Genomic DNA, 116,829 nt, shown 5'->3' with positions numbered 1-116,829 from the left:
TATCATTGTACTCGCCCTTGGGGCATTCAGTAATATATGGTAGCACATGCTATTTTGTTCGGAAAAAAAAAATAATTTGCTTAACTTTTTTAGCTACTTTGACAAAGGATATACTTCTTAATTCAATATATATATATTTCCCGAAAAATGTGTCGACCCTATTCCTGAGACTTTACCTTCAAAAGAAAAGTTAGTTTCATTACGCCGCAAGGTTATTAGCGTCACAGGCAAGCTATGAGGTTACTAAAATATTTGGTATTCACAAAAAAATCAAATAGGTCTCTCGATCCAATTTCCATCTAAATTTTTAATAGAAATTGTGAAACATCATGTTAGTATCAATCATATTATGATATGTGTTAGACACAATAAAAAAATATAACATATACACATACAAAATATTAAAATTAATTCTTTAAAAAAAAAAAAAAAACACAAACATGAGCGGGTGGTCGAGCCACACCCTTGGCCCAAGTGGGAAGTGGCCAAAAAACCCCATGGCGGCCATTCAGGGGCCATTAGGAGTTGTTTAGGCAGCCCCATTTCATCATTCGGGGGTGGCCGAACTACTAGCTCACATGGCCATTGGGATGGTTCGGCCACCCCAAGTCGGCCAACACTACAAAAAAAATGATCATTAGCGGCGACAAAATATCGCCGCTAAAAGTCTTTTTTCCGCCGCTATTGATCAATAGCGGCGACATGTCGCCGCTAATAAGTTAGCCGCAGATACTCCGCCTCTAATGATCAATAGCGGCGATGTAAGATGTCGCCGCTATTGAGTGATCAATAGCGGCGATAAAAGTCACCGCAAAAACGTTTTTGGTCGCCGCTAAGTGATTTTTGCACCAAAGTCGTGTTTCGCCGCTATTGATAGTCCAATAGCGGTGACATACAAGTCACCACTATTGAGAGACCAATGGCGGCGACATAAAAGTCGCCGCTATTGGACTATCAATAGCGGCGACATAAAAGTCGCCGCTATTGAGAGGCCAATAGCGGCGACAGCTAGGCTAGCACAAAGTGTAAAGTATTAGCGGCGACATAATAGTCGCCGCTATTGGTTATGTATTAGCGGCGACATAAGTCGCCACTAATACTATAAAAATTAAAAAAATAAGTATTAGCGGCGACCTAAGTCGCCGCTAATACTATGAAAAAAATTAAAAAAAAAAAAAAATAGCATTAGCGGCGACTTAGGTCGCCGCTAATACTATTAAACAAATTTATATATATATTTTTTTTTTGAAAAATATATTTTTGTGTATCATTATATGTAGTTACCTGTCAAACTTACCATTAAAGTCCTATATTATTCGATATTTCCACACCATATCATTAAAAATCAATTGTATAATGATTATACAAAAAGTAATCATTGGTATTAAAGTTAGACCACGTACATGCAATATAACAAAACTGACTACATGCAATCCAACCAAAATTTAGAATCAACCAGCCTATATATCCAACCATCTACCAACAATACAATAAAAAACCGTGAACAATACAAGAAAGAAAGAAAAAAAAAAAAAAAAAAAAAGCAATCAAAACAACATTAATTGGAAAATGCCATTGGAGTTTCTAAGTTGTCTTTTGACATTATCAAACACCATCTATGCATACATTTTTTCCAAATAGAATTGCTTTCGATTTGGGAGATGACATCCAAATAGAATTGCCACCTGATATGGTACTGCTTTCAATGCAACATCCAAAGACATCTTAGGCTTGGCAGTTCTAACCCCGGCTTCCGCCTGCAGTCAATAGCACCACAATGGCATTCATCAAGTTATGCATCATATTACAAGTACAGGGATACAACTAAAGAGTTATGCAATGGCTCATATTGATAATCTACATTTTCGAATTCTCTCAACAACACTACTTCATACCTCTCAAACCTCCCCTCAGTTCCTTGAATAGTTGAATAACTTTTATAATGCAACAGTAGCTACTAGCCAAAACGAAAAAACCATTAACAGAATATAGCATCTTATCAGCAAACATGTGTGCTTCCACCATTTTATTTTCTCTCTACAAACAGATCGGGCCGACCATGTTTTTTCCTTCAACGGCTAAAATTTGTCCTTGGTATAAGAAACTATTACCAGTAAAAATACCCTTACAAAATTTCAATCATTTAACATATTGGAGTGAACTAGTATACACTCAGTACTAGTTTTATAACTTCTAGGATTCAAGTGTGGTGTGGGTCCCTATAATTTAGAAATAGAATCCATTACCCTTCTGGTACCAAATAACTTCTTCAGTGTAAGAGACCATGGCATCATCAATGGTATCACGACAGTGCATGAGATAATTAAAAGAAAAAAAAAAAAAAAAAAAAAAAAAAAAAAAAAAGGGAAAGTTGCTAACCAGGCAGATGAGCAATATACAAATAGAAACAAGCTTGATCTTGCAGTGCCAAGAAGACCCTTTCCTAATATAGTATAAGGCCTACATACAATCAAACAGATAAACCATCCATCAGTGATACATCTAGCAGAACATTAGTTCACTAACAAAAATCCAACATTTATTTCTAAAACTGAAATCATAAAGAAATGGCATAACTGAATCATAAGGTTTGCTAATTAGCATATACGTATAAAGGAATGAGAAGGGATTTTTTTTTCTTTATCCTTTCTTTCCTTTTCCAATAACCTGGTTAGAGGGGAATTACATGAAGTCAAGCAAAGCTGAATTTCGAACTCACACCTTCAAATTTTGAAAAGATATAATTAAGATTAACCTACTACTAAAATAGGGAACATGAAACATTACATTTAACAGACAAATTCGTCATTTTTTCTATATGCTAAATCATGTAGCATTAACCGGCATAATCAATAGTAATAGTACCAATCTTAACTAACGAATAAGAGAACATTATATACCTTGTTACATCCAGGGACCAAATCTTGGAGCATTTTCATTCTCTCACTGATCTTCTCCCCTTGCCTGCCAATGTGGGCATGGCTATATATACTATTAACATTTGATACAGCCAAGACAACTTCAAGATAATGAAAACTGTCCAATAGATGATCAAAACCCCTTCCAATATTGCATATAAGCTATGAGTTTTCTCAAAAGTAAGCAAGAGCGTTAAGCACCATCACTTGGGCCCTTGAGCACTGCAATTTCTTGCTTATCTTTCTCTCTTGTCATCCCTGCATACACTTAAAAAAATAATTGTGTAATATAATTTTACTCTCTTGCTTTGTTTATTCAAAGTTCTTTGACCTTGATAAACATGTCAAGAGAGGTTTACTATTCAAAGTTTTAAAACGGAAAATTGCACGAAATCTCTTACCTTGTAATACAAACAATATTTGTTCGAATTGACAAGCTTCAACCATAATATAAGAAAGGGAAATAAATTGATGAAGTTAGTAATGTTCAACTATACAAATAGTATCAAATACTGAATCCTACATTCAACTAGCATATGCAATATGATTTAGAATCCCAAAAAAAAGCATATATGCACGTTAAAAAAATTAAAGATATTCCAAAAATCTTTGACAGCATTATTGCACAATTGAATTGTCAAATTTTGCCCCACAAAGGTGTGCTTGAGTAACTTACCATCACTTGAATCTTTTAGCGCCACAATTTCTTGCATACCTCTCTCTTTACATCCTACATACACTTAAAAATGAAATAGTGTTATATAATTTTGCTTCCTTGCATTGTTTACACAAAGTTATTTAACCTCGATAAACATGTCAAGGGAGGTTTACTAACTCAAAGTTCTTAAAGAGAAAATTGTCTGAAGTTCTTACCCTCTAATACAAACCAAAGCTTAAACAAAGTCTTAAACACAGTCTTAAACAAAGTCTTAAACAAAGTCATTATAACAAAGTCTTAAACAAAATACAACCTAAGTGCTCTCAAATGCCACTTTCATCATCAATGGCCTCCACTAGAGCTCCCTCCATGCCTAGGAAGAATATAATTCATATCAAAATCAATGATCTTTCTAATAATTATTTGATATTAGTGTGTGAAAAAATAAATGGAATAGGCAAGATTCTCTAACCCTCGAATATGTTGTAGTATACTATCCAACTGTGCCTGCATAGTATCATATGATGACTGCAGAGTAGCATTTGATGCCTGCAGAGTAGCATTTGATGCCTGCAGAGTAGTATATGATTCCTGCAGAGTAGCATTTGATGCCTGCAGAGTAGAAATGTGGGATAACGATTCTTCCAATCTTATCTCAGTCTCTTGCTGTTTAATCATGCACTCATTGTGGCCGGCAAACTGGGTGGGGTGGCGCGCACGCGAGGAACTTGACGGTGTAGGTATGACACCGCCTCCCATTCCTCGAACGTGTCCTGAGCGATGTCCCCTTAGCACTTGAGAAAATATTTCTTCTTCGATGGAATTCAAGTTGTCATCATTTGCCATTGACTCCATTTCATTCTGAACAAGCCACATAAACCTTAACTAAATAACTCTTGCATGTTAATTACACATATTTATCATGAATAAACATTTCGTTCACTTACATATAGCTTCTCAACCTCTGGGTTCACAAAAGTCCCGTTCTTTCTTATGTGGGTGTCCTTATAAATTGCGATAGGTTTGGGCCTTTGAGAAGTAGCCTTTGTCTACACATAGTTAACAATTACATTTAATAATGTTACTATAAAATTATAATACTATAAAATCCTTACCGTCTTGTAAATAACATTGACGAACGAACAGCTGCCAGCGGTATGATTTGTTACCATTTCGCTTCTATTTTTCTTATTTCGAGCAGACGTCTCCTTTAAAATTTAAACCAAAAATAAAATATTCATTAGGTTTCTTAAAATTGTATGCAAATCTTATCAATATTAATTGACTATTCAGGAAAATAAGATATATTTACCACCCAATACTTCGATTCGAATGAGTCATATATAGCAGGCCATTTTTCCCGAGAAACACCTTTAGGAACATTGTCCCTTGCCTCAACTTTAGCATTGGCCACCGCTGTAGAATCTGTCATATCAAGGCCTTCAAAATTTCGTTGGTAGGCTTGGTATAGCTCAGAGCGATACCTGCTATAACATTTTCCCAGTTGAAACCCTAAGCCACTCTGGTGTGATTTTTGTGACAAATCCAATTTGAAGTTATCCTGAGCCATAGTAATTACAAAAAAAAATGGTAAGATCTTTGTTACATTATTTGTAGCAAATGACATAATACACATAAATAATGAGAGTCGTACCATCACCAAAGCTTCTAACATCTCCTTCATTGAATTTGGGACATAGCTCCAGCGAACATGATGAAGGTCACAGTGGTTTTTCACAACCTCAGAAATCTCCCTCGACCAACATGAGGAATTTTCGCCGACAGGTGCCCGACACTCATCCTCAAATAGTAAATCGATCGGACCGTTCTTTACTAACTCATTCAACCTCTTGTTCTTGTTCTTACCCCTAGTCTTTCTAACAGATGTTCTAGTTGTTAGTGGAAACATGAAAACATAGTTAGTTGTGTCTAGAAAAGTAGTTTGAAAAGTGTCTACAACAAACCAACAAAAAAGACCATATGTTCACTTACAAGTCTGAGTGGGTATGGATCCATGTGAATCAATGTTTGTTGATGGGGGTATAGCATTAGGCGACTCATCATAATAATGGCCCTCCGATGACTCTAGTGGCACTGATGATAACATGTGTATATTGTCAGCCACATCAACAGGAGAAAAGTTGTCACAGTCCTCAACATGACACAGGCCTCGGCCTGCTCCTACTGTCTTTTTTCGTGTCTTCATTTCTTGAGGCTATGAGAAATCTGCTGACAACAATAAAAAAAATAAAGAATAAAAAATTGTGGATCAGGCACATAATTGAGCAATTTAAAAATGAAATGCAAAAAAGCAAATAAATTAGTACCCTATAAGCTTCGTACAATATGATAATACACTTCGTACTTACACCAAAATTGGTCATTATATTCAACACATGTCATCATCAGAGTTTGAATCATTAGTAGCCTGTGATGATTGTTCGTTTTCAGAGTACTCTGCATCTTCGGATTCCGTATCATAGTCGCTACATAACTCTTCTTCATCATCAGAGTTTATCTCATTCTCTTCAACTAAAGGGTTATCGTCAACCAAGAGGTTTGGGCCATCAAGTTGCACATATAATCCATCAATAGCTATTGTCGTATCATCTCTGCAAAATATAGTTGACTCTTCAACAATGGCAATATCACCCCGAACACAAACACTTTCTTGGTATGCCTCATCGTGGATTCCTTGATCATTATCTTCATTATCTTCATCTACTGCTGTTGGAATATAGTATATGTTTCTATTGGTCAACGTCTGGGCCACTTTCCAACTACCACCCAATTTGGGATCATTCAAGTAAAACACTTGTGCAGCTTGGCATGCTATGATGAACGGGTCAGATTCATACCATTTGTGAGAAGTATTCACTATGGTAAAACCTTGTTCCCTTTTTAATCCACTCGAACTCCCAGTGTCCCACCAATCGCAGTCAAATAGATACACGAAATTTCTGCCAATGTAACGTAACTCAATAACATTCTTCAACTCCCCATAATACTCATTGTTCGACGTGTCGTACCCACCTCGAACAACAACACCACTATTCTGGGTAGTACGAGTTTGTGCACATTCTTTTGTGTGGAACCTAACCCCATTCACAATGCAACCTCTATACGATCTAACTTGACGATCAGGCCCACATGCAAGGTTATATAATTCTTTTGGGACATTTTATGCATTACGCCCATTACTATATATATGATCTCGAAACCAACGTGAAAAATTGGCTTCATGCTTCTTTTGAATGTCATGGCAGCCTTCGCTTTGAATAATTTGATAGTGTTCATTACATATAAAAATAAAATTGTTTGTAATAATTGTGTCATTAGTAAACATAACGTAAAAATAAGCACACTCATTGCTACACTAACCGCAAGTACGAAACTGTTTCCTTACAGTTGCTAAGCACATACCACTTGGCCCTTTCAAAAATGTCATCTTCAAGTGTAACATATTTTGGTGCACCTAATGGTCGAACTCGTTGAGAGAACACATCCAAGCCTTTGTGAGCTTCTTCTAGGCAGCCGTCAGCATTTCTTTCTTCACGGTTCCATCTCGTCTCAATCCCACGCATCCACATGGAACAAAAGGTCAAACACTCATCTACTAAATAACCCTCAGCAATTGAACCCTCCGGACGTGCTCTATTCCGCACATACCTCTTATATTTACCAAGCGTCCTTTCAATTGGATACATCCAACGATATTGTACTGGTCCACCGAGTTCAGCCTCTCGAGGTAAATGAAGTGCTAGATGAACCATAATATCAAAAAATGCGGGTGGAAATATCTGTTCCAACTTGCATAGAATCACAACAATGTCAATCTTCATTTGCTTCAAGACATCTACTTTCAATGTCCGTGCACATAATTTCTTAAAAAAATCACTCAATTCATTCAATGTTGTACGTATTTCGGGAGTTAAATTTCCACGGATTGCAATAGGAAGTAAGCGTTGTATGAAGATATGACAATCGTGACTTTTCATTCCCGAAAGCTTACTAGGAAGCTTGTTTACACACCGAACAATGTTAGACGCATACGCGTCAGGAAACTTCACACATTTTAGCCAGTCACATAACTTTTTCTTATCATCCTTGGTCAAGGTGTACTTCGCAAGTGGCATCTTAACTCTTGCACCAACTTTTTGCAAGTGCAATTCTCTACGTATACCCATCTCACATAAATCTTTTCGTGCTTTGGCGGTGTCCTTTGTCTTCCCATCAATATTCATCAAAGTACCTAAGACACTATCACATATGTTTTTCTCAATGTGCATGACATCTAAATTGTGTCGCAGTTTCAATTTTGACCAATAAGGCAACTTAAAGAAAATACTCTTCTTCGTCCAATTCAACTCTTCATCTTCGCGATTTCTTTTTTTCCCACCTTTTCCCAATTGCACACCTTCAACCTGCATTAGTTGTTGCAACAATTGATCCCTAGACATTTCTTCAGGTTCCAATTTATGCTCCTCATTACCGTCGAACAAGTTTTTGTTTTTGCGCCATACATGATCCTGAGGAAGCCACCTACGATGACCCATGTAGCAATACTTATGCCCGTACTTTAACCGCTTGAATGTTGTATCCTTGTTACACCTCGGACACGCAAGTTTTCCCTTCGTAGACCACCCAGACAAGTTTGTATATGCTGGATAGTCGTTTATAGTCCACAGTAATGCCGCATGCAACTGAAATGTCTCTTTCGCCAATGCATCGTAAGTGCTTACACCTTCATTCCATAATTCCTGCAAATCATCAACCAACGGCCGCAAATAGACATCAATTTCATTTCCAGGTGTCGTGGGTCCTGGGATAAGTAAGGACAATATCATATTTGGAGCCTTCATACACCGCCACGGAGGTAAATTGTACGGAATTAATATAACTGGCCATATGCTATATGTTGTACTCATATTACCAAATGGGTTGAAACCATCACTTGCCAAACCAAGTCGCACGTTGCGAGAATCACGAGCAAACCATTCATGTTCTTCATCAAACTTTTTCCACACAATAGCATCAGCTGGGTGTCCTAAAATGTTGCCGTCATCTTTTCTTTCATCTTTGTGCCACCTCATTTGTTTGGCTGTATCTTTTGATATAAACAATCTTTGCAACCTTGGTTTTATTGGGAAATACCGCAAAACCTTTTGTGGAATTTTCTTACCAATACCTTTCACACAACTCCATCTTGAAGTGTCGCATTTTGGGCATTTTTCTTTATCAGCGTGTTCCTTCCAGAAAAGCGCACAATCATTCTTGCATGCATGTATAGAGTCATAACCGAAACCCAAGTCTCGAGTAAACAGCTTTGCTTCTCTGTACGAGCATGGCAATGTCTCTCCATTTGGAAGGACCCCCTTAATCAAGTCAAGCACCATATCGAATGCCTTGTTAGTCATGTTGCAAATCGTCTTTATATGAAGCATCTTCAAAATGAAAGCAATTTTTGACGATTTCTTACAGCCTGGATAAAGTTCACCCATGCCATTTTCCCACATTCGATCAAAAGAGGTTCTCTGTTTGTGATTGTCAGTCCTTGGACCCCAAGTAGTAGAGGATTCACCTATGTTAGCATCCACAAATGTCCCCATACGGATATCGCCTAACAATTCTTCAACCCCATCAATCTCCTCTATCATTGCATTCATATCAGTGTGCAAGTTGGCAGTCGCGTTCACCCTATGCAAATCTTCCCCATGAAATAACCATCGAGTATATGTTTGATCAATTCCGTAAAGAAACAAGTGAAGCTCAACCATTTCAATATGCTTATAATATCGATTTGTGCAATCACGACATGGACACCTCACCATATTATATGCATCTACACATCTACGTGCCATTCTCAAGAATTCTTCAACACCTTTTCGATATAGCTCGGAAGATCGAGTAGTTTCTTTCATCCAACTCTTATCCATATTGATGTCTCTATCACTAGTTACATTACTCATTGCCTACATTTAATCACATCAAACTCATTTCAAGCTATTTATAAGAATTAATAAAATTGTAACAATCAAAAAGACTCTTCGGCTAATTTTTAGAACTTGCAATTCACTTTAAACAAGTTTATAAATATTTTAATCTTGAATAAGTATGTTTTGAGCTAGAGCCATTCTAGTCCAAGAATCTAACAAGAAATAGCATATTCCGCCCGATTTAACAAGATTCCCTAACAGAATGGGGTAACAATATGTAAATTGTAGTTTCATGTTCTCTTTTGGTCGAAGTGTCAGTTTATAGTGGCATGTTGACAATGACTAGTAGTTGATAAAAGAAAAAAGGTACTTACCCCTAAAATTTACTTTAAAAAGGAAAAAAGTATATATATATATATATATATATATATATATATATATATATATATATATATATATATATATACATGCTTGGACACTTGCACTTTTGTGGACCCTTTATTCAATTACCGGATTATATATATATATATATATATATAATCCGGTAATTGAATAAAGGGTCCACAAAAGTGCAAGTGTTCAATCATGCTTGGTTTCTTTGAAACCTAAAGCTAAATGTTTTATAGGTATAATCCCGTAATTGGATAAAGGGTCCACAAAAGTGCAAGTGTTCAATCATGCTTGGTTTCTTTGAAACCTAAAACTAAATCCTTTATATATATATATATAATCCCGTAATTGGATAAAGGGTCCACAAAAGTGCAAGTGTTCAACCATGCTTGGTTTGCATGAAACCTAAAGCTAAATCTTAAATATATATATATAATCCCGTAATTGGATAAAGGGTCCACAGGTAAACAATTTTTTTTAAAAAAAATAAAAAAATCAAGATGAATAAAGAGGGCTAAAAAACAGATACTTGGTTGAAAAAAAAAAATTTCAGTTTATTTTAATAAATTAATATCTATCCTTAAAGTATTGAATTTTATATCTATTTTTAATAAAATATGGGATTTTCATATGAATTTGTAAAATTATATATAAAAATCACATATTCTAAAAATAGATATCAATTTAATAAATTGCATTGGAAAAAAAATTTCCTCTCACCAAATAATTTAAAGAAAGACTTTATCCCAACTCTTTGGTCTTTAGGATTCTTTTTACTCAAAAAAGAAAATTGTGTATATACTCTAATAAAGCAATAATTCAAAATCATCTTTTGATTTTTTTTCTTTTCTGGGTCCAAAATCATCCTTTGAACCTTGAAGTCGTGTAAAAATAGAGTCCACAAATTGCACCAAATTCCTCGCCACTAGTTTATAACCAAATTCAGAAAATATAACCCCCTCTCCAAGTAATCATCACTTCAACCTACTTCCTGAACAATCGATACCATGGGCGTGGATTAGACAGAAAGCTGTCACGTATTATTTCTTGATTCACCCTACTCTTTTCTAGAATTTTTTAAGCACTACTCTTGCTTTCAAACCAAAACTAAAACAGAGTTGGGTCCCACACATGTACAGAGATTCTCTTCTAGCCCCGGCCAGCCACCTCTCTCTCTCTCTCTAAAATTTAGCTAAAAAGCAAATTTAATTAAATTTAGATGCTTCCAATGTTTCCTCTCTTGGTGAAAGTGATGGATACAAGAACGGGGGGCTGGCCTAAATGAAAGTGAAAAGAAATGATCCAGAAAGCAAAAGAAAAAGAAATATACAAAGGGGGGCTGGGGAGGAAGAAAATGGAACCAGAGAGCAACGAGGAATGAATGAATAAATAACTGCAAAAGGAACTAAGCTATTTTCTGTGGGTTCCACTGGCATTGGCTGCTAATGATATTATTTTGTGCTTCTGATTATGACACAGGTGTATCTGTAAACCTTATACGGTGGGGGAGGGCAGATTGAAAGGGCGGGCTGTGGAAGAGTTCCCATGAAACTGGGGGAGTTTGGGCAGCAAGAAGAAAAATGCAAAATGGGCAGAGAAGCAGTACAGTTCAAACAATTGTGTTCTAAAAGCTGTAATGCCTCACCGAATGTTCCAGCACATCACGACTTGGCATGGGCACACAATCTCCTTCACTCAGATACCATTTTTGTATATCTTGAATGTCGAAACAATCCTCACATTCTCAGCATTTGCCACTGTTGGGCTCTCTTCAATATCCACTCATGAGCAAACACCATGGAAACATACGTAAGAAGATTGGAAATTTCCTAGTTTAAATACCTTTTAATTAAACTAAAAGGTCCAAAAACAGGGATTAAATACAAAACCCAAAATCACTCTAGAAATCTTGGATAACCCAAAAAGGCAAAGTAAATTTGTGATTCATAGCTAGTTCAGAAATTCCACAGAACAAACCCAAAATCACAAACACCCATCAGAGTTTTAGATTAGAACACAGCAAAAGATATCTTATATCTACCAAGCAGCTTAGACTCACGCAAAGCAAAGCAAAACCATGAATGAAAGAACAAGAAATAGTCAAGTAGATTTGTGTACCTTGCTTCTTGGTGAAATTTGTAAAAACCCTAGAGTTGGTTGCAGATAATTATGCAAAAGGGGAGAGTCTTTCGCAGGCAAAATAAGAGGAGAGGAAATAAAATAGTCATTAGTATCAGAAATTTTGATTTCTGTGCCAAAACTTAGAATTGCGCCAATAGTATTTGTGCGTGCCATTTATTTTAGTATTAGCAGCGACAGTAGTCGCTGCTAATAATAATTATCAGCGGCGACATTTTGAAGTCGCCGCTGATAGGTATCAATAGCGGCGATATTTTGAGTCGCCACTATTGATCCCATTTTTTTTATTTTTTTTTTTTAAATAAAGGAAACTAGTTCAATAAAATTATTGAAAAAATTACAATTTAACTCTCCAAATTACCACCCGTTTTGCGTCTAGCCCCACAAACAGCCAACACTCTAACTCCGGTCTCTCAAACTACCAAAACCTTTTAAAAATGCACCATTTGGAAAAATTTCTCCATGTTACCCCTGACACATGTCATTTTTCAATTATTTTTTTTTAAAAAAAAAAAACACTAAAAACTAAAAAAAAAAAAAACAAAATAAAATAGTAAACTAAAAAAAAATTAATTTTTTTTTCAAAAAAAAAAAAGGAAAATGGGGTGGCCTGTGAGAAACCCTGACCCCTGGGGATTTCGGGGCACCCCAAATGGATGCCGGGGTGGTCCTCGCGGCTACCCCTAGGGGCCGGGGTCGCCTGCGAGCCACCCCAGAGGTGGCGTCGGCTACCTCTGGGGGTGGCTTCCAGGCCACCCCTCTCCCCACCGACAGCCACCCCAAAACACTATATTTTCTATTTTTTTTAAGAAAAAATATAAATAAAAATTTCCTCTTTTTTTTTTTTGTTTTTTAATTGAAAAGTGACAAGTGGCAGTGATAATATGAGGATATTTTGTCAAATGTGGTCTTTTTCAAAGGTTTTTGTAATTTGGGAGACTGGAGTCAGAGTGTTGGCAGTTTGTGGGGCTAAACACAAAACGGGTGATAATTTGGGGAGCTAAAATTATATTTTTCCAAAATTACATTAAAAAAAATGGATAATTGCACCATTGGTCTTTGGGGTATGCCATAACTACAAATCACTCCCTATGGTTTAAAAAGTTCATAAGAAGTTTTTGTGGTAAACTATAATTACAAATCGATCTTTAGAGTCAAATTCCGTTACAAAATTTCTTCGAAAAATAAATAAATAAACTTATTTAAAAAAAAAAAAAAAAAACAAAATCAAAATCAAGAAGGAAACCATGGACTTTTAATCCATAGGGAGTGATTTGTAATTATGGCATACCTTAGGGACCAATGGTGCAATTATCCCTTAAAAAAATTAGGAAAAATTTCACTTAATTATCACCACTTTTGCAATGTCCTCCCTAAAGTTCAATTCATCTCAATTTAGTGTATCCATATTTTAATTGTTTACAATGTCACCCTCCATTATGATTTTTCGTTAAATCTCATAAATATTACCGAAACACCTCGTTAAAAAAAAATATTGAACTAAATTAAGATAAATTGAACTTTAAGCTGAATATTGCAAAAATGGTGACAACTTAGGGGGTTAGGATCAATCGCACATTAAATCCAACATTCACTGTGTATTGATTGATCGGACTAATGCACTATGATCAATCACATAGTCTATCAATCATATTATTCTATCATGATCGATCATACTACAATACTAGGATCGATCGGACGTTCGATTGTGGTACGATCTATGATCAATTATGGTACGATTAATGTGATCGATCGTAGTACGATCTATGTGATGGAACGTGGTACGATCATGTGATCGATCATAGTACGATCTATGTGATCGTTCATGGTACGATTAATGTGATCGATCGTAGTACGATCTATGTGATGGAACGTGGTACGATCATGTGATCGATCATAGTACGATCTATGTGATCGTTCATGGTACGATCTATGTGATTGAACGTGATACGATCTATGTGATCGAACATGATACGATCATGTGATCGATCATGGTATAATCTATGTGATCGAACGTGGTACGATCTATATGATCAATCGTGGTATAATCAATGTGATCGATCGTGGTATGATCTATGTGATCGATCGTGATATGATCTATGTGTTCGATTGTGGTACGATCTATGATCATTTATGGTACGATCAATGTGATCGATCATGGTACGATCAATGTGATCCCGCGCGCTGTACCCCAAAATTTAGAGCCATTTTTGAAGAAAATGATTTCAGATGGAGACGTTTTCTTCCAAAACGGCTCCAATCAATTACAAATTTGAAAATAATCTAAAAATAAAATAATATATATATATTTTTTAAAAAAAAATTAAAGAAAAAAAATTAAAATAAAAAACAAATTTTTGTTTAAAAAAAATTAAAATCTATCATGATCGATCAGACTAATGCACAAGGTCGGATGGTCTATCGATCATATTATTCTATCATGATTGACCAGACAATCACTACAAAAGGATTCTATTATTCTATCATTATTATTTTTTTTTCTATTTTTTTATTGTGTAGGGTCAATAGCGGCAACCCCAATTGTCGCCGCTATTGACCAATTATTAGCGGCGACATCTGAATGTCGCCGCTATTGATTTAGCATTAGCGGCGACTTTCTATGTCGCCGCTAATGAATATGATTTTTTATTTTTTTCTTTTTTTTTATTGTGTAGGATCAATAGCGGCGACCCTAATTGTCGCCGCTATTGACCAATTATTAGCGGCAACATCTGAAGGTTGCCGCTATTAATATAGCATTAGCGGCGACTTTCGATGTCGCCGCTAATGAATATGATTTATTATTTTTTTCTATTTTTTTATTTTGTAGGATCAATAGCGGCGATCCCAATTGTCGCCGCTATTGACCAATTATTAGTGGCGACATCTGAATGTCGCCGCTAATGAATATGATTTATTATTATATTTTTTTTATTCTGCAGGGTTAATAGCGGCGACAAGTTGTCGCCGCTAAAGATCTAATGTATATTTGGGGCAACTTTTTAACGGCGACAGGAAGGTCGCCGCTAAAGATCATTCATTAGCGGCGACCTCTAGATGTCGCCGCTAATGATGTGTCTTTATCGGCGACTTTGGTGTCGCCGCTAAAAAGTTGGCCGCTAATGTGCAAATTTCTTGTAGTGCAAAAGGGGTGGCTCGACCACCCGCTTAAGTTTTTATTTTATATATTTTTTTTATTGTGACTGACATGCATATATTATAAAATGATTAGTGTTGACGTAGCATTTAAAAAATTTTCATCAAAATTTTGGACGGAAGTTGCGTGGAAGGACCTATTATGATTTTTATTTTTATTTTTTTCCTTACTACAACCAGCTGTCAGCCAACTTTTATACCCTGTAGAGCTAATTGCAAATTGGCATAACCATTTGAAGTGATTTTACATTTATCCATTTTTTATTGTGGGGACTTAAACCAAGCTTGGTATTTAGGGCCACATGCGATTAGCCACGTGTCTGATGCTTATCCACGTTGCTAATTATTAGCCACATGCAGTTAGCTACGTGGGTTTCGCGTAGTTAATCCGGTTGTTACTAAATGTCACTTAGCAACGTGTATTTTTATACATGTAGTTACTTAGCCACGTGCCACTCACATGTAGCTAAATGCATTTTATTTTTGAAAAAAAAAATAAAATAGACACTTTTAGCCAGGTGAAACTAACACACGTTGCTAACCACCAAATTTTTTTTTTTTTTTTTTTTGTAATAATAATAAAAAAAAAGAACAGAAATTAATTTTTATTCTTCTTTCTTTCTTTCTTTCTTTTTTTTTCGGCAGTGCCCTCGCCAAAAACTTTTTTTGCAATTTTTTTTTCCCTCGCCCGAAATTTTTGTAAGGCCGGCGAAATCTTCACCTTCCTTCCCCATGAAATCCAATCCAAAAAATCCTCTGTCGACCACATTACCAAAAAATACCAACAAAACACAAAAGAATCACCAACAAAACACCAAAAAATACCAACAATCACCTTCCTTCCCCCATGAAATCCAATCCAGAAAATCCCCCAAAAATCACCAAAAATCCTCCGTCGACCACATTACCAAAAAATACTAACAAAACACCAAAAAATACCAAAAATCACCAAAAATCACCTTCCTTCCCCCATGAAATCCAATCCAGGAAATCCCCCAAAAATCCTCTGCCAACCCGCATTACCAAAAAATCACCAACAAAACACTAACAATCACCAAAAATCAACAACAAAAACCAAAAATCACAACGTCGTCGTTCCTGTTTTATTGGTGAAGATGCATGTTTACCGGAGACGTAGCGAAATGAAACTACCAAAAAAAAAAACCCAAACTTTCAGATCATAGAACTCAAGAAAAAGAAGGAAAAAAAAAAAAAAAAAAAAAAAAAAAAAAAAAACCCTTGGCTTCACCGGCGTCGGGCCGTGACCCTCCGGACTCCGGCACCGTCGTCGACCACGCTCTCTCTCATAATCGCTCAAGTTCTCTCTATCTAGCTCTCTCAGTCTCCCTCTCCATCTCCCTGTTTGTGTGAAAAAAAAAAAAAAAAAAAAAAAAAAAAAAAAAAAAGAAGAAGAAGAAGAAGAAGAAGGAAAGGCGTCTATGTAAGGGAAAAAGGGGAAGAAGGAAGAAAATAGAAGAGGAAAATGAAAAGAAAAGTCAAAGGTGGCGTAGGGAAATGAAACGAGGCAAAAATAAAAAATAAAAAAAAAATGAGAGAGAGTGAGAGGAGGAAATGAAAATTTAAAGAGGGAAATGAAAAGTTAAAAGGGGAGAGGGGGAAATTAGAAATGGATTGGAGGGAATTACTTAGCCACGTGGTTTACGTGCCACGTGGCCAATTGCCGATGTGACCAATAAATCACGTAGCTAAAATTTCAATCCTAAAAAAATTCAAAAAAAATTTCAATTTTTGAAAAATATTTGGAAAAAAAAAATGAATATTTTAGCCATGTGTCTTATTTGCCTCGTGACAATTATACACGTGGCTAATTGGCGACATGACAAAAATACACGTGGCTAAAAACCAATTTTTTTTGTAGTGAAGGCCTTACAAATGGAAAGTGTTACCTCTAGTCAATCTATCCACACACGATGGCTACAACAAGGGGTATAGAAACGGGGCGGTTATTAACTGCTAATAACTGTCAACAACCACTAACTTTATAATCGAAAAATAACCGCAATCGGATAACCTGGATACCCTAGTTGTAGTTACCAATTATAGGGTTTTAGAAATCCAGTTAATAATTCTAACGTCATTATTTTCTCCTTTTTCATGTGTGCTCACGGCTCCCGAGTCCCTGCCTACATACTTTCTCTTCTTTTCTTCTTCTTTTCTTCTTTCACATCATCGCCCACTCACCCCAATGTTCCTACTCTCAGATCCAGTCACAGCCAGAGCAATGAGCAGCCTCCCACTTTCTCTTGTCACTCTCCCTCTCAATCTTGCTTCTTCAGACTTGACTTTCATCTCCGGCTTCCACGAGGACGACTGGGTTGTCAATGTTGAGCACTACTCTGACCGTGAAAGGTCTCTCTCAGTATCTCTACTCTCCTAGAGGTCATTTCAGATTTTTGTAGATTTGGTTGATGGGAAAGATTTGCAAATTACTATAAGTATTTTGAAAGTCTTGTGGGTGGTTTTTATGGGATTTTACTAGCTTTAACCTTGTCTCTTTGTGTTTTTCTTTAGTGGCATAGCTACAGACAACTAGCTAGGTTGTCTATCATATTTGCTGGCTGCTGCAACTCCTGCAAGTACTTCCTTGTAATTTCTATATCTAATTTCTCAACTTACTGTTGGTCAGCAGATTCCAGTCTAGCCCTAGATTGGCCCATTCAAAAACAGTCAAGAGGATGTTGAGATACATCAAAGGAACGGTGGACTATATACTGTGCTATCAGGGTTTAGATTTGCGACTTGTTGGGTATAGTGATGTCGATTGGGGCAGTAACATAGATGAGCGCAAATTGACATCTGGATATGCGTTCTTGCTTATTGGCACAATTACATGGATTTGCAAGATACAAATCTGTATAGCTTTATCAACCATGGAGGTAAAGTATGTAGCTTGTTCAACAGCTGTTCAGGAAGCTATTTGGTTAAGGAGGTTCCTTCAACATCTTGAGATTATCGTGGATGCTCTGGATCCTGTGACGATTCATCGTGATAGTACAGCAGCTCTTGCCTATGCTAAGGACCCCAAATATCATGGGAGAACCAGACACATTTACATACGGTATCACTACATTTGAGACATGGTTGCGCAAAAGGAGGTGGTCCTGAAACACATTTCTATGAATCACAAGATTGCAAATGCCCTGACAAAACCTATAGCTAAAGATGTTTTTCAGGCTCATGTTAGGAGTTTAGGACTGCGTATAATGTAATTGTTTGTTATTCAATTGACTATTAATGTACTCTTTTGGGATATTTATTTATTATTGCATATGATGTTATTCATTATTTTTTTGTTTGGGTTTATCATATGGCATATTGATTAATATGATTGGTTCCATGGTATGAAAGGTATGTCGACAGGCCAAGATCGGCTCACTCACACGAGCGATCCACTTTGGCGCTTAAGTAGCGAGCAGAGATGGGATGTTGTGTCCCTTGATACTTGTTTAGCAAGTAAATGTAGTTGACACAAACACATGTTGCCTTAGTAGAAGCTAAGATGAGGTCTATGGTATTGTTTAGACTGCGCATGGATAGCCCACAATCTATGTAGCTTTTGATCAGCCTAATGTGATACCTTAATTTGGCGCCTGAGATGGTGAGGAAATTGAGGACTTGGGTTAGGCACTTGAGTAGCGACTAGACTAAGATCTGTACGACGCATTGAGTTTAGACATACGCTCTTTTTTTTTTTTAGGAAGAGAACTTCATTGTAGTATGTATTTTATACTACATGTGCTTATCTGACCAACTGTGGAGATGAGTAAATCGATCCTTACTTCTTCAGTATGTGAGTCCCTGAGTCATTTATGGCTCTATATTATGCCATTGTTGACTTTTTGACTATGTCATTAGACGGAGGTCTTAATGTTTGCTACTCTAGTACATTACCTATGACTATGATTGATGCAGTCTAAAGGGACATAGTCCGGAAAGCGATTGGACCAAAGTTGAGTGACATGAGGGCGAAAGGAAGACTATTTGGTAACACATCACTGAGTGTATTCATTGTCGACAGGTTAAAGCGCTACGTAGTGATAGCGGCATAATTGTGAGTGCATCACGGTAATTATGGGTAGGTCAAACATCGTTCTAAGTTTTTTGAACTTGAGAGGATTAGAGGTGTTTGATCGAATGTGTTCGGATGAGTCTAGGGCATAACGAGACATTTTTTCATTTTATGATGTTGTTATGCTGGTCTTTTTTCGTTAAATAGGTATAGTGCTCCAACCCTTTTATGCATGTGTTCTCGGTGGTCGTACGATTTCTTTGCAAGTATGAATAATGAAAGATACTTTGAGAGATACATGACTGGGTCATGCTTGAAAATAGAAATTGACTTCAAAAATAAAGTGTGTGTGCACAAGTGTCAACAAAAATTAAAGCACAACGGAAAGTAAATGACACACAGATTTTTGTTGACGAAGTGAAAACTCAATTAAGAGAAAAACCATTCCGGGGCAGCCAAACCCACGAATTTCACTATTCAGAAGACAAAGCTAGATACAAGACAGTAACACTCACATATACCCGATCCAGTAGTCGTAACTTAATCTCTGACGTGTAACCCAACACGAACGCTTCCCAACTAGGTTCACCTACCTGAAGGGGTCTTCAATGGAATCATTTATCTTAGAGCCGACCTCTAAGATAGACTTCGGTTGTAGCATGACAACAGCACACTTGATAGGGCTTCAGAGGAAATATCACGTCTTTGAGCAGTTGTGGAATTCAATACCGAATTCTTACAGCTCTAGGTGGTGCCCAGAGGCCTCTATTTATAATAAATTGTGTCTTTAAGTTGTCAATAATTTAGACAGACATTCAAATCTCTCAACAAATCTTATCCATTTCTTTAATCAAGGTCTTTCATTCAAAGGCCTTGATGTACATATGGGTAGGCTCCACCCCAATATGTATTAAGTTGTACAATAGTCGGGTAAATGTTGTAATTTTAGCATTTTCTTTCATTCAAATGCTCACGTACATTTAATTAACATTTTAAAAATTTGCCAGCTAGCAATTTCCATCAAGCCTGTAGTACCAGGTTTAATTATTGATAGTTATCCAGATGACGTCATCGCAATGAGATCACCCTGGATACGTCATTCAAAACATAAGGGTCGTTGGTCAATTGGTTTTTTTTTTTTTTTATTTGTTTAAATGGTTAGTAAGTTGGGGTCTATGATCAATTTTCTCAGATTTAGTAAAACATCATTCCAACAAGGTAAAAGATATAATTATGGCCATCTTCACTGTTAATAAAATGGAGAAGTTTTAAACATATGAGGTAGATGTATTGTCTGATTGAGACAAAAGACTCCAATAGACTCCAACAAATATTAATGAGTGTATTATTGTGTTTGTGTCAACTTCGATCTATATAAAATCAATGAGTTGTTCGGTGTTAGGTGTTAGGCGTTAGACACCTATATTACCACTTTAAATGACTCTTTAAGTTTATATTCTGCTCTCGTTGGCTTAATTGTTTACAATACAAAGGTCCATATATTATAGGGTAGGGAATAAACACAAATGTATATTCTAATCAAATTTCTGTAAGGATTTGATTACAATCAACACTTAACTAGAGAATATTTTGATATTGACCTTATATCGAATAGTTGAAAAATATATTATATATTATATTTCTCATATATTATAACATCTATTATAACATCTCCGATCAAGCTCAATGTAAAAGATCTTGAAATCTTAAGTCTGAAAACATAAATTTGGTTTTTTTTTTTTTTTAATGGCGGCAGTGGAGGAAGCTGGTCAGAAATGGCTGGTGAAGACCGACAATGGACACTGTGCTAATCATTTTGGTAAGTGCGTTTGTTTTGAATGTATTAAAGTTTTCCAATAATGAAGTCTCCTTTGTTTCATTGATCATGTGTCAATATATGTGAGAACACATGGAATCTTTCTTCCTTTGAAAAGCAAGATGCATGTGTTGTCTACATATTGCCTCCAAATTGATATAATTAGTTGATGTTTTAATTTAAGAAATAATAACCTACCTTGAAATCTCGTCTTATATTTAGGGTATTACATGATTATCTCATCATTTACTAATTTCCTCTCCCTCTCCTCTTCTCGGTTGTCCTTCGTCATTCAATCATTTGTTTTTTTTTGGAAAATTTGAAACTTCATGAAACTAGTGATTATTGCTCTTAACAATACAATGACAAGGATACAATTAAGGCTATGTTTGTATTGACATAAATTGTTTTTAGTTGAAAAATATTTTTTGACATTTGGCTGGTACGAAAAATGAGCGACAACAAAAAACGGTTGACAACTCCCGAAAACTTTTGAAAAAGGTTTGGCAAACTATAGTGGTGGTCTGGTGGAGGTCCGACGGGTTCTGATAGTAGTCTGGCAAACTTTGACAATTGTCCAGCAGCTTCTGGCGAACTCCGATGAAAAATGGTTTACAGTTATATATATAAACTCTATTTTACAAAAATTAATTTTTGGGTAAACTGAAAATATTTTTCATTTGACCATAATTTTCGGACATACCAATTACCCAAAAAATAAGAAAAAATGTTTTACAAATACTATTTGAGTCTCTTTACTCCAAACTATATTCATGACTTGTCTAAACTACTTTCATTTAAAGCATGCCATCTGCCAGCGTTGTATTACATTCAATTCACCAACGTTGTACGTATTACATTCAATTCACCACCTGTTTCCTCATTCAATCACTTTAAATGAAGGGTGGCCCCATTTATTTAGACCAGTCATGAATATAGTGGGGTGGGGTGTTTGAGTTCATTGAAGTGAAAGGATCGATCGGAGGAAAGTGAAGAGGGTGATGAGGAATCTAATGGTGGCGATGAGGGCTTGTGGTCTCTAAGTGAAGAACGGGTGGTGGGTGAGGGCAGTGCGTCTGAGATAGTGTGCTTTTCTTGCGCTTATTCTTCTTCTGGTTTTTGTTATTTTCTTACATATTGAGTGTGATTTTCTCCTTCTATATGTGTTTGTCCATTTCTTGGTCTAAGTTTAGATGCATAGTTTAGAGTATTTGGAAAGAGAAGTGACGGCGGAGCGCTTGGCAGTTTTCGTTTTTAACTCAACGTCTGAACGGAGGAGCTTGGCCACCCAGAAACGTGTGGGTCCCACCCTTTAAATAATTAAATAATAGTTATTTATATTAAATAATAGTTTTTAATAGTTTTTATAATAAATAAATATTATTTCAATCATAATTAATATTAATTTCTATAATACCAATCATTATATACAACTTTTCGTACAATCTAATCATTTTCTACCATTAAAAAATATTTTTTTCAATTTCAAAAATTCAACACCGGAACACAATTTCAAAAAATATTTAAATTCTCTTTGCCTCAAAATTCGTAAAAAGAATAAAAATTCAATTCTAATTTTAAAAATTCAACACCCAAACACACCATTAACTTTTTGTATGGAAAAGTTAAAAAGTTTTGTTTATTGAATTTTTTTTATTTGAATAGTAATAAAAAAATAATTAATGTTATATAAAAAGTAAAATAAAGGTTAGAATTTTTTGAAGTTATTATTGTTATTATTATTTTTAAAGAAAATAAAAAAAGAAAAAAGAAAAAAAAGAAAAGAAAAATGAAGTTGTTTATCAAACGGTGCCGTCATGATTGATGCTCAACAACCAATTAAGAGACGGTGAGACTTAAAACATCATTCCAACAAGGTTAAGATATAATTATGGCCATCTTCACCGTTAACAAAAGAGAAATGATCCCTACACTCATTTCTCACAATAACCCCACAACAAGCTGACGTGGCTGGTAATATTTTATTATTTTTTTACAAAAAAAAATAAAAAAAAAATAAAAAATAATAATAAAATATTACCAGCCACGTTAGTTTGTTGTGGAGATGTTGTAAGAAATGAGTGTATGAATCATTTCTCTTAACAAAATGGAGAAGTTTTAAACATATGATGTAGATATGTATTGTCCGATCGAGACAAAATACTCCAATAGACTCCAAAAAAATATTAATGAGTGTATTATTAATTGTTTTTGTGTCCACTTCGATCAATATAAAACCAATGAGTATATTGCCACTCTAAATGGTTTTTAAGGTTACATTGTACTTTTATTTATTTAATTTTTTATAATACAAAATTCCATATTTATAGAATAGTGAATAAATACAAATATATATATGCTAATCAAATTAATTTCTATGAGGATTTAATTGCGTTGGACACTTAAATAGAGAATATTTATTTATCATATATTACAACATCTCCAATCAAACTTAATTTGAAAAATCTGAAAGCTTTAGCTTGAAAACTGAAATAACACAAATTATTATTTTTTTTTTTTGGCGGCAGCGGAAGAAATTGGCCAGAAATGGTGGCGAAGGAAGGGAGAACAATGGTGAAGACCGACAATGTACCCATATTGCTTTTCAAAAGCAAGATGACTGTGTTGTCTACATATTGCCTCCAAATTGACTTCATCATCCAATCAATATATGGTATGAACTTTTATGTGAATGTTAGAGCTAGAGAAAAGGGAATAATTATAATTAGTTGATGTTTTAATTTAAGCAATAAGAACAAACCTTGAAATCTCGTCTAACATTTAGGGTATTGGACGATTATCTCATTATTTACTAATTTCCTCTCCCTCTCCTCAATCTTTCCGGTTGTCCTTCGTCATTCAATCATTTGTTTGTTTTTCGGAAAATATTTTTCGACGTTTGACTGGTACGAAAAATGAGCGACAGCAGAAAACAACTAAAAATTCCTGAAAACTTTTGACAGAGGTTTGGCAAACTATGACAGTGGTTTGGTGGAGGTCTAACGGGTTTCGATAGTGGTCTGACAAACTTCGATGATTGTCTAGCAGCTTCCGGTAAACTTCGATGAAAAATGGTTTAATTATTGTTATATATAAAAGAGAAACTATTTTACAAAAATTAAAGAAGATTTTTTTGTCAACCGAAAATATTTTTTATTTGACCATAATTTTCGGACGTACCAATTACTTAAAAAATAAGAAAAAACATTTTAAAAAAAAATATTTGAGTCTCTCTAATCCAAACTATATTCATGACTTGTTTAAACTACTTTCATTCAAATCCAAGAGTCATATGTCAACGTTGTATTACATAATTACATTCAACGCACCAAAGTTGTACCTATTACATTCAATGGACCACGTGTTTCCTCATTCAATCACTTTAAATGAAGGGTGGCTCCATTTATTTTTCTGCAATCAAACAATAACGGGTTGGTAAATAATTTTTAGGAATGTGTTTTTTTTTTTAATAGTAATAAAATGTTATTAATGTAATTTAAAATAGAAAGAAATTTGTAATTTTTTGTATGAAAAAGTTAAAAGGTTTTGTTTATTGGTTTTTTTTATTATTATTTGAATAGTAATACAAAATAATTAATGTGATATAAAAAGTAAAATAAAGGTTAAAATTTTTTGAAGCTGTTTTTTTTTTTTTTAAAACAAAAAAAAAAAAAAGAAGTAAAAAAAAGAAAAGGAAAATGAATTTATTTATCAAACGGTGCCGTACCTTGCCACTTGACAGTTGCCGTCATGATTGATGCTCAACAACCAAGAGAGGGCGAGACTTACACGTTGATGGTTATAAACAGAGCCACGTCATTTATGCTTTAATTAAGGTTGGTCATGGGCAGGTGAAATATATATTTGATTTAGCTTCAAACATTACCCAAAAAAAAAATGTTTTGGGGCTAAATGTTCATATAAAATGCAATCCCTTGAGCCGGATGTTGCAGAGATGTTTGCAGCACACTGGGTGCAGTGGTGTTTTACAAAGAAGCTAGCTTCTGAGATGTGATTATGGAAGGGGATGTGCTGAGGCTTGTCAAAGAAATAAATTATGCTTTCTCTTATCTTTTTCGACTCGGGCATTTTGTAGAATTAAGAGGGAGTTTGACTTTTTTCAGTCTATCATTTTTGTTCATGCGTCCAAGGATCTCAATTCAATTGCACACACCCTTACGAAGTATGCTTCTCGTCTTTGTCTAGATCGTGTGTGGCTGTAAGAGATTCCTGGTTCTATTCATGATATTGTACTTAGGGAACAAGTTATCCCTAAATCCTAATTCTTGAAACACTATTTTGATTTTATGAAGAATGATTCGATTTGTTCAAAAAAAAAAAAAAATTTACCCCAAAAAAAAAAAAATTAAAGTTCATTTAATTTATACCAAAAAACCCCACCCTACTAGGAGAGAGGTTGGAGCTTCCTCCACTATCTCGGCACTAGCCGCCAAGCACACACCTCTGCTTGGCCCATCTCCGTCCAAAGGGCAACGGACATTAACCTTTGAATAATTAATCATTTACAACTCTCACACAACTCCACACAACTTTAGACACATTGGGTGAGACTCATATGTGGAACTCAATGTATGGGTCCTACTCAATGTGTATGGGTTATGTGGGAGGAGTTGTAAGGGGAATCATTCCCCTCTACCTTTTGGACTGGCTAACTTTTTTTTTTTTTTCAATTTGTTTTCATATTTGAATTTTTAAAATTGAGGGTGTGTTCAATTTTAAAAAGAAAAAGAAAAAAAGAAAAAAAAAAAAAAAAAAAAAAAAAAAAAAAGATAACTCAAAATATTTTGATAATTTATAAGATCGAGTTGCAAGTGATTGAATTTTATTTCGTAGAAGTGTGGAAGATTAAGGTTATAGTTCAGGGGATAAAATATATTTTACATTTAAAAAAAAAAAAAGTACAAAATATAAAAGAGAGAGAGAGAGAGAGAGAGAGAGAGAGAGAGAAGGTAGACTATCTAATTAGGTGTAAGTTCTCTTTCTTTTTTGAGTGATTATATTTGTTACTTCTCATGTAATCATGAATTATCTTAAAGAATTTTGTGGCGAATTAAACAGGCGCTGAAAGATAAGCGTAAGAGACAAAAATATCCAATTCGGATTAAAACATCCATAAAAGTTGAAGGAATTTGGCGTATGTAAAACAGAGAAATTTGACTTTCGTGCTTAGTGTGGTGATTATCTTGTTAATTTTTCCGCAATTGTTAAATTCTGCAGCAATCTTTTACACAAAAGGCAAAAACGTCTGCTTCTCATGTCAATTTATCAGAAACAGTGTTCAACAGAAATTCAAAGTATTTGGTCATGTATTAAACTAAAAGTTCGTCTTATTTTCACGGTACTATTGTCCAATTTATCGGAAAAAGTGTTCAAAAGTGACGGTGGTTGAGTGCATTCAAGAAAATCTTTAAACATATATTGGAGTGAGAGATCAACTCTCGATACAAAAATTAACCTTATCAATATATTAGTCATTTTGGGTCTAACTTATGATAACGCCTTTAATTTTTACCCTACCATTGATCTCCTCCCCTTCCTCGTTTTGCTAAAAAAACAAAAAATCATTCCTTTTGAAGGGATATTCAAGGGGGGTGGCCTTCTTTACTTTTGGAAAAGCATGATGTTACATTGATGTTCTTTAATTTTTTTTTATAATATAGCGGGAGAGAGAGACAGAGACAGAGACCTTACCAGCTCAATAAATGAGTGAGGGAGGTGGACAGCAGATATTATTATCAGTGATAAAAAGAGTGAAAGACAGCAGAAGAGTGTGGGATTTAAAAGGAGGAGCAGCTCTGGTACTGTTCTCAAGCACTAAACAGTCAAGCTAGAACTTTCTTCATACAGGCCAGGAGCATTTGCAGGTTCTTTATTCTCTCATTTCATATCTTCTCTCCTCAATCCTACACATATTTTGAAATCATATACTCGGATTGCTATATAAACTGAGTATATATAATCTTCTATTTATTTGCTAGCTAGCTAGCTAGTTGTTGGAAATCTTGTGTTATGGTAGTGGGTTTATACCCAAATAAAGGTGAACAAGATTACCTTTAATAAGCACTAGAAGACTAATTACATAATTTCTATGTTCACTTTTTTTTTTTTTTTTAATAATAATAGATTACACAGGTATGTTACTATCAGAGCAACAGCAGTGAGCTCTCCACAAAGAGATTTATGGAGAATTGTGCATCCTATTGAAATTGCTTTGTGCATGAAAAAAGAAAAGAAAAAGAAAAGAAAAGAAAAGAAAAGATTTTGATTCTATTCTGTTTTAGAATATATATTTAGAAAATATTTTTTATATTAGGGTTTATTGTCTTCTTTATTTAATTTAATTTTATTTGTAAATCACTCATACTTTGTTTATATATTTCAGTATACAAGATGAAGCACTTAACGTTTTATCATTTTTCTCTCAGCTTGACTCTTTTGACGGAGAAAGAAGATGCCCGGCCAAGCTGCAATTCATGTTCCGGAAAAGAGTCTTAAATGCAAAGAATTGGTGATTGACATCCCAGATAATCTTGAGCCGGCCGAGTGGCCGAAGGAGTGCTGCATCTACAGGGTTCCAAGGAAACTTCGCAAGGTAAACAAAGAAGCCTATACTCCTAAGTTAATCTCAATAGGCCCCTTTCATCACCGGAGGCAAGAATACCGGGACATGGAAGAGCAGAAAGTGAAATATTTGAGTGACTTCTGTAGAAAGAATGAGAAGAGCCAGGAGGATCTGGCAAGCATCTTTAAAGAAAAAGAAGTAGAAATCCGCCGTTGCTATGCGGAGACCTCAAAACTCAACAGAATAGAGTTTCTAAAAATGATGGGAAAAGTACACATAACCCCCTCAAACTACCACTCAATTGTCAATGTACCCCCTAAACTACCAATTGTGTCAATCTTCCCCCTTAAACTACCAGAAAATGTCAATGCCCCCCCTAAGACCAACAAAAAGACAAAAATGACCCTAATTTTTTTTGAATAAGACAAAAATGTCCTCATAAATTAAAAAAAAATTAAAACTAAAACTAAAAAACTTAAAAAAAAATTAAATTAAATTAAATAAAAAACGAAAAAAAAAAATATTTTAAAAAAAGAACAAATTTTTTAATTTTTTTTTTTAAAAAAAGTAAACAAAAAATAACTGATTTTTTTTTTTAAAAAAAAAAAACAAATGAAAAAAAGAAAAAAGAAAAACCAGTTTTTATTAAATTAAAAAACGAAAAATAACAAATTTTTTTAAACAAAAAATAACTGAAATTTATTTATTTAAAAAAAAATAAAACAAATGAAAAAACAAAAACCAGTTTTTATTAAATTAAAAAACGAAAAAGAACAAATTTTTTTTAAAAGAAAAAAAAAACGAAAAAACAAAAAATAACTGAAATTTATTTATTTATTTAAAAATAAAAAAAAATGAAAAAAAAAACCAGTTTTTATTTAATTAAAAAAACGAAAAAGAACAATTTTTTTTAAAAAAAAAAAGAAAAAAAACTGAAAATTATTATTTAAAAAAAATAATAAAAAACAGTTTAATTTTTAATTTTTTTGTTGGAATAATTTTTTGTTATTTTATATATTTTTTAATAATTTTTTTTTTAGTTTTTATTTTATTTTAATAATTTTATGAAGGGCATTTTTGTCATTAGGGGGACATTGACATTTTCTGGTAGTTTAAGGGGGGAGATTGACACAATTGGTAGTTTGGGGGGTACATTGACAATGATGTGGTAGTTTGAGGGGGTTATGTGTACTTTTCCCAAAAATGATTATATTGGATGGCATCTTTATAATTGAGCTCTTCAGGAGGAATTCTAAAGAGGAAGAACGTAAAAAGGATTATATATTAAGCAAACCGTGGCTGAGGGATGGTATACAGCATGACTTGCTTCTACTCGAGAATCAGCTTCCCTATTTTGTTCTTGAGGATTTATATAATTTCGCCTACCCTGGCTCTTCCAGTTGCAACAACAATCACAAAGAAATCGAGCAAACGAAGAATCCCAAAGAAGTGCCCAAGCAGGATACTCCCTTTCTTAAGCTTTGCCGCAAGTACTTTTCTAAATATGATCAGCAGCCAGATTCCAGCATCGCTGCGGAAGTAAAACATTTCACAGATTTGCTGAGATATTTTTTCTATCCGTCAGACCTGAAGAATAAAACAAATAAGGCGATTGATCACCTGTATAGTGCCACAAAGCTTGACGAGGCCGGAGTGAAATTCAAAAAAGTTGAAAAAAGACACCTACTTGACATCAGATTCGAAAAGGGTACTGTTAATTCCATCCCCACTTATTTGACAGGTTTAAATTAATAGAAAATAGTTAATTTAATTTTTAGTTATATATTTTAATACTCTCTTGGTTTGTAGGTTCAAAATTCCTCCTTAATTAGTAAGAGGTGGAATATTGGATAATTTTCATTTACTTTTTCTATCTTTCATCACTTTTGCAATCATATTCATAAACTTTAAGAAATGTCAATGTAATGTATCAATCTTTCAATTCTTTTCTATTTCACCTCACTATTAGAATTTTTTATTAAATCCTAATAGAGATGCGTAAAAATTCATAAAATACCCCTCATTTTTTTTTTAAAGAAAAAGAAGAAAAAAATTTACAAGGATTTAGTTGTTAGTCAAGATTTAATGGAATTTACAAAAATATCTATTCTTGAATTTTTAAACATATATATATATATATATATATATATATATATATATATATATATAAAAAACTGGTATTTTGAGTATTTTGACTGAATTTAACAAAAAATCCTAATGGAGACCAAAGTAACATTAATACAATAAAGTGATAATTTTTAGAGTTTAAGAGTATAATTGCAAAATGGATGAAAGAGCGGAGATAGTAAGTGAAGTTTCTCTAAAATATTAATAGAAACAATATTTGAATTCAGTCTATGATATCATGTTAAATTATCACTTACTTTAAAAAATAATAATAATAATAAATTTTAATTATTTAATTTATATCTAACGACAGGTCCGTTCTTGGAGTATTGTCCTTACCTGAATTGTTCATGGCTCTTGAATTGCCTACCATGCTTTATTTGCTTGGAGCGCATGCAAGTTTTCTTGAAACTCCCTGCCTTTGAAGTAGGGCATGAAACCGACTGTGTTTTCCGAAACGTCATGGCCTTGGAGCAGTGTCATTATCCAACGGAGGCTTACATTTGCAATTACATTCTGCTGTTGGATTCTCTTATCAACACTGAAAAAGACGTGGATCTGTTGGTTGAGAAAAAGGTTATTGTTAACCAACTTGGAAGCCATGAAGCAGTAGCGAGACTGGTTAACAAGCTTGGCCACCAAATTGTTGCAGAAGATTCCTGCTATTATGAACTCAGCCAAGATCTTAATAAGCACTATGAAAGCTTCTGGAATCGAAATATGGCAACCTTGACAACAACATATTTCCGCGACATTTGGAGAGGCACTGCAACGGTTGTTGGGATTATCTTCCTGCTTTTAACTTTCTGGAATATCTTCCTCAGGCATTTCGTGAAAATGCCTCGCTCATGGTCCTAATTGAAGCTTTTTGCTTTTGCTTTGAGTTGTGTTCCTCAGGTATCTATGGAGAGTCTGTATTTGCAGCTAGCTAGTAAAGTAGTTTGTATCACTGTTAACAATAAGAAGGGTTTATTGTCTGTAATTTGACATCATGCATATATGGTTCTAATAGTGTGTTTAGAAATTAATAATAGCGTAAGATTTTCATCTTTCAATTCATAAGCCAAAACAACCTTAACTTTGTCGTTGCGCATGCATATATATCTTACTTAATCCAAAAAGTGATAACAACTAATTATTGGAGAACTTTGTCATATGGGTCGACTTGAATAAAGTGCCTTTAGAGTAGGGGAATGATATTTATACATACACTCATATTTTGTGTGAAAATTATGTGTAAGAGTGTATAGTATGCATACAAATAACATATCTCTTAAAAATAATCTCTTTTCTCTTTTTAAAGAAAAAACGACATTATCAGAGCTTAATAAAAGAGAGGCTTAAATGGGTGCCTTCCATTATTGAGGAACACGTACAATTGGTGCCTTCTATTCAACCTAAAATACAGGCCGCAACTTTAGTTGGAGCAATTAGGATCACACACCTGTATCTGAATTATTGAAGGCCTGTCTCGCTGGAGGGTGGCCAATGAGGAATGGTATTATGGTGGGGCATTTACTAGCATCCTTCTTCCATCCTTTTGAGACGAGGTTCCGTTTTTTTATTTTTTAAAAACAGAAAAAAAAAAAAAAAAAAAAAAAAAAAAAAAAAAACTACAGTTTCCGTTTGAGTTGCAGCAGGTTCTTTCAGATAAAAATAAATAAATTTATTAAATGCATTTCCCTTTTTTTACCTGCTGCGTGCTACCGTGAATTTTTTTTTTTTTTTTTTTTTAAAAAAAAAACGCTTCTCTTTCTCCCCTAGTTCGTTCCTCTTTTCTCTCTCTGATGTTTCCTCCATGGCACGGCACAGCTCTCTCTCTGGCAGGACTAATCTATTCAGGGCCAACATTTTCACCCATATATCTGAAACTAATTGTGCTACCTCTAGAATGCTGAAATGATTATATAAAGGACAAAGCCAAATTTATAAGGGATATTGGAGAGTTATTTGTTTAAGGTATATTGGCACGTGTCCTTATGCCCAATTAAAAATTAAAAAACATAAAATATTTAAAATATTTCAAAAAAATAAAAATATTAAATATATAGAGGTAACTCGAGCTACTCCTTTGAACAAAATGGAGGTGGTCGGACACCTCCCGTTGAGCTGAGCCACCTCCATTTGGCCTAGGTGTAGGTTTGGCCACCCCAATGGCCATGGGAGTAATTCGGCTATCCCAAGTCGGCCGCGGGTGACTGAGCTACTCCAAGGCTTTGAAACTACCCCCATTTTGCTCTTTTTGAGTGGCTAAACCACATTCAAGGGCCATGGAAGTAGTTCGTTCACTCCTAGACCGGCCACCACCTTCTTTTTTCTTTTTTTTTTCTTTTTTTTTAATATTTTAATATTTTTAATGTGTTTAATATTTTTAGTTTTTAAATTGTGTTAACATTAAATTTTATTTTTAATGGGACATAGTACATGTGTCAATTTTTTAAGAGTGCTGACCTTGACTTTTGTTAATTTTTGGACGAAATCGGGATAAATGTATCATCTTCGCCTTTAATCATAAACAAAGTACCATATGTGATACGAAATGAAGCATAAAAGTCAAAAAATGATGCTTAGCGGTGGTAATGCCGGTATTTTTGTAGTAGTAATTGTTTGTTTTAGAGAAATTTGTATTCCTCTTCGTAAGAGAATAGTTATTGAATGAATGTTCCTATAAAAGGAAATGCTAGACATTCCAACACTTTTTTTCTAAAATTTGATTTCAACATGATGTGTCACAATCTCATGAAATTGTGGCACATTTTTCAAAATGATAGATCTCAAGAGATTGTAACACATCATGTTAGAACCAAATTTCATGGGATTGTAATACATCATGTTGGAACCAAATTTTGAAAAAAAGTGTTAAAATGTCTGGCATCCCTCTCCTATGAAATAGAAACAAACATTGTTGGCAATTAATTACATTAAAGAAATCATTGTTCAATTAAATTATGGATAAAAATTTCTTCAAAACTAGATTGAAAGAATTTTCTTAAACCCAATCGTTAAAAGTATCATGTATCCCTTAAGTAAATGAGATACACATTTTGGGCATTTCAAAATAGGAATTTACACGTCAGTCATGTGTAGCACTGTTTTAATCATACGCTAGCGGCTGGTGCCAATTACAAGAAAATGGTAATCGGTAGGATCAAGTATTATAAATGGAAGTTTGGAGGTAATTAAGTGCTAATTAATGAAGTCTCAGTTCGAAGTGTACGTGTAAATGTATTTTCCGCATAACACTATTGGATTTGCAAAAGGTTAAATAATTTTCATTAACCACCATTTTGTCAAATATGTGATAGATTTAAAATCTTCCTACGCTTCATTTGCATGAAAAATTTGTGGTTAATTAATTAGATATTATAAATTTCTTACAAACTAATTTGTAAGAAATTTCATACAACCCACATATAAGATTGACATATGTCCATTAAACATGTGAGAAGCACATGTTTATTTTATTAATGCTATTAAAAAAGCATGTACTTCTCACATGTATTAAAACAATATGTGTTTCTCACATGTCAAGAAACACATGTAAATCTTATATGTGGGTTATATGAAATTTCCTACAAAGCGATTTGCAGAAAATTTCTGTCATAATCGAATAAGGAACAATTCTATAAAATTTAGAAAAAAATTATAAAAAAGATCATAGAAAACCAGCTGAGAGTGCTCTTAGCATGGCTAAACACTTTGAACTCATGTGTGATCCTACTACTAATTTAATTAATTCACATTTTTTTTTGTACTTTTTTTTTTATAGAATTATATGGCAAGATATTAGATTGATGCATTCATTTTGAATGAACCGCTTAAATCTTTAGAAAAGGGGATGCTGGAATTTCAAGAAATACAATGTGTGTTTGGTAAAAGAGTTTTGTTGTGAGTTTTTTATTTGAATAAAAATAAGAAATGATTGATATGATATAGATATGAAATGAGATTTGATTTTTTTTATTTTTAAAGGAAAGTGAAAAAAAAAATATTCGATAATAATTTTTAAAAGAAATTGACTTTTTTTTTTTTTTTTTAAGAGGTGAAAATATGGAGCGACGGTACCATAAATCTTACAAAAAATAAAAGTAAATTTATTATGACATTTACTAACTAGCCCTTTGAGATGACAGAGTGGTCTAGAGATGTTGCCAGTTGGCTAGCAATTTATGAAGTAGCCATTAATGATTGAGATATGATCTTTTGTCATTTCAAAACACAATTATTAACCACATTGTCAATTTCCTAACTAAATTTTTTTTTTTTTTTTTTAAATAAAAATAAAAATTACAATGTGACAAATAAAAATTATTATAAATTATATTTTAAAGTGACAACGTATCATACCTGTCAATAATTTAGACGGACATTCAAATCTCCAAACAAATCTTATCCATTTCTTTAATCAAGGTCTTTCATTCAAAAGAACACATTTAATTAACATTTAAAAAATTTGCCAGCTAGCAATTTTCATCACGAAATTCAATCATCCAGCTAGGAATTTCCATCAAGCCTGTAGTACCAGGTTTAATTATTAGTTAGTTATCATTGATGACGTCATCACAAACTAATTTTTACTTTTCTTTTTTTTTTAAAAAAAAAAAAAAATCGTAATGCAGAACTGGACAATGAAAATTGTGTAGATCATAAATCTACATAACTAAGTGGACCTCCAAGTAGTTGGGAAACAGCACATTCGAATTACGACTTAGAGCTTATATAAACACCAAACCAACAGATCCAACGGATGAGATTATGCAGCACTGATCGATCGTTGAGATATAAATTGTACTTAAAGATCTAGCAGCCAGTATTTATTTATTTATTAGACCTCGAGATAGAACACATACCAAAATGGGTTGTATTTAATGTTCTTAAATTGCGTTATAATGTCGCATTTTTTAAGATGTACCTTATTTGCTCCTATCAATTTTGATAAATTGGTGTGTACTGAGTTATAACATTTTGACCTAAACTTGGCAAACTAACGTGATAGCATAACCTTAATTAATCAAACATATCAACTTGCTAAAGGATGATATACATGTTAAGAAATACATGTCAATTTTATATGTGGGTTATATAAAAATTTTTACAAACTGATTTGTAAAAAATTTTTATCATAATTGGATAAGGAACAATTTTGCAAAATTTAGAAAAACAAATTATAAAAAAAGATAATAGAAAACCAGCTGAGAGTGCTCTTAGCATGGTCGATCACTTTCAAGTTAACTCATGTGTGATCCTACTACCAATTTAATTAATTAACTTTTTTTTTTTTTTACCTTTTTTATTTTTATTTTTTTCATTTAAAGAATTATATGGCAAGATAATTAGATTGATGCATTCATTTTGAATGAACGGCTTATATCTTTAAAAAAATTGATGCTGGAATTTCAAGAGATATGATGTGTGTTTGGTAAAAGAGTTTTGTTGCGAGTTTTTTATTTGAATAAAAATAAGAAGCGAATGATGTGATATAGATATGACATGAGATTTGATTATTTTTTTAAAGGAAAATGAAAAAAAAAAATTGTTTGATAATAATTTTTTAAAGATGTTGATTTATTTTTAGAGGGGAAATCTTGGGCAACCGTACCATAAATCTTATAAAAAATAAAAGTAAATTTATTATGATAGAGTGGTTTGGAGATGCCGCTAGTTGGCTAGCAATTTTTGAACCAACCATTAATAATTGAAACATGATCTTTTGTTACTACGAGACATAACACTTGACCACATTATTCATGTGTGAATGTGATCTCTTAACTATCTAACTTTAAAAATTTATTTAAAAAAAAAAAAAAAATTACAATATGACAGGCAAAATTATAATAAATTGTGTCCTAAAGTTACAGTATATCATACCTTCAATAATTTAGACAGACATTCAAATCCATTTCTTTAATTAACATTTAAAAAATTTGCCAGCTAGCAATTTCCATCACGAAATTGAATCATCCAGCTAGGAATTTTCATCAACCCTGTAGTACCAGGTTTAATTATTAGTTAGTTATCATAGATTACGTCATCGCAATGAGATCACCCCGGATACGTCGTTCACGACATAAGTGTCGTTGGTCAATTGGTCAATTTCCACCAAACTTTGGTTAAGGTTTTTTTATTTATTTATTTAATGGTTAGCTAAGTTAGGGTCTATGATCAATTTTTTTAAATTTTATTAAAACATCCTTCCAACAAGGATAAGATATAATTAATGGCCATCTTCACTGTTAACAAAATGGAGAAGTTTTAAACATATGATGTAGATATGTATTGTCTGATCGAGATCGACAAAATACTCCAATAGACTCCAACAAATAAATATTAATGTGCATTATTGTCTTTGTGTCCGCTTCGATCAATATAAAATCAATGAGTATATTGCCACTCTAAATGGTTTTTAAGCCTATAATGTACTCTTATTTATTTCATTTTTTATAATACAAAGACCTATATTTATAGGGTAATAAATAAATACAAGTATATATGCTAATCAAATTAATTTCTTTGAGGATTTGATTACGATTAGCACTTAGATAAGATAATATTTTGATATTAACCTTATATGAAATATATGAAAGATATGTTATATATTATATTTATCATATATTATAATATCTCCAATCAAACTCAATGTGGAAAAATCTTGACGGCTTATTTGATAAATCATTCTCAACTCTCCCTCTTTTTCTCTTTACTTTTTCTAAAAAAATCAAATAAAAAACATTTTAACTTTTTTATACTTTTTATATCACATCAATTATATTTTATTATTATTCAAATAAAAAAATTCACTACAAAACAATTTTTTTTTTTTTTTTTCTACAAAATATTTTCAAATTTTATATCACATTAATCTCTCATTACTATATAACACTCAAATATTTCACAACACAGTTACTTACCAAACATATCCCAAAAGATCCTAAAAACTTTAGCTTGAAAACACAAATAACATATTTTTTTTTTGGCGGCAGCGGAGGAAGCTGGCCAGAAATGGTGGCGAAGGAACGGAGAACAATGGTGAAGACCAACAATGTACCCATAGGAGAAGACTCAGTGGCGGCGCTTGACTGTACTGTGCTAATCTTTTTGGTAAGTGTGTGCCTTTTGAATATATTAAAGTTCTCCAGTAATGAATTCACCTTTGTTTCATTCGTGTGTCAATATATGTGAGAACGCATGGAATCTTTCTCCCTTTGAAAAGCAAGATGCATGTGTTGTCTACATATTGCCTCCAAGAATGTTAGAGCTAGAGAAAAGGGAATGCTTATAATTAGTTGATGTTTTAATTTAGGCATGATTATCTCATCATTTAGTAATTTCCTCTCGCTCTCCTTGATCTTTCCGGTTGTCCTTCGTCATTCAATCATTTGTTTATTTTGGAAAATTTTAGACTTCATGAAACTAGGGCTTATTACTCTTAACATTACAATATCAAGGATACAATTAAGGCTACGTTTGTTTTGACATAAAATATTTTTTTGTTAAAAAATATTTTTTAAAGAAATTATTTTTACTGAAAAATATTTTTTGACATTTGACTGGTACGAAAAATGAGCGACAGCAAAAAATGGCTGACAACTCTCGAAAACTTTCGACGAAGGTCTGGCAAACTATGGCAATGATTTGGTGGAGGTTCAACGGGCTCCGATAGTTATATATAAAAGTGAAACTATTTTACAAAAATTAAAGAAGATTTTTTTGGTCAATAAAAAATATTTTTTGTTTGACCATAATTTTTGGACGCACAAATTACCTAAAAAATAAGAAAAAGCATTTTACAAAAAAATATTTGAGTCTCTTTAATCCAAACTATATTCATGGCTTGTCTAAACTACTTTCATTTAAACCCAAAAGTCATCTGCCAACGTTGTATGAGAAATGGTAGAGTATTTTCTGGTGTTCTCTTAGTGTTTTTCTGGAATGGCATAGATGTAATTTTTTAATTACATCTATGTCCTTTTGGATGGCATAATTGCAAATTTTTAATTAAAAAAATTACATCTATACCATTCTAAAAAAACACAAAAAAAAAAAAAAAAAAAAAAAAGATGTTCTAGTATTTCTTAACGCTGTATTATATAATTACATTCAATACACCAAAGTTGTACGTATTATTCAATACACCACGTGTTTCCTCATTCAATCACTTTAAATGAAGGGTGGCTCCATTTATTTTTCTGCAATCAAACAATAACGGGTTGGTAAACATTTTTCAGGAATGTGTTTTTTTTTAATAGTAATAAAATGTTATTAATCTGATTTAATATAGAAAGAAATTTGTAATTTTGTATGGAAAAATTAAAAAGTTTTGTTTATTATTTTTGTTTATTATTATTTAAATAGTAATAAAAATTAAGTAATGTGATGTAAAAAGTAAAATAAAGGTTAGAATTTTTTAAAGTTGTACTTTTTTTTAAAAAAAAAAATAGAAGTAAAAAAAAGGTAAGGAAAATGAAGTTATTTATCAAACGGTGCCGTACCCTGCCACTTGACAGTTGCCGTCATGATTGATGCTCAACAACCAAGAGACCGTAATTCCATGGGCGAGCAATGCTACGGAGAAGGAAAAAATCCGGATTTCATCCGAAAATTTGGCTGTACAGTGGCATTCTTGTAATTTTAAATAATTACAAAAATGCCACTGTACAGCCAAATTTCTGGATGAAATCCGGAAATTTTCCTTCTCCCCAGTATTACCCTTCCATGGGCAGGTGAAATATAATATTTGATTTAGCTTCTAACATTACCCAAAAAAATGATTATAGAAGGGAATGCCCTGAAGGTTGTCAAATAAATAAATTTTGCTCCCCATTTTCTTTCCCAACTTGGGCAGTTTGTAGAGGCTATTAAGAGGGAGATTGACTTTTTTTAATCTATCATTTTTTTTCACGCGTTCAGAAATCTCAATTCAGCAGCCCACGCAAGAGACTTCTCGTCTTTGCCTAGATAGTGTGTGGCTGGAAGAGATTCTTAGTTGTATTTATGATGTTGTACTTAAGAAACAGGTTGTCCTTAGATCTTAATTCTTGGATCATTATTTTGGGATCCGGCTACTATGCGGTACTAAAAAGTACTGCATATCTGCTGTGTTTTTTTTAACGGTTGAGATTCGTATGGGAAACATATGTGTTTAAAAAGAAAACTCCCGTGACTTCTCCGTTAAAGTACTTTTGTTCTTTTTCTTTTTCCGTTCTAAAGTAAGACTTCATCGATGCAAACAACTTTTCTTTTCTTTTTTCCTCTCTCTCTTGGAACAGCCCTCTGCGAAAACTCCTCTGCTCAGAAATGGATCCGAAAGGCAGGCGCAGATCTATGAACACAGACTGGAACGCTTGTGATTTACTGTTCCCAAGCAACAACATGATGTTGTGTATTCTAAATTTTGCAAATGTGATGAGCAGCTGTGGCATGGAAGGGGTTCATTGCAAAAGACATGAGATTCTTTAACACTGCCGGTGCTGCAAAGCACCATGCAGTTGCCTTTCGGTTAGGTTCCGACCTCTCCATGCTTACAGATACTCGTTAGACGCCTTCCAGGTCACCCTCTACGCTCCATCGAACCGTCAGTTCTACCGTGAATGTGACATTACGGGCACCATCGACTTCATTTTTGGCAACACAGCGGTGGTCCTCCAAAACTGCAACATCCAGCCTAGGTAGCCCCTACCCAACCAGTTCAACACCATCACAGCTCAAGGCAAGAAGGATCCCAACCAAAACACGGGTGTTTCCATCCAAAACTCATCTTTCTCCCCTCTTGACAACGTTATAGCTCCGACGTACCTTGGTAGGCCTTGGAAAGAATACTCCACCACAGTAATTATGCAGTCTAATATTGGGTCGTTCTTGAATCCGTTGGGCTGGATAGAATGGGTCACCAATGTCGAGTTGCCTAAGACCATATTCTATGCCGAGTACCAAAATACAGGGGCCGGAGCAACTGTAGACCAACAGGTTCAATGGGAGAATGGGATACCTGCCGAGGTGTTTGGGATCTTTGGCAAAATCAACGGCTCTAGTTCTGAGTAGAGAGGGCGGATCCATTTCTGGGCAGATGAGTTTTCACAGAGGGCTTTTCCAAAAGAGAGAAAAAAAAAAAGAAAAGAAAAAGACTTTAATGGAGAAGTCACAGAAAAAGAAAAAGAAAAAGAACAGAAGTCGTACTTTAACGGAGAAGGTTTTGGAACAAAAAAAAAAACAAAAAACAAAAAACAAAAAAATAAAAGAAAAAGAAAGAAGGCTATTTGAATCCCAACCGTGTAAAAAAACACAGCAGATATGCGGTACTTTTTAGTTCCGCATAGTAGCCGGATCCATTATTTTGATGATTTATGAAGAATGATTCGATTTGTTAAAAAAAAAATTAAAGTTCATTTAATTTATACCAAAAAATCCCCACCGCACTAGGAGAGAGGTTGGACCTTCCTCCCCTATTGCGGCATGGCCGCCAAGCGCACACCTTCGCTTGGCCCATCTACATCCAAAGGGCAATGAATATTAACCTTTAAATAATGATTCCCTTACAACTCTCATACAATCTTAAACACATTGGGTGTGACCCATATGTAGAACTCACATGTTTGGTCTCACTTAATGCGTGTGGGCTGTGTGGGAGGAGTTGTAAGGGAATCACTCCCCTCAACCTTTAAGACCCGCTAACTTTTTTTTTTTTTTGGTCAATTTGTTTTCATATTTGAATTTTTAAAATTGAGGGTGTGTTCAATTAAAAAACAAAAAACCATAACTCAAAATATTTTGATAATTTATAAGATCGAGTTACAAGTTAATTTTGTTTCGTAGAAGTGTGGAAGATTAAGGTGATAGTTCAGGGGATAAAATATATTTTACATTTAAAAAAAAAAAGTAAAAAATATAAAAGAGAGAGAAGGTAGACCATCTAATTAGGTGTAATTTCTCTTTCTTTTTTGAGTGATTATATTTGTTACTTCTCATGTAATCATGAGTTATCTTAAAGAATTTTGAGGCGAATTATACAGGCGCCAAAAGATAAGTGTAAGAGACAACGGCTTGTTTTGTAGGTGATTGGGTTGTGAAATATTTGTGTGTTGTGTAGTAAAAAATGATTGATATGATATAAAATTTGAGAATGTTTTATAGAAAAGTGAAAAAAAATTTGTTTTGTAGTAAATTTTTTTATTTGAATAATAATAAAAAATAATTGATGTGATATAAAAAGTGTAAAAAAACTTAAAATATTTTTTATTTAATATTTTTTAAAGAAGTGAAAAAAAAATAAGCAGAGAATGACAATGAATCGCCAAATTAGCCCAAAAATACCCATAAAAGTTGAAGGAATTTGGCGTATGTAAAACGGAGAAATTTGACTTTCGTGCTTAGTGTGGTGATTATCTTGTTAATTTTTCCGTAATTGTTAAATTCTTCAGCATCCAGTCTTTTACACAAAAGGTAAAAACGTCTGCTTCTCATGTCAATTTATCAGAAACAGTGTTCAACAGGAATTCAAAGTATGTGGTCATGTATTAGACTGACTGTTCGACTTGTTTTTACAGCTTAGTCGAATTTGATAGAATATATAGAATTTTCACGGTACAATTGTCAATTTATTGGAAAAAGTGTTCAATAGTGGCTGTGATCAAGTGTATTTAATCTTCAAACATGTATTAAAGGAAGAGACCGACTCTCGATATAAAAATCATTAACCTTATCAATATTAATCATTTTGGGTCTAACTTATGATAACACCTTTAATTTTTACCCTACCATTGGTCTCCTCCCCTACCTCGTTTTGCTAAAAAACCAAAAAATCATTACTTTTGAAGGGATATTCAAGGGGGGTGGCCTTCTTTACTTTTGAAAAAGCATGATGTTACATTGATGTTCTTTAATTTTTTTTATAATATAGCGGGACAGAGAGCCAGAGACAGAAACCTTACCAGCTCAATAAATGAGTGAGGAAGGTGGACAGCAGATATTATTATCAGTGATAAAAAGAGAGAAAGAGAGCAGAAGAGTGTGGGATTTAAAAGGAGCAGCTCTGGTACTGTTTTCAAGCACTAAACAGTCAAGCTAGAACTTTCTTCTTACAGGCCAGCAGCATTTGCAGGTTTTTATTCTCTCATTTCATATCTTCTCTCCTCAATCCTACACATATTTTGAAATTATATACTTGGATTGCTATATAAACTGTGTATATATAATCTTCTATTTATAATTGCTAGCTAGCTAGTTGTTGGAAATCTTGTTTTGTGGTAGTGGGTTCATACCCAAAATAAAGGTGAAAAATATTACCTTTAATAAGCACTAGAAGATTAATTACATAATTTCTATGTTTTTTGTTTTTAATAATAATAGATTACTCAAGTATGGTACCATCAGAGCATCAGCAATGAGCTCTCCACAAAGAGATTTATGGAGAATTGTGCATCCTATTGAAATTACTTTGTGCATGAAAAAAAAGAAAAAAAAAAAAAAAAGACTTTTATTCTATTCAGTTTTAGAATATATATTTAGAAAATATTTTTTATATTAGGGTTATTGTCTTCTTCATTTAATTTAAGTTTATTTGTTAATCACTCATACTTTGTTTATATATTTCAGTATACAAGATGAAGCTCTAACGTTTTATCATTTTTCTCTTAGCTTGACTCTCTTGACGGAGAAAGAAGATGCCCAGCCAAGCTGCAAGTCATGTTCAGGAAAATGATCTTAAATGCAAAGAATTGGTGATTGACATCGAAGATCTTGAGCCGGCCGAGTGGGACGAGTGCTGCATCTACAGGATTCCAAAGAAACTTCGCAACGTAAACAAAGAAGCCTATACTCCTAAGTTAATCTCAATAGGCCCCTTTCATCACGGGGGGGAAGAATACCAGGACATGGAAATGCAGAAAGTGAGATATTTGAGGGACTTCTGTAAAAGGACTGGGAAGAGCCAGAAGGATCTTGCCAGCGTCGTTGTAGAGAAAGAAGAAAAAATCCGCCATTGCTATGCGGAGACCTCAAAACTCGAAAGTAAGGAGTTCCTAAAAATGGTTCTATGGGATGGCATCTTTATAATTGAGCTCTTCTTGAGGAATTCTGAGGAGAAAGATCGTGAAAAGGATTATATATTAAGGAAACCGTGGCTGAGGGAAGGTATACAGCATGACTTGCTTCTACTCGAGAATCAGCTTCCTTATTTTGTTCTTGAGGATTTATATAAGTTCGCCTGCCATGGCTCTTCCAGTTGCAATAATAATCGCAAGCAGGATCCTGCCTTTCTTAATCTTTGCCGCAAGTACTTTTCTAAATATGATCGGCAGCAAAAAAATTCCGTCATTTTCAAGGAGAAAAAAATTGAACATTTGACAGATTTGCTGAGGGATTTTTTCTATCCATCAGACCTGGAGAAAACAGAAAAGAAGGCCATTGATCGACTATGCAGTGCCACAAAGCTTGACGAGGCAGGAGTGAAATTCAAACAAGTTACAGAAAGACACCTACTTGACATACGATTCAAAAAGGGTAATGTTGATTAATGAGTCATTCTGAACACTAGAAACATGCTTTTAAAAAAATTTTACTTAACTCCTTTTGTATGTTGAATTGTCGCCGCTTTTGTAATTATTTTCGAAAACTTTCAAAACTCTCAATTAATTAGTGTATTCATCTTTTATTTGTTTTCAATTTCACCCATCTGTTTAGATTTTTTGTTAAATCCTGTTAAAATTTCTAAAATACTATATATATATATATATATATATATATTCAACAAAATTTAGGCATAGAGATTTTTGCAAATTTTGTTAAATTTTGACAAACGTTTAAATTCTTGTAATTTTTTTTTCCTAAAAAAAAAGGAGGGTATTTTAGAATTTTTTTACACCTTTCATTAGGATTTAACGGAAAATCCTAATAGAGCGTTGAAATTGAAAAAAATTGAAAGATAAAAACAATTTAGAGTACTTTTTGAGGTTTACGAGGATAATTGCAAATGCGATAAAAGTTTAAAATGGTTAAGTGAAATTTTTTATTTTTTAAAATGGGAGATGAATCAATGGAGGCAAAGCTCAAACCAAGAATGTTTAATTCTCTAATATAATGTTAAATCATAACTTATTCCAAAAGTTTAGACTAATAAAAAGTAATTTAATTTATATTTTCACAGGTCGGTGCTTGGAGAACTGTCCGTACCTGAATTGCTCATGGCTGTTGAACTGCCTACCATGCTTCAAATGCTTATTCTTCTTGGAGCACATGCAACCCTTCTTGGAACTCCCTGCCTTCATAGTAGATCACGAAACTGACTGTGTTTTTCGAAACATCATGGCCTTGGAGCAGTGTCATTATTCAACGGAGGCATACATTTGCAATTACATTCTACTGTTGGATTCTCTTATCAACACTGAAAACGATGTGGATCTTCTTGTTGAGAAAAAGGTTATCGTGAACCAGGTTGGCAGCGATGAAGCAGTGGCGATGCTGGTTAACAAGCTTGGCCATCAAATTTTAACAGAAGGGTCCTGCTACTATGAACTCAGCCAAAGGCTTAATGGGCACTACGAAGACTTCTGGAATCGAAATATGGCAACCTTGACAACAACATATTTCCGCGACATTTGGAGAGGCACTGCAACGGTTGTTGGGATTATCTTCCTGCTTTTAACTTTCTGGAATATCTTCCTCAGGCATTTCGTGAAAATGCCTCGCTCTGGTCCTAACTGAAGTTTTTTGCTTTGCTTTGAGTTGTCTTCCTCAGGCATCTATGGAGAATCTAGCTGTATTTGCAGCTAGCTAGTAAACTGGTTTGTATCACTGTTCACAAATAAGAAGAGTTTATCGTCTGTAATCGGACATCTTGTATGGTTCTAATATTTAAAAATTAATAATAATGTAAGATTTTCATCTTTCATAAGCCAAAACGACCTTAAGATTGTCGTTTTTCTCGCGCATGCATATATATCTTACTTAATCCAAAAAGTGAAAGCAACTAATTATTGGGGAACTTTGTCATATGGGTCAACAGCTAATTAGATAAGGTGCCTATAGGGTTACCCTTTTTTTTTTTTTTTTTTTTTCCTACGATTTGAAAAAGTCAAAAAAATGACGCTATAAAAGCTGAATAAGAGGATCCACAAAAGTAGTAGGCTTTTTGGTAAGTAATTGTGTTGTGAAATATTTGTGTGTTGTATGATAAAAAGTGATTGATGTGATATAAAATTTAATAATGTTTTATAGAAAAGTGAAAAAAATTTTGTTTTATAATAAATTTTTTTATTTGAATAATAATAAAAAATTATTAATATAATAAAAAAAGTGTAAAAAAGTTAAAATATTTTTGATTTAATATTTTTAAAAGAAGTGAAAAAAAATAAAATAAAGAGAGAATAAAAATTATTTGCCAACCTAGCCCAGTCTATCCTGTATCCAAATAATTGTTGAATGGAAGATGATCCATTGCGCCTTTAAAGCATCTACACTCTGCTCTACTTGTTGGCCGATGTGGTACTAATCGTATTTATTTTACTACACGACACTAACGAAAAAGGGAGAAAGGGCATTGGAATAGGAGAAAGAGCTCAAAAACACGACCCCACTTTATGGAGTAACTTGATTTGAATCATTTGATAGTGACGTGCATTATTGAGCAATACAATTGGTGCCTTCCATTGAAGCTAAAAAAGAGGAGTAACTTTATTTGGAGCAATTAGGATCGCACACCTGTACGTACCTGAATCATTGAAGGTAGGGTTGGCAATTCGGGTCAGCGGGTCGGGTTCGTGTCGACCCGGCTGACCCGATTACATAATCGGGTCAAACACGAACTCGACCCGATTATTAATCAGGTCAGACACTATAACCCGAACACGACCCAGTTGTGAACCGGGTTACACGACACGAACCCGTTGAACCCGGTAACGCGTGCCCACTGCCCACCCCACAACCCACAGGACACGACGTTGACGAGCCCAGTGCCCACCCCACAGCCCACAGGACACGACGTTGACAAGGTGGAGCAGCCGAGCAGGGCTGGCAAGCCCAGGCCTCCGGATCTGATGAGTCGATGACAAGAACCGAGCACTTCCGCCTTTAGGAGGTTCGACTGGCTTGGACCTTGAAAGATCCGGTGGGGACGACGCCAGTGGAAATTGAAGGGAAAGAGCCGGTGGGGACGACGCCGGTGGAGATCGAAGGGAAAGCCCGGACAGAACCGGTGGAGATGTCGCCGTTTTGGAGGGTTGCGTGGTGGAGCTCGGCTTTGAGAACTCTGCTTTTGCGGCTCTGAGAGCTTGGGCCCCTAGACCTCGTGGGGAGGATCCGAGTCTCCGAGAGGTGTCTCGGCCGTTTAGGAGGGTTGCGGTGTGAACTGTGAGTCTGTGAACTTCATGAAGATTGAAGATGGTGAACTGGCGGCACTAGCCCAACTGGGTGATGGCGTGAAGCGAAAAGAAAACAAGAAATGGGTGATGCGTGATCCGGGTAGGGTTTCACCGTTTCGGTCCTTTTGGTTTTGGACCTGACTTTAAAAAAAAAAAAAAAAAAAAAAAAAAAAAGGAGCTAATCGTGTAATCGTGTCTGGCGGGTCAACCCGCGGGTTGACCCGCCAGACACGATTATAAACGGGTCATAATCGGGTTGACCCAATTATGACCCGAACCCGATAATATTAAACCATAACCCTGAATTTTCGTGTCGTGTTCGTGTCGGGTTCGCGGGTCGTGTCAAAAATTGCCAACCCTAATTGAAGGTCTGTCTCGCTGGAGGGGGGCCAATACTACTGGATCCTCGATCAATGCTTTGTACAAATTTTTTTTTTTTTTTAAGCAAAAGTAAAACGCGCAAAACAAACATGGGAAGGATCAAGGGGGATATATATATATATATATATATATATATTGAATGAAAGAATTTTTTTAATAATACCACCCAATAATTACAATTCTATCTAAAAGATGTTCTGGAGATCAACACAATTACAACCCTCCCACCTATACAGTGTCAACTATTGTCACGGGGGATTCTTTAAACCAAAGAAAATTTTAGGAGGTAAAGCTAGAAAAGGGGATAATCCCGAACTTTCATGCATTACTCATGAGTGAGCAATTCTATTCAACGGCAACTTCTTTGCCATCTTTCATGGTGTTATTCTTATTCTTCTTGCCATTCGGTTATCAAGAAGAAGTCTCACCAATCAATCTATACCATCACTAAAAGAAATTTGATTATTAGCGGCCACATTATTAAGGGGCCAGCGCATAGTAAACGCTAATGATCAAATTATTAGTGACCACTTTTAAAAGTGGCCGCTAATAATAAACTATTAGCAGCAAGACACAACTCGCCACTAATAATTGCTGTCATTTGTAAACTATTATTGGCCACAGTAAAATAGACACTAACACATAAAAATATTAATATTAACATTGAAATTCGAGTTAATAACTAGGCTTGGCAATTTTTAACACGATCCACAAACCCGGCACGATCACGACACGAAAAAAACCGGGTTTGAGTTTGTTATTATCGAGTTAGGGTCATAATCAGGTCAACCCGATTATAATCGTGTTTGGCAGGTCAACCCACGGGTTGACCCGCTAACACGATTATAACCCGGTTAAAATATATATATATAGGAAACTTCAAGAAAGAACCGGTCCTTCCGTCCTTTCCGATTTCTTCTTCTTCCTTCCTCTTGTCTTCTTCTTTCTCTCACTACAAAAAAAAAAAAAAAAGGCAAATTCTGGACGGTTTTTTTCTGGACGGTTTTTAAAACCGTCTAGAATTAAATTTTTACAGACGGTTTTTTGAAAACCGTCCGTAAAAAAATAAATTACGACGGTTTTAAAAAAACCGTTTGTAAATTTACAGACAGTTTTGAAAAACCGTCTGAAAATGTAAATTTTTAGACGGTTTTAATAAAACCGTCAGTAAAATTACAGACGGTTTTACTTAAAACCGTCTACAAATTATTTTGCAGTCGGTTTAATTGAAACCGTCTGCAAAATTGCAGACGGTTTGAATTAAACCGACTGCATTTTTACAGACTGCAATTTTATTTTTAAAAATATGGAGTCCATGTCATCGATCCGCACCTCAAATAAACCCCACATCTCGACCGTCTCTTTCATTTATCAACGACCCACAGTGTTTTTAAATCCCTCTTGGCCAAGATTTTCCCCAAGATCAGGCAGGGCGCGACTGAAGATTGGCGAGACGGGCGACGGTATCATTCTTCTTCTTCTCTCTCCGGCCGGCAACTGGAGACGGGCGACGGGATCTGGACTGAACGGCGGGATCGGGATGACAGGAACGGAATGGCGGGAGAGAGTGTCGGATCTGTCAAACCCATGCCGGTGTGCGTGGGTTTCCGACGGATCTGGCGATGTTGTCGAGGTTTCCGGGCTGATTCGGCCGAAACCGGCTCTGGGTTGGAGTTGATGGGTTGGTGATTGGGGTGGGTTTCGGTGATTGTTATGGGTTGAAGCTGACGGGTTTGCTTTTTTTTTTTTTTTTGATTGTTTGAGGTATATATTTTTTGGTTGATTTGTGAAAGGGGGTTGGTTGGCTGTGGCTGTGGAAGAGAAACAGAGGATGGGTTGAAGCTGTCGGGTTTGCTTTTTTTTTGATTGTTTGAGGTTGATTTGTGGTTGTCCAGAAATATTTTTTGGTTGATTTGTGGTTGGTTGTGGCTGTGGAAGAGAAACAGAGGAAGACGTCGATTAGCTAGCTTGTAGCAGATTTGGTGCGGCTGAACGGCTCGATGGTGGTGACCGGAGCTGATCGATTTTCGGTGTATATTCCTGGACTCCGGTGGAGAACGAGAAGGAGCACCGCTGGACAAAAATAATAATTAAAAAAAAAAAAACAGCTTCCCGACGGTTTTGGGCAAAACCGTCCATAATTTTTCTGGACGGTTTGGGCCAAACCGTCAGGAATTCCGGACGGTTTTGCCCAAACCGTCCAGAAATTCATTTAGCGACACCATATCCTAGACGGTTTTAAACCGTCTAGAAAAAACCGTCTGGAATTGATTCCAGACGGTTTTTTTGCATTTCTGGACGGTTTAAAACCGTCCAGAATTTGCCTTTTTTTTGTAGTGTCTCATCCGAAACAAAAAGAGAGATGGTTAGAGAAACACAGGGAGGGAGAATCAGAGGGAGAGATCGAGAGGAGATTCTGAGAGAGAGACTCACGAGTCCCGAAAGAGGGAGTCCGAGCTGGAGAGGCAGGGAGAGCGATCGGAGATCCAAGTGACCCAATGAACCCGAAAGACCAATCAAGCAGTAGGAGGCCCGAACGACCCATCAAACCTAGAGAGAGACCCGATCTTCCGTGATCACTAGAGGATGCGATTTTCGGCGAATCATCGCCGGTGAAGTCAGAGGAAGTGTTGTCCGGCGATTCTTCGTTGGATTCTCGATGGATTTTCCTCAAAGTTAATTCTTGTAATTTCTTATGTTTCCTTTATGAATATTATTTTAGATATTTTTGGATTGATAAGTTTTGATTGAGCCGTGTGAGTTGAAGCTTGAAGATGTACCCTTGTTCCGGCTGAAATTCTGGAAAGCTATTAGCGGCGACTAATAACAAAACTATTAGCGGCGAGATGTTATCGCCGCTAATAATATTTTAATGTCGATATTTTGATAAAAAGTGACCATTATTAGCAGCGATATTTTGATATCGTCACTAATAATATATAGTTTTTTAAAAAAATTTAGTTCCACTTTTACAAACACTAGTTTACAACCTGATGTGACATTTTAAATAAAGACTAAAATGCCCTCATCTGTTTTATATATATATATATATCTTAGAAAAAAAAATCTTTTAGTGTATTTTTTGCAAAGTATTTTTTATTATATATGGACCATTCTATTCAATTTTTAGTAAAGATTCAATTTTTACATCTAAATTATTTGGTTGTTGAACAATTAATTTTAAATGATCATTTGTTATACAATCAAAGGGTTTTGTCATTTCTCTCCTATCCATGGATTAAATTAATGCTCCTATGTTCAGGGCTTAACTGACTGACCTAGTGTTCTTAACAAGTAATTTTTACCTTGGCAAGTTGAATACGTCCCACCAACGGGCCATGAACTTATTAACTTATGCAATACTATGAGATGTACTTCTTTTAGAATATTTACTCTCATTCTGAATTTCAGCATTGTAATATGTATGTAGAGATTTAATTAATGCAGTGAGGATAGGTGGATTTGAAATTATTATTATTTTTTTTTCATTTTTTCATTTTTTAATAGTATAATGCCGCTGCTAATAAATATTTTTGTTGGCCACTATTTACCAATAGCGGCGGCAAATGTGGCCGCTAATACTTAACTATAAATAAAAACCAAAATTTATAAAAATTATTATTATTTTTTTAACTTTTGAGGGCATTAGCGGCGACTCTAAGTCGACGCTTATACCCAGTTATCAGCGTCAATAGGCCCAAGTCGACGCTCATAATTAATAATAAAACCCAAAATTTATTTAAATATATATCTATATATTTTTGGGCATTAGAGGTCACTTAGAGTCGCCGCTAATGCCCAATTATCAGGGTCGACAAGCCAAAGTCAATGTTGCTAATTATGCATTAGCATTGATTTCGAGTCAACAATAATGATGAACTATTAGAGTCGACATTTTTTTCGTTTCGGGTTATGTTGGAGTAGCATTGACTCCAACTATTATCAACAGCGAAGCATTGACATTTCTAATGACCTTATTATTTGTAGTGCATATGCATGATAAAATAATATGTAATCAAAGGTATACATGTAAACAATTATATATATATATATATATATATATATATATATATATGTATATATATATATATATATATATATATGTATGCCAAATGCTTATTAATAAAACAATAAATAAAGTTGACATCGAGTATAAAGAAAGTTGAATAACTTTATTCTATTATATAACTAAAGTATACCATGCAAGCTTAAAAAAAAATTAAAAAATTAAAAATTACCATGCAAGGTAATTGGAGTTTAGGACACTTCACAACAGATCTGATTTTTCTTTTGTAAAATTCACATCTCTTCTTTTATTAATCCATGTGAATTTTGACCCCTGAAAACCTGGATCACTCAACTGGCAATCATTTAACGCAACTTTGAATAACTCCATTTGCCCTTCAATCCGAAGTTCATCAGCACCAGATTTTTCAAGCTGATTAACAATTTTGTTAAAGTTCCCCACACAGAGTCACAAAAGAGGAGAAAAATACTTGAGCTAGCTGTTTCATTAGTTCCCAAGAATCCTTTCACTTCGCCCTTTCTGGATGCCCATATGGCCATATATAAAATCCAGTAAATTTCTACAAAATTAATGCCATATTCAGCCGTATAATTAATAGTGGCATTAATTAATACGCTTAGCCGAATAATTTTAATTTTTATTTCTGCATTTTCAGCTTCTTTCGATGGTAGCGCCACTGCACCACTCCTCCCAGTAGGATTCATTGCCATTTGCCAACATTTGTAATCGATGTTGTCTGATATATTTTTGTTCCTCAAAATCTGGTTTCTTTTCCTTTACCGTGACATACTCACGAGCTGTCTGAAAATTCTCAAGTCCTTTAATAATTCCAACTTTTTCTCGCTTTCTGTGCACATCGCTTCCACCATCTCTGAATGCTATTTGAATCACTTCCAATTCAAATGAATTAAAAATTGAGTATCAAACTCTAGCTTATAAAAATAAAAGTATAATTGTATAACAAAATGTGAAAGAATAATTATATTTTTACTTTTACACAGATCAAATACTCTTTAATTCATTTAAACCGAAGCGGATCCGTTTCCTCTTGAATAGGCTCACCTATTCTCACCCCCTTTTCACTTCTGTTGGCTTTAATTTTTCATAAGCCGTTGCTCCATTGTTTTTCTGCGTTGTCGATCCCTTTGGCCTCCACGTCAACCTCTTTTGAGGTCGACTCCATTGTTATTTCTAAGCTGGCCCCTTTTCCCCTGCAGCAATATTTTTTTTTTTTTTTTTTTTTTTTGAGAAAATATACAAATTTGTCCTTTACTCGACCGACATTCGTCTCTTACCTATTTTCTGACAGCAGGTCACGCCTATTAAAGGCATTTGCAATTGTAAAATAATATAAATTCATTCCTTATTTCATTTTCAAATTCATTATCCCTTACACATTTTTTATTTTCTGACCGGTCCTGTCAACTACGGCATTTAAAATTGAAAAAGAGATGTTTCTCATCTATGTCTTGTCAATTTCTTTTATAAATTTATCATCGAATATTTAATAATAATTTGTTAATTTCTTATATGCTGATGGGCAAAAAAATAGATAAAATAAATAAATAAATAAAAACACAACATTTAAATTTCATCATGAGAATCCAACCCCCCGGCAGCCGACTTATTGCTTAGATTAATTAAGACCAACCGCTCACTTGTTTCTTCTTTTAGGGAGGATTTGACAACTATCAATATTTTGTCGTCATGTTGGAGAGGGATTAACATCAGTGCAACTTAATTGCCCTTTTTTTTTTTTTTTTTTTTCTAATTTTTTATTATATTTTATTTTACATTATTTAAACAATAAGCTCAAAGTTCTTAACATTAAAATATAACAATAACAGACCCAAAGACACATTACAATGAGTAGAAATACAAACGCATGCTACTCACTAAATTAAAAGATTTGACTTGAGTGCTGCCTACAAATAAACAAATATTACAAGATCAGGCATTTAAGACATTCTCTACATGTAAGCACCATTTCTAAATATGAGAAGGCTGATTCGGGCAAAACAAACCCTAAAACAAACCTATAATATTTGAAAACTCATAGACAGACTTGAAGAAGATTAAAAACAATACAAAGAGCACAACAAACAAACAAATACACAAACAAAAACATTAAACAAGCGGTCGTCGAAAAATCTCACTAGTGCCAACGCGTGAACAACACACGCCGTAGATGAACACAACCCCAGTGACAGCCGACTGCCGGAAACCCTCCCCACCACCGACCGAGACCCGCGACTCACGCGCAGAAACAAAGAATGAAAGCCTTGGCGCATGCAGGCCACGCGCCGACCATCGTAGACCCACGTGGCCCTGGTTGAAGGCAATAGGACCGAAGAGTGACGGCGAACTCCACTAAGAGGCACATGTCAATAAAAGCCCGGCGGATGGACGTAGATCTAGCGACAAAAGCGAAGAAAACAGCGAAGCTAGGCCAGAAATTCTCACCCCAAAACGATCTTTCTTGCTTGCCATTCCTGCCAGAAACACAAACACAAACACAAACAACACAACCAAAACACAAAAACAAAACAAAACACACTCTACTGATTCTACAAACCAGAGAAGATAACCACTCCATAACCCTAAAGGTTATGAGGCAAAACACCCATGGATCTAACCATGGGGAAAACAAAAGACCTTCTAGAAGGTCACGAAAAACACCGTGGGGAGGAAAGAGGTGTGAAACCTCCCTCGTCCAATGCCACAAACTCTATCAATGCTCTCTCTCTAGAAACTATCGGGAGTTTCTCTCTCTAAAAAGAGACTTGATACTTCACTATAAAAACCCTAAACTTAATTGCTTATGAACAAAATTATTACAGGAGGAAATTAAGAGCCTATCTTTAAACCCAGTAAAAGAAAGGCCTTCACATGTAAGTTATACGTAGTATAGGCATTACCAATGAAAATATAAGAGAATTTTGTGTTATCAAACAACTTTGTTTTTAGTATGGACAATGCAAATTCAATGTCAAAACATATTTAGTTGTAAGTTTTAGTCTCCTGGTTAAGTTGGTGAATAATTTTATCCAAGACTGAATCCAACTTAAATCGGAAGACCTAGAAGATGTGGTTAAACCAAATCAATTAAGGAAAAGAGCAAATTAAAATTTTATTAAGTCAAGTTAAAATCGAATTTGTCAATTTCAAATTGAAAAACATCCCCGTATTTTAATCATAACTTTCGGCTCAAGTACTATCGGATTGCATTACAATCAACAATGTTGTAAAGCTAATACAAAAAGGAACAAATATCTCTAAAATATTATTTTTCTAATTCGGACGTTTACGATATCAAAATTGCCCTACAATATAGGACCGAAAATCTGAGCAAATTTTTCTAAAATCCTATTCCAAAACTCGAATTGAGTTTTCTTCAAATGTCTTCAAATGTGCTAAGAGAGAATTTTAGACCTGGACTGTTAATGTTAAATCTCTCTTAGAATTTTGGTTATTGTTTAACCATCAACTTTAAACAATTGAAGCCAACTGGAGTTCCAGTTAAGGAGATCAAGAAGAAAAACTCTCCAGAGGTTCTGGGAGAGATGCAGATAATTGGGTCACTTGTTTTAATTCAAAAGTGTGAGTTTGTAATGCCCCGCCTTTTACAAAAAGGCGCAAGTAAAAATTTTGATTTCCACGTAACCTTACGACATCGTCAAAGTTATAAATTAACAGCGAAATATATTTATTCTTTAACAATAACACATCAGAACTGACTGAATTACTTTATTATATAAAATATAAACCATGTGATCTGATATATTAAATACACAAAGCAATAACATATGTGCCCCAAATAGCGTTTAATAAATACTTAACTATTGTTTTATCCAACATAACAAATATTACATATCATCATAAAAGTCTTATGCTATATTGTAATAATATTATCATAATATCCTCGGTAGTTCTGTCTTTCAATCCATCCTAAAAAAATTTGCATATGATTGTTGTTATCACCACAATCTCATAATGTAGTCAAGTGAGTCAACGATCCTTAACCACATAATAAAATACTGAATCATTTAAAAGTACACTATACACTCATATAGTGACAATTATATGTATGCACAATTTCAATATTCATTTATGCCTCGGAATTTAAACCGTTGGACTTATTACTGATTAATGTCATAGGGTCTAGGCCTTGGTCTTATCATTATTAATGAATTTCTCATTAGTGCCTGTGGACTATCACCATCTTAGGTCTTATTAAAACATTTGGTCTGAATCAGTACTACCTCAGGACTATTATCCTTGGTCTTTGCCTCAGGACTATACCCCTTGGTCTTTGTCTCGGGACATTCACCCTTGCTCTATATGATTGATTGATGCATTAAGACTTTCACCCACAGTTTTTGCCTCAAGACTATACCCATTGGTCTTTGCCTCGGGTTGTTAACCTTCGGTCTTTTCTTATTAACAAGTCATATGTTATCACAATAAAATATGCAATGATAGTTCATCAGTATAATCATTAATCATGTCAATAATATACTCAATAAAATAGGCATGGTTCCAAACAAAACATGTTACATACAACTCGCATACAATTAAATAAAACAGATGTCATAACGTCATCAAAGACCACCAACACGTATCATCCCTAATGAGTACGTAATACTCACAATAGTGACATATTCAAAGCTCCAAACAAAGCATGTTACAAACAACTCGTATACCATTAAATGAAACAGAAATCATAATACTATTAAAGACCACCACCACGTATCATCCATAGTGAGTAAGAAATACTCACACAAGTCTTTTTTGCTGTCTCTCAGTTCATCATCTACAACAATTAGATACACGTACATAAAATACTATTATTATCCTTATTCATAGTGTCAAAGTAAACTTAACATATTTAACATGTTCTTAATTTAGTCATTAATACTGCGTAATTAATATAATCTCATTTTAAAAACCCCTTTTTAGTATTTCTTTCAAAACCCATACTCAATTCTAGGACGTAGGCCAATCAACACAGGAAATACATGGCCAAACCGGGAAACACCAACCTCAGAAATCCTTTAGATTTGATTAAGCACAACATTTTAAAACTCTTTAAATTTTTACATAACTCCAACATCACAAAACCCAAAACCCAGACACGGCCAAACACAATGAATCCACCACCAATAACCGAAGCACAACTCAATACCAAAGGCCCAAATCAACAACCAAATCCATACACCAAATATCCCATTTTAGAATATATTATATTATATTATTTTATGTTTATTGTCTTTCCTATTAAGGTTTTATTCTCTTTCTTACGTAGTTTTAAATTTCTTGCTTACTACTTATTGTCTCTCTATAAATAGAGACATGTAATATTGTTATCGATACAATATAGTCCATTATTCTCTTCCCCTAGCCTCTTTCTCTCTTCCATATATATTTCACATCAAAGCTATTTAACATCCCATAACCGGATCCCTCACCAACAACCAGAAAATACCCAACTTAGCCGTGAATTAACTCTATAATTTGCAACCCAAAACAGGAACATGGCCAAACATTCAAAAACTCGACCTTTCCACTCTCAACCGACTACTACTCCAAATACAGTCAATAATCAACCCAATTATTACAAACCACCCTCACCTAGCTGTGAGACCATATCCGGAAAATCAATGCCCAAAAAATCAGCTCAACCGTTATATACTACAAGCAATCTACAATCGGGACAGGGGAAGTTTGGGTAGACACCACACACAAAACAACCACTGGCCGGAATACACATACCCAACGAGCAGGGACACGGCCGACACCACAATCCCACAACATAGCACACATACGCACGGCTGTGACCAGTACAGCTCAAATTCATCAATAAACTCAACAAGAAACCCAATCGGTTGAACCTACAAAGTACCCATTGATCAATTTAAATCAATAATTCACAATAGAATCTCAAGAAATTACCTTTAAGATTTATTCAAAAAACTACTAGAAATTCGCCTCTGCTCTCACCGGAAAACCTCACTTAAATGGCAGAAAATCGCCTCTGCTCTCACCGGAAAATCACCCCTCAACTGTTGGACGACGACTCGCCATCAGCCCGCCGTCGACCCACCGGGAATCGGGCTTCCGGTCGGCCATCGGAACTGACCCACGGACGTGGGTCTGGGTACGTCGGTTATATGCTAAGGGACACATGTCAATCTTATATGTAGGTTATATGAAATTTTCTACAAACCGATTTGTAGAAAATTTCTGTCCTAATTGGATAGGGAACGATTCTGTTAAATTTAGAATATATATATGTATATATATATATATATATATATATATATATATATATATATATATATATATATATATATAAAAGATCATAGAAAAACAGTTGAGAGTGCTCTTAGCATGGCTGATCACTCTCAACTCATGTGTCATCCTACTACCAATTTAATTAATTTACTTTTTTTTTTAAAAAAAGAAAAACTTTTTTGTTTAAAGAATTTAATGGCAAGATAATTAGATTGATGCATTCATTTTGACTGAATGGCTTAAATCTTTAGAAAAAGGGATTTTGGAATTTAAATAAATACAATATGTGTTTGGTAAAAGAGTTTTGTTGTGAGTTTTTTTTAAATAAAAATAAGAAGTGATTGACATGATATAGATATAAAATGAGATTTGATTATTTTTTTAAAGGAAAGTGAAAAAAAAAAATAAAAATTGTTTAATAAGAACTTTTAAAAGATATTGATATTTTTTTTTTATTTTTTTTTTAGAGGTGGATATATGGAGCAACGGTACCATTAATCTTATAAAAAATAAAAGTAAATTTATTATGACATTTACAAACTAGCCCTTTGAGATGACAGAGTGGTCCAGAGATGCCGCCAGTTGGCTAGCAATTTATGAAGCAGTCATTAATGTTTGAGATATAATATTTTGTTATTTCAAAATACAACTCTTTACCATTTGTTCATATGGCAAAATGGTTTTCAATTTTTTTTTTTTTTTTTTTTCATAAAAAAGATAAATAAAAATAAAAATTGTAACATGACAGACAAAAATTGTCATAAATTGTGGTTGAAGATAGTAATATATGGATCTAGCTTCTGTGCTGTACTTTTAAAGTACAGCACAGATGCTGTAATTTGATGAAGGGCTAGGATTCATCCAGCTCTTCATTAAAACAAACGTTGTCGTTTTGAAGCAAAGAAAAAATGACGCTGCAAAATCTCGTTTGACGCCGTTATACTCATTGGTAACACTTCCTCCTCCTAATTCTATATCCGGCGACCAGACACATCCCGACCAACGGTGAGCTCTCGACAGAGACGGTGACAAAGAGTGATCCGGTAACAAAGACAGAGAGATCCGGCCACGAGAAAGGGAGGGCCGGCCATGAGAAAGAGAGATCTGGCCAGAAAACCCACGAACGGGTTTGGCCAGAAACCCAAGCGCGGTTTTCGGACAGAGAGAGATCCGGCTCTTTGTCAAGTCTATAGCTGGCGGCCAGACACATCCCGACCATTGATGAGCTCTCGACAGAGACGGCGATAAAGAGTGATCCGACAACAAAGACGGAGAGATCCGGCCACGAGAAAGGGAGGACCGGCCATGAGAAAGAGAGATCCGGCCAAAAAACCCATGAACGGGTCCGGCCGGAAACCCACGCGCGGTTTCCAGATAGAGAGAGAGATCCGGCTCTCTGTCATCGGATTGGAAACTCTATGGCGCGATTCGGCTCTCTGCCACCGGATCGGGAGATTTGTGGTCGGATCCGGCTCTCTGTCGCCGGATTGGGAGCTCTGTGGTCGGATCCGACTCTCTGCCGCCAGATCAGGAGCTCTGTGGCCAGATCCGGCTCTCTGCCGTCGGATCGGGGGTTCTGTGGCCGGATCTGGCTCTCTGTCGCCGAATCTCTCTTTCTCTGTTGCCTTCTCAGTCGGAAACTCGCCGGTGGTCAGGGGTTTAGAGTTTGGTCGCCGGATGAGACTGAGAGCAGGAATTGTTAAAAACATGAGTGAAACGGCTTCATTTTTTCTTTGCTTCAAAACGACAACATTAGTTTTAATGAAGGGCCGGATAAATCCTAACTCTTCATCAAATTACAGCATCTGTACTGTAATTGAAAAGTACAGCATAGGAGCCTGATCCGTAATATATAATATCTGTTAATGATGTAGACCGGCATTCAAATATCTCAACAAATCTTATCCATTTCTTTAATGATTTAGACAGACGTTCAAATCTCTCAACAAATCTTATCCATTTCTTTAACCAAGGTTTCAAATGAACACATTTAATTAACATTTTAAAAATTTGCCAGCTAGCAATTTCCATCACGAAATTCAATTGTCCAGCTAGCATACCAGGTTTAATTATTAGTTAGTCATCATAGATGACGTCATCGCAATGAGATCACCCCGGATACGTCATTCACGATATAAGTGTCGTTGGTCAATTCGTCAATTTCCACCAAACTTTGCTTAAGGGTTTTTTTTTTTTTACCAAAAAAAATAAATAAATAATGGTTAGTTAAGTTAGGGTCTATGATCAATTTTCTTAGATTTTAGTAAAACATCATTCCAACAAAGATAAGATATAATGGCCATCTTCACTGTTAACAAAATGGAGAAGTTGTAAACATATGATATTATGATGATGTAGATATATATTGTCTGATCGAGACAAAAAACTCCAATAGACTCCAATAAATATTAATGAGTGTATTATTGTGTTTGTGGCAACTTCGGTCGACAGATAAAGTTTTTTTAACGAATTGATTTATAAAATTTTTTTTACAACTCACGTACAAAAGTGATATGTGTTTTTTTAAGCATATGAGAAACATATATTTTTTTTTATTAATGCTATTAAAAAAATATATGAGAAACACATATGTCACTTTTATATATAATTGTAAAAAAAATTTCTACAAACTATTTCTATCCAAAAATGGTGGCGAATAGACTGAGAACAGCCATGAAGACCGACAATGGACACTGTAGGTGAAGACTAAGTGGCGGCGTTTGACTGCACTGTGCTAATCTTTTTGGTAAGTGCGTGTCTTTTGAATGTAATAAAGTTTTCCAATAATGAATTCACATTTGTTTCATTCGTGTGTCAATATATGTAGACAACACATGGAATCTTTCTTCCTTTGAAAAGCAAGATGCATGTGTTGTCTACATATTGCCTCCAACTTGACTTCATCATCCAATCAATAAATGGTATGAACTTTTATGCGAGTGTTAGAGCTAGAGAAGGGAATAATTATAATTAGTTTGATGTTTTAATTTAAGAAATAATAAACTACCTTGAAATCTCGTCTAATATTTAGGGTATTGCACGATTATATCATCATTTATTAATTTCCTCTCCCTCTATTCTTCTTGGTTGTCCTTCGTCGACATTCAATCATTTGTTTTTCTTTTTGGAAAATTTTAAACTTCATGAAACTAGTGCTGATTGCTTATTGCTCTTAACAATACAGTGTCTAAGGATACAATTAAAGCCATGTTTGTTTTGACGTAAAATATTATTTTGTTGAAAAAATATTTTTTAACAAAATTATTTTTATTGAAAAATGTTTTTCAACGTTTGACTGGTATGAAAAATGAGCGATAGCTAAAAACGCTGACAACTTTTGAAAACTTTCGACAGAGGTTCGGCAAATTAAGGCAGTGGTCTGGTGGAGGTTCGACTGGTTTCGATAGTGGTCTGGCAAACTTCGACGATTGTCCAGTAACTTTCGACGAACTCCAATGAAAAATGGTTTACGGTTATATAAAAAAGAGAAACTATTTTACGAAAATTAAAGGAAAATTTTTTTTGATCAACCGAAAAATATTTTTCATTTGACTATAATTTTCGGACGTAACAATTACCCAAAAAATAAGAAGAAGCATTTTACCCTTTTTTTTTTTATATATTTTTTTCTAATTTTGGCCTCACTCAATTTTATTTTATTTTTTTTCAATTTAACCTCCAAATTGGGGATGTTGGCTCCCGCCCAATACATAATTACATTCAATACACCACGTGTTTCCTCATTCAATCACTTTAAATAAAGGGTGGCTCCATTTACTTTTCTGCAATAAAAAAATAACAGGTTGGTAAACATTTTTTAAGGAATGTGTTTTTTTTTTTTTTTTTAATAGTAATAAAATATTATTGATGTGATTTAAAATAGAAAGAAATTTGTAACTTTTTGTATGGAAAAGTAAAAAGTTTTGTTTATTTTTTGTTTATTATTATTTGAATAGAAATAAAAAAATAATTAATGTGATATAAAAAGTAAAATAAAGATTAGAATTTTTTGAAGTTGATTTTATTTTTTAAGAAAAAAAAAAGTAAAAAAAGGGAAGGAAAATGAAGTTGTTTATCAAACGGTGCCGTACCTTGCCATTTGACAATTAATTGCCCTCATGGCCTCATGATTGATGCTCAACAACCAAGCTCAGAGACGGTGAGACTTACACGTTAATGGTTATAAACAGAGACACTTCATTTATGCTTTAATTAAGGTTGGTCATCGGCAGGGGAAATATAATATTTGATTTAGCTTCAAACATTACCCAAAAAATAATAATAATAAATTAAATTCATTTAATTTATACCAAAAAAAAACCCCGCCCTACTAGGAGAGAGGTTGTCTTCCTCCACTATCCCGGCACTAGCTGCCAAGGGCACACCTCCGCTTGGCCATTTCCGTTTAAAGGGCATCGGACATTAACCTTTGAATAATGATTTCCTTATAATTTTCAATATGTGGGAGTTGTGTGAGAGGAGTTATAAGGAAATCACTCTCCTTAACCTTTTGGACTGGCTAACTTTTTTTTTTTTTTGTCAATTTGTTTTCATATTTGAATTTTTAAAATTGAGGGTGTTCTCAATGAATAAAAGAGAAAAGAAAAAAAGAAAGAAGACAACTCAAAATATTTTGATAATTTATAAGATCGAGTTGCAAGTGAATTTTATTCCGTAGAAGTGTGGAAGATTAAAGTGATGGTTTGGGGGATAAAATATATTTTACATTTAAAAAAAAAAAAAAAAAGTAAAAAATATAGAAGAGAGAGAAGGTAGACTATTGTGTTTGTGTCCACTTCGATCAATATAAAATCAATGAGTATATTACCACTCTAAATGGTTTTTAAGGCTATATTGTATTCTCATTTACTTAATTTTTATAATATAAAAGTTTATATTTATAGGGTAATGAATAAATACAAGTATATATGCTAATCAAATTAATTTCTATGAGCATTTGATTACGATCAATACTTAAAAAGAGAATATTTTGATATTGGCCTTATATGAAATATATGAAAAATATATTATATTTTATATTTGTCATATATTACATCATCTCCGATCATACTCAATGCGAAAGGCCTCAAAGCTTAATCTTGAAAACAGAAATAACATATATTTGTTTTGGCGGCAGCGGAGGAAACTGGCCAGAAATGGTGGCGAAGAAACGGAGAACAACGGTGAAGACTGACAATGGACCCCATAGGAAAAGACTGAGTGGCTGCGTTTGACTGCACTGTGCTAATCTTTTTGATAAGTGTGTGCCTTTTGAATTTATGAAAGTTTTCCAATAATGAATTCACCTTTGTTTCATTCATGTGTGTCAATATATGTGAGAACTTATAAAAAAAAAAAAAAAAAAAAGAGAACGCATGGAATCTTTCTTCCTTTAAAAGCAAGATGCATGTGTTGTCTACATATTGCCTCCAAATTGACTTCATCAACCAAAGCAATAAATGGTATGAACTTTTATGTGAATGTTAGAGCTAGAGAAAAGGGAAAAATATGGACCGAAATTTTTTATAAATTGATTTGTAAGAAAGTTTTTACAACTCATATATAAAAATGATACGTATTCTTTAAATATGTGATAAATACATTTTTTTTTTTTATTAAAGCTATTAAAAAAAAAATGAAAAGTACATGCAAAGGTGAAGTCAGGAGGGTTGAGAGGGGGCAAGTGCCCCCTCTCAACTCACAAAAATTTTTCTTATCCTGCTAAAATTTTCTTGGATGCCCTGATTGCCCACCTTAAACCAACCATAAGGGGCATAGATATCACCAACGAGGGCAAGCAGCAAACAACGTTTTACTGTTTTATTTTGCAGAATATTTTTTTTAAGTTTTACTGTTTTAGTTTCAGAGTTATAAGAAAGTTAGGTTTAGGAATAAGTTTCAGAAAGAAGAAGATTCAAACGGTGTGTTTGAGCTTTAGAGTTTTAGTTGTTATTAAAAGCCCTGTTTCATTAAAGGACACTGACTCGTGGAGACGAAAAAGCGCTCCGTTTCAAACTTTCAGCATGAGTAATGGGGGTCAGTCTCATACGGTAAAAAGCTTAAAAAATTTAGAACTTTTTTTATTGAGCTGCCCTGCCTTTTGACTTTTTTGACTCTTCTTTTTTGTCTTCTACGTTTTTTTGGTCTTAAGTTAAGGCTTGAATAATAGTTACCCGGCCAACTATTTATCTGTTGGGTAAATTTAACAAATTTTTGAAAAGGTGATAATTATCGTAATATTATTTTTTTAAAAAAAAAAAAAGAAAAAAAAAACTCATGATTTGATAACTAATTTATTTATTTATTTATTTATTTTGTTATGCTTATAGCTAATGCAAAATGTAAATTACATTTAGATGATAGTTAATTAAATTATTTATGAATTTTGTTAGTTATATTTTTTTTAATATTTGTAATCATTTTTTTTTTTTAAAAAAAACGCTTTTAATCTTGCGATTCTTGCCCCCCCGTGAGTCGATATTCTGGCTCCGCCATTGTACATACTATTAAAAAATATGTGTTTCTCACATATTTTAAGACACATGTCATTTTTATATTTGGGTTGTAGAAAATTTCAAACAAACCGATTTGTAAGAAATTTTTGTTCTCTTGAAATCTCATATAATGTTTAGGGTATTGCACGATTATCTCACCATTTAGTAATTTCCTCTCTCTCTCCTCTTCCCCGTTGTCCTTTTGTCATTCAATCATTTGGTTTTTTTTTGGGAAAATTTTAAACTTCATGAAACTAGTGCTTATTACTCTTAACAATACAATGTTAAGGATACAATTAAGCCTATGTTTGTTTTCACGTTAAATGTTTTTCGTTGAAAAGATATTTTTTAACAAAATTATTTTTACTGGAAAATATTTTGGATTTTTGGTTGGTATGAAAAATAAGCGAAGCAGAAAATGGCTAACAATTCCCGAAAACTTTTGATAAAGGTTTGGCAAACTATGGTAGTGGTCTGGTGGAGGTCCGCTGGTTCTGATAGTGGTCTGGCAAACTTCGATGATTGTCCAGCAGCTTCTGGCGAATTTCAATGAAAAATGGTTTACAGTTATATAAAAAAGAGAAACTATTTTATGAAAATTAAAAAAGATTTTTTTGTCAACCGAAAACATTTTTTATTTGACCATAATTTTTGGACGTACTAATTACCCAAAAAAATAAGAAAAAACATTTTACAAAAAAATATTTGCGTCTCTTTAATCCAAACTATATTCATGAATTGTCTAAACTACTTTCATTTAAACCCAAAAGTTATCTGCCAACGTTGTATTACATAATTACATTCAATACACCAAAGTTGTATTACATTCAATACACCACGTGTTTCCTCATTCAATCACTTTAAATGAAGGGTGGCTCCATTTATTTTTCTGCAATCAAACAATAACGGGTTGGTAAACATTTTTTAGGAATTTTTGTTTAATAGTAATAAAATGTTATTAATGTGATTTAAAATAAAAAGTAATTTGTAACTTTTTGTATGAAAAAGTTAAAAAGTTTTGTTTATTGGCTTTTTTTTATTTATTTATTTGAATATTAATAAAAAATAGTTAATGTGATATAGAAAGCAAAATAAAGGTTAGAATTTTTTTTTAAAAAAAAAAAGTAAAAAAAGAAAAAAAAAAATGAAGTTGTTTATTAAACGGTGCCGTACCTTGCCACTTGACAGTTGCCGTCATGGTTGATGCTCAACAACCAGGAGACGTACGGTGAGTACACGTTAATGGTTATAAACAGAGACACGTCATTTATGATTTAATTGAGGTTGGTCATGGGCAGTGATGTGGTCGTTTTCAAAGGACCTGGATCCTCTCCAGTTGGGTTCAATTAGAGATGAGCCATTTAGTTATACACAAGGGTATTTTGGTAATTTTACATCGTGTGAAATTATCAAAATACCCTTACTTACAACCAACTGGCTCCTCTCCAGTTGAAGTACAACTGGAGAGGATCCTAATTCGTTTTCAAAGACCTATCATCCAAGTGAAATATAATATTTGATTTAGCTTCAAACATTATCCACAAAAAAAAAAGCATTAAAATTCATTTAATTTGTACCAAAAAAAACCCTTAAAGAGAAAGGATGGAGCTTCCTCCACTATCCCGACATTGGCAGCCAAGCGTACACCTTCGCTTGGTCCTTCTCCGTTCAAAGGGCATTGGATAATAACTTTTGAATAATGATTTTTTTATAATTTTCACACAATTTTTATACAACCTCTAAACATATTGGGTGAGACCAATATGTGGGACTCACATGCATAAGTCTTACCCAATGTGTGTAGGTTGTGTAGAATTTGTGTAGGAGGAGTTACAAGGGAATCACTCTCCTTAACCTTTTCGACCGGCTAACTTCTTCTTCTTCTTCTTTTTTTTTTTTTTTTAATTTTATTTTGTCAATTTGTTTTCATATTTGAATTTTTAAAATTGAGGGTGTTTTCGATTAAAAAAAAAGAAAGATAACTCAAAATATTTTGATAATTTATAAGTAGGCTGCAAGTGAATTTTATTTCGTTGAAGTGTGGAAGATTAAGGTGATAGTTTGGGAGATAAAATATATTTTACGTTTTAAAATAAAAAAGGTAAAAATATAAAAGAGAGAGAGAAAAGGTAGACTATCTAATTAGGTGTAAGTTCTCTTTCTTCTTTGAGTGATTATATTTGTTACTTCTCATGTAATCATGAGTTCACTACAAAAAAAAAAATTGCCTTTCTTGGCGATTTAATCTTGACATTTATATAAATGTCAAGTTAATATTTTTTATTGTGGCATATTGCCAAAAAATGTCAGGAAAAAAGAAAAAAATTCCTGACATCTCACAATGTGCAAGGAATGTTGGACTTTCTTGACACATAATTTTATTGGTCAAGAAAATTGTAAAAAAATTTATGACGTTTAAATATGTGTCAAAATATTATAATTTAATGTCATATAATTTCAAATGCCTGACATTTAGACATATGCTAGAGATTTTTTTTGTCAAAATCAAAATCCTGCCTAATACTAATTCTGCTTTCATGCGTTATATGATCGATTCAATAAGATTTCCGTTACTAACTGACGCACACGAACTCATTATCATTATTTTTTCCTATGTTTTTGCCCTCATCTCCAGTATGTAAGCATTATTTGTTTGAATCGTTTTCCCCTCATATCTCTCCCTCTCACTGATCTCTCTCTCTCTCTCTCTCTCTCTCTAGGGGACGTAGCTAGCGCTGCTCATGCATGAGTGCTTACTGATCTCTCTCCCGACGCAGCGTTGCCTTACCTCTTCACTACGCCACCGACTCCAACCCACTTCGCCAGCTCGATCTCCTCCCTCGAACTCCATTGGTATGTTACCCCTCTCTCTCTCTCTCTATATATATATATCTTCCATACATGTTATCTTTCAGAGAATGATAAACTTCTGATGATTTTCATTTAGAGTTTTCTTATTCTGTGAGGTCAGATTTAGGGTTTTCGTTTTAGGATTTTCGTGAGGTCAGATTTAAGATTTTTTTCTTCTTTTTGTCGTTAACTTAAACGTTTCTCATTTCTATTCTTCGGTTAATATTAGGTCAAGAAAAAAAAAAAAACCGAGTTGAGAGGTTGAAGACGAAGAGATGCGGGTGGAAGAAAAGCTTGCAACATTTTTAATTTTTATCTCCAAAATCGTACTGTTTAAAAGTCTAAAAAAGTAGAGGGTCATCAATGACCAGTCAAGTCTACAACTCTACCCCTTAAAAAAAAAAAGGTTATCTACCCATTCTGTAACTCTAAAAGAGTTTTGGTAAGCTCCACGTCTAAGAAACCAAGTCTGTAAAAAGGACAGTGTGAGTCACTTCCTTTAGACATTTTTAGGCTTGGTCTACACACTACAACTACAAGGAGAGTCGTGTGAAATTTTTTGAGGTTTATTTATTTTTAATGACGGATAGATCTTCTTGTAACTTGTGGCTTGGAAGAAAAAAAAAAACAGTAAAAAGCAACAAGATGATTCAGATTCGTGGACTGTGTGTATGTGGCTCTAGAAGCCGACAGAAATTTTCAAATAGATTAGATTTATTTATTTTTTATTTTTTTAAATAACAGATCAGATCTTAACATTACGTGAGCTTGGAAAAAAAAACACTATTGTTATTTAGAGTTGCATAGAGCTACGTGCGATCGGTGGAAAACCAGGATCTTAGGTTAGGGGGGTCAAGCATTTTGATGGCCTAGAGGTGGCTATTTTTGCTTGAACATGATTTGCACCACCGTGACTTTTGTCCTCGAGTGTGTGAGGTTTTGATGGCTACTAATACGGCCATTTAGAGTCTGATTTGCGCATGTTGGATTGATGGGTCATGGGTGCGTAGGACAATTTGTTTGATGTGTATGTTGAACTATTTTATAATTGACATTCATTTTATTTGCTACTTCCTACTGTTTCATACTAATGTGTTTCATATGAAAATGCAGGAATGGGAATACATGTTGGGGAATATTTTGCTGACAAAATGCAGGGACTTGGGATATACACTTTTAGGAATGTGGAGACACAGTCCGGATTGATTAAAAATCTAACTAAATACTTTTGTAGCTTGTTGATGGCTATGAGATTGATTATATTAATTTTTTGTAGCAGCTAGTATAGTACTTGGATGTTTCTTAATTAATAGTTGGGATTGTTTGATACTATTATGTTGTATTAATTAAATATATAATATGTTTTCCCTTGGTTATTTGTCAATTTTGATTATATATTTTATAAGGTTTTAAAAAAATTGATTATACTGGAATAATTCTAGTATAATCAAATTTTTTAAATTGAAAATCAACTTTCCTGGCACATGATATATGTGCCAGTAAACCAATGGAAACCAAGGTTTAGTGGCACATAATCATGTGATTTTATGGCACATGTACAGGAAATTAAAATTGCTGGCACATAAATCATGTGCCATGAGACATAGTTTGCTGGCACCTATATATGTGCCATGAAACACAGTTTGCTGACACATATTTATGTGCCAGAAAATTGAGTTTCTTGGCACATGATTTATGTGCCAGCAAAATTAATTCTCTGCACATATATCATGTGTCAGAAAATCAATTTTATTGACACATAACTTATGTATCAGGAAATTTTCCTGACACATAAGTTATGTGCTAAGAAATAAACTTTCTCTACTACAAAGCTGCGACATTAGAGATATGTGAGGAATTAAAGGTCAGGAATTGTTTCTTGACATTTAATACCTGCTTATTGACACATAATAAACGTCAAGAAAGACATTTTTTTTTTTTTTTTTTGTAGTGGTTATTTTAAAGAATTTTGTGACGAATTAAACAGGCGCTGAAAGATAAGCGTAAGAGACAAAAATATCCAATTAGGATTAAAACATCCATAAAAGTTGAAGGAATTTGGCGTATGTAAAACAGATAAATTTGACTTTCGTGCTTAGTGTGGTGATTATCTTGTTAATTTTTCCGCAATTGTTAAATTCTTCAGCAATCTTTTACACAAAAGGCAAAAACGTCTGCTTCTCATGTCAATTTATCAGAAACACTGTTCAACAGAAATTCAAAGTATTTTGTCATGTATTAAACTAAAGGTTCGTCTTATTTTTACAGCTTAGTCAAATTTGAGAGAACATATATAATTTTCACGGTACTATTGTCCAATTTATCAGAAAAAGTGTTCAATAGTGATGGTGGTTCAGTGTATTTAAGAAAATCTTCAAACATATATTAGAGTGGAAGTTCGACTCCAATATAAAAATCATTAACCTTATCAATATGTTAGTTATTTTGGATCTAACTTATGATAACGCCTTTAATTTTTACCCTACCATCGATCTCCTCCCCTACCTTGTTTTGCTAAAAGAAAAAAAAAATCATTACTTTTGAAGGGATATCCGAGGGGGTGGCCTTCTTTACTTTTGGAAAAGCATGATGTTAAATTGATGTTCTTTAATTTTTTTTTATAATATAGCGGGAGAGAGAGACAGAGACAGAGACCTTACTTGCTCAATAAATGAGTGAGGGAGGTGGACAGCTGAAGAGTGTGGGATTTAAAAGGAGGAGCAGCTCTGGTACTGTTCTCAAGCACTAAACAGTCAAGCTAGAACTTTCTTCTTACAGGCCAGCAGCATTTGCAGGTTCTTTATTCTCTCATTTCATATCTTCTCTCCTCAATCCTACACATATTTTGAAATCATATACTCGGGTTGCTATATAAACTGTGTATATATAATCTTCTATTTATAATTGCTAGCTAGCTAGTTGTTGGAAATCTTGTGTTGTGGTAGTGGGTTTATACCCAAATAAAGGTGAAAAATATTACCTTTAATAAGCACTAGAAGACTAATTACATAATTTCTATGTTTTTTTTTTTTTTTTTTTTAATAATAATAGATTACTCAGGTATGTTACTATCAGAGCATCAGCAGTGAGCTCTCCACAAAGAGATTTATGGAGAATTGTGCAACCTATTGAAATTGCTTTGTGCATGAAAGAAAAAGAAAAGAAAAGATTTTGATTCTAGTCTGTTTTAGAATATATATTTAGAAAATATTTTTTATATTAGGGTTTATTGTCTTCTTTATTTAATTTTATTTTATTTGTAAATCACTCATACTTTGTTTATATATTTCAGTATACAAGATGAAGCCCTAACGTTCTATCATTTTTCTCTCAGCTTGACTCTCTTGACGGAGAAAGAAGATGCCCTGCCAAGCTGCAAGTCATGCTCAGCAAAATGGTCTTAATTGCAAAGAATCGGTGATTGACATCCCAGCAGATCTTGGGCCGGCCGAGTGGCCGGAGGATTGCTGTATCTACAGGGTTCCAAAGAAACTTCGCAAGGTAAACAAAGATGCCTATACTCCTAAGTTAATCTCAATAGGCCCCTTTCATCACCGGCAAGAATACCAAGACATGGAAGTGCAGAAAAAGAAATATTTGAGGGACTTCTGTAAAAGGACTAAGAAGAGCCAGGAGGATCTTGCCAGCATCGTTAAAGCGAAAGTAGAACAAATCCGCAATTGCTATGCAGAGACCTCAAAATTCAACAGTACTATAGAGTTTCTAAAACTGATTTTATTGGATGGCATCTTTATAATTGAGCTCTTCTGGAGGAATTCTAAAAAGGAAGAACGTGAAAAGGATTATATATTAAGCAAACCGTGGCTGAGTGATGGTTTACAGCATGACTTGCTTCTACTTGAGAATCAGCTTCCGTATTTTGTTCTTGAGGATCTATATGTGTCTGGGGCTGAAGGCCAGGAAGAGGACGACCGGAAAAAAGAGCCCAAAGATGAATTTCTTAAGCTTTGCCGCGAGTACTTTTCTAAATATGATCGGCACCCAGATTCCGACATTTTTGAGGGGAAAAAAATTAAACATTTGACAGATTTGCTGAGATGTTTTTTCTATCCACCACAGATGGAGGAAGAAGTGAAGAAAGGAAAAAAGAAGGCCATTGATCGACTATGCTGTGCCAAAGAAGTGGAGAAAAAAGAAAAGAAGACCATTAATCGACTATGCTGTGCCAAAGAAGTGGAGAAAAAAGAAAAGAAGACCATTGATCGACTATGCAGTGCCACAAAGCTTGACGAGACAGGAGTGAAATTCAAAAAAGTCAAAGGAAAACCCCTACTTGACATCAAGTTTCAAAAGGGTAATTTTAAATTAATCATCGATTGCTTCAAAAGTTTAAGTTAATATAAAATAATTAATTTAATAATTTAATTATATATTCTAATTTTTACTTTCTTAGACCGCAGCAGATTCTCAATCTTTTTTTTTTTTTTTTTTTTTTTTTTTTTTTTTTTTTTTATATATTTAAAGAACAAAACTACATTTTACTTCCTTATAAAAAAAACACCACACAATAAATTCCCTTACATTTTTATCAATCAAATATTATTTTTATTTTTTTATTTTTTCTCTTTTCCCTATATCAATTAAATATACTTTTTTTTATATTAAAATAATACATAGGGAAGGAATAGTAGACATGTATATATAAAGAATTACTATTCATTTCCAACTCTCTCATCTAAATATAAGATATCTGTTGTGGGAGGTTTTTTGATGTTTTTCATGAATATTTTCCTAAATATAAGGAAGTGAACTAATATAGGATAACTGCTACTAGTACTTTTAGTGTAGGTGGGTTTAAATTCATTCTTAATTAGTGAGGTTCAACGTATAGAAATTTTTTGAAATGAAATGTGAAATATTGGTGGAGACAATGTTTGAAATCAGTCTCTCATACCATATCAAATCATAAATTATTCTAAACCTTTAAACTAATAAAAATAATTTATTTAATTATTTAATTTATATGTAGTAGATTGGTGCTTGGATCACTGTCCATGCCTGAATTCCTCATGGCTCTTGAATTGCCTACCGTGCTTTATCTGCCTGGAGCGCATGCAACCTTTCTTGGAACTCCCTGCCTTTGAAGTAGGGCACGAAACTGAGTGTGTTTTTCGAAACATCATGGCCTTGGAGCAGTGTCATTATCCAAAGGAGGCTTACGTCTGCAATTACATTCAGCTGTTGGATTGTCTTATCAACACCGAAAAAGATGTGGATTTACTCGTTGAGAAAAAGGTTATTGTGAACCAGCTTGGCAGCGATGAGGCAGTGGCGAGATTGGTTAACAAGCTTGGCCATCAAATTGTAGCAGAAGATTCATGCTACTGTGATCTCAGCCAAAATCTTAATGAGCACTACGAAGGCTTCTGGAATCGAAATATGGCAACCTTGACAACAACATATTTCCGCGACATTTGGAGAGGCTCTGCAACGGTTGTTGGGATTATCTTCCTGCTTTTAACTTTCTGGAATATTTTCCTCAGGCATTTCGTGAAAATGCCTCACTCTGGTCCTGATTGAAGTTTTTTGCTTTGCTTTGAGTTGTCTTCCTCAGGCATCTATGGAGAGTCTAGCTGTATTTAATTTGCAGCTAGCTAGTAAAGTAGTTTGTATCACTGTTCACAAATAAGAAGGGTTTATTATCTGTAATCTGATATCATGTATGGTGCTAATAAGGTGTTTAAAAATTAATAATAACGTGAGATTTTCATCTTTCATAAGCCAAAACAACCTTGAGTTTGTCGTTTTCCTTGCGCATGCATATATATTACTCAATCCAAAAAGTGAAAGCAACTAATTATTGGAGAACTTTGTCATATGGGTCAACAGCTAATTAGATAAGGTGCCTCTAGGGTTACTTTTTTGGTTTTTTTTTTTTTTCCTACGATTTAGAAAAGTCAGAAAAATGACGCTACAAAAGCTGAATACGATGATCCACAAAAGTAGTCTATCCAGTATCCAAATAATTGTTGACTGGCAGATGATCCATTGTGCTTTTAAAAGCACCTACACTCTTCTCTACTTGTTGGCCGATGTGGTACTAATCGTATTTATTTTTCTACACGACACTAACGAAAAAGGAAGAAAACGGCATTGGAATAGGAGAAAGGGGCTCAAAAACACGACCCCACTTTATGGGGTAACTTGATTTGAATCATGTGATAGTAACATGCATTATTGAGCAATACAATTGGTGCATGCCTTCCATTCAACCTAAAAAACAGGAGCAGCTTTAGTTGGAGCAATTAGGATCGCACACCTGTACGTACCTGAATCATTGAAGGCCTGTCTCGCTGGAGGGGGGCCAATACAACTGGAAACATGGGAAGGATAAGGGGGATATATATATATATATATATATATATATATTGAATGAAATAATTTTTTTAATAATACCGCCCAATAATTACAATTCTATCTAAAAGATGTTCTGGAGAATAGAGATCAACACAATTACAACCCTCCCACCTATACAGTGTCAACTGTCACGGGGGATTCTTTAAACCAAAGAAGATTTTAGGAGGTAAAGCTAGAAAAGGGGATATTTAATCCCGAACTTTCATGCATTACTCATGAGCGAGCAATTCTATTCAATGGCACTTCTTTGCCAACTTTCATGGTGTTATTCTTATTCTTCTTGCCATTCGGTTATCAAGAAAGAAGTCTCACCAATCAATCTGTATTGTCACTACAAGAAATTTGATCATTAGCGGTCAAATTCTTAGCGGCCAACGGATTGTAGACGCTAATGATCAAATTATTAGTGGGTACATTTAAAAGTGACCGCTAATAATACACTCTTAGCGGCAAGACATAACTCGCAACTAATAATTGCTGCTATTTGTAAACTATTAGCGGCTACTGTAAAATGGACGCTAATACACAAAAATATTAATATTAGCGTCAAAATTTGTGTCGCCGCTAATAAGTGGTCGCTAATAACTTGGTGGGAATTTGCATGAAATTCCGAGAAGCTATTAGAGGCAACATTATTTGCCGCTAATAACAAAACTATTAGCGGCGAGATATTGTCGCTGCTAATAATATTTTGATGTCGATATTTTGATTAAAAAGTGACCATTATTAAAAAGTGACCTATGCACAGCATCCAAATGAGTGGAATGAGGCTGATCCATAAACTGACTGAGAACTTGCACAGCATAGGAAATATCAAGTCGATTGATAGTGAGGTATAGAAGATGACCCACAAGACGTCTGTAAGAAGAAGGATCAGATAAAGGAGAACTCGAGTTCTTGGAAAGCTTGGCATTTGGTTCCATGGGGAACTTTGCTGGTGTAGATGCTAAAAAACCAGTGTCTTCCAAAATTTCAAGAGCATATTTACGTTGACTAAGAGAAATGCCATCTTTTGTCCGAGCTATTTCTAATCCCAAAAAAAACTTCAAAGAGCCAAGATCCTTTAGCTGAAATCTAGCATGAAGATCATCAATTAACTGAGAAACAGCCACAACATCATTACTGGCAATGACTATATCATCGACATAAACCAGTAAAGCTATAAAGGAAGAATTCTGATGCCGAGTGAAGAGTGTATAATCTGCCTTGGACTGAATAAAATTGAACTCAAGAAGGGCCGAAGAAAATTTTGCAAACCATTGACGGGAGGCTTGCTTAAGAACATAGAGAGACTTATTTAACTTGCAAACTTTAGTCTCCCCCTTTTTAGCAAAACCAGGAGGCATGGTCATATACACCTCTTCAGGAAGATCACCATGAAGGAACGCATTGTTCACATCAAGCTGGTGAAGGTGCCGATTACGGGCAGCAGCAACAGCAAGTAGAGTGCGGACAGTAGTAAGTTTTGCTACTGGTGAAAAAGTCTTATAGTAATCGAGACCTTCACATTGAGTGTAGCCCTTGGCAACTAGCCGGGCTTTATATCTTTCAATAGAGCCATCAGATTTAAGCTTGACTTTGTAAACCCATTTGCAGCCGATTGGACGCTTGGAAGAAGGGAGATCAGCTACAGTCCAGGTATTATTCAACTCAAGAGCTTGGATCTCTTTAGACATGGCATCACGCCATTCGACATGTTGGACGGCTTGATGATAATATTGAGGCTCAACAATTGAAGAAACGGATAAGCTAAAATGTTTGTGTGAGGATGAGAGTTTATTATAAGACAGAAAAGAAGAAATGGGATAAGGAATACCTGCGTATGTAGAAGACCTTGGAGAAGATGACGAGGAATCAGCCAGATTACAATGGTAATTATGCAAGTAACCAGGTCTGTATCTAAGCCTAGAAGATTTTCTAAAAGGAACAACAGGAAGAGATGATGAAGAAGAAATGGGAATATCAAGAATTGGAACCGAATTGGGAATATCAGGAACAGGAATCGAAATAGTGGGAGGAGAGGCATCAACAGAAATATTGGAAGGAGAAGATATAGGAAAAGATGCTGAATCTGTAATAACTAGAGGAAAAACTGGCTGAGAAGGAACAGAAGAAGAATGTTGAGAAAGAGCAAAAGGAAAGATAGTCTCATGAAAATGAACATCTCTGGAGATAATAAAAGATTTGGAAACAAGATTATATAGTTTATAACCTTTGATTCCAGCAGGATAGCCAAGAAAGACATAAGGTTGAGCTCGGGCATCAAATTTATGTCTAGATCTAGTAAGAGTGTTAGCATAACATAAACAACCAAACACCCTTAATTGAGAATAAACTGGTTGAGCAGAAAAAAGAACTTCATATGGAGATTTGTGAGACAAAAGAGGAGAAGGAATTCTGTTTATCAAGTGTACAGCAGTAAGAATACATTCACTCCAAAATTGTAATGGAAGATGAGCTTGAAATCTAAGAGACCTAGCAACATTAAGGATGTGTTGATGCTTTCTTTCAACAACTGAGTTTTGTTGGGGTGTCTCTACACAACTTAGTTGATGTAAGGTTCCTTGAGAAAGGTAGAAATCATTCATGTTGAATTCCACTCCATTATCAGAACGAATACACTTAATTTTGCTATTAAATTGATTAGCAACCATAGCAAAAAAATTTTGAAGATGGGTCCGGGTTTGAGACTTATGTTGCATTAAATGGACCCAAGTAAACCTAGAATGATCATCAACAATGGTTAAGAAATATGATGCACCATTAAAAGATTTGGGGGTAAAAAGACCCCAAATATCACAATGATTTAAGTCAAATAGATGCAGAGAAGTATGATCACTATTTGGAAAAGATAAACGATGCTGTTTGGCCAAAGGACAGATTGTACAAAGTTTATTGTTCTCATTCGTAAAATGAGGAAGAACAGAGGAAAGTTTCTTAAGAGGCCTATCAGACAAATGTCCCAATCTGTAGTGCCATAAGCTATTTTCTACAGAATGTACATGAGAAGCAGAAGAAACATGTTTATTTGGAAAATCAGATGAAAGAACAACATTATTGGCAGCAAAAATAGATGTAGAAGACTTAGCAGAAACTGATACTGGCAGTAAATGATATAAGCCATCAACCTCTTCACCCACTCCAATCGTCCTCCAATGTGCAAGGTGCTGAATGAAACAAAAACGAGACAAAAAAATGAGACAGCATTGCATCTTTTTGATTAGCTGACTAACAGAAATTAAATTGAAAGAAAAAGATGGAATGCAAAGAACATTGGTAAGAACAAAGGACTCAGAAAGTTTAACAGTTCCTATGTGGGTGACAGATGCAAATTGCCCATTTGGCAGTCTAACTTGTTGAGAAACTACTGCTGTTATAGTGGTGAATAAGGAGATAGTACAGATCATATGATCTGTGGCTCCAGTATCTATGATCCATGGAGCATGAATAGAATTGGTTAATGAAGATTTCTGAAAAACAGAAAAGGAAGAAGCAAAAACAGAGAATTTAGGATTGAAAGAAACAATACCAGTCATGTGAGAGATCAATTGCTCTTGAGGAGAAGAAGACACTTGATTTACTGCAGGAGTCTGAGAACAACCTTCCAAATTGTTATTCTTGAAAAGATTCATGAGCTGCTGGCACTGCTCATAAGTAATCGGCAATTGAGGCATTGCTGAATGATCAACATCAGAAGAAATTTGGTTAGCAGCAGAAACAGAATTCTTGCCCTTTTTAAACTTGTATCTGGGTGGGAAACCATGGAGTCTATAACATTTCTCCATAGTATGACCTGTGATTCCACAGTGAGAACAAACAGGACGATCTTTGCTCTTAGGATGATTCTTAAAACGAGGTTGAGGAGCAGGAGCTGTCTTGGTGAGCAAAGCAGTGGTATTCATATTTAAAGAACTTCCAGAAATAGAAAGACCTCGCTGTCTTTCTTCTTGAAGAACAAGAGAGAATACCTTGTTCATTGGAGGCAAAGGATCAAGCAACAAAATTTGACCCCTAACATGTGAATAGCTCTCATTCAAGCCTATGAGAAACTGATAAATATACTGCCGCTGATGTTTAGCTTGAATAGCCTTTGCAGCACCACATGTGCAACAAGCCAGAGATTCTTGATGCCCAAGTTCATCCCAAAGAGCCTTCAGAGTAGTAAAATAAGTGCTGACAGAATCATTCTCTTGAGAAAGAGAAGATAACTTCTGCTGCAATTGAAAAACCCTCGGACCATTGAGATGAGAAAATCAATCCTGAAGGTCTGTCCACATTTCTGTTGCGGAATCAATGTAGATTATACTGGCTGCAATCTCTTTAGAAACAGAGTTGATCAACCAAGATAGCACCATGTTATTGCATCGGCACCATGAAAAATTGAGAGGATCGGATTCAGGAACATTTGGTGGAGACAGAGTACTAGTAACAAACCCTAGCTTATTCTTTACAGTTAAAGCCATGATCATAGCTCGCCTCCAGGAGCTATAGTTGTCACCGGTGAGTGGTGAGAAACCAGTACAGCACCTGGACTATCACCATGATGAAGAAAAAACGGATTAGAATAATCCATATCAGAGAGAAAAGAATGAACATCAGTTGGAACAGAGGACGCCATAGAGAAGAAAGGTTGAAATGATTGAGAAGAAGAAAAAAAAATGCGGAAAGTTCAGAGAAAATGCTCTGATACCGTATTAGATTTTGAGTTTAGAAGAGTATAAAACTCAATTTCATTCAAAACTTAATTGAAGATTACATGCGCCTACTGTTTATATACAACTCAAGAAGATATAATCTAGCTTAACTAATTCTACTAATAGAAAACAATCTAACTGTCATTTAACTAAATACAAACAATACAAACTGAAATGTATACACGTGTACTTTGCTGAATGAATATTCAATACATATATCTGGAACTAATTGTCCTACCTCTAGAATGCTGAAATGATTGTATAAAGGACAAAGCCAAATTTATAAGGGATATTGGAGAGTTATTTGTTTAAGGTATATTGGCACGTTTTCCTATGCCCAATTAAATATTAAAAAACATAAAATATTTAAAAAATATATTTTTTTTTTTCTTAAAAAAAATATAGAGGTGACTCGAACTACACCTTTGAGCAAAATGGAGGTGGTCGGATACCCCCCATTGAGCTAAGCCACCCCCATAGCTTGTTTAGGGGTGGCATACTGCTCCCATGGCCTTTAAGGGCGGCCTTAGGGAGTGGCTGAAACCACCTTCAAGAGACTCAAGCCACCCCCATTTGGCCTAGGGGTAGGTTCGGCTACCCCAATGGTCATGAGAGTAATTTGGCTACCCCAAACCGGCCGGGGATGATTATTTTGCTCTTTTTAGGTGGCTGAACCACCTCCAAGGACCATGGAGGTGGTTCGTCCACCCCTAGACCAACTACCCCCCTTTTTTCTTTTTCTTTTTTTCTTTTTTTTTTTTAATATTTTAATGTGTTTAATATTTTTAGTTTTTTTAATTGTGTTAACATTAAATTTTATTTTTAATGGGACATAGTACATATGTCAATTTTTTAAGAGTGCTAACCTCGACTTTTGTTAATTTTTGGACGAAACTGGGACAAATGTACCATCTTCATCTTTAACCATAAACGAAGTATTATATGTGATACAAAATGAAACATAAAAGTCAAAAAAAATAATGCTTAGCGGTGGTAATGCCGATATTTTTGTAGTGGTAATTGTTTTTTTTTAGAGGAATATGTATTCCTCTTCGTAAGGGAATAGTTATTGAATGAATGTTCCTATAAATGTAAATGCTAGACATTCCAACACTTTTTTCTAAAATTTGGTTCCAACATGATGTGTCACAATCCTATGAGATTGTGACACATTTTTTAAAATGATAGATCTCAATGGATTGTAACACATCATATTATAACCAAATTTCACGGGATTGTAACACATCATGTTGGAACCAAATTTTGGAAAAAAAATGTTAGAATGTCTAGCATCCCTCTCCTATAAAATAGAAACAAACATTGTTGGCAATTAATTACATTAAAGAAATCATTGTTCAATTAAATTATGGATAAAAATTTCTTCAAAATTAGGTTGGAGGAATTTTCTCAAACTCAATCTCTAAAAGTATCATGTATCCCTTAAGTATATGAGATACACATATTTTGGGCATTTCAAAATAAGAATTTACACATGTCAGTCATGTGTAGCACTATTTTAATCATACGCTAGCGGCTGGTGCCAATTACAAGAAAATGGTAATCGGTAGGGTCAAGTATTATAAATGGAAGTTTGGAGGTAATTAAGTGCTAATTAATGAAGTCTCAGTTCGAAGTGTGTAAATGTATTTTCCGCATAACACTATTGGATTTGCAAAAAGTTAAATGTAGTATATATATATAATGCTTTGCTTATATTACACTTATCAATAATTTTCATTAACCACCATTTTCTCAAATATGTGATAGATTTAAAATCTTCCTACGCTTCATTTGCATGAAAAATTTGTGGTTAATTAATTAGATATTATCTACCACATCCAATCCATAAACTAATATTTTGAATAATAAATATATTGTTCATTTTGTGTAAATAGTACTGACTTTCTATTGTGCATGACTGAGAAAATTTCATTATTAATTATTTTGCAGTGCTATCTCTTCTGCGCCAACTAATTCTAAATCTCCTTAATTAACCTATTTGGTACACTGCATCCACTCAATTAATATATCAATTAATTTTCTGAATTTTTATTTTATTTTATTTTATATATTTATAGTTTCATCTAGTTAAATTGGCAATATTGCTTTGATTATTGACAAAGGAATCAAGGATTTATATGAACTGAAGTCGATCCATGTCCAAGCCGATGAACTTCTACGTACGTATAATGTCCAAGGAGGTATCAGTTTCAGATACTGAACAAAGGAAGAAAGGTTCCGTTAACGTTTATGATGCCATCTTCTATGCTATAAAGAGGGCCGAGGGATTTTTGAATTTGTTTTCGAAATAGTCAAAGAAAGTCCAGATCTTGTGTGGAGCTATGACGGCGAACGTGTTTCAACTATATTGTCTGCTGCTGTCTTACATCGTCAACCTAAAATATTTAGCCTTATATATGGGCTTGATGTGAAGAATGTTCTAACGTATAAGCATGACAACCAAAAAAATAACATATTACATATGGCCGGGATGCCGGCACCTTCGACTCTGGCTAATCGCGTTGCCGGTGCAGCTTTGCAAATGCAAAGCAAACTACAATGGTATAAGGTACCTCCCTCCTCACTTTATATTTCTTTCAAACAGTTTCACTACCGGCTATATTTTACAAATTCTAGAGATTCTAGGCCGGAGATTGAGAGAAAAAGTTGGGAGAGAACAATTTGATTTGGAAAGAGGCCAGGATACATGTTGTTTGACTGCTCCTCATTTACACGTGGGCTCAAACTCTTTTTTAATAGGTGAGACTCAACATGTACGTGAAATATTTAATTGAAATATGGGGTGAATGACTAAAACAAGCTAATGTTCGAACTTAAGACCTTTAGTTCAGATACCATATTGAATAACTACTTATCCCAAAAGCTTAATTAAGCTAATAGGAGGATATAAATTTTAATTTAATCAATACTTTAATAATAACTAGTCTAGACCAGAATCGTGCAGTTGATGATGCAAGAAAGGACCAACATTAGTGTCATTTTATTTATGCATGTGTATTTTAATTTTTGTTTTCCATTAAGATTAGGTTTTCATTTTTCAATTTTGCATTCGTGTTTTTGTTTTTCTTTTCAATAAGATTACGTTTTCCTTTTCTATTAAGGATTAGGTTTTTCCTTTTCCGGTTAGAATTTGTTTGGTTTTTTCCTATATAAGGAATACAAAATCAATGGACCAATTCAGTTAAGTCATTCAGAGTTTTGAAGTATCAATTAGGATTTGTTATTTTCTGTCTTCCCGAATGCCTTTTCAATCTTCAATTCTCAATTTTTGCTACTATTGTACGCTCTCAGAACAATATTAGTTCTTCCTAATGTCAACAGTAGTGTTTCTATTTTTCACAAAAATCCACCGTAACTCCATTTCTAACCCTTCAAAAACTCCTCGGTATATATTTCCATATAATTCGGTGTGCAAATTTGGCCGGTTATAACCTGCCGATAACCGGAAAACCGGTTTGATACCTGGTTGGAAACACGACCCCACTTTATGGGGTAACTTGATTTGAATCATTTGATAGTAACATGCATTATTGAGCAATACAATTGGTGCATGCCTTCCATTCAACCTAAAAAACAGGAGCAGCTTTAGTTGGAGCAATTAGGATCGCACACCTGTACGTACCTGAATCATTGAAGGCCTGTCTCGCTGGAGGGGGGCCAATACAACTGGAAACATGGGAAGGATAAGGGGGATATATATATATATATATATATATATATATATATATATATATATATATATATTGAATGAAATAATTTTTTTAATAATACCGCCCAATAATTACAATTCTATCTAAAAGATGTTCTGGAGAATAGAGATCAACACAATTACAACCCTCCCACCTATACAGTGTCAACTGTCACGGGGGATTCTTTAAACCAAAGAAGATTTTAGGAGGTAAAGCTAGAAAAGGGGATATTTAATCCCGAACTTTCATGCATTACTCATGAGCGAGCAATTCTATTCAATGGCACTTCTTTGCCAACTTTCATGGTGTTATTCTTATTCTTCTTGCCATTCGGTTATCAAGAAAGAAGTCTCACCAATCAATCTGTATTGTCACTACAAGAAATTTGATCATTAGCGGTCAAATTCTTAGCGGCCAACGGATAGTAGACGCTAATGATCAAATTATTAGTGGGTACATTTAAAAGTGACCGCTAATAATACACTCTTAGCGGCAAGACATAACTCGCAATTAATAATTGCTGCTATTTGTAAACTATTAGCGGCTACTGTAAAATGGACGCTAATACACAAAAATATTAATATTAGCGTCAAAATTTGTGTCGCCGCTAATAAGTGGTCGCTAATAACTTGGTGGGAATTTGCATGAAATTCCGAGAAGCTATTAGAGGCAACATTATTTGCCGCTAATAACAAAACTATTAGCGGCGAGATATTGTCGCTGCTAATAATATTTTGATGTCGATATTTTGATTAAAAAGTGACCATTATTAAAAAGTGACCTATGCATAGTATCCAAATGAGTGGAATGAGGCTGATCCATAAACTGACTGAGAACTTGCACAGCATAGGAAATATCAGGTCGACTGATAGTGAGGAATAGAAGACGACCCACAAGACGTCTATAAGAAGAAGGATCAGATAAAGGAGAACTCGAGTTCTTGGAAAGCTTGGCATTTGGTTCCATGGGGAACTTTGCTGGTTTAGATTCTAAAAAACCAGTGTCTTCCAAAATTTCAAGAGCATATTTAAGTTGACTAAGAGAAATGCCATCTTTTGTCCGAGCTATTTCTAATCCCAAAAAAAACTTCAAAGAGCCAAGATCCTTCAGCTGAAATCTAGCATGAAGATCATCAATTAACTGAGAAACAGCCACAACATCATTACTGGCAATGACTATATCATCGACATAAACCAGTAAAGCTATAAAGGAAGAATTCTGATGCCGAGTGAAGAGTGTATAATCTGCCTTGGACTGAATAAAATTGAACTCAAGAAGGGCCGAAGAAAATTTTGCAAACCATTGATGAGAGGCTTGCTTAAGACCATAGAGAGACTTATTTAACTTGCAAACTTTAGTCTCCCCCTTTTTAGCAAAACCAGGAGGCATGGTCATATACACCTCTTCAGGAAGATCACCATGAAGGAACGCATTGTTCACATCAAGCTGGTGAAGGTGCCGATTACGGGCAGCAGCAATAGCAAGTAGAGTGCGGACAGTAGTGAGTTTTGCTACTGGTGAAAAAGTCTCATAGTAATCGAGACCTTCACATTGAGTGTAGCCCTTGGCAACTAGCCGGGCTTTATATCTTTCAATAGAGCCATCAGATTTAAGCTTGACTTTGTAAACCCATTTGCAGCTGATTGGATGCTTGGAAGAAGGGAGATCAGCTACAGTCCAGGTATTATTCAACTCAAGAGCTTGGATCTCTTTAGACATGGCATCACGCCATTCGACATGTTGGAAGGCTTGATGATAATATTGAGGCTCAACAATTGAAGAAACGGATAAGCTAAAATGTTTGTGTGAGGATGAGAGTTTATTATAAGACAGAAAAGAAGAAATGGGATAAGGAATACCTGCGTATGTAGAAGACCTTGGAGAAGATGACGAGGAATCAGCCAGATTACAATGGTAATTATGCAAGTAACCAGGTCTGTATCTAAGCCTAGAAGATTTTCTAAAAGGAACAACAGGAAGAGATGATGATGAAGAAATGGGAATATCAAGAACTGGAACCGAATTGGGAATATCAGGAACAGGAATCGAAATAGTGGGAGGAGAGGCATCAACAGAAATATTGGAAGGAGAAGATATAGGAAAAGATGCTGAATCTGTAATAACTAGAGGAAAAACTGGCTAAGAAGGAACAGAAGAAGAATGTTGAGAAAGAGCAAAAGGAAAGATAGTCTCATGAAAATGAACATCTCTGGAGATAATAAAAGATTTGGAAACAAGATTATATAGTTTATAACCTTTGATTCCAGCAGGATAGCCAAGAAAGACATAAGGTTGAGCTCGGGCATCAAATTTATGTCTAGATCTAGTAAGAGTGTTAGCATAACATAAACAACCAAACACCCTTAATTGAGAATAAACTGGTTGAGCAGAAAAAAGAACTTCATATGGAGATTTGTGAGACAAAAGAGGAGAAGGAATTCTGTTTATCAAGTGTACAGCAGTAAGAATACATTCACTCCAAAATTGTAATGGAAGATGAGCTTGAAATCTAAGAGACCTAGCAACATTAAGGATGTGTTGATGCTTTCTTTCAACAACTGAGTTTTGTTGGGGTGTCTCTACACAACTTAGTTGATGTAAGGTTCCTTGAGAAAGGTAGAAATCATTCATGTTGAATTCCACTCCATTATCAGAACGAATACACTTAATTTTGCTATTAAATTGATTAGCAACCATAGCAAAAAAATTTTGAAGATGGGTCCGGGTTTGAGACTTATGTTGCATTAAATGGACCCAAGTAAACCTAGAATGATCATCAACAATGGTTAAGAAATATGATGCACCATTAAAAGATTTGGGGGTAAAAAGACCCCAAATATCACAATGATTTAAGTCAAATAGATGCAGAGAAGTATGATCACTATTTGGAAAAGATAAACGATGCTGTTTGGCCAAAGGACAGATTGTACAAAGTTTATTGTTCTCATTCGTAAAATGAGGAAGAACAGAGGAAAGTTTCTTAAGAGGCCTATCAGACAAATGTCCCAATCTGTAGTGCCATAAGCTATTTTCTACAGAATGTACATGAGAAGCAGAAGAAACATGTTTATTTGGAAAATCAGATGAAAGAACAACATTATTGGCAGCAAAAATAGATGTAGAAGACTTAGCAGAAACTGATACTGGCAGTAAATGATATAAGCCATCAACCTCTTCACCCACTCCAATCGTCCTCCAATGTGCAAGGTGCTGAATGAAACAAAAACGAGACAAAAAAATGAGACAGCATTGCATCTTTTTGATTAGCTGACTAACAGAAATTAAATTGAAAGAAAAAGATGGAATGCAAAGAACATTGGTAAGAACAAAGGACTCAGAAAGTTTAACAGTTCCTATGTGGGTGACAGATGCAAATTGCCCATTTGGCAGTCTAACTTGTTGAGAAACTACTGCTGTTATAGTGGTGAATAAGGAGATAGTACAGATCATATGATCTGTGGCTCCAGTATCTATGATCCATGGAGCATGAATAGAATTGGTTAATGAAGATTTCTGAAAAACAGAAAAGGAAGAAGCAAAAACAGAGAATTTAGGATTGAAAGAAACAATACCAGTCATGTGAGAGATCAATTGCTCTTGAGGAGAAGAAGACACTTGATTTACTGCAGGAGTCTGAGAACAACCTTCCAAATTGTTATTCTTGAAAAGATTCATGAGCTGCTGGCACTGCTCATAAGTAATCGGCAATTGAGGCATTGCTGAATGATCAACATCAGAAGAAATTTGGTTAGCAGCAGAAACAGAATTCTTGCCCTTTTTAAACTTGTATCTGGGTGGGAAACCATGGAGTCTATAACATTTCTCCATAGTATGACCTGTGATTCCACAGTGAGAACAAACAGGACGATCTTTGCTCTTAGGATGATTCTTAAAACGAGGTTGAGGAGCAGGAGCTGTCTTGGTGAGCAAAGCAGTGGTATTCATATTTAAAGAACTTCCAGAAATAGAAAGACCTCGCTGTCTTTCTTCTTGAAGAACAAGAGAGAATACCTTGTTCATTGGAGGCAAAGGATCAAACAACAAAATTTGACCCCTAACATGTGAATAGCTCTCATTCAAGCCTATGAGAAACTGATAAATATACTGCCGCTGATGTTTAGCTTGAATAGCCTTTGCAGCACCACATGTGCAACAAGCCAGAGATTCTTGATGCCCAAGTTCATCCCAAAGAGCCTTCAGAGTAGTAAAATAAGTGCTGACAGAATCATTCTCTTGAGAAAGAGAAGATAACTTCTGCTGCAATTGAAAAACCCTCGGACCATTGAGATGAGAAAATCAATCCTGAAGGTCTGTCCACATTTCTGTTGCGGAATCAATGTAGATTATACTGGCTGCAATCTCTTTAGAAACAGAGTTGATCAACCAAGATAGCACCATGTTATTGCATCGGCACCATGAAAAATTGAGAGGATCGGATTCAGGAACATTTGGTGGAGACAGAGTACTAGTAACAAACCCTAGCTTATTCTTTACAGTTAAAGCCATGATCATAGCTCGCCTCCAGGAGCTATAGTTGTCACCGGTGAGTGGTGAGAAACCAGTACAGCACCTGGACTATCACCATGATGAAGAAAAAACGGATTAGAATAATCCATATCAGAGAGAAAAGAATGAACATCAGTTGGAACAGAGGACGCCATAGAGAAGAAAGGTTGAAATGATTGAGAAGAAGAAAAAAAAATGCGGAAAGTTCAGAGAAAATGCTCTGATACCGTATTAGATTTTGAGTTTAGAAGAGTATAAAACTCAATTTCATTCAAAACTTAACTGAAGATTACATGCGCCTACTGTTTATATACAACTCAAGAAGATATAAACTAGCTTAACTAATTCTACTAATAGAAAACAATCTAACTGTCATTTAACTAAATACAAACAATACAAACTGAAATGTATACACGTGTACTTTGCTGAATGAATATTCAATACATATATCTGGAACTAATTGTCCTACCTCTAGAATGCTGAAATGATTGTATAAAGGACAAAGCCAAATTTATAAGGGATATTGGAGAGTTATTTGTTTAAGGTATATTGGCACGTGTTCCTATGCCCAATTAAATATTAAAAAACATAAAATATTTAAAAAATATATTTTTTTTTTCTTAAAAAAAATATAGAGGTGACTCGAACTACACCTTTGAGCAAAATGGAGGTGGTCGGATACCCCCCATTGAGCTAAGCCACCCCCATAGCTTGTTTAGGGGTGGCATACTGCTCCCATGGCCTTTAAGGGCGGCCTTAGGGAGTGGCTGAAACCACCTTCAAGAGACTCAAGCCACCCCCATTTGGCCTAGGGGTAGGTTCGGCTACCCCAATGGTCATGAGAGTAATTTGGCTACCCCAAACCGGCCGGGGATGATTATTTTGCTCTTTTTAGGTGGCTGAACCACCTCCAAGGACCATGGAGGTGGTTCGTCCACCCCTAGACCAACTACCCCCCTTTTTTCTTTTTCTTTTTTTCTTTTTTTTTTTAATATTTTAATGTGTTTAATATTTTTAGTTTTTTTAATTGTGTTAACATTAAATTTTATTTTTAATGGGACATAGTACATATGTCAATTTTTTAAGAGTGCTAACCTCGACTTTTGTTAATTTTTGGACGAAACTGGGACAAATGTACCATCTTCATCTTTAACCATAAACGAAGTATTATATGTGATACAAAATGAAACATAAAAGTCAAAAAAAATAATGCTTAGCGGTGGTAATGCCGATATTTTTGTAGTGGTAATTGTTTTTTTTTAGAGGAATATGTATTCCTCTTCGTAAGGGAATAGTTATTGAATGAATGTTCCTATAAATGTAAATGCTAGACATTCCAACACTTTTTTCTAAAATTTGGTTCCAACATGATGTGTCACAATCCTATGAGATTGTGACACATTTTTTAAAATGATAGATCTCAATGGATTGTAACACATCATATTATAACCAAATTTCACGGGATTGTAACACATCATGTTGGAACCAAATTTTGGAAAAAAAAATGTTAGAATGTCTAGCATCCCTCTCCTATAAAATAGAAACAAACATTGTTGGCAATTAATTACATTAAAGAAATCATTGTTCAATTAAATTATGGATAAAAATTTCTTCAAAATTAGGTTGGAGGAATTTTCTCAAACTCAATCTCTAAAAGTATCATGTATCCCTTAAGTATATGAGATACACATATTTTGGGCATTTCAAAATAAGAATTTACACATGTCAGTCATGTGTAGCACTATTTTAATCATACGCTAGCGGCTGGTGCCAATTACAAGAAAATGGTAATCGGTAGGGTCAAGTATTATAAATGGAAGTTTGGAGGTAATTAAGTGCTAATTAATGAAGTCTCAGTTCGAAGTGTGTAAATGTATTTTCCGCATAACACTATTGGATTTGCAAAAAGTTAAATGTAGTATATATATATAATGCTTTGCTTATATTACACTTATCAATAATTTTCATTAACCACCATTTTCTCAAATATGTGATAGATTTAAAATCTTCCTACGCTTCATTTGCATGAAAAATTTGTGGTTAATTAATTAGATATTATCTACCACATCCAATCCATAAACTAATATTTTGAATAATAAATATATTGTTCATTTTGTGTAAATAGTACTGACTTTCTATTGTGCATGACTGAGAAAATTTCATTATTAATTATTTTGCAGTGCTATCTCTTCTGCGCCAACTAATTCTAAATCTCCTTAATTAACCTATTTGGTACACTGTATCCACTCAATTAATATATCTATTAATTTTCTGAATTTTTTTTATTTTATATATTTATAGTTTCATCTAGTTAAATTGGCAATATATAATGCTTTGATTATTGATAAAGGAATAAGGATTCATATGAACTGAAGTCGATCCATGTCCAAGCCGATGAACTTCTACGTATCATGTGCAAGGAGGTATCAGTTTCAGATACTGAACAAAGGAAGAAAGGTTCCGTTAACGTTTATGATGCCATCTTCTATGCTACAAAGAGGGGGATTTTTGAATTTGTTTTCGAAATAGTCAAAGAAAGTCCAGATCTTGTGCGGAGCTATGACGGCGAACGTGTTTCAACTATATTTTCTGCTGCTGTCTTACATCGTCAACCTAAAATATTTAGCCTTACAAATGGGCTTGATGTGAAGAATGTTCTAACGTATAAGCATGACAACCAAAAAAATAACATATTACATATGGTCGGGATGCCGGCACCTTCGACTCTGGCTAATCGCGTCGCCGGTGCAGCTTTGCAAATGCAAAGCAAACTACAATGGTATAAGGTACCTCCCTCCTCACTTTATATTTCTTTCATACATTTTCACTACCGACTATATTTTACAAATTCTATTGATTCTAGGCCGGAGATCGAGAGAGAAAGTTGGGAGAGAACAATTTGATTTGGAAAGAGGCCAGGATACATGTTGTTTGATTGCTCCTCCTTTATATGTGGGCTCGAACTCTCTTTTAATATGTGAGACTCAACACGTGAAATATTTAATTGAAATATGGGGTGAATGACTAAAACAAGCTAATGTTCAAACTCAAGACCTTTAGTTCAGATCTCAAATTGAATAACTACTTATCACAAAAGCTTAATTAAGCTAATAGGAGGATATAAATTTAATAATTTAATCAATACTTTAATAGTAAACCAGAATCGTGCAGTTGATGCAGGAAAAGACCAACATTAGTGTTATTTTTTTTATGCATGTGTATTTTAATTTTTGTTTTCCATTAAGATTAGGTTTTCATTTTTCAATTATTCATTCGTGTTTTTGTTTTTCTTTTAAATAAGGATTACGTTTTCCTTTTCCATTAAGGATTAGGTTTTTCCTTTTTTAGTTAGAATTTGTTTGGTTTTTTCCTATATAAGGAATACAAAATCAATGGACCAATTTAGTTCAGTCTTTCAAACTTTTGAAGTATCAATTAGGATTGGTTATTTTCTGTCTTCCTGAATGCCTTTTCAATATTCAATTCTCAATTTTTGTTGCTATTATACCCTCTCAGAACAAGCTTAGTTCTTCCTGGTGTTAGCAGTAGTGTTTCTATTTTTCACAAAAAATCCACCGCAACTCCATTTCTAACCCTTCAAAAACTCATCCGTATATAGTTCCATATAATTTGGTGTGCAAATCTGGCGAGTTATAACTTGCCGGTAACCGGAAAACCGGTTTGGTACCCGGTTGGAAATAATTAGTAACCACTCTGGTTTTAACAATTATATATACCCGGTTATAATTAACAACCGTTACTAAATTTGCCTTAAAGTTTTATTTTTACACATCTGATTCTCATTATTTTCCATTGAACCTTTCTGCCTCACCCTACATATAGTGTTTATAAATCACACATAAAAAGTTAAAAACACCAAACTTTTTATGTCATACTTCTTATTTTTTTTTGGAGAAAAATCTAGTTTTCTCTTCTAACAACAAAAACGTATCAAAAACATAAAATCCAAAACTTCTTAGTACACCACACAATACCAATAATATCTCATCACTTCAGTAATAATTAACTATATTACCATAACTTAACAACAATGGAGTTCAAAGAGAGACTAGCTAGTTATTATCTGTGTCACCTACTCCTTCAACAAAATCCCCTTAAGAGTATTTCCTCCCTAGAGTAAAACTAAACTTAGCAACTTAGTTTTTCCAACCAATGTGACATGGCAGCCTTTCGGTGTTAAAAACGAGAGAAGATGAAATGGTGTGTATTTTGCCTTCACTAAACCTTTTTGACAGAACATTAACAGAGGTACTAAGTTGAAAAAAATGTATAATTGAAGCAAATATTGTCTTAAACATAACGATGTATCGTGCATCAAAGGTTTTTTTTTTTTTTTTTTCAATTTTTTGTTATTTTTCATGTAATATTTTCGTAACAATTTTAGTGCCTGTTTCTGATTCTTCTTCTTTATCACCTTATATTCCTAACAGCATATATAATCTACACTTTTGAAAACTTGTATAGCTAGCTATTTGAAAAAACTACTACGCCAAATATTTGGCCTACACTTTAATTTATTGTGGAATTTCTTCACGAATTTGGATAGACTAATAAGTTAATATTCAATTTTTCTCCATATAAGGATACATATTCACTGTTAACAAATGCAGGAGGTGGAAAGCATTGTCCATCCCAATGCTAAGGAAGCTTTTAACGATGATCGTTTAACCCCAGCAGAATTGTTTACGAAGAACCACAAGGACTTGATGAAAGAGGGAGAGCAATGGATGAAGGACACCGCAACTTCTTGTACAGTGATAGGGGCTCTCATTCTTACCATTATGTTTGCTGCAGCCATTACCATTCCAGGCGGTAACGACCAAAATACAGGCCTCCCAATGTTCTTAAAGAAAAAGGTGTTTATGCTCTTCATAATATCCGATTCCCTATCACTCTTTTCTACGTCAACTTCAGTGTTGATGTTCTTGGGAGTCCTCACGTCACGTTACGTGGAAGACAATTTCCTAAAATCCTTGCCAACGAAGATGATAATAGGCCTTTCCACTCTCTTCATCTCCATTGCAACCATGATGATAGCCTTTTCTGCTGCTCTTCTTCTCCATGGCTTGTCATTCCTGCCATTTGTTTGGCTAGTGTTCCTGTCACCCTGTTCGTATGGATGCAGTTCCCACTTCTTGTTGGCATGTCCATTTCTATTATCTACTAATGTGCTTTGACTAGTTACTTGTTTGCCTTGGTTGTGTTTTTTGTTAAACTTTGGTTTGTAGTAGGTGAAAGTAAGTGGGTGTTATGTATCCACGTAGGTTTCTAGAAACATGTTTGTTAAAGGCTCTTTTTGTTTTGTATGTAAATGAAAAAGAAGCTATGTATGGACTGATGATATATGAAAAAAAGAAGACTCCCGAGAATAGAAGAAGAAAGATTCTGCAGAAAAAAACCCTTCCACTTCTCTGTTTTCAGCTCTGTTTTTTACCTCTGTTTTGTTCACTTTTCTGTAGAAATTCTGCAGCAACCTTCTCTTACTATCTTGTGTTTCCATGTCATAATCTGCTGCCCTTTGAAGTGTGCTTTGTTGGAAAAATCAGCCAACAGCTTTGGTATCAGAGCTTGGTTCAAAGAAAGAGTTTTGGACAGAAAATTTGAAGACAAGGCAGAGGATTCGTTGAAGAAAAAGCCATGGCCAGCACAAGCAATTTGAATGGGAGTAGTGTTCAAGTTCCAGTTTTTTCAAGTGAGAACTATGAGTTTTGGTGTATAAAGATGAAGACCTTATTTGTCTCTATAGATTTATGGGACATTGTAGAATCAGGATATCAAATGCCTGAATCAACATCAAGTTTGACTGAAGCTCAACAAAAGGAATTGAAGGAGAACAAAAGCAAAGATGCTGGAGCTCTAGGAATGATTCAAAGGGGAGTCTCAGAAACTATTTTCCCAAGGATTATGGGAGCAACAAGAGCTAAAGAGGCATGGGATATTCTACAAGCAGAATTTCAAGGAGATAAAAAGGTAAGAGCCATCAAACTCCAAACTCTTAGAAGAGATTTTGGAAATATGAGAATGAAAGAAAATGAAAGTGTGAAAGATTATTCCACTAGATTTTTGGAGTTGGTAAATCAAATGAAAGCTTATGGAGAAGATATGAATGATCGTAGAATTGTTGAGAAAATTTTGATAAGCATATCTGAAAAATTTGATCCTATGGTGGCTGTTATTGAAGAAACTAAAGAACTCTCTAGTTTAGGTGTTCAAGAGTTGTTGGGTTCATTGAAATCTCATAAGCAAAGGTTGGTCCGACACTCCGAAAAATCAATAGAGAGTGCATTTCAATCTAAGCTCACAGTTAATGCTAAAAATATGAAAAGAAAGCATTAACTCATGAACAAAGTGAAGGGAACCTATCTAGAGGAGGTAGAAGTTTTAGAGCAAGAGGAAGAGGTAGAGGAAGCTATGAAAGAAAGCCAAGTGATAAAGGCTCTTCACAAAGATGTAATATTTGTAAAAAGAGTAGTCATGTTGAGAAAGACTGCTGGTTCAAGAGAAAGCCACAATGTTTTCATTGCAAAAAATTTGGCCACTTGCAAAAAGATTGTAGATTATTGAAAAACAATCAACAAGCAAATTTCACCAAAGAGAAAGAGGGTGAAGGAAGCTTATTCTATGCATGCCAACATGTTTCCAAGAAGAAGAATGATACATGGTTCTTAGACAGTGGTTGTAGCAATCATATGACCCCGGAAAAAGAAATCTTTATTGACATAGACACCTCATTCAGCTCCAAAGTGAAGATGGGAAATGGTGTTGTGGTGGATGTTAAAAGAAAAGGAAGCATTGGAGTTGAAACGAAGAGAGGACTTGAGCAAATTCATGATGTTTTGTTCGTTCCGAAGTTAGATCAAAACTTGCTTAGCATTGGACAGCTCATGGAGCATGATTATGCTCTTTACTTTAAAGGACGTAGTTGTACAGTGTATGATGCAGGGAAAGAAAAATTGATTGTGGCTGAAGTTAAAATGGCTCCAAATAGAAGCTTTCCACTCACTTTCAAATATATAAAAGATGTGGCTCTAAAAGCTGGTGTACTTGATGAATCATGGTTGTGGCATAAAAGATTAGGTCATCTGAATTTTCAAAGTCTCAAGCTACTATATCAGAAAAATATGGTACAAGGGCTTCCTACTATCATTGAAAAGAATGAAGTTTGTGAAGATTGTGCTCTTGGGAAGCATCATCGACAACCATTTTCAAAAGGAGTAGCATGGAGAGCTAAGAAGATGTTAGAATTGGTGCATACTAACGTTTGTGGACCGATGCAAACTCCTTCTCATTCTCAAAACAGGTACTTTATTCTCCTTATTGATGATTATAGTCGCATGACTTGGGTTTATTTTATGAAACAAAAATCTGAAGTCTTCAATATCTTTAGAAAGTTTAAATGTCTTGTTGAAAGACAAAGTGGTTGTCTTATTACAGTCTTGAGAAGTGATAGAGGGAAGGAATATACCTCAAATCAATTTCATAAATTCTGTGAAGATGAAGGCATGGAAAGACAATTGACAGTTTCTTATACTTCACAACAAAATGGGGTATCCGAAAGGAACAATTAAACAGTAATGGAAATGGCCAAATCAATGTTGCATGAGAAAGGTTTACCAAAAACCTTCTAGGTTGAAGCTGTATACACAGTTTTTTATTTGATGAATAGATGTCCAACTAAGGCCGTGTGGGGTAAAACACCATTTGAAGCTTGGAGTGGAAGAAAGCCATCAATCAAGCATCTTAAAATATTTGGTTGTATTTGTTATACTCAAATCCCAAAGGAGAAAAGATACAAGTTGGATGAGACAAGTGAGAAATGCATATTTGTTGGCTAAAGCTTAATGTCAAAGGGCTATAGGCTATACAACTTGAAGTCTAACAAAGTAATCATCAGCCGAGATGTCTTATTTGATGAGAAAGCAAAATGGAATTAGGAGCAAGATCAAGTTGAAGATCAACTTGTTCCCATGACTTTTTTACAACAAAGACCAGCTCAAGAAAATGAAAGCAATGATGATAGCACTCATCCATCATCAAGTTCAACTTCATCACCAAGCTCACCATCATCTCCAAGCTCAAGTTCAACATCTCCAAGTTCAAGTCCAATGAGATTAAGGAATTTGGATGATATTTATGCAAGATGTAACTTTTGTGTTGTTGAACCTGAAAATTTTGAAGAAGCAGTGAAAGAAGAAAGTTGGAAAAAAGCTATGGAAGATGAGATTGAAGTTATTGAAAAAAAACAAAACATGGAAGCTGGTTGAGAGACCTAAAGACAAAGAAATTATCGGTGTGAAGTGGATCTACAAGGTAAAATACAATGTAGATGGTTCAGTTCAAAGAAACAAAGCAAGGCTAGTTGCAAAAGGGTATTCACAGCAGCCCGGAGTTGATTTTCATGAAACTTTTGCTCCTGTAGCTCGCTTGGATACAGTGAGAGCTCTAATTTCTCTAGCAGCTCAAAATGGTTGGTTATTGTACCAACTTGATGTTAAATCAGCCTTCTTAAATTGAGAGTTGAAAGAAGAGGTGTATGTTGAGCAACCTCAAGGATTTGTCATCCAAGGAGAAGAAGAAAAAGTATACAAGTTGAGAAAAGCTTTGTATGGGCTAAAACAAGCTCCTAGAGCATGGTATAGCCACATTGACAACTATTTCAATGAAAGTGGTTTCAAAAGGAGCAAGAATGAGCCAACCTTGTATGTAAAGCATCAAGGTATTGTGAATTTGCTTATTGTTGCACTATATGTTGATGATTTGATTTTGACTGGAAGTAGTATTGAAATGATTGAAGAATTCAAGAAAGATATGGTGAAAAAGTATGAGATGAGTGATATGGGGCTGCTACACTACTTTCTTGGTATTAAAGTGTATCAAGACAAATAAGAGGTGTTCATTTCTCAAAAGATGTATGCTGAAAAAATTCTTAAAAAGTTCAGAATGCTTGGTTGCAAACCAATGGCTACACCCCTTGCTGTTAATGAAAAACTCAAGAAAGAAGATGGAGGAAAAAAGGTGGATGCTACACTCTATAGAAGTTTGGTTGGAAACTTGCTATATCTCACAACAACAAGACCTGATATTATGTTTGCAGCAAGTTTGCTATCAAGGTACATGCATTCTCCAAGTCATTTTCACTCTGCAACAGCAAAAAGAGTGCTTAGATACATTCAAGGCACCACAAGTTATGGAATTAGATATTGCAGAAAATCCATTGTGAAGTTGATTGGCTTTTGTGATAGTGATTGGGGTGGTTGTGTTGATGATATGAAAAGCACCTCAGGTTATACTTTTTCACTTGGATCATGTGTGTTTTCTTGGTCCTCAAAGAAGCAACAATCAGTTGCTCAATCTTCAGCAAAAGCAGAATACATTTCAGCAACTATGGCAACGTCTCAAGCTATTTGGTTGAAAAGAATCCTTGAAGATATTGGTGAGAAACAAGAAGAAGCTGTATACTTGTATAGTGACAACAAATCAGTTATAGCAATGGCAAAGAATCCAGTTTATCACAGCAAGACCAGACACATTGCAATCAAGCATCACTTCATTAGAGAAGCAATTGAAAAAGGAGAAATAAAATTGAAATTCTGCAGGTCAGAAGAGCAAGTAGCTGACATTTTCACCAAAGCTTTGTCAAAGGAAAAGTTCCAACAACTCAGAGAAGCATTAGGAGTTCAAGAACAGCACATTAAGGGGGAGAATGTTATCTACTAAAGTGCTTTGACTAGTTACTTGTTTACCTTGGTTGTATTATTTGTTAAACCTTGGTTTGTAGTAGGTGAAAGCAAGTGGGTGTTATGTATCCACGTAGGCTTCTAGAAACATTTTTGTTAAAGGCTCTTTTTGTTTTGTATGTAAATGAAAAAGAAGCTATGTATGGACTGAGGATATATGAAAAAAAGAAGACTCCCGAGAATAGAAGAAGAAAGATTATGCAGAAAAAAAACCCCTTCCACTTCTCTGTTTTCAGCTCTGTTTTTTACCTCTGTTTTGTTCACTTTTCTGCAGAAATTCTGCAGCAACCTTCTCTTATTATCTTGTGTTTTCATGTCATAATCTGCTGCCCTTTGAAGTGTGTTTTGCTGGAAAAATCAGCCAACAATTTCAAATCACGGACCAGGTGTCTTCTATAGGAAAAAGAAGCGTTGGTTTTGTGGACTGTTCTGTCTGTTCATTTTCTACGAAGACTGTTTTTGGTGGATTTACATGATTAGTCCGATGACTCGTGAGTCAACCGTGCTTAAGTCACGTTCAGTCAAATATTCCATAATATAATTATATTTATATTTCTGGAACCGCTTGAATTTCGTTTTCCAGAACAGGAGGTCTTGGAAGGGAGACCCACGATTTGGGTCCCCTGAAGGCCCATTGCTGTCGTGACTCTCGACCAACGCCAATCCATGGAAGTCGACCTAAACCTACCAGTAATGGGTATATACCATATCGAAAGAAATTATGTTAGGAATTTTTTATTTTTTTAAAGATACTGTCGCTTTTAAAATCTGTTTTTGCCTTGTTATTCCATTTACGTATTTGGCAGAAATTCAGGCAAAGATAGGTAGATAGTATATATTGATGAAAAAGAAGCATTGATTTGATTGAAAATATTGAACTCAGGGACACAGGGAGTGGGGGGACCGGTATAGGCCACGGCTCCTCCCTCAACTCTTAAGAAGAAAAAAAAAATTAAGTTAAAAAAAAAAAAAAAAAATTATAAGAATTTTTGCTATTAGCCCCTAGTAAGAAATTTTTTTTCCTTTTATCATCTCTTCAACTTGCCAATTTGACCTCATTTGGAACGGTAACTCTTCATGGTTAATACTTTTTTCTTTAATAATTTATGTGTAACAAATGACATGTTTAAAAAAAGTAACAATGGAAGGAGTTTTATAGAATTGCAGAGGTTTTGTTCAAAATTAATAAAATAGGTTTAGTAAAACAGTGCATTAAAAGAAGAGAGTTGTTAACTCAAAAAGCCACACGCTTGACAAGTATATATATGACCTATGAAGAACATTTCGATTCAACAACAACAATATGACTGAAGAATTTTCAGCTGGCTCATGTTGCTAATGCATTAGATGTTTTTACACTTTTATATTTTTTAATTTGATTAACTTTTTTAGCTACTTTGACAAAGGATATAATACTTCTTAATTCAATATATATATATATATATATACACAAAATATAAAAATATTAAATTTTCTTATTTCAAAAAAAAAAAAAAAGACCTTGAGCTGGTGGTCGAGCCACCCTCTTGGGCCAAGTGAGTAGTGGCCAAAAAACCTCATGGCGGCCATTCAAGGGCCATTAGGGGTTGTTTATGCAGCCCCATTTCATCATTCGGGGGTGGCTGAACTACTCCCATGGCCATTGGGATGGTTCGGCCACCCCAAGTCGGCCAGAAGGGGTGGCTCGACCACCCGCTCAAGTTTTTATTTTATATTTTTTTATTCTGGCTGACATGCATATGTTATAAAATGATTGGTGTTGAGACGTAGCATTTAAAAAATTTTCGTCAAAATTTTGGACGGAAGTTGTGTGGAAGGGTCTATTATGGTTTTTTTTTTTTTTTTTTTTTTTTTTTTTTTTTTTTTTTCTCTTACTACAAGGAGTTGTCAGCCAACTTTTATACCCTACGGAGCTAATTGCAAATCGGCATAACCATTTGAAGTGATTTTACATTTATCCATTTTTTATTATGGGGACTTAAACCAAGGCCTTACAAATGGAAAGTGTTACCTCTAGTCAATCTATCCACACACGATGGCTACAACTAAAGGTGTATAAGCGGGGCGGTTATCAACCGCTAATAACTGTCAACAAACACTAACTTTATAACTAAAAAATAACCGTATCCGGATAACTTAAGTACCCTAATTGTGGTTATCGATAATAGGGTTTTAGAAATCCAGTTAATAATTCTAACGTCATTATTTTCTCCTTTTTCATGCGAGTCCCTTCCTATGTACTTTCTCTTCTTTTCTTCTTTCACGTCATCGCCCACTCACCCCAATGCTGCCACTCTCAGATCCAGTCATAGCCTGAGCAATGAGCAGCCTCCCACTTTCTCTTGTCACTCTCCCTTTCTTCAGACTTGACTTTCATCTCTGGCTTCCACGAGGACGACTGGGTTGTCAATGTTGAGCACTACTCTGACCATGAAAGGTCTCTCTCAGTATCTTTACTCTAACGTTGAGCACTACTCTTCTAGAGGTCATTTCAAATTTTTGTAGATTTGGTTGCTGGGAAAGATTTGCAGATTACTATAAGTATTTCGAAAAATTTGTGGGTGGTTTTTATGGGATTTTACTAGCTTTAACCTTGTCTCTTTGTGTTTTTCTTTAGGGGCGCAACTACAAGCAACTAGCTAGGTTGTCTATCATATTTGTTGGCTGTTGCAACTCTTGCAAGTACTTCCTCGTAATTTCTATATGTAATTTCTCAACTTATTGTTGGTCAGCAGATTCCAGTCTAGCCCTAGATTGGCCCACTGGAAAACAGTCAAGAGGATATTGAGATTCCTCAAAGGAATGGTGGACTATATACCGTGCTACAGGGTTAGGATTTGCGACTTGTTGGGTATAGTGATGTCGATTGGGTGATAACATAGATTACCGCAAATTGACATCCGGATATGCATTCTTGCTTGTTGGCACAATTACATTGATTTGCAAGATACAAATCTGTATAGCTTTATCAACCATGGAGGTAAAGTATGTAGCTTGTTCAACAGCGGTTCAGGAAGCTGTTTGGTTAAGGAGTTTCCTTCAGCATCTTGAGATTATCGTGGATGCTCTGGATCCTGTGATGATTCATCATGATCGTTTAGCAGCTCTTGCCTATGCTAAAGACCCCAAATGTCATGGGAGAACCAAACACATTTACATACGGTATCACTACAATAGATACATGGTTGCGCAAAATGAGGTGGTCCTGAAACACATTTCTACAAGTCACAAGATTACAAATCCCTGACAAAACCTATAGCTAGAGATGTTTTTCAGGCTCATGTTAGGAGTTTAATTAGGACTGCATATAATGTAATTGTTTGTTATTCAGTTGACTATTAATGTACTCTTTTGGGATATTTATTTATTATTACATATGATGTTATTCATTATTTTTTTGTTTGGGTTTATCGTATGGCATATTGATTAATATGATTGGTTCCATGATATGAAAGGTATGTCGACAAGCCAAGATCAGCTCACTCACACGAGCGATCCACTTTGGCACTTAAGTAGCGAGCAGAGATGGGATGTTGTGTCCATTGATACTTGTTTAGCAAGTAAGGTAGTTGATACAAACATATGTTGCCTTAGTAGGAGCTAAGATGAGGTCTATGACATTGTTTAGACTACGCATGGATAGCCCACAATCTATGTAACTTTTGATTAGCCTGATGTGAGACCTTAATTTGGCGCTTGAGATGGTGAGCAAATTGAGGACTCAGGTTAGGCGCTTGGGTAGCGAATAGACTACGATCTGTACAATGTATTGAGTTTAGACATATGCTCTTTTTTTTTTTGGAAGAGAACTTCATTGTAGTATGTATTTTATACTGCATGTGCTTATTTGACCAACTATGGAGGTGAGTAAATCGATCCTTACTTCTTCATTATGTGAGTCCCTGAGTCATTTATGGCTCTATATTATGCCCTTGTTGACTTTTTGACTATGTCATTAGATGGAGGTCTTAATGTCTGCTACTCTAGTACGTTATCTATGACTATGATTGATGCAGTCTAAAGGGATATAGTCCGGAAAGCGATTGGACCAAAGTTGAGTGACATAAGAGCGAAAGGAAGACTATTTGGTAACACATCACTAAGTGAATTCATTGTCGACAGGTTAAGGTGCTATGTAGTGATAGCGGCATAATTGTGAGTGCATCACGGTAATTATGGGTAGGTCAAACATTGTTCTAAGTTTTTTGAACTTGAGATTGATTAGAGGCATTTGATCGAATGTGTTCGGATGAGTCTAGGGCATAACGAGACATTGTTCTAAGTTATCTATGACTATGATTGATGCAGTCTAAAGGGATATAGTCCGGAAAACGATTGGACCAAAGTTGAGTGACATAAGAGCGAAAGGAAGACTATTTGGTAACACATCACTAAGTGAATTCATTGTCGACAGGTTAAGGTGCTATGTAGTGATAGCGGCATAATTGTGAGTGCATCACGGTAATTATGGGTAGGTCAAACATTGTTCTAAGTTTTTTGAACTTGAGATTGATTAGAGGCATTTGATCGAATGTGTTCGGATGAGTCTAGGGCATAACGAGACATTTTTTCATTTTGGGATGTTGTTATGCTGGTCTTTTTTTCATTAAATATTTGGTATAGCGCTCCAACCCTTTTATGCTTGTGTTCTTGGTGGTCGCACGGTCTATTTGCAAGTATGAATAATGGAAAATACTTTGAGAGATACATGACTGGTGTTATTCTTTTCAGTTTTTTTTTTTTTTTTATGGAGTAACTGCTCAAAACTGCACTCTACTCAAGAATAGGGTGATACTATAAATAGTCTCCTATTAAATGGGTTGAGATAAGAAATTCAGAAAAAGATAAAATTCTCAGTTTTTCTTGTGCTTCTAGACTGTGGATTTTTCCAATACTTTTTGCCAAGAAGAAGAGGTTTATTAGAGAATCAAGTGAAACAATATTTGCTCACAGTGCAGATAAGGTATTGCTCTATTCCGTTGTGCATGACAATTTTATTTCTAACAAGAAGTTAATATGAAGTATATTTGGATGAACAAAAATTTCTTATAAATTAGTTTGTAGGAAATTTTATACAACCTACATATAAGATTAACGTGTGTCATTTAAACATGTGAGAATCACATATTTTTTTATTAACGCTATTAAAAAAGCATGTACTTCTCACATGAATTAAAACATGTGCTTCTCACATGTTAAGGGACACATGTCAATCTTATATGTAGGTTATATGAAATTTTCAACAAATCGATTTGTAGAAAATTTATGTCCTAATTAGATAGAGAACAATTCTATAAAAAATATTTTTTTAAAAAAAATTATAAAAAAGATTATAGAAAACCAGCTGAGAGTGCTCTTAGCATGGCTGATCACTTTCAAGTTTCAACTCATGTGTCATCCTACTACTACCAATTTAATTAATTTACTTTTTTTTTTTTAAAAAAAAAAAAAACATTTTTGTTTAAAGAATTATATGGCAAGATAATTAGATTGATGCATTCATTTTGACTGAATGGCTTCAATCTTTAGAAAAAGGGATTTTGGAATTTGAATAAATACAATGTGTGTTTGGTAAATGAGTTTTGTTGTGAGTTTTTTATTTGAATAAAAATAAGAAGTGATTGACAAACTGCTTCTCCACTGATGGGGTTCTGTTTTCCATGTTGAGGTGGATTTGCAGAAGATGTTTAGCAGTTAGTTTCTGTAGTTCTGTGGTTGGTTGATAGCAGATTGTTGTTTGATGCTGCTGATCGTTTGGTTGATTGATGCTGTATTCAGTTAGTTTCTCAGTTGAGTTTTCTTTGTTTTGGGTGCTGTTTTGTTTACTGTGGTGTTCTTGTTGTTGGTTCAGCCTTTGTTGGCCGGCTTGTGGTTGGCTAAGGCTATTCTGTTTTGTTGCTACTATTTTTTTAGTAGCTTGTATCCAGTTTTCTGGAGTGTTTGTAGACTTGCTGTGTTTGGGCCTTATAAAGTTTTTATCCATCCAAAAAAAAAAAAAAAAAAGATTTTATTTTTTTAATTTTTTTTTTATTTGAGAGGTGGATATATGAAGCAACGGTACCATAAATCTTATAAAAAATAAAAGTAAATTTATTATGACATTTACAAACTAACCCTTTGAGATGACCGGAGATGCTACCGGTTGGCTAGCAATTTATGAAGTAGCCATTAATGTTTAAGATATGATCTTTTGTCATTTCAAGATATAACTCTTTACCATCTTATTCGTGTAGCAAAGTGATTTCATGTCTAGTCTTATGATTTTTTTTTTTTTTTCAAAGAATAGATAAATAAAAATAAAAATTATAACAGGCAAAAATTGTTATAAATTGTGGTTTGAGTTAGTAATATATAATAATGTCTGTTAATGATTTAGACAGACATTCAAATATCTCAACAAATCTTATCCATTTCTTTAATGATTTAGACAGACGTTCAAATCTCTCAACAAATCTTATCCATTTCTTTAACTAAGAGCACTCACATTGGATCGTGTATATTTCAATCTAAAATAGCTAATCAAAACTCACTTTATCTAGTTTAGCTAATGAATTTTAAAAGGCACACTCCATCCGATTATCTATTCTTAACTCTATACTCTTTTTTTTACTCTTTTTTTATTCTTTTTATCTCTTTTCTACTTTTTATCATTTTACTTTTTTCACTTTTTGTATGTATAAAACAATAAAATAATGGATAGATCGGTGAATAGTATAACTCCACATGTAGAGTTGCACTATTCACAAATCTACTAAAACTCTATTTTAGATTTAGGATAAATAATCTAATGAAAGGGTGTTTTTGTGAGTTTGTTATCTATTATAAATTTAGAGGGGTTTTAACATGATCCAATGTGAGTGCTCTAAGGTCATTCAAATGAACACATTTAATTAACATTTTAAAAATTTGCCAGCTAGCAATTTCCATCAAGCCTGTAGTACCAGGTTTCATTATTGGTTAGTTGTCATAAATGACGTCATCGCAATGAGACCACCCCGGATACGTTTTTCACACATAAGTGTCGTTGGTCAATTGGTCAATTTCACGGTTTCCACCAAACTTTGAGTTAGGGATTTTTTTTTTTTTTTTTTTTACACTATGGTTAGGTAGGTTAGGGTCTATATATGATCAATTTAAAACATCATTCCAACAAGGTTAAGATATAATTATGGCCATCTTCACTGTTAATAAAATGGAGAAGTTTTAAACATATATATGATGTAGATATGTATTGTCTGATGGAGACAAAAGACTCCAATAGATTCCAACAAATATTAATGAGTGTATTATTAATTGTGTTTGTAAATAAAATTACCACTTTAAATGGCTTTTAAGGTTATATTATGCTCTCGTTGACTTAATTGTTTATAATGTAAAAGTTCATATTTATAGAGTAGTGAACAAATACAAATATATATGCTAATCAAATTTCTATGAAGATTTGATTACAATCAACACTTAACTAGCGAATATTTTGATATTAACCTTTTTCAAATATTATAATATTTTCAATCAAACTTAACGTGAGAGATCCTAAAAGCTTAAGTTTAAAAACAAAAATAAGATGGTCAGAAGTGGTGGTGAACTCCGGTGCAGACTGACAATAGCCACTGTGGGAGAAGACTGAGTGGCGGCGTTTGACTGCACTGTGCTAATCGTTTTGGTAAGTGCATGTCTTTTGTATGTATTAAAGTTTTCCAATAATGAATTTACCTTTGTTTCATTCATGTGTCAATATACGTGACAACACATGAAATCTTTCTTCCTTTGAAAAGCAAGATGCATGTGTTGTCTACATATTGCCTCCAAATTCACTTCATCATCCGATTAATAAATGGTATGAACGTTTATGTGAATGTTAGAGCTAGAGAAGGGAATAATTATAATTAGTTGATGTTTTAGCACTGTTTAATAATCCCTTTTCTCTTCTCCTTCTCCTTCTCCTTCCCCTTTTCCTGACTAGTACAGACAGAGCAGGCTCTTGGCAGGAGGGCTGAAAAAATTCAGCCATTTTTCAAGATGGGACAGCCCTTTTTTTTCCATTTCACCCCTGATATGGAAAAAAAATTCAACAGCTTAAACAGTTGTATACAGGGGTAGAATGGGTAAAAATAAAGCTTGTTTTGTTTTACCCATTTTACCCTTGGCAGGAAAAAAATTTGTAGTTATATACAGCGGTAAAACGAAAAAAAAAAAAAAAAAAAAGAAAAAAAAAAGTTTGTCTTATCATGAAAAAGTTGGCTGAATTTTTTCAACCCTCCTACCAAAAGCCTGGACGTCAGGGAAGGGGAAGGGGAAAAGGATTACTAAACTTAATTTAAGAAATAATAACCTACCTTGAAATCTCGTCTAATATTTAGGGTATTACATGATTATCTCATCATTTAGTAATTTCCTCTCCCTCTCCTCTTCCTGGTTGTCCTTCGCCATTCAATCATTTGTTTTTTTTTTTGGAAAATTTGAAACTTCATGAAACTAGTACTTATCGCTCTTAACAATACAATGACAAGTATACAATTAAGGCTATGTTTGTATTGACATAAATTGTTTTTCAATGAAAAATATTTTTTGACGTTTGACTGCTACGAAAAATAAGCGACAGCAGAAAACGGTTGACAACTCTCAAAAACTTTCGACAGAGATTTGGCAAACTAAGGTGGTGGTCTGGTGGAGGTCCAACGGGTTCCGATAGTAGTTTAGCAAACTTCGACGATTGTTTAGTAGTTTCGGGCGAACTCTGATGAAAAATAGTTTACAGTTATATATATATATATAAACTATTTAAAGAAAATTATATATAGAAGATTATTTTGGTCAACCAAAAATATTTTTCATTCCATCATAATTTTCGGACGTACCAATTACCCAGAAAAAAAAGAAAAAACATTTTACAAAAACTATTTGAGTTTCTTTAATCCAAATTATATTCACGACTTGTCTAAACTACTTTCATTTAAGGCATGCCATCTGCCAGCGTTGTATTACATTCAATCCACCAACGTTGTACGTATTACATTCAATTCACCACGTGTTTCCTCATTCAATCACTTTAAATGAAGGAGGGGACTCCATTTATTTTTCTGCAATCAAACCATAACGGGATGGTAAACATTTTTTAGGAGTGGATTTTTTTTTATTATTTTTTTTTAAGTAATAAAATGTTATTGATGCGATTTAAAATAGAAAGAAATTTGTAATTTTTTGTATGAAAGAGTTAAACAGTTTTGTTTATTGATTTGTTTTATTTGAATAGTAATAAAAAATAGTTAATGTTATATAAAAAGTAAAATAAAGGTTAGAATTTTTTAAAGTTATTATTATTATTTTAAAGAGAATAAAAAATAAAAAAGGAAAATGAAGTTGTTTATCAAACGGTGCCGTACCTTGCCACTTGGCAGTTGCCGTCATGATTGATGCTCAACAACCAATTAAGAGACGGTGAGACTTACAAGTTAATGGTAATAAAACAGAGACATGTTATTTATGCTTTAATTAAGGTTGGTCAAGGGGCAGGTGAAATATAAATTAGATTTAGCTTCAAACATTACCACAAAAGCGTGGAAGATTAAGGTGAAAGTTTTGGGGATATAATGTATTTTACGTTTTAAAAAAAAAAAAAAAAAGTAAAAAACATAAAAGAGAGAGAGAGAGGGTAGAGTATGAGACAAAAATAAATTATTTTTAGGAATTTTGTGAAGAATTAAACAGGCGCTGAAAGATAAGCATATATATGAGACAAAAATATCCAATTCTGATTAAAACATCCATAGAAGTTGAAGGAATCTTGTTAATTTTTCCACAGTTGTTAAATTCTTCAGCAATCTTTTACACAAAGGGCAAAAACGTCTGCTTCTCATGTCAATTGATAGGAAAGTGATCGACAGCGGTGGTTATTCAGTGACTTCAAAATAAATAAATAAATTCAAAGTATTTGGATATGTATTACCATAAAAGTTTAACTTTTAAAATGAGAATTTTTAATCTTAATAGTATTGTTCGTTTTGAGTTTCACTAATTTATGGCTTACTCGAATTTGAGAAGGCACTTGAAAATTTCACCATGCAATTGTCAATTTATCATAAACAATGTTCAACAATGGTGGTGATTCAGTGAATTTGATTCCTAAAATAAGAATCATCAATCCTATTAGTATTAGCCATTTTGAATATAATTTATGGTTTGATCAAATTTGAAAGAATACCTGTAATTTTTACAATTGATCTCCTCCCCTACATTTAATTTTAGTTTTAAAAAAGGAGGGGGAGGGGTTAAATACTTTTTTGCCATCTTAATTTTAAAAATTTTCTTTTTTTTTTAATCATCAATCGGTTTCACTTTCGATCACAGGTGGTACCTCGTTTATTGGTATATATCCAAATAATAGATATGTCCATCTGTCATCTAAAAAATTAACAGAATTTTACGTCAAATCAATCAAAACTTGACACGTGTCATATACTTTATTAAAAAAATAGTACATAATAAAATTTAGAAAACTTAAATGTAAAAATGAAAAAAAATAATTTAATAATAACTAAAAACTTTAAAAATTAAAAATTAAAAAAGAACAAACCCAAAGGAGGTCGCCGGTCACCTCAAATAGCAAAATGGGGGAGCCAAAACCATCTCTAAAGGCCTTAGGGGTGGCCGTGCAACCCTCGTTTGGCCTGTGAATGGTTTCACTCCATTATTATTATTATTATTATTATTATTTTTAATAAGGTATATAACACATGTCAAGTTTTAATTAGTTTGAAGTAAAACTTTATTAGTTTTCTTGATTATAAATAGACGGAGGTATTATTTAAATATATGCCGATATACGAGGTACTACGTACAATCAAAAGTGAAACGTATGAGTGAAAAAATATGGTTAAAAACTCTAATGGCAAAAATATATTTAAAAATAAAAAATAAAATCATTACTTTACTTTTAAAGGGATATTCAAGGTAGGCGGTCTTCTTTACTTTTGGAAAAGCACGATGTTACATTGATGTTGTTTAATTTTTTTTATAATATAGCGGGAGAGAGAGACAGAGAGACAGAGACCTTACCTAGCTGCTGAATAAATGAGTGAGGGAGGTGGACAGCAGATATTTTTGAGAGGTAATACATGGGACGAAAAACCGTCCCATCACCCTCTTTTTAAAATAAAATCAAAAAAAAAAAAAAGAACAAAAAGAAAAAAAGAAAATGCATCTGATGATACCCTTTTATTATTATTTTTAGGATTAAATATTCTTATTGTTTATGAGTTTTAAAAACTTTATTTTTTAGCCTATGATTTTTAATTTACATCATAGATGATACATCAGTTTTAAAAAATGACCAAATTAGTACCTCGGTTAATTTCTCCGTCCAAAAACTAACGGTCCGCCACGTGTCAACCTCAAAAGTTGACACGTGGCACTATATAAAAAAATAAAAAATCTTTCAAAATAAATTAAAAAATTAAAAAAATTAAAAAAAAAGGGGGTGACTGAGCCACCCCCTTGGCCACCATGGGGGTGGCCGGCCACCCCCATTTTGGCTAGGGAGGTGGCCGGCCGGTCTGGGGTGGCCAAACCACCCCATCGGCCACCCCCTGGATTGAAAAAAAAAAAAAAAAAAAAAAAAAAAAATCGGAAAGATCTGTTTTGCCGTTGGGGGTGGCCGAACCACCCCCGTGGCCTTTGGGGGTTGTTTGGCCACCCCAAGGGCAAAACAGAAAAAATAAATCCTAAAATTTGGAGGGTTTGGCCCTTGGCCTTTGGGGGTGGTTCGGCCACACCCAGACCGCCCGATTTGGGGGTGGCCGAACCACCCCCGTGGCCCTTGGGGGTGGTTCGGCCACCCCCAAGGGCAAAACCGATCTTCCCGATTTATTTATTTATTTATTTATTTTCTGTCCATGGGGTGGTCGAAAGGGTAGTTCGGCCACCCCAGACCGGCCGACCACCTCCTTGGCCAAAATGGGGGTGGCCGGCCACCCCTATGGTGGCCAAGGGGGTGGCTTTCCTTTTTCTTTTTTCTTTTTTTAATTTTTTCAATTTTTTTTTTAAAATTTTTAAATTAATCTTTAATTTTTTTATATAGTGCCACGTGTCAACTTCTGGGGTTGACACGTGGCAGACCGTTAGTTTTTGGATGAAGAAGTTAACCAAGGTATTAATTTGATTATTTTTCAAAATTTATGTATCATCTGTGATGCAAATTGAAACTCAGGGATTAAAAATTAAAGTCTTCAAAACTCAAGGACTAAAAATGTACTTAACCCTTATTTTTATATAAAAACCAAAAAGAGAGGGGTGGGGACGGTTTTTGTCCCCCACAAATCATTTCCCAATATTTTTATCAGTGAGAAAAAGAGAGAAAGACTGCATAAGAGTTTTTTTTTTTTTTTTTTTTAATATTTACAATGGTTAGGTAGGTTAGGGTCTATATATGATCAATTTAAAACATCATTCCAAGGTTAAGATATAATTATGGCCATCTTCGCTGTTAATAAAATGGAGAAGTTTTAAACGTATGAGGTAGATGTATTGTCTGATCGAGACAAAAGACTCCAATAGACTCCAACAAATATTAATGAGTGTATTATTGTGTTTGTGTCAACTTCGATCTATATAAAATTAATGAGTTGTTCGGTGTTAGGCACCTATGTTATCACTTTAAATGGCTCTTAAAGTTATATTGTGCTCTTCTTGACTTAATTATTTACAATGCAAAGGTTCATATTTATAGAGTAGTGAATAAATACAAATATATATATATATATATATATATATATATGCTAATCAAATTTATACGAGGATCTGATTACAACCAACACTTAACATGAGAATATTTTGATGTTGACCTTTTTCATATATTATAATATTTTCAATCAAACTCAATGTGAAAGTCCTAAATGCTTAAGTTTGAAAACAAAAATAAGATGGTCAGAAGTGGTGGTGAACTCCGGTGAAGACTGACATAGACACTGTGGGAGAAGACTGAGTGGCGGCATTTGACTGCACTGTGCTAATCGTTTTGGTAAGTGCATGTCTTTTGTATGTATTAAAGTTTTCCAATAATGAATTTACCTTTGTTTCATTCATGTGTCAATATACGTGACAACACATAGAATCTTTCTTCCTTTGAAAAGCAAGATGCATTTGTTGTCTACATATTGCCTCCAAATTCACTTCATCATCCGATTAATAAATGGTATGAACGTTTATGTGAATGTTAGAGCTAGAGAAGAGAATAATTATAATTAGTTGATGTTTTAGCCCCGTTTAGTAATCCCTTTTCCCTTGTTCTTCTTCCTCCTTCTTCTCTGACTAGTACGGACAGAGCAGGCTTTTGGTAGGAGGGTTGAAAAAATTCAGTCATTTTCAAGATGGGATAACCCTTTTTTTCCATTTTACCCTTGACATGGAAAAAAATTCAACAGCTTAAACAGTCGTATACAGGGGTACAATGGGTAAAAATAAAGCATGTTTTGTTTTACCCATTCTATTCTTAGCAGGAAAAAAATTTGTGGTTGTGTACAGCGGTAAATTGAAAAAAAAAAAAAAAAAAGAAAAAAAAAAGAAAAAAAAAAAGAAGCTTGTCTTATCATGAAAAAGCTGGCTGAATTTTTTCAGCCCCCTGCCAAAAGCCTGCATGTCAGGGAAGGGGAAGGGGAAAAGGATTACTAAACTTAATTTAAGAAATAATAACCTACCTTGAAATCTCGTCCAATATTTAGAGTATTACATGATTATCTCATCATTTAGTAATTTCCTCTCCCTCTCCTCTTCCCTGTTGTCCTTTGTCATTCAACCATCTCTTTTTTTTTTGAAAAATTTGAAACTTCATGAAACTAGTGCTTATTGCTCTTAACAATACAATGACAAGGATACAATTAAGGCTATGTTTGTATTGACAAAAATTGTTTTTCATTGAAAAATATTTTTTGACGTTTGGCTAGTACGAAAAATGAGCGACAGCAGAAAACGGTTGACAACTCCCAAAAACTTTTGACAGAGATTTGGCAAACTATGGTGGTGGTCTGGTGGAGGTCCGACGGGTTCCAATAGTTGTTTAGCAAACTTCGACAATTGTTTAGCAATTTCTGGCGAACTCCGACAAAAAATGGTATATAGTTATATATATAAAAAATAAAAATAAAAAATAAATAAAAAATAAAAAAATTATTTTATGAAAATTAAAAAAAGATTATTTTGGTCAACTAAAAATATTTTTCATTCGATCATAATTTTCGAACGTACCAATTACCCAGAAAATAAGAAAAAACATTTTACAAAAACTATTTGAGTTTCTTTAATCCAAATTATATTCACGACTTGTCTAAACTACTTTCATTTAAAGCATGCCATCTGCCAGCGTTGTATTACATTCAATCCACCAACGTTGTACGTATTACATTCAATTCACCACGTGTTTCCTCATTCAGTCACTTTAAATGAAGGGGGGGCTCCATTTATTTTTGAGAAATGATAGGGGTACTAAATTCTTTTACCAAAAAATGGGTACCAAATGATATGGAGTTTATTCATTGGTACTTGTAGCATTTCTTTTTATTAATTGTTTTGATCATCTCCAATGAATAAGCTCCACATCATTTGGTACTCATCTTTTGGTAAAAGAATTTGGTACACCTAGCATCCCTCTTATTTTTCTGCAATCAAACCATAAAGGGTTGGTAAACATTTTTTAGGAGTGGATTTTCTTTTTTTTTTTTTTTTTTTTTTTTTGTTTTTAGTAATAAAATGTTATTAATGCGATTTAAAATAGAAGAAACTTGTAATTTTTTGTTTGAAAAAGTTAAAAAGTTTTGTTTATTGATTTTTTTTATTTGAATAGTAATAAAAAATAGTTAATGTTATATAAAAAGTAAAATAAAGGTTAGAATTTTTTGAAGTTATTATTATTATTATTTTTTTAAAGAGAATAAAAAAAAGAAAAAAAAAAAAAAAAAAAAAAAAGGGAAAATGAAGTTGTTTATCAAACGGTGCCGTACCTTGCCACTTGGCAGTTGCCGTCATGATTGATGCTCAACAACCAATTAAGAGACGGTGAGACTTACAAGTTAATGGTTATAAACAGAGACACGTCATTTATGCTTTACTTAAGGTTGGTCAAGGGGTAGGTGAAATATAAATTAGATTTAGCTTCAAACATTACCACAAAAGAAATTAAAATAAATAAAAAAATAAAAATTCAATCGTTCTAATTAACTTGCAATTTTAAATCATAAACCAGTGCAATTCAAATTTATAAATTATCAACAAAATTTAAATTATATTATTTTTAATTAAAAATTCATTTAATTTATGCCAAAAAAAAAACCACACCCTACTAGGAGAGAGGATGGAGCTACCTCCACTATCCCAGCACCGGCAGCCAAGCGCACGTCTCCCCTTGGCCATATCCATCCAAAGGACACGGGCACATTGACTTTTTGGATTAGGAAGCTTTTTATTTTCTTTTATTTATTTTTTTCTTCGACTTCCATCACTATGTTGGCTCCAACCCTCCCGCAAGAGTAGTTTATTTTATTTTTTTTAATTTGTTTTCATTTTTCAATTTTTAAAATTGAGGAAGTTTTTAATTAAAAGGAAAAAATAACTCAAAATATTTTGATAATTTATAAGTAAGAGTTGCAAGTGAATTTTATTTTGTAAAAGTGTGGAAGATTAAAGTGAAAGTTTGGGGGATATAATGTATTTTACGTTTAAAAAAAAAAAAAAAAGTAAAAAACATAAAAGAGAGAGAGAGAGGGTAGACTATGAGACAAAAATAAATTATTTTTAGGAATTTTGTGAAGAATTAAACAGGCGCTGAAAAACAAAAATATCCAAATCTGATTAAAACATCCATAAAAGTTGAAGGAATTTGGCGTATGTAAAACAGACAATGTTGACTTCCGTGCTTAGGGTGTTGATCTCTATGAGTCTTGTTAATTTTTCCACAATTGTTAAATTCTTCAGCAATCTTTTACACAAAGGGCAAAAACGTCTGTTTCTCACGTCAATTGATAGGAAACAGTGATTGACAGCGGTAGTGATTCATTGGCTTCATAAATAAATAAATAAATAAATTTTAAAGTATTTAAATATGTATTAGTATAAAAGTTCGATTTTCAAAATGACAATTTTAAATCTTAATAATATTACCTGTTTTGAGTTTCACTAATTTATAGCTTAGTCTAATTTGAGAGAACACTTGCTAATTTCTCTGTACATTTGTCAATTAGTGAGAGTTTGACTTTCAAAATAAAAATCATCAATCATATTAGTATTATGCATTTTGGGTATAATTTATGGCTTGGTCAAATTTGAAAGAACACTTGTAATTTTTACAATTGATCTCCTCCCCTAAGTTTAGTTTTGGTTAATAAAAAAGGGTGGGGGTAGGTTAAATACATTTTTGCCATCTAAGTTTTAAAATTTTTATTTTTTTTTTATCATTAATCGGTTTCACTTTCGATCACAAGTGATACCTCGTTTATTGGTATATATCCAAATAGTACATATGTCCATCTACCGTCAAGAAAATTAACAGAATTTTATGTCAAATCAATCCAAACTTGACACGTGTCATATACTTTATTAAAAAAATAGTAAATAATAAAATTTAAAAAACTTAAATGTAAAAATGTAGAAAATAATAAAAAATGATTTAAAAATAACTAAAAAAAAAAAAAAAAAAAAAAACCCAAAGGGGGTGGCCGGCCACCCCCAAATGGCAAAATGAGGGGAACCAATACCATCCCCAAGGACTCACCACCCCCGTTTGGCCTCTGAGTGGTTTCGGCCCATTATTATTATTATTAAGATATATGACACATGTCAAGTTTTGATTAGTTTGACGTGAAATTTTGCTAGTTTTTTTTTACCGTAGATGGGCTGAAGTATTATTTGAGTATATACCAATAAACGAGGTGCCACTTATAATTGAAAGTGAAATTGATGGGTGAAAAAATATGGCTAAAACTCTGAGGGTAAAAATGTGTTTAAAAATAAAAAATAAAAATCATTCCTTTTGAAGGGATATTCAAGGTGCATGGCCTGCTTTACTTTTGGATAAGCATGATGTTACATTGATGTATTTTAATTTTTTTTTTTTTTTTTTATAATATAGCGGGAGAGAGACTGAGAGAGACCGTTACCTGCTAAATAAATGAGTGATGCACTTGGACAGCAGATATTGTTATGAGAAAGATCTTTAAGAAGAGAGAAAAGGACAGCAGACGAGTGTGGGGATTTAAAAGGAGGAGCTCTGGTGTTCTCAAGCAGCCAACAGTCGAGAACTTTCTTCTTACAGGCCAGCAGCATTTGCAGGTTCTTTATTCTCTCATTTCATATCTTCTAGCTCTCTTCAATCCCATACATATTTTGAAATCATATACTTGGATGGTTATAATCTTCTACTTTATTTGCTATCTATTCGTTGGAAAATATACTGTGTTAGAGAGCCCCTTCTATACTGTGAAAAGATTACCTTTAATAAGCAATCTAAGACGAATTGTGCGAGCTATATATTGAAATTGCTTTGTGCTCTGAAATTTAAAAAATAAAAATAAACTATGCATCGCAGATTTTGATTCGATTCTGTCGTTAGTGTTGGTTGATTGTCTGCGTTAGAATATTTTTTATATTAAGGTTTATTTCTTATTTTATTTAGTATAGGTTGACTTGTTTATCACTCCTAATTTTTATATGCAGCTTTGATATATAAGATGTAGGCCTAACACTTGATGGTTTCTCTGTCACTTGGAAACGAACCTGCAGACTGAGAAAGAAGATGGTTCAGAAAAAGGGTCTCAAATGCAAAGAGTTGGTCATTGACATCCCATTTGTTCTTGAGCCTCCCGCGTGGCCCGAGTGCTGCATCTACAGGGTTCCAAAGAAACTTCGAAAAGTAAACAACAAAGCCTATACTCCTAAGTTAATCTCAATCGGCCCTCTTCATAATTACGGCATGGAAGAATTCAGGGACATGGAAATGCAGAAACTGAGATATTTGAGGGAGTTCTGTTTTAGGACTGGGAAGAGCCAGGTGGATCTTGCAACAATCATTGAAGAGGCAGAAGTAAAAATCCGCCATTGTTATGCGGAGACCTCAGAACTCAGCAGTAAAGAGTTTGTAAACATGATTCTATTGGATGGCATCTTTATAATTGAGCTCTTCTGGAGGACTTTTGAAAAGAAAGAAAAGGAAGAAATGGAAAAGAAAGAACATGAAAAGAAAGAACCTGAAGAGAAAGAAATGGAAAAGAAAGAACCTGAAGAGAAAGAAATGGAAAAGAAAGAACACAAAGAGACTGAAATGGAGAAAAAGGAATATGAAGATTATATATTAAGCAAACCGTGGCTGAGGGATGGTATAGAGCATGACTTGCTTCTACTTGAGAATCAGCTTCCGTTTTTTGTTCTTGAGGATTTATACAAGTCCGGGGCTGAAGGCCAGAAAATGATCGAGAAACAGAAAGAAGACCCCCCGACAAAAGAGCTCAAGGATATTCCCTTTCTCGAGCTTTGCCGCAACTACTTTTCTAAATATGATCAGCACCCAAATTCCGATATTTTTAAGGGGAAAGAAATTAAACATTTGACAGATTTGCTGAGATGTTTTTTCTATCCGTCAGACCTGAAGGATAAAAGAAAGAAGGCGATTGATCACCTGTATAGTGCCACAAAGCTTGACGAGGCCGGAGTGAAATTCAAAAAAGTTGAAGAAAGACACCTGCTTGACATCAAATTCGAAAAGGGTAATGTTAAATCCATCCCTACTTATTTGAAAAGCATAAGTTAATAGAAAATAGTTAATTTAATTATTTAATTATATATTTTAATACTCTCTTAGCTTGTGGGTTCAAATTCATTCTTAATTAGTAAGAGGTGAAATATTAGAAAATCTTCACTTACTACTCCTAATCTTTCATCACTTTTGCAATCATACTCATAAACTTTAAGAAGTGTAAATTTAGTGTATACATCTTTCAATTCTTTTCTATTTCATCCCAGTGTTAAAATTTTTCGTTAAATTTTAATGGAGATGTGTTAAAATTCTTAAAATACCCCACATTTGTTTAGGAAAAACAAAAAGAAAAAAAATTACATGGATTTATGCGTTGGTTAGGATTTAATGGAATTTGAAAAAAATATCTATTTTTGAATCTTTGAAAATATTTTTATATATATTTTTTTAAAAAAATAAAAAAATAAACGAGTATTTTGAAAATTTTAATTGGATTTAATGGAAATTCTTAATGGAAGCCAGATTAACATTGATACAATAAATTGATACTTTTTAAAATTTACGGGTATGATTGCAAAAGTGACGAAAGAGCAAAGATGATAAGTAAAGTTTTCTTTAGATAGAAACAATGTTCGAACTTAGTCTCTGATCATGCTATATTCGACAGGTCCGTTCTTGGACTACTGTCCTTACCTGAATTGTTCATGGCTCTTGAATTGCCTACCATGCTTTATCTGCTTGGAGCGCATGCAATTTTTCTTGGAACTCCCTGCCTTTGAAGTAGGGCACGAAACCGACTGTGTTTTCCGAAACATCATGGCCTTGGAGCAGTGTCATTATCCAACGGAAGCTTACATCTGCAATTACATTCTGCTGTTGGATTCTCTTATCAACACTGAAAAAGATGTGGATCTGTTGGTTGAGAAAAAGGTTATTGTTAACCAACTTGGCAGCCATGAAGCAGTGGCGAGACTGGTTAACAAGCTTGGTCACCAAATTCTAGCAGAAGATTCCTGCTACTATGAACTCAGCGAAAAACTTAATGGGCACTACGGAGTCTTCTGGAATCGAAACATGGCAACCTTGACAACAACATATTTCCGCGACATTTGGAGGGGCACTGCAACGGTTGTTGGGATTATCTTCCTGCTTTTAACTTTCTGGAATATCTTCCTCAGGCATTTCGTGAAAATGCCTCACTCATGGTCCTAATTGAAGCTTTTTGCTTTTGCTTTGATTTGTCTTCCTCAGGCATCTATGGAGAGTCTGTATTTGCAGCTAGCTAGTAAAGTAGTTTGTATCACTGTTCACAAATAAGAAGGGTTTATCGTCTGTAATTTTGACATCATGTATATATAATGCTAATAAGGTGTTTAGAAATTAATAATAGCGTAAGATTTTCATCTTTCTTAATTAACTTTGTCGTTTTCCTTGGCGCATGCATATATATCTTACTTGATCCAAAAAGTGATAGCAAGTAATTATTGGAGAACTTTGTCACAAGGGTCAACTTGAATAAGGTGCCTTTGTAGTAGGCAAATGATATTTGTACATATATTTATATTTGATATAAGACCTATGTATAAGAGTGTGTAAAATATACATATAAATAACATATCTTTTTAAAATAACCGTTTTTTTTCTTTTTTTAAAATAAACGACATTAACATAGCCGAATAAATGAGAGGCTTAAATTGGTGCCTTCCATTAGAACACTAGCAGCAGCTTATCAACCATTTTCCCTATATTTAGGGAACAAAACCACTTTTTATTTCCCTAAAAAAAAACACCCCACAATAGATTCCCTTAATTTTTCTTATACCAATTAAATATTATTTTTTACTCTTATTTTATTATTTTTTCTCTTTCCTACTTTTATTTTTTTTATCAATTTCTTTTCTTCTCCCATTCGTCTTCTCTCTCCTGCTCACCCGTCTTCTCCGGCTGATCAACCGAAAATCACCCTCTGCTTCATTGGAAATCGTCTCACTTGGGTTCACCGGTGGCGACCCATCAACGATCGGCTCCTCTGGGTTCGCGGGTTCCGGCAATCTCCCTCTCCGTCTGCATCTCTCCCTCCTGGGTTCATTCTCTTAAACTCCCGATCTCTCTCTCTCTCATCTCTTGGATTTTCTCACGGTCTCTCTCTTTCGTCTAACCCTTTGTTAGCCGGAAATCGCCTCACTTGGGTTCACCGGTAGCGACCCACAACGATCGGCTCCTCTGGGTTCACGGGTTCCGGCGATCTCCCTCTCCGTCTGCATCTCTCCCTCCTAGATTCATTCTCTCAAACTCCCGATCTCTCTCTCTCTCTCTCTCTCATATCTTGAATTTTCTCACGGTCTCTCTCTTTCGTCTAACCCTCTGTTCGCCGGAAATCGCCTCACTTGGGTTCACCGGTGGCGACCCATCAACGATCGGCTCCTCTGGGTTCGCGGGTTCCGGCGATCTCCCTCTCCGTCTGCATCTCTCCCTCCTAGATTCATTCTCTCAAACTCCCGATCTCTCTCTCTCTCATCTCTTGGATTTTCTCACGGTCTCTCTCTTTCGTCTAACCCTCTGTTCTTCTTGAATAAAATAATGAGTAAAAGAAAGGAAACACAAAAGAAGAGAAGGAGATGAAGGAGACGAAGGGATGCCGGATGCAACGAAGTGATGAAGCCAGCCATGAAGTAGAGAGAGAGTCAGAGAGAGAGAGAGAAAGACGAATTTTTTTTCAATAAAAAAAGTGATTGAAGCTAACACTGTAGCTACCCAACCAAAACATGTAAATATAGGGTGTCTATTGTGGGGCAGTTTTTATGAGTTTTGGTGAAATTTTCCCTATATTTAGGGAAGAGAGCCAATATAAGGAGACTGCTATTAGTGCTCTTATTAAGGAACATGTACAATTTGTGCCTTC

At 34.3% G+C, this 116,829-nt stretch overlaps 7 protein-coding genes and 1 pseudogene across 8 annotated transcripts; 6 read left to right on the top strand and 2 right to left on the bottom strand.

The window, feature by feature from the left end:
- Positions 1-3,206: 3,206 nt before the first annotated feature.
- On the bottom strand, positions 3,207-5,485 carry LOC133879172 (uncharacterized). Its single transcript, XM_062317708.1, has 7 exons — positions 5,231-5,485; positions 4,889-5,137; positions 4,692-4,784; positions 4,524-4,625; positions 4,049-4,437; positions 3,595-3,949; positions 3,207-3,355 (listed from the first exon to the last, which is right to left on the bottom strand). The coding sequence occupies exons 1-6, from the start codon at positions 5,483-5,485 to the stop codon at positions 3,919-3,921; spliced, it is 1,119 nt and encodes a 372-aa protein (XP_062173692.1). The 3' UTR covers positions 3,207-3,355; positions 3,595-3,918.
- Positions 5,486-6,947: 1,462 nt separating this feature from the next.
- LOC133879171 (uncharacterized) lies at positions 6,948-9,545 on the bottom strand. Its single transcript, XM_062317706.1, has one exon. The coding sequence runs from the start codon at positions 9,543-9,545 to the stop codon at positions 6,948-6,950; it is 2,598 nt and encodes an 865-aa protein (XP_062173690.1).
- A 7,894-nt stretch (positions 9,546-17,439) lies between these two features.
- On the top strand, positions 17,440-18,292 carry LOC133879170 (secreted RxLR effector protein 161-like). The gene is made up of 2 exons (XM_062317705.1): positions 17,440-17,567; positions 17,848-18,292. The coding sequence occupies exons 1-2, from the start codon at positions 17,440-17,442 to the stop codon at positions 18,290-18,292; spliced, it is 573 nt and encodes a 190-aa protein (XP_062173689.1).
- An 8,446-nt stretch (positions 18,293-26,738) lies between these two features.
- On the top strand, positions 26,739-30,783 carry LOC133878848 (UPF0481 protein At3g47200-like). The gene is made up of 4 exons (XM_062317397.1): positions 26,739-26,928; positions 27,490-27,874; positions 28,805-29,334; positions 30,067-30,783. The coding sequence occupies exons 2-4, from the start codon at positions 27,516-27,518 to the stop codon at positions 30,609-30,611; spliced, it is 1,434 nt and encodes a 477-aa protein (XP_062173381.1). The 5' UTR covers positions 26,739-26,928; positions 27,490-27,515; the 3' UTR covers positions 30,612-30,783.
- A 10,923-nt stretch (positions 30,784-41,706) lies between these two features.
- Positions 41,707-44,629, top strand: LOC133878847 (UPF0481 protein At3g47200-like). The gene is made up of 3 exons (XM_062317395.1): positions 41,707-41,847; positions 42,384-43,247; positions 43,891-44,629. The coding sequence occupies exons 2-3, from the start codon at positions 42,410-42,412 to the stop codon at positions 44,445-44,447; spliced, it is 1,395 nt and encodes a 464-aa protein (XP_062173379.1). The 5' UTR covers positions 41,707-41,847; positions 42,384-42,409; the 3' UTR covers positions 44,448-44,629.
- Positions 44,630-68,835: 24,206 nt separating this feature from the next.
- Positions 68,836-71,899, top strand: LOC133879548 (UPF0481 protein At3g47200-like). Its single transcript, XM_062318154.1, has 3 exons — positions 68,836-68,943; positions 69,483-70,463; positions 71,142-71,899. The coding sequence occupies exons 2-3, from the start codon at positions 69,509-69,511 to the stop codon at positions 71,687-71,689; spliced, it is 1,503 nt and encodes a 500-aa protein (XP_062174138.1). The 5' UTR covers positions 68,836-68,943; positions 69,483-69,508; the 3' UTR covers positions 71,690-71,899.
- A 15,948-nt stretch (positions 71,900-87,847) lies between these two features.
- LOC133879169 (ankyrin repeat-containing protein ITN1-like) lies at positions 87,848-90,624 on the top strand (annotated as a pseudogene).
- A 21,747-nt stretch (positions 90,625-112,371) lies between these two features.
- Positions 112,372-115,340, top strand: LOC133879547 (UPF0481 protein At3g47200-like). Of its 2 annotated transcripts, none has more exons than XM_062318151.1 (3): positions 112,372-112,507; positions 112,958-113,937; positions 114,595-115,340. In XM_062318151.1, the coding sequence occupies exons 2-3, from the start codon at positions 112,971-112,973 to the stop codon at positions 115,137-115,139; spliced, it is 1,512 nt and encodes a 503-aa protein (XP_062174135.1). In that variant the 5' UTR covers positions 112,372-112,507; positions 112,958-112,970; the 3' UTR covers positions 115,140-115,340. The 2 variants fall into 2 exon arrangements, with proteins under 2 accessions (XP_062174135.1, XP_062174137.1); XM_062318153.1 differs by having other exon boundaries at positions 112,892-113,937.
- Positions 115,341-116,829: the final 1,489 nt, after the last annotated feature.

Source organism: Alnus glutinosa, chromosome 10 (genome assembly GCF_958979055.1).
Source record: "Alnus glutinosa chromosome 10, dhAlnGlut1.1, whole genome shotgun sequence".
Taxonomy (NCBI): Eukaryota; Viridiplantae; Streptophyta; class Magnoliopsida; order Fagales; family Betulaceae; genus Alnus; species Alnus glutinosa.
Note: the sequence above shows the minus strand (reverse complement) of the source record. Positions and strands in the feature narration are given on the sequence as shown.

Bases quoted from the DNA above. Each gene is read 5' to 3' on its own strand.
- LOC133878848 (XM_062317397.1), top strand. From the start codon at position 27,516: ATGCCCGGCCAAGCTGCAATTCATGTTCCGGAAAAGAGTCTTAAATGC. The intron at 27,875-28,804 runs GTTTCTAAAAAT...TGGTAGTTTGAG, and splicing joins TCAAAACTCAACAGAATAGA to GGGGTTATGTGTACTTTTCC. The intron at 29,335-30,066 runs GTACTGTTAATT...ATCTAACGACAG, and splicing joins TGACATCAGATTCGAAAAGG to GTCCGTTCTTGGAGTATTGT.
- LOC133878847 (XM_062317395.1), top strand. From the start codon at position 42,410: ATGCCCAGCCAAGCTGCAAGTCATGTTCAGGAAAATGATCTTAAATGC. The intron at 43,248-43,890 runs GTAATGTTGATT...ATATTTTCACAG, and splicing joins TGACATACGATTCAAAAAGG to GTCGGTGCTTGGAGAACTGT.
- LOC133879548 (XM_062318154.1), top strand. From the start codon at position 69,509: ATGCCCTGCCAAGCTGCAAGTCATGCTCAGCAAAATGGTCTTAATTGC. The intron at 70,464-71,141 runs GTAATTTTAAAT...TATATGTAGTAG, and splicing joins TGACATCAAGTTTCAAAAGG to ATTGGTGCTTGGATCACTGT.
- LOC133879172 (XM_062317708.1), bottom strand. From the start codon at position 5,485: ATGTTTCCACTAACAACTAGAACATCTGTTAGAAAGACTAGGGGTAAG. The intron at 5,138-5,230 runs GTACGACTCTCA...ACTATGGCTCAG, and splicing joins TGTTAGAAGCTTTGGTGATG to GATAACTTCAAATTGGATTT. The intron at 4,785-4,888 runs GTAAATATATCT...TAAATTTTAAAG, and splicing joins TCGAATCGAAGTATTGGGTG to GAGACGTCTGCTCGAAATAA.
- LOC133879547 (XM_062318151.1), top strand. From the start codon at position 112,971: ATGGTTCAGAAAAAGGGTCTCAAATGCAAAGAGTTGGTCATTGACATC. The intron at 113,938-114,594 runs GTAATGTTAAAT...TATATTCGACAG, and splicing joins TGACATCAAATTCGAAAAGG to GTCCGTTCTTGGACTACTGT.
- LOC133879170 (XM_062317705.1), top strand. From the start codon at position 17,440: ATGAGCAGCCTCCCACTTTCTCTTGTCACTCTCCCTCTCAATCTTGCT. The intron at 17,568-17,847 runs GTCTCTCTCAGT...GTTGGTCAGCAG, and splicing joins CACTACTCTGACCGTGAAAG to ATTCCAGTCTAGCCCTAGAT.
- LOC133879171 (XM_062317706.1), bottom strand. From the start codon at position 9,545: ATGAGTAATGTAACTAGTGATAGAGACATCAATATGGATAAGAGTTGG.